We start from the raw sequence: 134,966 nt of genomic DNA on the forward strand, positions 1-134,966 counted from the left end.
CTTTTGTATGTCTGTCTGGGGTTGAGTCTTCCTGCAACATTGGCTTAAAAAAAATCTCAGGCCTTGGTTGGCCAGCACTATGTATTGTTTTTTCCTGGTGCAACAACTCCTAAAAAACCTGGTAGCTTGAGCATTTCATTTTGGGGGAGTCACTGCTAAAAAACTCAACCCAGTAAGCTTGTCTTCTTTGAGAATTTCCAGGCCTGGTAAGGATTCAGAGCAAGGCTTGCTTAGGGGGGTTTCCTTCCTTCCTTCTATCCTTCCTTCCTTCCTTGAGCAAGGCTTGCTTAGGGCGGTTTCCTTTCCTTCCTTCCTTCCTTCCTTCCTTCCTTCCTTCCTTCCTTCCTTCCTTCCTTCCTTCCTTCCTTCCTTCCTTCCTTCCTTCCTTCCTCCCTCCCTCCCTCCCTCCCTCCCTCCCTCCCTTCCTATGGGGTTTTGCCATGTTGGTCTTGAACTCCTGGCCTCAAGCGATCCATGGGCCTTGGCCTCCCAAGGTGCCAGATTACAGGTGTTTGCCACTGCGCCTGGCCCAGGGGGGTCCTTTCGTCCATTCCAATTCCTCTCCAGTTAAGGGCCTTAGCCCCATGGTATGGATGGTGAATAATGGGGTTGGAGGTGTCTCATGGGAGCCTTTCTCCCCGATCCACTTTTTTGTTTGTTTATTTTGAGATGGGAGTGTCTCACTCTGTCACCCAGGCTGGAGTGCAGTGACTCAATCCTGACTCACTGCAACCTCTGCCTCCTGGGTTCAAGTGATGCCCTTGCCTCAGCCTCCCGAGTAGCTGGGATCACAGGTGTGCACCATAATGCCTGGCTGATTTTAATATTTTTAGTAGAGACGGGGTTTCACTATGTTGGATAGGCTGGTCTCGAACTCCTCACCTCAAGTGATCCGCCCGCCTGGGCTTCCCAAAGTACCGCAACCGGCCTCTAATCCATTTTGGAAGATTAGCGTTACATGATTGTTGCATTCCACAACTATCGGTAGATTATCTTTAGAGGGGGAAGCAATTTCACATTTGTCCAGCAGAGGGAGCTCAGTGGGAGATACTTTGGAGAGCCCTGAGGTTTGGGTTTTTCTTTTCTTTTTTGTTTTTTGAGATGGAGTTTTGCTCTTGTTGCCCAGGCTGGAGGGCAGTGGGGCAACCTTGACTCACCGCAACCTCTGCCTCCCGGGTTCAAGCGATTCTCCTGCCTCAGCCTCTGGAGTAACTGGGATTACAGGCATGCGCCACCACACCCAGCTAATTTTGTATTTTTAGTTGAGATGGGGTTTCTCCATGTTGGTCAGGCTGGTCTCGAACTCCCAACCTCAGGTGATCCACCTGCCCCGGCCTCCCAAAGTGCTGGGATTACAGGCGTGAGCCACCGTGCCCGGCACCTAGTTTCTTTCATGTCTTGCTCAAATCTTGCCTTTTCAGTGAGACCTGCCTGACCTCCCTATTTAAGATTGCAATTGCCTCTTCCCTAGTCTCCACGAACTTCTTACCCTGCTCCATTATTTCCTCCAGAGTACTTAGCATTTCCTAACATACTATTCTATTGCAATGGTAACCAACGAATATCATTATTTGATATGTTTACTATTATATTTTTCATCTTTATTCTTTCTATAATTTAAGCTCCTTTAGGGCAGGGGTCTTTGCCTGTTTTGTTCACTGTGCTTAGGATAGTACCTGGCATGGAGTAGGTGCTCGATTAGTAAATTATTCAATTAATGAATCAATACTCTTATTCCAACAGCTAAGATCTGGCCAGATGCGGTAGTTCACGCCTGTAATCCCACCACTTTGGTAGGCCAAAGCGTGAGGATCACTTGATCTCAGGATTTTGAGACCATACTGGGCAACATAGCAAGACGTCATCTCTACTTAAAAAAAAAAAAAAATAGCCAGGCCTCAGGAGGCTGAGATGGGAGGATCGCTTGAGCCCAGGAGATCAAGGCTGCAATGAGCTATTATCATGCCACTGCACTCCAGCCTGGGCAGCTGAGTGAGACTCTGTCTGAAAACAAAGAAAATATCTTACAGTTTTCTTTTTTTTTTTTTTTTAAGACAGTCTCACTGTCACCCAGGCTGGAATGCAGTGGCACGATCTCAGCTCACTGCAACCACCGCCTCCCTGATGCAAGTGATTCTTCTGTCTCAGCCTCCCGAGTAGCTGGGATTGCAGGCACTCACCACCATGCCCAGCTAATTTTTGTATTTTTAGTAGAGTTAGGGTTTCACCATGTTGGCCAGGCTGGTCTTGAACTTCTGACCTCAAGTGATCCACCCTCCTCGGCCTCCCAAAATGCTGGGATTACAGGGGTGAGCCACCGCGCCTGGTCAAGAGTTACTTCTTTACTTCCCCCAGGAGTGTGGCTTGCCAGAGCACCTCTGTTAGTTTGATTGCCTTACCAAGAACCATGTTTTCTTCTTACTTCTTAATCACTCACCAGTTTGAGCCTGGTGTTCCTCTTCTGCGATGTTCTGTGTGTCGGCAGCTCACACAGAGGCAGAGCCTGAAGCGAGAGCTGGCCATTCCATTTCCTTGCTATTGACTGGTTTAGTAAGGGTCATGTATCTTAGTTTGGGTTCACTAGAGCACAGCCTGAGACAGGGATGCTTGTGCAAGTGATTGATGGACAGACTGTTCTCCGGAGCAGGACATAAGGGAAGCGGGGAAAAGGGAAGCAAGGATCTGCTCTCATTTGGAGATCAGATGCAGCCTGAGCCCATGGGGAGCTCCAGAGCATGAAATACTCCCCTCATGGAGCAAGGGGACAAGCTTTTGCCCTCTTGGAGGAAGATAGTGCCAATTCTGATACGTTTAGTTTCTTCTTTTTTAAAATTTATTTATTTATTTTTTATTTTTTAGAGTTGGGGTCTTGCTCTATTGCCCAGGCTAGAGTGTAGTGGTGCAATCATAGCTCATGGCAGCCTGGAACTCCTGGCCTCAAGCGATCCTCCCACTTTGGCCTCCTAAAGTGTTGGGACTACAGGTATAAACCACCGCTCCTGGTGCATTTTGCACTCCCACCAGCCAACTATGAGCATGTTTATTTCCCACACAGCCTCTGCCACAGGGTGTATGGTCGAGCCTTTGAATTTCTGCCAATGTGATTAATGAGAAATAGTCTCATAGTGCAGTTTTAATTTGCATTTCTCTTCTAAGTGAAGTTGAGCATATTTTCACATATGTAAAGGCCATTTGTAGCCCTTTTTTGTGTGAGTAAACCATCAGCTAATGCCTTTTGCCCACTTTTCTAATAGGAAAGGATTATTTTAAAAAAACATGCTGCATTAATTAAAGGTACATGGTAATCTGCTATAACAAAGAGGCGCCAGAATCCAGTGGCTTAGGTAAGACAGATCCGAAAAAAGATCATTTATTTTTCATGTAGCAGTAAGAGGTGAGCAGCCCGGGGTTTTCAGAGTGACTCTGCCATCCTCAACATGTGGCTTCCATCTCTGTGGCTAAGGTGGCTACGCCAGGTGTTACCACTTCTCAATCAGCAGGAAGGAGAAAAGTGAAGAGCAAGCAACTTTATTCCTTCTAAGCATGGGATCTAGAAGTTGCACAACTCCCTACTGCTCACCTCTCATTGGCCAGAACTTAGTTTCATGGCCACAACTAGCTGCAAGGAGGGCTATTAAGTCCAGTCTCTGGCTGGGCCACCATGTATCCTACAAAAGCTTAAGGATGGGCTTTCCATTACTTTTTTTTTTTTGAAATGGAGTCTCACACTGTCACCCAGGCTGGAGTGCAATGGCGCAATCTCTGGTTACTGCAACCTCCGCCTCCTGGGTTCAAGTGATTCTCCCACCTCAGCCTCCCGAGTAGCTGGGATTACAGGCATGTGCCACCACACTTGGCTAATTTTTGTATTTTTAGTAGAGATGGGGGTTTCACCATGTTGGCCAGACTGGTCTCGAACTCCTGACCTCAGGTGATCCGCCTGCCTTGGCCTCCCAAAGAGCTTGGATTACAGGCATGAGCCACCATACCCAGCCTTTTTTTTTTTTTTTCAAAGACAAGGTCTCTCTCTGTTGCCCAGGCTGGAGTGTAATGGCATAATCATAGTTTACTGCAGCCTCAAACTCCTGACCTCAAGTGATCCTCCTGCCTTGGCCTCCCAAAGTGCTGGGATTACAGGCGTGAGCCACCTCACCAGCCAGTGCATCATTAAGTGACTTTCTCAAAGTCTCACAGCCAGTTGATGGTGAAGACAGGATTCCTGCTCAGGAAGGAAACTCATAAATGAAGCAGGAGTTGTTAGGGAGGTAGGAGAGCCAGAGGTATTCTGGAAGCTCTCCTGGCTCCTTTCAGCATGCTGTGCTCCCTTGTCTCACCCCTGCTCCCACCTGAAAGTTCCCCACCCACCCTGGCCTCATCAACTCAGCACTAATGTCTTCAGCTGAGACCATGTGAGAGGCAGGTGCTGTGTCTCAGTGTCTGTGGTCCTGGTCCTCGATATGCCTGATTCTCCCTCCACGGAGATTCTGAATGGCTGGGTCAGGTCTCCCTCTGTTTGGCACAGAGTTCTGGCCAGAGCATCACATTCTGTTTTGTTTGGTTTGGTGTTCTTTTTTTTTTTTTTTTTTTTTTTTTTTGAGATGGAGTCTCGCTCTGTCGCCCAGGCTGGAGTGCAGTGGCCGGATCTCAGCTCACTGCAAGCTCCGCCTCCCGGGTTCACGCCATTCTCCTGCCTCAGCCTCCCAAGTAGCTGGGACTACAGGCGCCCGCCACCTCGCCCGGCTAGTTTTTTGTATTTTTTAGTAGAGATGGGGTTTCACTGTGTTAGCCAGGATGGTCTCGATCTCCTGATCTCGTGATCCACCCGTCTCGGCCTCCCAAAGTGCTGGGATTACAGGCTTGAGCCACCGCGCCCGGCCTGGTTTGGTGTTCTTGAGGAGTTTATTTGGGCAGACCCAGGGTGAGAGGGCCCTGCACCTGTAAGATGTCGGGCCTCTTGGTGGTGACACGTGGCTTGTTGCTGGCCATAGAGGACCCAGTGGGGCAGCAGGACTCAACCTTGGAGTCATGGAGCTGCGTGACTGCTGGCCGGTTGCGCTTGCTGGCTCTGGTCTCCTCCACCTTCATGATCTGGATCAAGTGGGCCCAGATGTGATGCTGGGTGCCCACGTCTTGGTCTGCAGAAAACAGGAGAGGGCAGGGTGACTGTAATCACTGGGATCTGGGCATTTGGCAAACCTCCTGTCAAGTACCTGGCACATTCTGTCAGGCACATCAATTGCCTGGGAGCCCCCACTTGGGATTAACTGGGGGACTGGGTGACCACGAGTGGTGTATAACCTCCAAAGTCACTTTGAGGGGCACAACCACAGCCCCTCAAAGGTGACAAGATCTTCCTGTTTGTTCCTCTGTTTAAACCACTGCTGCAAGAAAAAGAGTGTTGAGTTTAAGTGTGACATGTCCTACTTTTGTTTTTTGTTTGTTTTATATATTTTATTTTTTGATTTTGATTTTTTATTTTTTAAGACAGAGTCTCACTCTGTCGCCCAGGCTGGAGTGCAATGGCATACGATCTCGGCTCACTGCAACCTCCACCTCCCAGGTTCAAGCGATTCTCCTGCCTCAGCATCCTGAGTAGCTGGTATTACAGGTGCCCACCACCACACCTGGCTATTTTTTTAAATTTTTATTAGAAATGGGGTTTTGTCTTGTTGGCCAGGCTGGTCTCAAACTCCTGATCTCAGGTGATCCGCCCACCTCAGCCTCCCAAAGTGCTGGCATAAGCCACTGCACCCAGCTTTGTTTAATTTTTGAGATGGGTCTCTCTCTCTCTCACCCAGGCTGGAGTGCAGTGGTGCAGTCATGGCTCACTGCAGCCTTGACATCCTGGGTTCAGGTGGTCTTCACACCTCAGCCTCCCAAGTAGCTGGGACTACAGGCTCATGCCACCATGCCCTGCTGCTAATGTTTGTTTGTTTGTTTTTTGGTAAAGATGCAGTCTCTATGTTACCCAGGCTGGTCTTGAATTCCTGGCCTCAAGTCATCCTCCTGCCTTGGCCGCCTAAAGTGCTGGGATTACAGGCATGAGCCATTGGGCATGGCCTGTTTTCTGTTTTCTTTTTAAGAGACAGAGTCTCACTATGTTGCCCAGGTTGGAGAGCAATGGCTATTCACAGGTGTGATCACAGCTCACTGCAGTCTCAAACTCCTGGGCTCAAGCGGTCCTTCCATCTCAGCCTCCCGAGTAGCTGGGACTACAGGCGATCACCACCACACCTGGCTCACTTCCTGTTTTTTGAGTGGGAGTTTCACTATCTGGCCCCACCTGCCTCTCTAGCTGGGTCTTGACTGTTCAGTGCTATGCATGCTCCAGCTTTGCCACACCTCTCACTGGCCCTCAACAAACCTGCATTTCTACACTGCCATTCCTTCTCCCCCGAATGCCTTTCCTCCCCAGCACTGTATGGCAAACTCCTACACATCCTTCAAGGCCCATCTTGAATGCCACCTTCCCTGTGATGACTTCCCCTATTGCCCCAGACTTATTTCCTTGTCTTCAGTGCTCCCATAGAACTTGGTGCACATCTACTCCAGTAGTCATTGCACAGAACAGTAATCATTTGTTATACATGGTGACCTCCTGGAGAATGGGGATGTGTGCTGTTTCTCTTTGTATTTGTCTTTTGTTCCCAGAACAGGTAAGTACGTGGTGCCGGTTATAGGTAGGTACTCGCTCAATAAGTGTGAATGAGTGAAGGAGGGGTGGGGTTGATCTGAGCCTGGAAGAGGGAGCGCCCTAGCTGCACTTTCCTGGAGCAATCTCTAGAGGGCAGTCTCACACCATGCTTGTCTTCTCTAGCCTTTTCCCGAGTTGCTTTTTTTCTACCATAGGCAGCTCAGATATATATGGGTGGGTGGATGGATGGATGGACAGATGGACGAACGAACGGATGGATGGATGGGTGGATGAATAGATAGATAGGGTGGGCATGATTCACATGGGCTCTGGAGTTGACAAGCTCTGGGACCAGGGAATCTAACCAAGTCAACCTAGGCACTGGAGGCACTGCTGGCCCATCCCTTAGACACAGTGGCTTAGGGGCTAGGCTTATTATTGAAACCTGGAAAAAAGTTATTGTTTTCCAAAAAAAAAAAAGTTGCAAAATGGCATTGGGTAAATATTGAAATAAATGGCTACAAAACAAAATCTCAACCAATTGCAACTCAACTCAGTTTGCATATATAGTTTATGTATAAACTACATTTCAGGCGCGGCGTGGTGGCTCACGCCTGTAATCCCAGCACTTTGGGAGGCTGAGGCAGGCAGATCACCAGAGGTCAGGAGTTCGAGACCAGACTGACCAACATGGAGAAACCCCATCTCTTTTTTTTTTTTTTTTTTTTTTGAGACGGAGTCTCGCTCTGTCGCCCAGGCTGGAGTGCAGTGGCCGGATCTCAGCTCACTGCAAGCTCCGCCTCCCGGGTTCACGCCATTCTCCTGCCTCAGCCTCCCAAGTAGCTGGGACTACAGGCGCCTGCCACCGCGCCCGGCTAGTTTTTTGTATTTTTTAGTAGAGACGGGGTTTCACCGTGTTAGCCAGGATGGTCTCGATCTCCTGACCTCATGATCCGCCCGTCTCGGCCTCCCAAAGTGCTGGAATTACAGGCTTGAGCCACCGCGCCCGGCCGAGAAACCCCATCTCTAATAAAAATACAAAAATTAGCCAGGTGTGGTGGTGCATGCCTATAATCCCAGCTACTCGGAAGGCTGAGGCAGGAGAATCGCTTGAACCCGGGAGGCAGAGGTGAGCTGAGATTGCACCACTGCACTCCAGCCTGGGTGACAAGAGAGAAACTCCATCTCAAAACAAAAACAAAAACAAAAACAAAAAAACCCTTCTGTGGGATGTGAATGCATTTTAATATTTTTGACATGATGTGGGCACTCCTAAGTGTCAAGGGCCCTTGACTTATTGAAAAGACCCTGCAAGGACCAAGCGGAATGGAACCCAAGACTCCCCACCAGGGGGCTCAGGACTCTGCTCATTATAAGTCCCTGCTCTGAGTCGGAGACTGCAGGTCCAGTCCCTCTTCCTACTGAGGGCTCTGGAGCCAAACCCGCGAAGATAACATTCAGTAACACAGGCTGCCCTCAACCATAGTCTTTCCTAATCTCAAGGTAAGATGGGAGAGGGTGGTGGTATTTCGTTTACTTAAGCTCCTACATGGGGGAGATACTGAATAGGAAGAGGCTGTGTCTCCTGGGACTGCTGGCTCGGGAGTGGAATAGACAAGAGACAAGAACAGAACCAAGTGTCGTGTACGCATGCCTGTAGTCCCGGCTACTCAGGAGACTGAGGTGGGAGGATCACTTAAGCCCGGGAGATTGAGGCTGCAGTGAGCCGAGATTGTACCACTGTACTCCAGCCTAGGTGACAGAATGAGACCCTGTCTCCAGAAAAAAAAAAAAAGTCAAGATTCAAGGACATCTGATGTTTAACCTAGTGCTCTTAATCACTACATCATAATCATACCCTCTTTCAGAGTGACCTGCCCAATTTCACAAAGCTGTTAATCAGGTGGCAGGGCAGAACACTTATTGAGTGCTTACAATCAGCATGTGTCAGGCGCTGTTCTAAATGCTCTACCCATTTTAACTCATCTAGCTGAAGCAGGGACTATAATTGTCAATGCCATTTTACACATGGGGAAACCAAAGCCAAGAGCGGTTGAGTGATTTGTCTAAAGTTGCCACCAGACAGTCTAGTTCCAGAGTCTGGGCTCTTCACCATGATGACCTACTAGCCTGTCTACTTTATGGAGGGACAAGGTTTAGGGCTGTCAAAACTCAGGGTCAAAAATGACAGGACAAATAGAATAGAGGATGGGCAGGAGGGATGCAGGGGTGTGTGAGGTATGTGAAAGAGGTGGAACATGAAGGAGAACCCAGCCACAGAGGTTCACAGATATTCTCTGCTGTTTCCTCAGTAGGAACTCAATGCTGAGTTCCTATCAAAACTACTGACAGCATATCTCCCCAAATATCATTTCCTTAAAAGGCATTTTGTCAGTGTCTTTTTTTTAAGAAATGGGGTCTCACTCTGTTGCCCGGGCTGGAATGCAGTGGTGTGATCTCGGCTCACTGCAACCTCAGCCTCCCAGGTTCAAGCGATTCTCCTGCCTCAGATTCCTGAGTAGCTGAGATTACAAGCACCTGCCACCATGTCCAGATAATTATTTTATTTTATTTTATTTTTGAGATGGAGTCTTGCTCTGTCACCCAGGCTGGAGCACAGTGGCGCCATCTCGGCTCACTGCAAGCTCTGCCTCCCGGGTTCACACCATTCTCCTGCCTCAGCCTCCCGAGTAGCTGGGACTACAGGCGCCCACCACAACGCCCGGCTAATTTTTTGTATTTTTAGTAGAGATGGGGTTTCACCGTGTTAGCCAGGATGGTCTCCCATCTCCTGACCTCGTGATCCACCCTCCTCGGTCTCCCAAAGTGTTGGGATTACAGACGTGAGCCACTGCGCCCCGCCTAATTATTGTATTTTTAATAGAGCTGGGATTTCACCATGTTGGCCAGGCTGGCCTCGAACTCCTGACCTCAAGAGATCTGCCCACCTTGGCCTCCCAAAGTGCTGGGATTACAGGCCGTGCTCAGGCTGTCAAAGTGTCTTACTTAGCAAATACAGCTGCTTTGCAAACGGGTTCTTTTTTCCCTTGTGACTAGGGCCACTGTTCTGCCAGAATGGCTAGCCAGTCCTCCAGATAGGGTTAGGAGCCACTTTGTTGAGAAGGATATGAGCAAGATGGCTGTGCAGGGGGAATGACTGGTGTGGACTTCATCAGAGATTGAATTAAGTGGTGGAAAGGGAATGTTCCATGGCTTTGGTCCCTAATATAAATCTATTCAGGGTCGTGGCATTGGCCCTAGGTTTCCTGACTCAACTGGAAATCATAAGGACAGGTTTACGGAGGTAGAATGATTCCATTTGGAGAAAGGAAAACTAGAAAGAGACACAGAGCATCTGTAATTAAGTGCAAGAGCTCTGAAGTTGTTCTGCCTGAATTCAAATCCCAACTCCGTAGGCAGGGCATGGTGGCTCACACCTGTAATCCCAGCACTTTGGGAGGCTGAGGCTGGCAGATCGCTTGAGCCGAGAAGTTCGAGACCAGCCTGGACAACATGGTGAAACCCTGTCTCTACAAAAAATACAAAAATTCTGGTGGAGCGTGGTGGCTCACGTCTGTAATCCCAGCACTTTGCGAGGCCAAAGTGGGTGAGACCAGCCTGGCCAACATGGTGAAACCCCGACTCTGTCTCAAAAAAAAAAAAACAAAACCAAAAAACACAAAAATTTGCTGGCCATGGTGGTGCACACCTGTAGTCTCAGCTACTCAGGAGGTTGAGGTGGGAAGATTGCTTTAGCCCAGAAAGTAGAGGCTACAGTGAGTTGACATCATGCCACTGCACTCCAGCCTGGGCAACAAAGCAGGACTGTCTCAAAAAAAAAAAAAAAAAAGTCCCAACTCTGTAACTGTATGACCGTGAGTGATTTACTCAACCTCTCTCCGTGGCCCATCTGCGAAATGGGTTTATTAATACCTTGTTAATTATCACATATTAATGATTAATGTTTTGTTGTGGGGGTTAAAATGATCAAATACGAAGTGCTTAACACAGTGCTTACCATATAAGCACTCAATGCCTACTATTTTTTTTTTTTTTTTTTGAGACGGAGTCTGGCTTTGTCACCCAGGCTGGAGTGCAGTGGTGCGATCTCGGCTCACTGCAACCTCCGCCTCCCAGGTTCACACCATTCTCCTGCCTCAGCCTCCTGAGTAGCTGGGACTACAGGTGCCTGCCATCATGCCCGGCTAATTTTTATATTTTTAGTAGAGACGGGGTTTCACCGTGTTAGCCAGGATGGTCTCGATCTCCTGACTCCCAAAGTGCTGGGATTACAGGCGTGAGCCACCGCACCTGGCCTATGTTTTTTTTTTTTTTTTTTGAGATGGAGTTTTGCTCTTGTCACCCAGGCTGTAGTGCAGTGAGTGGTGCGATCTTGGCTCACTGCAACCTCCGCCTCCAGGGCTCAAGCGATTCTCCTGCCTCAGCCTCCTGAGTAGCTGGGATTACAGGGGCGTGCCACCATGCCCGGCTAATTTGTTTTTTTTTTTTTTTTTTTTTTTTTTTTTTGAGACGGAGTCTTGCTCTGTCGCCCAGGCTGGAGTGCAGTGGCCGGATCTCAGCTCACTGCAAGCTCCGCCTCCGGGGTTTACGCCATTCTCCTGCCTCAGCCTCCTGAGTAGCTGGGACTACAGGCGCCCGCCACCTCGCCCGGCTAGTTTTTTGTATTTTTTAGTAGAGACGGGGTTTCACCGTGTTAGCCAGGATGGTCTCGATCTCCTGACCTAGTGATCCACCCGTCTCGGCCTCCCAAAGTGCTGGGATTACAGGCTTGAGCCACCGCGCCCAGCCTAATTTTGTATTTTTAGTAGAGACAGGGTTTTACCAGGTTGGCCAGGCTGGTCTCAAACTCTTGACCTCAGGTGATCCACCCGTGTTGGCCTCCCAAAGTGCTGGGATTACAGGCTTGAGCCACCGCGCCCAGCCTAATTTTGTATTTTTAGTAGAGACAGGGTTTTACCAGGTTGGCCAGGCTGGTCTCAAACTCTTGACCTCAGGTGATCCGCCCGTGTCGGCCTCCCAAAGTGCTGGGATTACAGGCATAAGCCACTGCGCCTGGCCCAATGCCTACTATTTTATCCAAATTAAAAGGAGATGTTACACTTAAAATTTTGTTAAGAAGGTAGATCTCATATTGTGTTCTTACCACAATGAAAACAAAGTTATGACAGAAAAGTAGGTAGTCAGCAGAAAAAAAAAAAAAAAACAAAGTTAACTCAGAAAAAAATAAAAGATTATATATGGCAGATGCAGAACACAACAAAAATAATCCTGTTGTTCAGTATGTGTTAACAGGGACTGAAGCTGGCTACAGGAAGAATTTCCCAGCAACAAAGAATGGGAAGCCCTGAGCAAACTGTAAAAGCTCCTCCTCAGTTTCTTCCCAAGAGAAGTTTTCATCTCAGGGGTGGTCATTTCTGGAGACAGGGGCCTGCAGGAGACGCCCTGGTAACAGGCAGGTCTGTTTGGCTTCCTGAATCCATGACAGTTGATAAACAAGGCCCCTTCAGATGCTCTGTTGGGTATTGCCTGGGGTGTGTAACCAGGAGATGGAGTGCCTGCATTTCCAAGATCATTTATAGCTGTTTCCTGTACCCGAGTAAAATTTTCATTTTAAAGATGCCTCCTGGCCTGACCCAAATTTCGGCTTAACATTAGCAGTTGCTTCTCTTTGGCTGAGCAGATGTACGGCAAAAACTCTCAGAGTGAAAGAGGGAAGGAGGGTGGGGCTGGGTGAGGCGGCAGGGATGGGTTCCAGGAAATGGGAGGTGGGACTGGTTCATCACCAGGGCCTCTCTGGTAAACTGGAAGGCCGGGCTGGCTACTGGCAAAGAAAGAGTTACTGAGCATCAGCTGAAGGGATGGCAAGCAGTGAGGGAGGCTCTGGCCCAGCAATTCTTATCTTCAGGAAAGTTTAAGAGTCATTGTCACTTGCAGGGAATTTCCTGGACTATGAACTTTATTGCGGAGAGGACAGAATGGCTGGGTGGGAGGAAGTTAGCCTCAGGTTCCACACCCACCGCTCCCATTCCCCCACAGCTGGGTTTGCTGTTTCTCCAAACAGTTTAGTGTTAACAACATAAACCCTGGTCCAGCCTGGCCTCCTGCAGCTGTGTGGCCTTCAAGTCTTTATCCTTGCTAAGCCTTGGCTCCCTCATCTACAAATGGGTTTAATAACAGCACTTGCTTATAGTAAATGCCCAATATATGTTGGGTTTGAATAATGAGGAGGAAGCTGGGGCCAGAGATTTGCACTGAGGAGAATGAACAGAAATCTGTCCCTATTCTTCTTCTTCTATTATTTATTTATTTTTTTAGACGAGCCTTGCTCTGTAGCCCAGGCTGGAGTGCAGTGGTGCAATCTCAGTTCACTGTAACCTCCACTTCCCAGGTTCAAGTGATTCTTGTGCCCCAGCCTCCCAAGTAGCTGGGATTACAGGCACCCACGACCACGCCCAGCTAATTTTTGTATTTTTAGTAGAAATGGGATTTCACCGTGTTGGTCAGGCTGGTCTCAAACCCTTGACCTCAGGTGATCTGCCCACCTCGGCCTCCCAAAGTGCTGAGATTACAGGCATGAGCCACCGCGCCCGGTCTGTCCCTGTTCTTGGATGCTGATTAGAGGAACAAGACAGGCATGCATCAAAATAAATGCACTTGGTTGCCTCATCTAACCAACGGTGCAAAAGCACCAATCTTGAAAACAATTTCTAATTACACCTTGTAGTATATTTTGGGTTCTTGTTTATTTGTTTGTTTTGGAGATGCAGTCTTGCTCTGTCACCCAGGCTGGAGTGTACTGGCGTGATCTCGGCTCACTGCAAACTCCGCCTCCTGGTTCAAGCAATTCTCCTGCCTCAGCCTCCTGAGTAGCTGGGATTACAGGCGCACACCACCACGCCCGGCTAATTTTTTGTATTTTAGTACAGATGGGGTTTCACCCTGTTGCCCAGGCTGGTCTCGAACTTCTGAGCTCAGGCAATCCGCCTGCCTTAGCCTCCCAAAGTGCTAGGATTACAGGCATGAGCCACTGCGCCTGGCCCCTTGTAGTACATTTTGTCTTCCTAGTCTATTTTGAGATGTTGTTCAAGTAAATGTGTGTCCCCAGGGCTCCAGCAGGCTCACAGCAGGAAGCAGCAGTCAGGAAGTGCAAGGTGGCAAGCAGGACACCGGGTCGGAACGTGTTCTGGACCCACTGGCAGGTGAGGTTTGCTGAGTTCCACACAACAGCAGCTACCACATCCTTCTGTGTTCTGGAGCTGGGGAAGCTTCCAGACAGAGGGGGCTTCTCCCTGTAATTTGAGGGAGATTATTGGCTCAGGCAAAGGTGAGAGGGTTTAAAGAGGAGAAAAAGAGAAGCACCGAGCAGCCTCAAGCTGGAGAAAGCCCTGGGGACCTTGTAGAGCTCCTCTTCTGGGGACAAAGACCATGAGGGGTCATAGGTGGCAGAGCAGAGCACAACATCCCAGGGAACAGATGTTGAAGATGGATTAGACCCTGACAACGGATGTGAAATATTGACCCAGCAAAAAGTGCCTGGTGTTTGCACAGAGGCCAAATCGGTGCAGCAGCTTCCATGGGAGGAGGGGCCGGAAAGTGCCCAGGTCCGGAGGTCACTCTCCACACTCCCACACACTCTCCCAGGGGCCACAAGTCAGTCTCCAGCTCAGGGAGGATTTAAAGGAGGATGCCTGTGTTGGAAATCAAGGCAGGCATTCACGGGCATGCACCTACACATGCACACATAGTCTTTTTTCTTTACTTGAAGGCTCACCTAGTTCTGTTTGTGTTTAAAAAAAAAAAAGAAAAAAGAAAAAGAACGCTCACCTAGGCCAGGCATGGTGGCTCACACCTGTAATTCCAGCACCATGGGAAACTGAGGCAGGAGGATCACTTGAGGCCAGTTCAAGCCCAGCTTGGGCCACATAGCAAGACCCTGTCTCTACAAAATTAAAAAAAAAAAGTTAGCCAGGTATCGTGGCATGTGCCTGCAGTCCCAGCTACTCAGGAGGCTGACGGAGGAGGACTGCTTGAGCCCAGGAGGTTAAGGCTGCAGTGAGCCCTGATCATACCACTCCTGCCTGGGTGAGACAGAGTGAGATGTCTCAAAACCCGCCCCCCAAAAAATCACAAGCTCACCTATACATAGAAACAACTAGATGTACTGGGTCATGGTGGTATACGCCTACAGTCCCAGCTACTCTGAGGCTGAGGTGGGAGGATCACTTGAGCCCAGGAGGTGAGGCTTGCAGTGAAGTATCGTGTCACTGCACTCTAGCCTGGATGACAGAGCATAGACCTGACTCAAAACGATGTTTTTAAAAATGGATGGGAATGCTAATAATTGTGTTTGGTTGATGTAACTATACTTAAGTTTTGTACTTTATGCATTTTAAATGTTCTCTAATGAGAATACATTTTTTTAAAGAGAGAAAAAAGGTTATCTGCCTGTCAACGTTAAGTTCCTAAAATGAAAGGTTTCTTTCCAGTCCTACCCTACTAGTATTTGACACTATTGAACCCATTTTTTGAAACTATTTTCTTGCTTGGCTTTTAGGCTGCCCATTTTCTCCTGGTTTTTCTTCCCTTCATGGATGGCTTCTGGTACCCTGCCTGACTCGTAAAGTTAGCATTATTCAGGCTCTGTCCTCAGCCTGCCCTATCTTTTCTCTCCAGATTAGCTCGTCCACTCCCTTGGTTTCAGCTATGCCACTCATGTCAGGAATAACCTGCAGCTCCAACCCAGTTCTTTGCTGAAACATTTATCCCATTGCCTACTGAGTATCCCCACAAGACCCTCAAATTCAGTGAAAACTTGAATGTCCCTCCCTGAAGGCTGCTGTTCCTTCTGTGTGTTCTACCTTGACTGGCTGGGTCAGAATCCTAGTAATCATTTATCTGCGCCTACCTTTCTGTAGTGGGTTGAATGGTGCCCTCCCACCCAAAAAGAGATGTCCACACATGCCACCAAGCCTGGCTTTTTCTTTTTTTGTAGATAGGGGTCTTGCCATGTTGCACAGACTTATCATACCCTTTATATAGTGAACAAGTATTGCCTTATATGACAAAAGGTAATTAAGTTAAGGATCTTGAAAAGACTTATCCTGGATTAGCCAACTGGGCCCTAAATCCAATGACATATGTCCTTATAAAAGGGCACACAGAGCGCACACACTGAGGAGAGGCGGTGGCACAGGGAGGAGGCACTGTGGCCATGGAAGCAGGTTTTGGAGTGATGCCACAAGTCAAGGGACACCAACAACCACTGAAATAATGGACTGTCCCCTACAGCTTCGCGATGGAGCCTTGTCTCTCACTATGCCCCACTAGAACACATACCCTCACCTCACACATGGTTGCAATTCCCTCATTTCAACATGCTCTTTGAAGCTCTTCCTTAAAAAAAAAAAAATTCAGCTTTTGAGATAATTATAGATTCACATGCGGTTTAAGGCTGGGTGCAGTGCTGGGAGGCTTGCAACCTGGGATTCTGAGCCACTCCTACATCCTCGTAACACAATCCTTCCCCACCTTCACCCTACCCCTTGTTAGCACAAATAAGCTTGTTGATGTAGCTCAACTAGGTTGTGTTTTCTTTCAGGACAGAAACTAGTTTCTTTTCATGTTCTAGTATTTTTGCTTAAAAGTCCTTTGCATTCTGGTACTGCTTCTCCTTCTGTCTTTGCAGAGAACCTCAGAATACATTCCGCGTGTCTGTCTGCCATCTCTGTCCCTCTGCCTCTTCCAAAGCACACTTCTTGAACATCCTTGAGCTTTCAAAACACCTTTAATTAACACTGAGGTCCCACAGCTGCCAAATCCTTAATTTGCAGGATGACTTCCCTTATCTTTTAAGTATCCTGAGGGCTGCCAGTTAGCTCAGCTGATCAGAGTGTAGTGCTGGAAGTATCTTTACACTGCCTTTCTGGGTGGTTTTCTCCTTTCCCCATCTGACTGGGAGAGCCCTGAAACCGAAGACTTTCTCCCCCAGCAGTTTCCGAGCTCCCAGGGGCAGAGACTTGGTTAATCTTGTAGATCCCTCAGGGGAAGAACTTTTTACTTTATAAATCCTGGTCTGATACTAGCTCTGCACACTGTGGGTGCTCAATAAATGTTGATTGACTGAGTAAACAATGAACGTAGTCCCCTGGAGTGTCATATTCCTCCTTTCCACAGGGAGAAAGTAATAACATTAGGCAGAGCAGGCTGGATCTCTTAATGTGATTACCTGGGATTTGTGGGCCAGTGACTCTGTCCCCCAACTTTATTGGGTACATCCATCTCGACAGAATAGATATTACCAAACAGAGACCACTAATGCTGTTGGCCAAATGATGGGCTATCACTAATTCCCTTGACCCTATTAATCTTGATTCTATCGCACTGAAGCTGCTGCGTCCAGTCCATGATAGGGGGAGAACACAGCACAGCTGTGGTAGTGATTGTACTGACATCAGCGTAATCTATCCAAGTTCAACAGTGTTTAACTTGTTCTGGGTTTGTATTTGAGACATCCTTCATGTCTCAAATGATAATTTGAGATCTAATTCACAATGCATAAAATGCATCCATTTAGAGTATGTAACTCGGCTGGGTGCGGTGGCTCATGACTGTAATCCCAGCACTTTGGGAGGCTGAGGCAGGGGGATCACTTGAGGTCAGGAGCTCGAGACCAGCCTGGCCAACATGGTGAAACCCGTCTCTACTATAATACAAAAACTAGCTGGGTGTGGTGGCACACACCTGTAACCCCAGCTACTCAGGAGGCTGAGGCAGAAGAATCACTTGAACCCGGGAGGTGGAGGTTGCAGTGAGCCCAGATCATGCCACAGCACTCCAGTCTGGGTAACAGAGTGAGACTTCATTTAAAAAAAAAAAAAGGTATGTAACTTGATGGTTTTTAGTATATTTGGTGGTGTAACCATCTCCACAATCAAGTTTAGAACGTTTTCTTTACCCTCCCAAAAGAAACTCCATACCTATTAGCAGTCAGTCTCCATTTCCCCCAACCCCCAGCCCTAGGAAACCAACCTATTTTGTTACTACAAATTTGCCTATTCTGGACATTTCAAATAAATGGAATCATACAATAATGTGGTCTTTTGTGACTGGCTTTTTTCACTTGGTATAGTTTCAAGGCTCATCCATATTGCAACATATAGGACTACTTCCTGTTTATTGACAAATAATATCCCGTTGTATGGATATACCATATTTTATTTATCCATTCATCAGCTGATAGACATTTGGGTTATTTCTACTTTTAGCAAGTTATTTCTGCATGTTTCAGCTTATTCATCCATAAAAATGACTTAACAGCTGCCTTGTCTTGGAGGATTATGAGAGGCACACAGGGAATATGTGAAATACATTCTAAACTATAAAGTGGTACAAGAATGTAAAGATACTTTATTACTTTAATTTTTTCAGAGATAGGGTATCAACTCTGTGGTCCAAGCTGGAGTGCAATGGTGCAATCATGGCTCACTGCAGCCTCAACCTCCTGTGCTCAAGGGATCCTCTTGCCTCAGCCTCCCCTGTAGCTGAGGCTACAGGTACATGCCACCATACCTGGCTTTTTTTTTTTTTTTGGAGAGACGAGGTCTTGCTATGTTGACCAGGTTGGTCTCCAACTGCTGGCCTCAAACAATACCAGCATAGGGTATTATAGGTGTGAGCCATCACACTGGCCTAGACTTTTTTTTTTGAGATGGAGTCTCACTTTATCATCCAGACTGGAGTACTGTGGCGGGATCTCAGCTCACTGCAACCTCAGCCTCCCAAGTAGCTGGGATTACAGGCAGGCATGCCCACCACACCCAGCTTCTTTTTTTTTTTTCTTGAGACAGTCTTGCTCTGTCGCCCAGGCTGGATTGCAGTGGCACGATCTCGGCTCAATGCAACCTCTGCCTCCTGGGTTCAAGTGCTTCTCCTGCCTCAGCCTCCTGAGTAACTCAGACTACAGGCACCCACCACCACGCCCGGCTAATTTTTGTATTTTTTTTTTTTTCAGTGGAGACGGGGTTTCACCATATTGGCTAGGCTGGTCTCAAACTCCTGACCTTGTGACCTGCCCGCCTCGGCCTCCCAAAGTGTTGGGATTACAGACGTGAGCCACCACACCTGGCTAATTTTTTGTATTTTTGGTAGAGATGGGGTTTCACCATGTTGGCCAGGTTGGTCTTGAACTCCTGAGTTCAGCTGATCTGCCCACCTCGGCCTCCCAAAGTGATGGGACTACAGATGTGAGCCACCACGCCTGGCCCTAAAGACTTTCTTTCTTTTTAAGGTGAAGTCCTGCTCTGTCACCCAGGCTGGAGTGCAGTGGTGTGATCTTGGCTCACTGTAACCTCCACCACCCGGGTTCAAGTGATTCTCCTGCCTCAGTCTCCCGAGTAGCTGGGATTACAGGAGCCCGCCACCACACCCAGCTAATTTTTGAATTTTTAGTAAAGATGGGGTTTCACCAGGTTGGCCAGGCTGGTCTTGAACTCCTGATCTCGTGATACGCCTGCCTTAGGCTCCCAAAGTGCTGGGATTACAGGCATGAGCCACCGCAACCGGCCAAGACTTTTTTTTTTTTTTTTTTGAGATGGAGTCTCACTGTGTCTCCCAGGCTGGAGTGCAGTGGTATAATCTTGGCTCACTGCAAGCTCCGCCTCCCGGGTTCATGCCATTCTCCTGCCTCAGCCTCCTGAGTAGCTGGGAATACAGGCACCTGCCACCAAGCCCCACTAATTTTTTGTATTTTTAGTAGAGACAGGGTTTCACTATGTTAGCCAGGATGGTCTCAATCTCCTGACCTCGTGATCCGCCCGCCTGGGCCTCCCAAAGTGCTGGGATTACAGGTGTGAGCAACTGTGCCCGGCTAAGACTTTTTAATATTTATATGAGAGCAGCTAAGGAGAGCACTGGGGCCAGTGTAACTTCACTGAGCTTATGCCCTATTGTTGGTTAACTCAGGGCAATCAGTTGAATATCTCTTTGGGTCTTGTCTCTATGTGGAGTCCATTTTGCTTTTTTCCTAGGTAATGGACTGCATCCACATTTTATCCACATTTGTTCGTAGGAGACCAGGTTAGAGTATGCTTACTTCAGTGTAAGCTACTGCCACCGTAGAAAATCAAATCACAGGAGAATGATATTTGAACATCAAGGCAGTCATATTTCATCCAAATTTTTAGCAAGACCAGGGAAAAGGGCTGAAGCTATAGGTGTTAAGGCCTAGGTTTCCCAAATATCTTGCCAACTCTCCTTTTCTCGATTTTTTTTTTTTGTTTTGAGACAGAGTCTTGCTCTATTGCTCAGGCTGGAGTGCAGTGGTGCGATCTTAGCTCACTGCAACCTCTGCCTCCCGGATTCAAGCAATTCTCTGCCTCAGCCTCCCAAGTAGCTGGGATTACAGGTGCCCGCCACCACACCTGGCTAGTTTTTTGTATTTTTAGTAGAGACAGGGTTTCACTATCTTGGCCAGGCTGGTCTTGAACTCCTGACCTTGTGATCCACCTGCTTCGGCCTCACAGAGTGCTGGGATTACAGATGTGAGCCACCATGCCCAGCCTCCTTTTTTAATTTTAAGTTAGCTTTCTTTCACACTCACGTGTGCCAGGGTGACTTTCTTCGCCCTTCACTGCCCATCCAGTAAGCATGCTAAGGTAATGCAAAAACATTTTAATATTAGACCAAGAAAAAAGAAATTAGGAAGGAAAACCTGTTGCCATAACAAGTACAAAGATTCAAAAATTCAACTCAGATATATACCATTTGCTCCCATAACTTCCTATTTTTTGCAGGTATATAGCTGTAAGCTATATAATGTGTGGGTGAGAGAGGGATGGAGGAAGGCCAGGGTGGGCAGTGGGTTATATAAGAACTACTGTTGGCTGGGTGCAGTAGCTCACACCTGTAATCCCAGCACTTTGGGAGGCCGAGGCGGGTATATCACGAGGTCAGCAGATCGAGACCATCCTGGCTAACGCGGTAAAACCCCATCTCTACTAAAAATACAAAAAATTAGCCGGGCGCGGTGGCAGGCGCCTGTAGTCCCAGCTATTCAGGAGGCTGAGGCAGGAGGATGCCGTGAACCCGGGAGGTGCAGCTTGCAGTGAGCAGAGATTGAGCCACTGCACTCTAGCCTGGGAAACGGAGGGAAACTCTGTCTCAAAAAAAAAAAATTAAAAAAAAAGAACTATCGTTTACTACTAGTGGCTGCCTAGAGCATAATTTCCCCGTTCAAAGCCTTGGTAAGAGCAGCTGGGGAACAGTGGTTAAAAATGCTTTGTTTTACACCCAGCAAAAAGGGTCATTAACACCTCAACTGTTTTTGTTTTGTTTTGTTTTTGTTTTTTTTTGTTTTTACCAAGCCCTGTGGAAGGGCTCCTGCTGCTGTTGACAATCATGGTAACCCTCGGGGTAGCAGGGGCAAAGGGGTGGATAATTCACCACAAAATGGTATTCACTGATTTGGATTATGTGCACCACTGTTCCTCTCCATTCATGTGCTTAATTAAGAGCTGACTAGTACAAAATAAATGAAACTGCAATTCTTCACTAGAACTATCTGGGGAGCAACAGAAATTCTGCAGGGAGGGTATGTGCCAGAAAAACTCCTTTATTACCATCTCCCTATTATATATTTCTATTCTAGGGTTAGTGTTAATGTCAGGTCTCATTCTTAAGGCAGCAAAAGGCCTGGAGAAGTAGTATAAGTTTCATCTTCATTTTATCAAGGATGAAATCAAAGCAAGGAGCTGTGACTAGGACAATACAGTTAGTCTAGGGCGTAACTCCCAACCATGTTGGGGAAAGCCCAGTAGGAACACAGGGCTATAGTTGGCTCAACCCTTATTCATGACAACGTGTTTCACATCATTCAAAAGTTTTTGTACAAGTCTCTGTAGTGACCAGCTGATACTTCCTGGGAGTTATTTCCATTTGTTCAGTCCTTGAGGGGACAGAAAATGGAATTATTGCTTTCTTATAGTTCAATTAGGCAAATGTGGATAGAGGGTATTGAACTTAGTTCACAAAGGGTGCCAAAATCCACACTGCTCCTTTAAAAAAAAAATGCATGAAAAGTTACAGCAAGAAGTCAGGGCCTCAGGCTGGGCATGTGGCTCACGCTTATAATCCCAGCATTTTGAAGGGCTGAAGTGGACGGACCACATGAGGCCAGGAGTTTGAGACCAGCCTGGCCAACATAGTGAAACCCTGTCTCCACTAAAAATACAAAAATTAGCTGGGCATGGTGGCACACACCTGTAATCCCAGTTACTTGGGAAGCTAAGGCATGAGAATCGCTTGAACCTGGGAGGTGGAGGCTGTAGTGAGCTAACCGCGCCACTGCACTCCAGCCTGGGTAACAGAGCGAGACTCTGTTTCAAAAAAAAAAAAGAAGCCAGGGCCTTGGATTTCACAAATTAATGTTTCATCACCTCCTTCCCCACCTCAAGATAACTGCCAGGACACTAGGACACTCTTTTTTGTTTAATACTTAAGAAAGGTGAAGAGAAATCATTTGTGGGGTCTGTCCTTCCCATAGTCCTTTTGATCACAGTTTTCCCATGAGCTTCAAAATAAAAGACTATAAACTGAAGGTTTACTTTAAATTACCTAAGTCCCTGAAATAGAAGAGTAATTTATTTTTAGTATTAAAGAGATTAACAAGTTGTCTCATTATTCTGACTTATCCATATTCAAAACTCACCTATTCAGAAAACTGCAAATCCAGAGTTGCTAACAATCCGTATTTAACCATTAAGAAAGGATTTACAACAATACAAGCTATGTACATAGGAAATCTCAGAGAGTAGAAAGTGCTAACCAGAGGTACCCAGAAAAGCTTTCTGTGACTGAAATAATACTTCCTGTCTAAGGTTCAGGAGTAAGATGCTTCTTTGGGGGCTGAGAAATTAACATGAGAAACCTTTGGTATCCAAACTGGACTTCTGAGCTCTTTGCCATGGCATTTTTGGCTAGTCTAACGCAATCATTTGGAGAAAGCAACACCGAGGATGAGGTGGAAGAATTCTCAACCTCGGACCAATCTCTGGCCCCAGGGTTAGGACTGAGAACAAATACACTCAAGGGCTGACTTTGAATGGCAGTGGGACAACTAGGAAAACCAATCACTTAGTATCAAGTCAGGCCTGTTGTGAATACCCAGGTTGGCTCCATCCCAGGGCCCTTGTACTGAGACCCTCGGAAGAATGATAGGTGAGAGGATGATACAGCTAGAGTTATGTGACTTAAAGGTAGCAACCCACAAGGATGGCAGCAGAAGTCCTTAACAGTGACCTTCAGATCAGTGACACAACTCCGCTGTTAGTGGCAGCAGGGCTGAGTAAATCCCTAATAATTTCGGGTTAGGCAGGATCTAGACTCATATAACTCATGGCAGAAGCTACAGGTTCTACTCTATAAAATCTCTGTATACATCCAGGAGGTTGGGACACTCAGAGAGAGTGGCAGAACACATGGTCTTCAAAGATCTGCTTCTCTGTAGCTGGGAAGATCTTGTCACAAATTGGACAATTCAAACAAAGGGCCTGCATCTGCTGTTGCTCCAAGGTGTGATCACAAATATCATCTGCTTTGCAGATAGGGCATTTCTTGATGGAGAGCTGGGAGGAAGAGTAAAGAGGTCAGTACAAATGTAAGCTATATGTGGCACAGATGTGGCCATCCTGTCTTCCACTATATCCTCAGTGCCTAGCATAATGACTGGCACATGGTTAGGCGCTCAAGAAATAGTGAATGAATGAAGAGAATGCACATTTGGAGATACTTACCAGGCTTCATCTAACCCCAGAATTGAAAGGGCCTAATATTGCTGAGTAGCCAAAGCAGCTTCTAGCCTAGAAGCGGCACTGGACAGAACTTGTTTGGCTAGCTGCCTGGTTCAGATCTCCTCCCTACTTATGCTACCAAACAGCTTAAAGGTATAGATCCTAAGCAAAATGCTGATGGATGAACTGTGCTTTCTTCTCCCTTCCACAACAGGCTGGCTCAGCCTTGGGCCCAGAACAAACGGATCCAGCTGACTTCCGGAGTTATCAAAATGAACCTGTCTCCCTATGGTTCTCCCATGAACTGGAAAAGGAAGGGAAATTTTCAGGGGCTTTGTGGGAATATTCTCATGAATCAAATACTTACCTGGCTGGGGGAAGAACTTTCTTGGATACCTGAGAAGAATCAAAAAGATCTCATTCAATGAGAAAACACCACCCTAGCTTCTTCTCATATGTACTGCTGATAGAGGGGATCTAGGTCAATGATAAGGTGAAAAGAAAACATAAATAATGAAATCTTTTTTTTTTTTTTTTGAGACAGAGTCTCGCTCTGTCCCCCAGGCTGGAGTGCAGTGGCGTGATTTCGGCTCACTGCAGCCTCTGCCTCCTGGGTTCAAGCAATTCTCCTGCCTCAACCTCCTGAGTAGCTGGGATTACAGGTGCCCACCACCATGCCTGGCTAATTTTTGGTAGTTTTAGTAGAGACAAGGTTTCTCCATGTTGGTCAGGCTGGTCTCCAACTCCTGATCTCAAGTGATCCGCCTGCCTCGGCCTCCCAAAGTGCTGGGATTACAGGAGTGAGTCACCACGCCCAGCCTGAATTTGTATTTTTTTCTTTTTTTTTTTTGAGACGGAATTTTGCTCTGTCATCCAGGCTGGAGTGCAGTGGCGCGATCTCAGCTCACTGCAAGCTTCGTCTCCTGAGTTCACACCATTCTCCTGTCTCAGCTTCCCAAGTAGCTGGGACTACAGGCGCCTGCCACCACGCCTGGCTAATTTTTTGTTTATCTATTTTTAGTAGAGATGGGGTTTCACAATGTTAGCCAGGATGGTCTCGATCTCCTGACCTCGTGATCTGCCTGTCTTGGCCTCCCAAAGTGCTGGGATTACAGGCGTGAACCACTGTGCCCGGCTGAAATTGTATTTTCATTAGCTGTGCGTGTGTATATTATATATATATACACACACACACACACATACACACAGGCTTTATATATATATATGTGTATATATATGTTATACAGTCAGAAAAACAATAAAGCTATTTTCAGAGTAGGGAAAATGAGATTTTAATAAAAATAGTAACAATTTAAGGACAATCTGAGAATAGATTTTAAGACTGTATCCACAGACAGGTACAATGGCTCACACTTAAAATCCCAGCACTTTGGGAGGCTGAGGTGGGTGGATTGCTTGAGCTCAGGAGTTCGAAATCGGCCTGGGCAACATGGCAAAACCCCAACTCTACACAAAATACAAAAATTAGCTGGGTGTGGTGGCTGGCGCCTGTAGTCTCTGCTACTTGGTAGGCTGAGGTGAGAGGATCGGTTGAGCCCGGGAGGTGGAGGTTGCAGTGAGCTGAGAGGATCTGTTGAGCCCAGGAGGCGGAGGTTGCAGTGAGCCAAGTCCACTACTACGCCCAGCTAATTTTTGTATTTTTAGTACAGACAGGGTTTCACTACGGTAGCCATGCTTGTCTTGAACTCCTGACCTCAGGTGATCTGCCCGCCTTGGCCTCCCACAGTGCTGGGATTACAGGCATGAGCCACTGCGCATGGCTACAAACTTAATTTTAAAGAAAAAATAAATTTGTTACCTGTTATAAACATCTGGTTGTAACTCTAAAGATAATGCTGCTGCTTTAAAATGCCACAAAAAGCAAATGAGATCTCATATTGCTTTTGGAGACAAATGAGAAAAGCTCCCTGTTTGGCAAGGACATGTTACCCTAAGTCCTTTTCACCCCCATTTCCTGTCCTACCACCGAGGAATCTCTGCGGAGCATGTTTCTGCTGTCCTTGGTCAGCCATCAGGGTGGCTGCTGTATCCACTAGTTCCTGGGCGGCATAACTTGCCTCTCTTGCTACCATTTCAAAACCTTAATTAGCTTCCTCAGCTTTGTATGTGTATATCTTCTACATAAAGACATTTCTCTGATTTACACATTTGGAATATAGCCACGGGACTCAATTTGTGTCTGCTGCCTCTAGGCGAATGATCTGATTTGTGTCTTCTGGATTCAGATTTATTTCTCAATTAACACTTCTCGCCTGGCAATCTTTCCATTGGGTCCTCAGCTTCTGCCCAGCAAGTCTTAACAATGAGACTGGTCTTAATGAGCACCTCAGAAACAAAAATTTAGTAGGGGAAAGGGATGCAGGCAGGGTCCTTCCAGTTGGAATGGGAAAGTTGTCTTACCAGAATACGGGTTTCCATAGACAAGTCCTGGATTTTGTCCTGCGCCTCCTTCATCTGAAGTAGGTACTTGATACGGCAAAGAATTAAAATCCAGACCCATGTAACTGAGCAATCTGCTGTTCTCCCTCTTCAAAAGCTAAGGATAGAGGATGTATAGACATGTTGAAAGACAATACCAAGAATGGCTACCAGGAACTGGCTAGATGTCCCTCCCAGGTAGTTCTCAATTAGCAATGTGGCACTGGAGAAACTCAATAATCGATAATCCATAATTCTTCAGAAGGGAAGGCAGCAGTTTCAATATTCCAAAGATCTAAGTTCTTTATACCTGAATTTATTTATTTATTTTGAGTCAGAGTCTTGCTCTGTCTCCTAGGCCAGAGTGCAGTGGCACCATCTTGGCTCACTGCAACCTCTGTCTCCCAGGTTCAAGTTATTCTTATGCCTCCGCCTCCCAAGTAGGTGGGATTACAGGCACCCACCACCACGCCTAGCTAATTTCTGTATTTTTAGTAGAGATGGGGGTTTCACCATGTTCTCCAGGCTGGTCTCGAACTCCTGACCTCAAGTGATCCGCCTGCCTTGGCCTCCCAAAGTATCAGGATTACAGGTGTGAGCCACTGTGCCCAGCCTATACCTGAATTTAAATATATTTACTACATTTTGTTTATATTAATACAAAAAAGAATTTTAAATCTCTAAATACATGCCAACTAAAGGGAGGAACAAATGTGTGAATATATGAAAGTGGCAGGAGCTATATTAATACTGCAACTATTCTGATAGATATATCAACATTGAAACTATTGTGTATTATTATTATTGTTGTTAAATTTGTTTTTTTTAGAGACAGGGTCTTGCGCTGTCACCCAGGCTGGAGTGCAGGGTGCGATCATAGCTCACTGCAGCCTTGAACTCATAGGCTCAAGCAACCCTCGCACCTCAGCCTCCTTAGTAGCTGGGACTACAGGTGCATGACACCATGCCCGGCTGACTTTTTAACTTTTTGTAGAGATTATAGACTCTTGCTTTGTTGCCCAAGCCGGTTTCAAACTCCTGGCTTCAAGTGATCGTCCTGCCTTGGCCTCCCAGTGTTGTGTATTATTGAGAGCAGCATATTTTTTCAATTTCCTTCCTAGAATAATTTCTTACATAATGTAAATATTCACGTGAAATAATTTTTCCTTCTTCATGTCTTATCCCATTCAAATGGATATACCAACACAGAGAATGAGTAAGAAGGCAGGGTGGGAGGGAGGTAAGGAAAAAGAAGAAAATTACTAAAAGTGGCACAGACAGCATTTAAAATTCTTAGGAAAAGGGAAATAAGCAAATTTCCCTTATCGTCTTAAGAGGGTTTTACTATGGTTCTTAACAAAGCTTCCAAATACCAAATCTTTCCCTTCGTTTTGCAAACTGTGTGTGCACCTGCCCCCAACAATCAATCAACTAACCTAGAAAAAAGGGATTTCAAACTCAAGGTATATATTAAGAGAATAGGAATAGGCCAAACACAGTGGCTTATGCCTGCAATCCCATCACTTTGGGAGGCTAAGGCAGGCGGATCGCTTGAGCCCAGGAGTTCGAGACTAGCCTGGGCAACATGGTGAAACCCCCTCTCTACTAAAAACACAAAAATTAGCTGGGCATGGTAGTGCGCACCTGCAATCCTAGCTACTTGGGAGGCTGAAGCACAAGAATCGCTTGAATCTGGGAGGCGGAGGTTGCAGTGAGCCAAGATGGCACCACTGCACTCCAGCCTGGATGACAGAGCGAGACTCTGTCTAAAAAACAGACAGACAAACAAACAAAAAAACCAAAACAAAACAAATAAATAGAGAATGGGAATAACAAGACTAGAAAGAGAACCCAAAAAGCCTTCTGCAATTATGAAACACATTGGCATAAATGATATAATCAAAAGTAGAAATTGAGGAAGAATTATTGTTTAGTAGGTATGAAGTTTCAATGTTGCAAGATGGAAAAGTTCTGGGGATCTGTTGCATAGCACTGTGATGCACTTAACTCTACTGAACTGTACACTTTTACATTATTAAGACGGTAAATTCTATGCTTTTTTTTTTTTTTTTTGAGACGGAGTCTCGCTCTGTCACCCAGGCTGGAGTGCAGTGGCACGATCTCAGCTCACTGCAAGCTCCGCCTCCCAGGTTCATGCCTTTCTCCTGCCTCAGCCTCCTGAGTAGCTGGGACTACAAGCGCCCGCCACCACACCTGCTAATTTTTTTTTTTTTGTATTTTTAGTAGAGATGGGGTTTCACCGTATTAGCCATGATGGTCTCAATCTCCTGACCTCGTCATCTGCCCGCCTCAGCCTCCCAAAGTGCTGGGACTACAGGCGTGAGCCACCGCGCCCGGCCACATTGTGTGTTTTAACCACAATTTTAAAAAGAAAAAAATAGTAAAAATGATCACTAGGAGGCATAGGCCAGAAGAATTATAGAGGGTAAAGATCAGGAGGCAGAGGTTGTAGTAAGTCATGATTACGCCACTGCACTCCAGCCTGGGCAAAAGAGTGAGACTCTGTCTCAGAAAAAAAGATAAGTCTGGGTGCCATGGCTCATACCTGTAATCCCAGCACTCTAGGAGGCCAAGGTGGGCAGATCACCTGAGGTCGGGAGTTCGAGACCAGCCTGACCAAAATGGAGAAACCCTATCTCTACAAAAATACAAAACTAGCCAGGCGTGGTGGCACTTGCCTGTAATCCCAGCTACTCAGGAGGCTGAGGCAGGAGAATTGCTTGAACCTGGGAGGGGGAGGTTGCAGTGAGCCAAGATTGTGTCATTGCACTCCAGTCTAGGCGTGGTGACAGGCACCTGTAGTCCCAGCTACTCAGGAGGCTGAGGCAGGAGAATCGCTTGAACCCGGGAGGCGGAGCTTGCAGTGAGCCGAGATCGCACCACTGCACTCCAGCCTGGGCGACAGAGTGAGACTCCATCTCAAAAAAAAAAAAAAAAGAGGGTAAAGATGAAGAACTGATGAACTGATGGAAGTACAGATACAGGAGTAGCAGCCAGAATGCACGGACACCTATTCTTTGATGCTGAGCAAGAAAATGAGAATGGGCCGGGCATGGTGGCTCATGTCTGTAATCCCAGCACTTTGGGAGGCTAAAGCAGGACAACTGCTTGAGCTCAGGAGTTTAAGACCAGCTTCCCTTTCCGCCATCTTTCCGCGCCGCCACAATGGTGCGCATGAATGTCCTGGCTGATGCTCTCAAGAGCATCAACAATGCCGAAAAGAGAGGCAAACGCCAGGTGCTTATTAGGCTGTGCTCCAAAGTCATCGTCCGGTTTCTCACTGTGATGATGAAGCATGGTTACATTGGCGAATTTGAAATCATTGATGATCACAGAGCTGGGAAAATTGTTGTGAACCTTACAGGCAGGCTAAACAAGTGTGGAGTGATCAGCCCCAGATTTGATGTGCAACTCAAAGATCTAGAAAAATGGCAGAATAACCTGCTTCCATCCTGCCAGTTTGGTTTCATTGTACTGACAACCTCAGCTGGCATCATGGACCATGAAGAAGCAAGACGAAAACACACAGGAGGGAAAATCCTGGGATTCTTTTTCTAGGGATGTAATACATACATTTACAAATAAAATGCCTCATGGAAAAAAAAAAAAAAAAAAAAAAGACCAGCTTGGGCAACATAGCAAGACCTTGTCTGTACTAAAAGTAAAAAAAAAAAGGCTGGGCATGGTGGCATATGCCTATAGTAGCAGCTACTTGGGAGGCTGTGGCAGGAGGATCACTTGAGCCCAGGAGATCAAGGCTGCAGTGAGCCAAGCTTGTGCCACTGCACCCCAAGCCTGGGTGACAGAGTGAGACCTTGTCTCAAAAACAACAACAACAACAAAAACAACAAAAAAAAGAACATGAGAATGACTTTGACTTCAAATACAACCACTTTATTTTCTGCCATATCATCTTCAGTCAATCAATAATAAATGTTGGTTGGATGAATGAATGAACCAATGAATCAATGAATCAATGAATGCACAGCATTTATTAGGGGCCTACCATGGGTCCAGCACTGGTACAGACCACCACTTCTGCTCCTGGTTTGGCAGCAGAGAAAAAGGAAAAAGTTGTGCTGAAGGAAAGGAGTTCCCTGCTAGCATAAAGTTATGTAGGACGTTATTCCCATATCCCCCAAGGCAACACATATTAGCTGTAAAGTTAAAAGCAAAAATAAGTTAGCTCTTCATCAGTGTGGCTTCTTTCAAGGTGACTATTGCCATGCCAAACAAGTTTCAGTTGTAGAATAAAGACAGGGTTTTGTGGTAGATTAGGAAATTAGATTAAATTTACTCTTTGTTTAGGAACAACTGTTTCACCCACTGTCCCAGAAATGGCCCTTAATTTCTTATTTTTATCACTGCATCTCTGGGCCACCCTGCTCCTTCCCCTTAAAACCTTGGGGTTTTCTACCCTCTTTCACACACTTACATCATTTTCTCCTTCCAATCTCTCTTTCTCTCTCTGCAGAGCATTATATATCATTTTCTTCTCACTCAGTCTTCTTGACAGGTCAAAGTTTTCATCCTGTCAACAATAAAAAAAATTAGGACTAGGATCACATATTGCAGTCTGGGTACAAGGTGGGAAATTGTAGAGGATCTGGCATTGCAAAGAGGGGAGACTGAGATGGAGGAGAAGGCAAATGGGAGGAAGCAATGGTACTATGGGCAGGGTGCTAAATTAAAGTGACTTGAAAAAAACACTTGAAGGCCTGAGCTGGCATCAAGATGCCAGTTGTTTTTTTTTTTTTTTTAAACTGAGGGTATAAGTGACCAAGGAGGGAAAAAGCAACCTTGGGGAAAATCTCAAGACTGATTTATCAGAATTAGGGATAAATGAAACCTTGTTTAATCCCACCCAACCATGAAAACTATCTTTGTTTTGAATAAACATCTCACTCAGTGAGGCCTGAAGCACTTAGGTTTGGGTTGATGTGATTCCTTCCTACAGTGTGAGGATAGGTATCTGAGCTCAAGTTACATGAAGGAAGAGGGAACACAGGAGGGCATTTGTTCAAGGATACAAGGAGCTCAGACTGCGGTCTTGAGCATCCCAGTGTGATAGGTTGACCTAACTGGTTTCATGCTTCAGAGTTTCCCATCTTCTACCTGCATACATACACATGCGCATACCTCACAAACACACTTAAGCTAAGCCTACTAGTTGTGGTTTTTGATCCAAGATTTTTTTATTTGAATGCTGGTGCCCAAACTGCTGTGCGTGTCTAGCCGACCCTGAGGTAGTAATGCGAGAGGGGGCTACCCGGTGACAGTGCTGACTGCAGGCTCCTTGCTTCCCATCCCCATTGGCTCCTGCTGGCTCTTCTGGTCCTGCTTCACTTCCTCAAAAGGCAGAAATAAGAAAGGGCTCTCTGAGTCTGCACAGAAACCTGCTTGATAGTTACAAAAACCTTCCCTTAGACCTGTGGCTAAGTTGGGGCCTATATTTTCAGGGACCCCCACGCTAGTTTCTGGCCGTACACTACATCCCTCTTTTTAGTGGAAAGATAGCTTTCTCACCTGAACAAGGGTGTACAACCTTCTGGGCTTGGTCTAACAACCACTAACCTTCGCACCCCTTGCTTTCCTGGGCCCCCTTATCTCTGTCACCTACCAGTGCAGCCGCCCTGAGTTGCCTGATCTGTTTGTGAAGTCGTTGACACTCTTTGTACTTCTCTAAGAAACAGGCTTTCCCGGCCTCTACCTTTGCCTTAAGGCGTTCCACCTCTCGTGCTAACTGCTCCTCCACAGTTAGTGCCGCTTTCTTGTTCCTAGGCTCCTGAAGCATAAGATACACAGTCCTCATATTTAGCGGCCTTTTAGGATGTATGAGGAATTAGGATTGCTATCAGCCAGGTGGGGAGCCCCTAGGTATTGAAAAATATCCCATGAAAACTAAGAAAACTGGCCGGGTGCAGTGGCTCACACCTGTAATCCCAGCACTGTGGGAGGCCAAGGTGGGTGGATTACCAGAGGTCAGGAGTTTGAGACCAGCCTGGCCAACATGGTGAAACCCCATCTCTACTAAAAATACAAAAATTAGCTGGGCATGGTGACAGCCACCTGTAATCCCAGCTAATCCCTCAGGAGGCTGAGGCAGGAGAATAGCTTGAAACCGGGAGGCAGAAGTTGCAGTGAGCTGAGATCAGGTCAGTGTATTCCAACCTGGGCGACAAAGCAAGACTGTCTCAAAAAAAAAAAAAAAAAAGAAAAAAAAAATATATATGTGTGTGTGTGTATATGTGTGTGTGTATATATATATATAAATGTATATATGTATATAAAAGAAAACCAAGGAAATCCATACCCATCACAAGGTGGCTCAAATCTTTGAATGACTATAGTTTTTTTTTTTTCTTGAGACAGAGTCTCACTCTGAGTAGTTGGGATTACAGACACCCATCACCATGCCTAGCTAATTTTTGTATTTTTAGTAGAGATGGGGTTTTGCCATGTTGGTCAGGCTGGTCTCGAACTCCTGACCTCATGATCCGCCTGCCTCAGCCTCCCAAAGTGCTGGCATTACAGGCGTGAGCCACTGCACCCGGCCGGTACTATAGATTATTTAAAACAGTAATTTCTTTGCTACATCAGAGGTCACAAACTGGAATGTGCCTATAGAGAGCAGGCAAGAAATGTAATCGAATGAAGGAGTTGAATGCAACAAAACAGTGCAGACTGCAGCTAGATGGAGAGCTCATGACCCACCTACAGGGGACAGCAGTTACTTAGCTCTAGCTATTGCTGCTGCACAGGAATGTGGGCTCAGCATTGCTAGGTCCTCTCATTTCTCAAAGGAAGCTGGAAATACAAATTTTTATGGGAAATATTCCTATTTTTAAATGTTGATAACTACTTTATAAAACATATCTGTGTCTGACCTTGACCTATGATCTGCTGATTTGCAAACTTTGTTCTAGTCGTTCCTATATCATGCTAAAGCATACAGTATCTTAGATATAGTAGGTACTCAGTGATTGACTGGATGGTGCATATATGATGTGAATTACAATTCCAATGACTGGATATCCCTCGGACATCAGGATTTCTCATGTCCTTGGATCAACTAAGTAAATGGGGCTTCCAGGCACCTGTCAACACCAGGGGGCCTCTTCTTCAACCATATATTACAGGAAATTATTAGTCAATTAGGCTTTCATTCCTACGTAATTGATAATGATGATAATGCTAATATATTAATTATAACAAGATTTGCTTTGGGTGGTATATTTTCCTGTTATAGAGCCCTTTATAACCATTCATTTGTCTGCCCCCATTGTAACTCTATAAGAAGAGGGTAGGGGTTATTCTGTGTGAGCCCTAGTCCAAGGATCTAGTTAACTACATCTTGTCATGAAGTTTAACTTGCAGTATTCCTTTATCACTTATTACACATTAGAAATGCCCACTTCTAAACATTTTGTAAATCTCTGTCCTTTTGGCTAGAAAGCAAAACATCTAGAGGTGAACACTTTCTTACTTATCCTGTCCATCACCTGAAAATAGGCCCATATCCCTTTCTTCTATATCCCTATAGGCTCCCTCCCACATAACCATCCAAAGACAGACGTGCCATTAATTCCTGTTGTTTCTTCATTGCCGTAGTTTCATTCTGCTTCATTTCCTCCACTGTCTGCTCGAGCTTCTTCTGGTCCTTCCTCTGCACAAAAACAGATTTCAGTACCATTGCTGGGAAAACACACACATGCACACATACACCATGGAAGGGCCTGCTAAGCTAATGAGCAAGCAGGATGCAGAGGGAGAGGCAAGTCTTCTCTTGTCAGTTTCTAAAGAAAGCCATGAGCTATCTCATTTCAGACTGTTTCCTCTGAGCCCTTTCCTAGAGCCAGTGATATCCAGGCATATTAAAGAACATTAAAATGTTCTTTATACAAAGAACAATGTATATTTTCTTGCAAACGCCTAAAAGTATTGTTTTCTCCCATGACTCTACCTGTTCAGTTAAACTGAGAAAGAGGTGGCCATTTTCCTTTTTCAGGTGCTCTAACTGCTCTGTCTTATCTTGATCTCCCTGAACAAGCTTCTCCATTTCTTTCTCTTGAGTTGACAACTGGGCCTAAAATAAAAATAGTGAACATAACCAAGATACAAAAGAAGGAAAACAAAACGGGAACAATGCTTTTTAATGTACAATAACAAAGAGATGTGTTTCCCTAGCAACTCCCAACTGCCAAATATCCTGTAGAACTCCTTTACTTTTCAGGTCAACCTTATAGCCTAAGAATCTAAGGCTCAACTGAGTACAATTAGACAAACCACTCTTTAAAGCACCTCTTTAAGGCATAGCTTCCTAAAAATGAGAGCAGTTCTGCTATCTGCTCTATATTCCGGACTTTCGAGTACGATTTTGCTTGAAAAGATTAAAGTTTGATTATTGATATAGATGATTGTCATCTATATTAAGAGCTCATGGTAAATTAACTTAGTAATACATGAACAAATCACTAAGTTCCTTGTGAATTACGATTTTTTTTTTTTTTTTTGAGACAGAGTCTTGCTCTGTCGCCCAGGCTGGAGTGCAGTGGTGCGACCTCTGTTCACTTCAACCTCTGCCTCCGGGGTTCAAGTGATTCTTCTGCCTCAGCCTCCTGAGTAGCTGGGATTACAGGTGCACCTGTAAATTAGCACGCTTAGCTAATTTTTTATTTTTAGTAGAGACGGGGTTTTGCCATATTGGCCAGGCTGATCTCAAACTCCTGACCTCAGGTGATCCACCTGCCTCGGCCTCCCAAAGTGCTGGGATTACAGATGTGAGCCACTGCACCTGGCTGTGAATCATGATTTTTTTTTTTAAAGTGGGGGGGGCATGAGTAGGGTGGAGGCTTACCTGGTTCAAGAATGGAAAATACATAACCTGAAACTTTAGTGTGATACTTTGAAAAGTATGCCATTAGGCACTCACTGCAATGAAATACATCTTTCTAGGCCACCAAATTGGAGCCATGGTAAGGCTAAGAAAATATCCTTTGACAAAGGTATGGCATTACCTACCTGAAGCTGATCCACTCTGATTCCCATCTTCTCATTTTCTGAGGACATCTTCTGGTTTTGTTCTTTCAGTCTGTGGAGGTGGAGATAACTATGTGAAAAATTCACTCACTGCAGGTCAGCTACCCCTGGCCTTAAATGATTTAAGGCTGGCTTGGCCCTAAGCCTGCAGAGTTATTTAAAAATCTACTAGTCTCCACTGCAGTCCTGTTTTGGCTTCCTGACTCCAAAAAACTGCAAGTATTCAATCCTTAAAGTTAATATTTGAAATCAGATCATTTTTCCTGACTATTCTGATACCAATTTTCTAATTCATGATTCAAAGGGCAGAGAGTCACACCTTCAATGTCATAACAGTGTTTTCTCGCAAATTCCAGAAATCTAATCTGACTATATTTAAGGGTATCGATGGTACAGCAACTCTTCCCCTCCCAGAATTATGGGACACACTCACTGAAGCAACTCTGTCTCCCAATAGTCCTTCTGTTCTTTCACTTTCAGTTCCAACTTCTTATTGATGCTCTGTAGGGTTTCTAGCTCCTCCTATAGATTGAAACACCATCAGAGGGACAGACTATTTCTATGACTTTTGAATGAGTATCTTAGGCAGGCAACAAATATTTATTGAGCACTTACTATATGTCAGGCATAGCATGACACAGCAGTAAATGAAATACTCAAATAAAAGGAAGATGTTCTTTTTTTTTTTTTTTAATACAGCGTCTCACTCTATCACCCAGGCTGGAGTGCAGTGGCGTGATCTTGGCTCACTGCAACCTCTGTCGCCTGGGTTCAAGCGATTCTCCTGCCTCAGCCTCCCAAAGTGCTGGGATTTCAGACATGAGCTACTGTACCCGGCCACAAAATGCTCTTTCTATATTAAAAATGCATCACCTTAATTTCTCATTCCATTGGAGCTTATAATTTGTTCATTAAATAAATATTTACTCAGAGCCTATTCCATACTAGACACTGTTCTTGCACTGCAGACACAACAGTGGACAAAATAGACAAAACTGCCCTTTTCCTAGAACAGTGCTGTTCAATAAGTGAGAGCCACATATAATTTTAAAATCTTAGTAGGCACATTTTTAAAAAGGTAAAAAGAAACAGATTAATTTTAATAATAGTGTGTGTATATATATATATTTATTTAAAATTTTATTTTATCTTACTTTATTTTATTTTATTTATTTTATTGTTTTGAGATAAAGTCTTGCTCTGTTGCCCAGGCTGGAGTGCAGTGGTGTGATCTTGGCTCACTGCAACCTCTGCCTCCCAGGTTCAAGCAATTATCTTGCCTCAGCCTCCTGAGTAGCTGGGATTACAGGCGCATGACACCATGCCTGGCTAATCTTTTCTTTTTTTTTTTTTTTTGTTAAGACAGAGTCTTGCTTTGTCGCCCAGCCTGGAGTGCAGTGGCCGGATCTCAGCTCACTGCAAGCTCCGCCTCCCGGGTTCACGCCATTCTCCTGCCTCAGCCTCCTGAGTAGCTGGGACTACAGGCGCCCGCCACCTCGCCCGGCTAGGTTTTTGTATTTTTTTTTAGTAGAGACGGGGTTTCACCGTGCCAGGATGGTCTCGATCTCCTGACCTTGTGATCCGCCCGTCTCGGCCTCCCAAAGTGCTGGGATTACAGGCTTGAGCCACCGCGCCCGGCCTAATCTTTTCTTGAGACGGAGTCTTGCTCTGTCACCCAGGCCAGAGTGCAGGGGTGTGATCTTGGCTCACTGCAACTTCCGCCTCCCAGGTTTGAGCAGTTCTCCTGCCTCAGCCTCCTGAGTAGCTTGGATTACAGGCACCTACCAGCATGCTTGGCTAATTTTTGTATTTTTAGTAGAGACAGGGTTTCACCATCTTGGCCAGGCTGGTCTCAAACTCCTTACCTTGTGATCCACCTGACTCAGCCTCCCAAAGTGCTGGAATTACAGGTGTGAGTCACTGCACCTAGCCAAATGATAGTATATTTAACCCAATGTAGCTAAAATACCATTTCAACATATAAACAATTAAAAGGAGATATTCAGCTGGGGAAGGTGGCTCATGCCTATAATCCCAGCACTTTGGGAAACCGAGGCGGGTGGATCACCTGAGGCCAGGAGTTTGAGACCAGCCTGGCCAACATGGTAAAACTCTGTCTCTACAAAAATATAAAAATTGGCTGGGTGTGGTGGCGATTACCTGTAATCCCAGCTACTCGGGAGGCTGAGGCAGGAGAATCTCTTGAACCTGGGAGGCGGGCGTTGCAGTGAGCCAAGATCGCACCCTTGCACTCCAGCTTGGGTGACAGAGTGAGACTCCATTTCAGACAAACAAACAAAACTAATGCCCGTTCAAAGATACTGGTATAAGAGGGTGAGATCACAGGCAAAACAGAATATGGTGCTGGATATGAGGCACCATCCAATTCTGATCTCCATGGTCCAAGGTCACCTATAACCAGCAGCCATACCTGCTTCTTTTGGAGCTCAGCCTGCATGTCTGAGTTCTGCTTCTGGAGGCTGACACAGCTATCCTTCAGCTCCTGGTTTTCTTTGCAAAGCTCCTTGTTGTGCTGCTCAATCTCTTCTACCTCTCCCTACAAAAGAACATTCCATAAACTATATTCCAAGTCCCTCTAGCAGAAAATTCCCATAGGTTAGGATGGTGAGGGACTGGCTGATTGCCATTCACTGCAGTGACATCTACGTACCCCAAATGGGGGCTGCTCCTTAATACCTAGGTAAGGGTATAACAGAGGTATGTCTTTATAACTGCAGCAATACCAAAAAAAAGCCATTAAAAGTTAAAAGGAAAATTGACACAAGAATGTAGCTTCTTCTTGCAGACCATATTGCTTGTCTCTCCCAATGGACTTAGCTCCTTGAGGCCAAGGACAGTGTTTCAACTGATTCTTCATTGTGTTCCCAGTGCCTACCGTAGTGCTGGATGAAGAGTAGGTGTCCTGTTAAATGATGAAGTAAGAAAATGAATCTAATACTCATGTATGACAGACAGGCTGTAGGCCAGAACTGAAAGAGATAAAAATATTTGGTGCTTCTCTCCTCAAAGGAGCTTTTACATTTACCATGGTGATAAGATGTGTAGATGACAAAAATTAAACAACTGGAAAAGTTAAAAGAATAACTGAATGCCAGCTGAGTTAAAGAAGTTTTAGAAAAGGAAGAAATCACCTATTGTTATGATTCTTGTTAACATTCCTAAGTCATTCCTTAGTGAGTCCGCATGAGTACTATATGCATTTTTTCCAACGATACCGTTAGATATTCAATAAAGCCTTATTAACTCAAATTCCACCCTATCCTACATTGCTACTCATAACAGCAGTAAGGGATTGAGGTGAGAAGTTTTATAAACCTGAGTGGTAACAACCAGGATGTCTTCCTCATTTTCTGGACGGAACTGGAAAGGAATACTTGCTCCCCGGACCACGCCATCCTGATCCACATAGCAGAACTGGTAATACTCATCATCCTTGGGCAGGTAGTAAGCTGAAAACACAACATAAGTTTTAATCCAAAATAAGATCTATTCAGAAAAGTAAAATTCTGGAAGTCTTTTCATCTGCCCCAGAAAGCTCAAGCTGAAGGGAATTAATTAGTCTTGGCTACTGTCTTCAACACCTTTGATCCAGTATTTTTCTCACCTTTGAATTGGACTTCCTGCTGTTTAGCTGATTTGTTGTTTAGGTCACTGGGCAAAGTAACCCACATGAAGGTGTAATACTCACGGACTGTCTTCCATCCCACCTGCAATGACAAGAAGTTCTTATTTAGTACCTGAAAGGGGTGTGGGGAAAATCCTAATTGGGCTACATCTTCTTAAAATCACTTTTTATTTGTATATATTGAAAATATAGGCCGGGTGTGGCAGCACTTTGGGAGGCCAAGGCGGGTGGATTGCCTGAGCTCAATAGTTCAAGACTAGCCTGGGCAACATGGTGAAACCCCGTCTCCACTAAAATACAAAAAATAAGGCAGGCGTGGTGATGTGCGCCTGTAATCCCAGCTACTCAGGAGGTTGAGGCAGGAGAATTGCTTGAACCCAGGAGGTGGAGGTTGCAGTGAGCCGAGATTGCACCATTGCACTCCAGCCCGGGTGACAGAGTGAGACTCCGTTTCCAAAAAAAGAAAAAATAAAATATAATAGAATGAGTTCATTATGACAAGATTCTCACACCAGGGCTCAAATCTTTTTTAATTTTTTATTTTATTTTTCACTTATGATAACTACATATGGGAAAACGTCTGATATAACCAAAAATTGGGGTGCACATACACAGCTCAAAATACAAGTCTTGGAAAGATTTGAAAACTAGCTCCTCACCACCCAGGAGAAAAGCTCCAAAAATTCTATCTACAAGTCAGAGATAGAGCTGAGACTGATTTAAGGGGAAAGTTCTGGGAATAGGAACCCTGATCCTCTTACAATGGTGTTCTTTGGGCTTCTAAATCAGAAATCACTTCTGACCTGCCCTCTCTATTGGTGTGACCTCTATTATGTCCAATTAAGCCCTGTCATATATCAACCTACTGCATTAAAAAAAAAACTCCATTCTTCTTTATAATGTCTGTTTTGGGGGCAGAGGGAGAACAGGGTTCTTAGATTATGAGGCACCAGATAAGAGATTCCAGGTCTATACAATTTTTTTTCTTTACTGTTTTTCTTCATGCATGCTTAATGATGGCTTTTTGGCAATAAAGATATTAACAACAATCTGGTAGTCATAAAGGCCTCTTCTAGGTATTGAATACAATAAATCATAAGACATAAAGATGCAGCAAAACATGCCTCAGAGCAGAAAGCTGGCTAAGTGGAAAATATTCTCACAAATGTGAAGGGGGTAAAAGATTGCTCAAATCTTATCTAGAAAATAAAAGCACACCAGAGAATAGAAAGCCAGCTATTGTGTCTTCAAGGGGACAACACTCAGCAAATGAGAAGCAAAATTACATTTATTGCCATATTTTGACCCTGCCTGAGCTCAGTAAGAAGAGAACTAAAAATAAATCCCATTTTTATATATTAAGGAATCAAAGCAGGGTGGAAAAGGCTATACCAAAAACTCATCAGAACATCCTAGGGCATGTTTTAGAGTCTCATTAATACACACCCCACTGCTGTAAGCATCTCAGAGCCACTGCAGCCTGTGGTGGTACAGGAAGCAGGAATTTTATGGAGTCCTCATTCACATCCTGGAGCTTCTTAATGCACTGTGACCGAAATATCATTGGGAAGACCTAAGAATTATTGCTGCCTTGGAACAGGGAAACAACTTCTAGCCACCTGCAATGTCTGTCCCTGGCTCCTCCATTTGAGTAGTCCTTGTTCCAGTTTGTCTTGGAAACATTTAAATGCCCAAGTCAAGGAGAGTATGAAACATAGGATTATACACTGAGGGAAGGAAAGCAGACTACTTCCTGCTTTAGGCTCCATCATTGGTGGTGACTTTCACTATAGAGAAGATGTAATGTATTTGTACGTATTAAAAACATTTACTGGCGGGGCACAGTGGTGCATGCCTGTAATCCCAGCTACTCAGTGGCTGAGGCATGAGAATCACTGGAACCCAGGAGGTAGAGGCTGCAGTGAGCCCAGATTGCACCTCTGCACTCCAGCCTGGGTGAAGAGAACGAGACTGTCTTAAAATAAATTTTTAAAAATACATAAAAAATAAAAAGATTTACTGAGTACCTACCTGGTGCCAGATACTACCAGTGTCTGGGGGTGATGAGGAGTTGAATAGTCCAATTAAGACTACACTGAAAGAACACTGGGGAGAGCGTTTGAGGTGAGATGTGAAGGACGAAACTTTACAGTCAACTCTTCGTTCTCTAATTTACTATCTGTTACTCAAAGGAATTCAGCAGAGTAGAGGAGAAAAAGCAGAGGTTTGGGAGCCAAACCTGCTTCACGGCTTATTCACTGTGAGGCCTTGGGAAAGTCACCATCTCTCAAAGATATTCATTTTACTTACGTACGCCCAAGAGATACTACTACCCACCTCAGGGGGCTACTGCACTGTGAGAATTTTTCTTTTTTTATATTTTAGACGGAGTCTTGCTGTGTTGCCCAGGCTGGAGTGCAATTGCATGACCTTGGCTCACAACCTCCACCTCCCGGGTTCAAGTGATTCTCCTGCCTCAGCCTCCCAAGTAGCTGGGATTACAGGTATGTGCCACCATGCCTGGCTAATTTTGTATTTTTAGTAGAGACAGGGTTTCTCCATGTTGGTCTGGTTGGTCTTGAACTCCCTAGCTCAGGTGATCCACCTGCCTCGGCTTCCTAAAGTGCTGGGATTACAGGAATGAGTCACTGCACCCGGCCCACTGTGAGGATTTAATTAGGCAATACACACACACACACACACATACACATCCTCAACAAAGGCCTAGCAAAGCATGTCCTCAGGGTAGGCATTCAAGTCAATACCTTTATGGACAATGGACATTAGAAGCCCTTCTTTAGCTTAACAATTATTTATTTATTGGGATATGGTAATACCTCTGAAATGTATGAAGTATTCCAAATATAGACACATTAAAAAAAATTTTTTTTTGAGATGGAGTCTCACTCTATTGCCCAGGCTGGAGTGCAGTGGCACAATCTTGGTTCACTGCAACCTCTGCCTCTTGGGTTCAAGCAATTCTCCTGCCTCAGCCTCCTGAGTAGCTGGGACTACAGGTGGGTGCCACCACACCTGACTCATTTTTGTATTTTTAGTAGAGATGGGGTTTTACCATGTTGGCCAGGCTGGTCTTGAACTCCTGACCTCAAGTGATCCGTCTGCCTTGGCCTCCCTCCTGGGACTACAGGAGTGAGCCACCACACCTGGTCAAAATATTTTTAAACATTTGTTTTTAAAAAGCCCAAGATTGGCCAGGCGCGGTAGCTCACGCCTGTAATCCCAGCACTTTGGGAGGCTGAGGTAGGTGGATCACATGAGGTCAGGAGTTCGAGACCAGCCTGGCCAACGTGGTGAAACCCCATCTCTACTAAAAATACAAAAATTAGCCGGGCATGGTGGTGGGGCCCTGTAATCCCAGCTACCCAGGAGGCTGAGGCAGCAGAATTGCTTGAACCGGGGAGGCGGGGTGCCTGTAATCTCAGCTACTTGGGAGGCTGAGGCAGGAGAATTGCTTGAACCAGGGAGGTGGAGGTTGTAGTGAGCCAAGATCGTGTCATTGCACTCCAGCCTGGGTGACAAGAGCAAAACTCCATCTTAAAAAAAAAAAAAAAACCCCAAGATTTTCATATGGTATATGGTGAAGTCTTTACTGGTGGTTGCTAAGTCTAAGCAAAACAGAAATATAACGATGTTCCAAAAACAAAAACAAAAAAGACGTTATAAACGACATTTTAAAGTCTGGTAAGTAATTTCTGAATCATTCTCTTTTTCATGATCTGTACCTGCATTAACCAATGATAGCCACTAGCCACATGAAGCTATTTAAACTTTAATTAACATTAAGTAAAATTTAAAATCCAGTTACTTGGGCCTGGTGCGGTGGCTCACACCTGTAATCCCAGCACTTTAGGAGGCCGAGGCAGGTGGATCACCTGAGGTTGGGAGTTCAAGACCAGCCTGACCAACATGGAGAAACCCTGTCTCTACTAAAAATACAAAATTAGCCAGGCATGGTGGCACATGCCTGTAATCCCAGCTACTCAGGAGGCTGAGGCAGGAGAATCGCTTGAACCTGAGAGGCGGAGGTTGCGGTAAGCCGTGATCACGCCATTGCACTCCAGCCTGGGCAACAGAACGAAACTCTGTCTCTAAATAAATAAATAAATAAATAAAATAAAATAAAATCCAGTTACTTAGTCACACTAACCACATTTCAAGTGCTTAACAGCCACACATGGCTAGTAGCCGCAGTACTAGACAGTGAAGCTATAGCTCCATTGTGGAAAACTCTTACCAGGCAATGTGACCTATATGCTTTGCTACATATGAGGAAGAAGAAAAGCAACTACCATCTTCTTTCTAAGACAGAAAACACTCTGGTGTGTTGGCACACCTTTTAGTCTGATGACTCAATACTCTGCAGTCTCAAGAGCTGTCACGACACTTGCCAGCGTCCTGCTGTTGGCCACTATCCCTATCTCCAAACACCAGTCTTGCTACCTCCAGCTTAAATTGCTCATCAATAAGTTTGATGTTCCAAACAATAAAGGCAAAGGAATTCAATGAAGGATATAAATAAGCAACAGCTCCTTCTGAGTGCAGTTGAGAACGGTGTCTGATTTCAGGATGAACAGCACTGGCAAATAGGCACATGACATACTGAGGTGTCAAACCAAAGGTCACTGACATTGGGAGTTGGCAGTATACATTACTTAAAATTTGACCTTTATTTCCTGTCTCTGGAAATAGGAAGATTTGTCATTATGGTGTATGTGAGATGTATGAGAGAGAAAGACACGGATGGGAGAGCGAAGGGGACATAGAGAGTAAGCTAATTAAAACTTAAAAATACCATTCTGTACTTGAACTGATGGGGTGATCAGACACTGGAAGAGGTCACTAAGGGAGCTCATAACCTTGGAAATCATCATAAAGTAGTCAGACGCACTTATTCAGGAATAAACTTTTTGAACACAGAATGCCAATATCCTCAATATCCTTTCCAGATTTATGGTATTTGTATCAAAACAAACTAAACACCATACCAAGTAAGGAAGTAATGTTTACTCTCAGAAGTGACATATGAGGTCAACCATCTCAGTCAAGTCATACATAAATATTTCAAAATAGGATCATTTAAAAAGCATTTAATTTGGGAGGCTGAGGCGGGCAGATCACAAGGTCAGGAGTTCGAGACCAGCCTGGCCAACATGGTGAAACCTGGTCTCTACTAAAAATACAAAAATTAGCAGGGTGTGGTGGCATTCGCCTATAATCCCAGCTACTCTGGAGGCTGAGGCAGGAGAATAGCTTGAACCCGGGAGGTTGGGTTGCAGTGAGCCGAGACTGCGCCACTGTACTTCAGCCGGGCAATAAGTGAGACTCCGTCTCAAAAAAAAAAAAAAAAAAAAGAAAGAAATCAGTTAGGCATTGTTCTGCACACCTGCAGTCCCAGCTACTGAGAAGGCTGAGGTGGGAGGATCACTGAGCCTGGGAGGTTGGGGCTGCAGTGAACTACACTCCAGCCTGAGAGACAGAGCAAGACCCTATCTCAACAACAACAAGAAAGCATTTACATTTGGTGTTTGACAGCATAATAAGGATAGGCATGGTGGCTCACACCTGTAATCCCAGAGCTTTGGGAGGCTGAGGCAGGCAGATCACCTGAGGTCAGGAGTTTGAGACCAGCCTGGCTAACATGCTGAAACTCCATCTCCACTAAAAATACAAAAATTAACCAGATGTGGTGGCAGGTGCCTGTAATCTCAGCTACTCGGGATGCTGAGGCAGGAGAACTGCTTCAACCCGGGAGGTGGAGGTTGCAGTGAGCTGAGATCATGCCATTGCACTCCAGCCTAAGTGACAGAGCAAGACTCTATTTCAAAAAAAAAAACCCAGAAAACAAAATTTGAGGATTACATGATTTGCCATCTTATTTTAGCTTGACACTGAAATGAAAACTTGAGTCCCACAGCACACGAGTGTGTGAAGAGAGAAGTGCTGTGGAGCTTGACTAGAATTTAAAAATTGCCCACACATATTATACAAAATGCTTATAATACAAAGAGAGTCACACAGTCAGGTAACTAAGAATCACCTCTAGTTTCTGATCACTTGGTACTAAATTAATCACTTACTCTAAAGATGCCAATCCAATCCTTTTGACGAGGGATGAAATTCTGGGTGAAGGTATAACGACATGTGACGTCCCCTCCAGGGATGTAGAACTTCTCCACACTGTTAAAGATGACCTGAGAGAAATGACAGTGATCCAGCAAGACAGCTGATGTGGGGGGATCTTCGATGGTCTTCTCCATGGTAGGGATCCTGTTATGAAATGTGGAATAGAGTAAGGCTCAGAAAGCATTGTCTGAAATGTTGGCGATTTCTGGGCTTTCATCCAGAGAACATTCTGTGCAAAGCAAGCCAGGAAAAGCAAAATCCTGACAAATACTGAGATTACACAACTTGCTTTCTGTTTCACTTTGAGCCATCTCAGTCACAACTTCCTATGCTACGAGAATTTTCTGACAATATCTTTAACTTCTTCACCACAGGCACCACAACTCTCACATGAACAGAGGCTTATAGCTGCTTTGGTTCCCCTTTCTCTAACTGACTTAAATAAACAAGGCAGCATAGATAAAATAGCCTGAGCTGGGAACTGTGAATCTTAAATTCTAGATTTTTCATCCCAACAAGCCCTATGACTTTAGGAAAGTCCATCTCTCTGGATTTCATCTTCTATATTCAATCCCATTTATCCTATAATTATCAGGACCTTCCATATGTAAGATCCTCTGCTAGGACCTGGGGATGGGAATGAGAAGAAAGGAATGAGAGAAAATTATCTGACATGCAGTAGTGACAAGCACGGGTTCTAAATTAGAATGCTGGCGTTCAAATTCCAGTTTCACCACCTATTAAATTTGTGGCATTGGGCAATTTATTTAATCTGCTGGGCTCTGTGCTTGTTTCCTCATCTGTAAAATGGGGCTAAAAATAACATCTATCCCATTTAGTTTTTTGTGAGGCATAAGTGAAATAATGTAAAATGTCCAGCCCTTAAATCAGTGTCTGCCATTGTAGGCACTTCCCACCAAGTATATGCATGTTGAATGACAAAGTACTTAGCACAGAGTCTGCATAAAGGGTTTAAGAGACGTCAGTTATAGTTAGTTATATAGTTATTACTGTTGTAGTTGTGGGTTTTTTTTCCTGGTACAACCTTAAAAGGGGTCTCAATCCAATTGAGAGAATAGATGAGTATAAAAATGACTGCCAAATGAATCGAATAAGAAGTGCAAAATGCTCTGGGGTTCAAAAGAGGGAGAGATGCAACTGCTTAGGAAAATAAAGAAAACTTCAGGGAATGAGAAGAATCTTAGATTAGCCCTCCAAGAGGATTAGGATTTTGACAACTGGGTTTTTGAGTGAGGGCATTCTAGGTGAAGGAAACAGCATGAGTAACAACAAAGAAACAGAAAAATACAACCCACATTTGGAAGACAGCAAACAAATTTGGATCCCTAGCTATACATGGGGATAATACCCTGTGTTTCACCTTTCTAGGTTACAGTACCCATAAAATGTGATCAAGAATAGGAAAGTTGTGGCTGGGCGCAGTGGCTCACACCTGTAATCCCAGCACTTGGGGAGGCAGAGGCAGGTGGATCTTTTGAGTCCAGGAGTTCATGACCACGCTGGGCAACACGGCAAAACCCCATCTCTACAAAAAACTACAAAAATTAACTGGGCGTGGTGGTGCACACCTGTAGTCCCAGTTACTTGGGAGGCTGAAATGGGAGAATTGTTTGAGCCTGGGAGGACAAGGCTGCAGCGAGCCAAGATTGTGCCACTGCATTCCAGCCTGGGCAAGGGAGCAAGCCCCTGCCTCAAAACAATAACAACAACAACAACAAAATAGGAAATTAGGGTGGTGCATGCCTGTAATCCTAGCTGTTCAGGAGGCTGAGGTGAGAGGACTGCTTGAGCCCAGGAGTTAAGGTCCAGCCTGGACAATATAGTGGGACTGTATTAAAAAAAAAAAAAAAAAAAAAAGGCCACGCGTGGTGGCTCACACCTGTCCCAGCACTGTGGGAGGCCGAGGCAGGTGGATCACTTGAGGTTAAGAGTTCGAGACCAGCTTGACCAAGACGGAGAAACCCCGTCTCTACTAAAAATACAAAATTAGCCAGGCATGGTCGCACATGCCTGCAATCCCAGCTACCTGGGAGGCTGAGGCAGGAGAATTGCTTGAACCTGGGAGCGGAGGTTTCGGTGAGCCAAAATCGTGTCACTGCACTCCAGCCTGGGCAAGAAGAGTGAAACTCTGTCTCACACACACACGAAAAAAAAAAAAAAAAAAAAAAGAAAGAAAAAAGAAGAAAAAAAAAAGGCCAGGCACGGTGGCTCACACCTGTAATCTCAACACTTTGGGAGGCTGAGGTGGGTGGATCACCTGAGGTCAGGAGTTTGAGACCAATCTGGCCAACATGGTGAAACCCCGTCTCTACTAAAAATACGAAAATTACTCCGGCGTGATGGCAGGCGCCTGTAATCCCAGTTACTTGGGAGGCTGAGGCAGGAGAATCGCTTGAACCCAGGAGGCAGAGGGTGCAGTGGGCCAAATAATGCCACTGCCCTCCAGCCTGGGGGACAAAGTGAGACTCTGCCAACAACAACAACAACAAACAAAAGAAAAAAAAGAGAAACCATTTTAGAGGCAAAAAGAGTACATAAAATAAAGTGGGCCAGGCGCGGTGGCTTACGCCTATAATCCAAGCACTTTGGGAGGCCCAGGCGGGTGAATCATGAGGTCAGGAGATTGAGACCATCCTGGCTAATACGGTGAAACCCCATCTCTGCTAAAAACACAAAATATTAGCTGGGTGTGATTGCGGGTGCCTGTAGTCCCAGCTACTCAGGAGGCTGAGGCAGGAGAATGGCATGAACCCCGGAGGCAGAGCTTGCAGTGAGCCGAGATTGTGCCACTGCGCTCCAGCCTGGGCCACAGAGCGAGACTCCATCTCAAAAAAAAAGAAAAGAAACAAAGTGTTTTTAATTGTTGACACCTAATACTTCCTGCCCCTTAAACAAATCACATGCACTGTTTTCTAAATGACTAGCTGGTCTAACATTTAATGAGTCCATAATTCTCAATTTAGGGTTTTACTAGGACATGAAAAAAATATTTCAGCTGTACACAGAAGATGAAGAAAGGGCTATACACATGCAAATACTATATAATATCTTATAAATTCAGCTATCGGTATAAGCTGGAAGATTTTGTACACATACAGGCACACATGTAATTTTTTTTTCTTTTTTTTTTTTTTTTTTTTTTTGAGACGGAGTCTCTCTCTGTCCCCCAGGCTGGAGTACAGCGGTGCGATCTCGGCTCACTGCAGCCTCCACCTCCCGGATTCACGCCATTCTGCCTCAGACTCCCGAGTAGCTGGGACTACAGGCGCCCGCCACCACGCCCGGCTAATTTTTTTAATTTTTTAGTAGAGACGGGGTTTCATTGTGTTAGCCAGGATGGTCTCGATCTCCTGACCTCGTGATCCGCCGGCCTCGGCCTCCCAAAGTGCTGGGATTACAGGCGTGAGCCACCACACCCGGCTGGCACATATATAATTTTTTTTTTTTTTTTTTTTTTTTTTTTTGAGACGGAGTGTCGCTCTGCCGCCCAGGCTGGAGTGCAGTGGCCGGATCTCAGCTCACTGCAAGCTCCGCCTCCCGGGTTCACGCCATTCTCCTGCCTCAGCCTCCCGAGTAGTTGGGACTACAGGCGCCCGCCACCTCGCCCGGCTAGTTTTTTGTATTTTTTAGTAGAGACGGGGTTTCACCGTGTTAGCCAGGATGGTCTCGATCTCCTGACCTCGTGATCCGCCCGTCTCGGCCTCCCAAAGTGCTGGGATTACAGGCTTGAGCCACCGCGCCCGGCCCACATATATAATTTTTAAAAATAAGTAAGTACAGGCCGGGCGCGGTAGCTCACGCCTGTAATCCCAGCACTTTGGGAGGCCGAGGCGGGCGGATCACGAGGTCAGCAGATCGAGACCATCCTGGCTAACACGGTGAAACCCTGTCTCTACTAAAAATACAAAAAATTAGCCGGGCGTGGTGGCGGGCGCCTGTAGTCCCAGCTACTCAAGAGGCTGAGGCAGGAGAATGGCGTGAATCCGGGAGGCAGAGCTTGCAGTGAGCCTAGCCGAGATGGCGCCACTGCACTCCAGTATGGGAGATACAGCAGACTGTCTCAAAAAAAATAAAAATAGAAATAAAAAAATAAATAAATAAATAAGTATGATAACCAAAAAACAAGACCTCCCCAAACAACCATAATACTTCTTCTAGCCCCATCCTATCTATTTACTGGTTTTACTTTGAAGTCTAAGCAACCAGGCCTGCTCTTTCAACTCCCCAGTAGTCAGTTTTTTCATAAAGAAGGCAATGGGACTTTGGAGGACTAAACTGTCTGTTCTTGAAATTGAGTTAAGGAACTAAAAAAATGCATTGACTTTCTGGTTTGTGACACAGTTTAGCCACATCCTCAACCTCAAACCTCAAAAGAGTTTTTCTTTCCATTTTTTTTTTTTTTTTTTTTTTAGATGGAGTTTCGCTCTGTTGCCCAGGCTGGGGTGCAGTGGCGCTATCTCAGCTCACTGCAACCTCCGCCTCCGGGGTTCAAGCAATTCTCCTGCTTCAGCCTCCGGAGTAGGTGGGACTATAGGTGCAAGCCACCATGCCCGGCTAATTTTTTGTATTTTTAGTACAGAGGGGGTTTCACCATGTTGGCCAGGCTGGTCTTGAACTCTTGACCTCAGGTGATCCACCCACTTCAGCCTCCCAAAGTGCTGGGGTTACAGGTGTGAGCCACCACGCCTGGCTCAAAAGAGTTTTTCAAAGATGGGGGAGAGGTCACATTCCAATCTAGGTCAAGACTTTTCCCTATAATAAACTGTTACCTGTGTACAATGAGGGTTTCTCTTGGATGCTATGGGAGAGTGGGCAGGGAGGTTTCTCAGCTTGCAGATCCTTTATTTCCAAGTGATCTACTGTCATATGGAGGCCAGCATATCCCCTCTGTCCTAAGCCTGGAGAACCAGTTTATCTGTGCATGTAAAATTACTTAACCTGTCCTTTGCGGATCATGAAGAACACTCAGATAAGAGTGCTAGGTGCAGTAGCTCATGCCTGTAATCCCAGCACTTTGAGAGGCCAAGGCAGGTAGATCACCTGAGGTCAGGAGTTCAAGACCTGGCTGGCTAACATGGTGAAACCCCGTTTCTACTAAAAATACAAAAAATTAGCTGGGAGTGGTGGCACACATCTGTAATCCCAGCTACTTGGAAGGCTGAGGAGAATAGCTTGAACCTGGGAGGCGGAGGTTGCAGTGAGCTGAGATCTCACCATTGCACTCCAGCTTGGGCAACAAGAGCAAAACTCTGTCTCAAAAAAAAAAAAAAAAGAAAAAAAGAAAAAGAGTGACTTCAGGACCTGCCCCTCAATGAACCCAAGTACCTTACTCCCATTTCTTTTCCTTCACAACACTATCACCATTGTATACATAACACAATGCCTAAGGTGTAGTAACCACTGATTAAGTATTTGTTGGATAAATGAACTAACAAGATATGCACATCATTCATCAAAAAGTAAAAAAGGAACGGCTTTGTAGGTAAACAATGGTAAGGGTGACTCTGGGGCTAAGAGTGTGTGTGTTTTATTTTTTTAAGCCCTCTTAATTTGTTGGTTACCTTGGAAAAACTGCTGTTTCTCAGTTTTCTCTTTTCTAAAATAGGGTGAGGAGATGATAATCTTCAAGTGCTAAATCACTTCTTGGTATGGCTGGTTCAGCTGGCATGGTTGGTTCAAGTGGCATGGTGCCAAAAAAAAAACCCAAAAGGCATAGATTTGATTTCCTTAAGAACCCATCAAATTCACACTCCATTACCTACCTTACACACACTCAAACTGGCAAGCTGTTGTGAAAATAGATGCTACTCTGAAAGGCAAGACGAGCTAAGGGCATGGGGTGGCTTGGTACTCTTTCTTACTAGAAAAACAACCAATCCAGCCATGTGCGGTGGTTCACACCTGTAACCCCAGGACTTTGGGAGGCCGAGGCGGCTGGATTACTTGAGGTAAGGAGTTTGAGGCCAGTCTGGCCAACGTGGTGAAACCCTGTCTCTACTAAAAACACAAAAAAACTAGCCGGATGTGGTGGTAGGCGCCTGTAATCCAAGCTACTCAGGAGGCTGAGGCAAGAGAATCACTTGAACCCAGGAGGCGGAGGTTGCAGTGGGCCGAGATTACGCCATTGCACTCCAGCCTGGGCGACAAGAGCAAAAAAGTTCATCTCAAAAAAAAAAAAAAAGAAAAGAAAAACAACCAATCTAAGTTAGCTCATAAGCAGAACGCTTAAGAAAGGACAGCACATATATAGACAACACGAAAGAGCTCACGTTCTGAGGCTTGAGTATATAGTCAAAGGAAATTCTAGCTCTTTTCATTCACCTGAAAACCTAATAATGTGTCTGGAAAAGTCAACAGCTTTGGTTCCTTGCTTATTAAAAATGCAAAAGACCCCACAGAGTTTCCCATTTCAGAAATCTCATCACCTTCCCAGAAGGGATTCAGAGGGCATCCAATGGCACTTGGGGTATTGAGAACTCAATCATTCTTGAAATAAGGTTAAAATTCTCCTCTGCCAAGACTGGGGAAGGGTTTGAGGAGGCAAGTAGATGAAAACAGCAGTGGCTTCTCTTTTCTCCTTTTTACCAAGCTGTGGACACAAAGGGCCATGAGTAAACTAGAACATAACCATGCCAACCCGAACTGGGTCAGTGAGGAAGCACTCCAGTTTTTCCTGGAGGGAGGGCATCTACTGAGTTTTAAGGTCAGTAATCTTTAGTCTTCCCTTCCTCCCAGTGATGAAATTCCTGGGAGAAATGGGTTCCAACAATTTCTTGGGAAATTACCTTTCTGACAGAGTAGTCTAGAAATGAGTATTTGGGGAAAGGGGAGGGAAGATATGTAAAAAGAATTATTATTTTTTTTGGTGGGGGGGGCAGGGTCTCACTCTGTCACCCAGGCTGGAGTACAGTGGCACAGCCATGGCTCACTGCAGCCTCAGCCTCCCAGGCTCAAGTGATCCTCCACCTCAGCCTCCCAGGTAGCTGGAACTATAGGTATGTGCCACCATGCCCAGCTAATTTTTGTATTTTTGTAGAGATGGGGTCTCCCTATGTGCCCAGGCTGGTCTTGAATTCCTGGACTCAAGCAATCCTCCCGCACTGGCCTCCCAAAGTGCTGTGATTACAGGCGTGAGTCACTACACCTGGCCATGAAAATTAAAATGACTTAAGCATCAACTTCCCCTCCTTTAACCACCTTTCCCACTATAGAACCTGTCTACCATTTATTTCTAATTTGGCAGCAATTCATAGAGTTAAAGAAAAGAGAAGAAATATAAGAGCAAAAGTTAAATTTAGAAGCCCAGAGAACTACTGAGTTATGAAAAATTAGTGGGATGAACTAGGTCCTCTAGAAATTATAAAGTGGTATTCTACCTAATTCCTTACTCCTACCCTCAAATCAAAGGAGTAGTTCACATAAGGAGTGAACAGAGAAAACAAATAGGGATTTTCAAAAACAAAACTATCAAGCATGGGGAAAATAATGCACAGATTCCACAAAGTGTCAGAGGCAACTTTATTTGGCCTCTGACATAGTCTTTACCTTTTTTCAGCTCAGTTTCCAAAAGGATTAGGGCCCCCAGAGGAGCAGGCAATAATGGGAAAGTATTTTTAAATGAGTCCCCTGAACTGTCTCCTAGCTTCCAAGAAAACCTGACACATTTTCATCTAATGAGCTTTTCAGGCCTAATATACTACTCCCAGGGCTGTTCCATGAGGACATAGATCCTCTTATGTCTTCCTGAAGAAAAGGAACAGCAGCCTGTTCTACTTCTGCTCTTGCTGTTTTTTTTTTTTTTTTTTTTTTTGACACAGGGTCTTGCTTTGTCATCCAGGCTGGAGTACAATGGCATGAATGCGGCTCACTGCAGACTTGACATCCCTGGCTCAAGCGATCCTCTCACCTCAGTTGGAGTAGCTGGGACCCTAGGCACATGCCTGGCTAATTTTTGTATTTTTGTAGAGACAGGGTTTCACCATGTTGCCCAGGCTGGTCTTGAACTCCTGGACTCAGGCGATCCATCCGCCTCGGCCTCCCAAAGTGCTGGGATTATAGGCGTAAGCCACCATGCCCAGCCTACTTCTGCTCTTTCTAACTGCATCTGCAAACTACACTGATAGGCTTTGTAGCAGAAAATTTTTTAAATGGCCAACATTTTTACATTAGCCTTTTATACCAGTGGGCGTATGTTTCAAGAGAAATGAAGACTACAGATTACTTCACAGAAGGAAATCAAATGCTTCTACAACCAAGAAAGAAATGCAAATCAATTCTTCATTTGAGAACAGTAAAAATGAAGATAAAAGTCAAACCCAATTTAATTGGATTCCTTTATCTTTCTGCTTACTTTTTTTTTTTTTTTTTTTTTTTTGACACAGAGTCTCTCTCTGTTGCCCAGGCTGGAGTGCAGTAGTGTGATCTCGGCTAACCATAACCTCTGCCTCTCGGGTTCAAGTGATTCTCCTGCCTCAGCCTCCCAGGACTACAAGCATGTGCCACCATGTCTGACTAATTTTTGTATTTTTAGTAGAGACTGGGTTTCACTATGTTGGCCAGGTTGGTCTCGAACTCCTGACCTCATGATCTGCCCACGTTGGCCTCCCAAAGTGCTGGGATTACAGGTGTGAGCCAGTGAGCCTGGCCTTCTGATTACTTTTCTTTCTAAACAATTAGCAATTAGCAAAAATGGATGAATTGATTTGAATCCCATTTCTCCCGGGCCCTGGCAGAGATGCTTACACATAACCAGCCTTAAAGAATACCGGCAGTGGATACTATGGGTATGTGTAGATGGCCCTGAAACAGGTAGCAAAAGCAAAGACACAATCACTGGTCTTCAAATTATCGAGCCATTTGCTCCAGCCCAAAATTTCCAAGTTAATTCTAGACCCTTACCTAAAATATGAACATGTTTCAGAGTGTCTTATAAAAATTTTACACCCTAGGAGGCCTTTTATTACTACTCATTAGCAATTGTTTGAATTTGGTGTACAGCTTGTTCTAAACAGGCCCTCATCTCACATCCATACCACCATAGTGCCGGCACCAGTTCTAGGGGAAGATGGAAAAAATAGTTCTGGGACATCAGGTGTGGGCAACTAACTGGAAACTCTGAAAGGCTCAAAGCTGTGTACTAATCTCCATTTTACTGAGACCATCCACTTTTCCCTTGACAGGGGTGATTCTGACATGCCATGTCCCTGTGACATGGGCAGTGACAGTGTTTGAAGTGTGGTGGAAAGGGGACTAGGCTAACAGCCAAGAAAGCTGGGTTCCTATCTTAGTTCTGCCACTCTGAGAGCTTGGCCAAGTCACACTATCCTTTTCTGGCCTGTTTCCTCATCAGTAAAATGCATGGCTCAGGCTAGAAAATCTTCAAGGACCTTGCCTAATATAATGATGATCCTAAATGAAGGAAAAAAGAAGTGAAAGAGTTCATTTAACTCCCTTTGCATCTAAAAAAAATTAAGGCTACATGACATTCTATCATTACATACTGCCAAATTAAATTTTTGTTTGTTTTTTGTTTTTTGAGACAGAGTCTCACTTTGTTGCCCAGGCTGGAGTGCAGTGGCACATCTCAGCTCACTGCACCCTCCACCGTCTGGGTCCAAGCAATTCTCCTGCCTCGGCCTCTCAAGTAGCTAGGATTACAGGCGCCCGCCACCACGCCCCACGAATTTTTGTATTTTTAGTAAAGACAGGGTTTTGCTATGTTTGCCAAGCTGGTCTTGAACTCCTGACCTCAGGTGATTCGCCAGCCTGGGCCTCCCAAAGTGCTGAGATTACAGGCGTGAGCCACCACACCTAGTCAGCCAAATTAAAGTTTTTTTTTTTTAAATTTATTTATTATTATTATACTTTAAGTTGTAGGGTACATGTGCATAACGTGCAGGTTTGTTACATATGTATACTTGTGCCATGTTGCTGTGCTGCACCCATCAACTCGTCATTTACATCAGGTATAACTCCCAATGCAATCCCTCCCCAAATTAAAGTTTTAAAGAGCCACAGATGCACTATCTGACTCGAAAGACAATATGACCTGTTAGTGCCAGGTAACTCAGGATTATTGACTACCTTTTTCAAGGCCCTTTCCATTCCACAGCTGTCATGTCTGCCAAAGGATAGAGTTTCCAGGTCCCTTGAAAATACCTGGGAAACTGAGCCATCTGGATATTCCTTAATCATGTATTCTCCACAAGCTACAAAGACCTACCACATAAAGTCCTTTACTTGCAATGGAGGTTTCCAATAATAGAATAAGTTATATTATCCATATTTTACTCAGCTCATGGCCACTTGTTGGCTTGCATCTGAAGCAAGAATCCAAGTGATAGAAAAGAGTTAACACGTCCAGTGGGGTTGAAATAATATACAAGTGGGAACATTAGCTCCCAAACTAAGCTGGGTCAGTGGTGGTGGGGCAATGGATTAACAGTAAAGAGACAGGTCACGACAACTTCTCTCCTCCTGCCTAGAACGCCTTCTCCGACAGTTGCAGCATGCAAAAGGCAAGGCGCTTCAGGGATCAAACCTACTCGTAAAGGGGGACACTGAGGCCCAAAGAGAAAGTAACCTGCTCAGGGTGACGCAGCAAGGCCCCACCTCCGCCTCGATGCCAACGGCGATGACATCCAGGCGAGGGATTACGGAACCACCACAGCTTGGGCCCGCGGGAGGGGACGGGACGCCACGACCCGTGGGGCGGCAGCCGCCGCCAGGGGTGTCTCTTCTGCCCGAGGAGCCTCCCACCCAGCCACACAGCACTGCAGCGCTGCCCTCCGCACGACAAAACTGCCCCGCAACCCTCCCGGACCGAGGGAGGGGCTCCAGGGCCTTCAGGACACCACTCCCACTATCAACCCAGAGGGTGAACTGCGGTGAGAACCGAAACCGGCCACATATCTACCCTCCGTGGCCCCTTCTCAGGACTGCAGGTCTGAATGTGGGCACCCCGAGGGCCTAACTGCCCCTTTCCACTTGAGGCACTCACCAGGGACAGCAGCCAGCGGCGGCGCGACAGCAACAGGGCAGAGTGGGACGGGGGCGGGGCTAAGCACCCGAGGGAGAGCCCGTCCTGCCTGGCCCCGCCCACACGTCACAACGGTCAGCAAGCCCCGCCCCCGCGCGGCGCTTGCTGGGACTTGTAGTGCTCAGGCGACCGGGCCCCAGGAGTGGAACTCTGCCCTTGATAGCTCTTCTAAGTCCTGAGCAGTGATCTCACCCAAAGAAACCTACTTCATCCCCTGGAAGAAGCTGTTTACTTTTTTTTTTCTTTTATACCTTTATTTCTTTTTTCTTTTTTTTTTGAGACGGAGTCCCGCTGTGTCGCCCAGGGTGGAGTGCAGTGGCCGGATCTCAGCTCACTGCAAGCTCCGCCTCCCGGGTTTTTACGCCATTCTCCTGCCTCAGCCTCCCGAGTAGCCGGGACTACAGGCGCCCGCCACCTCGCCCGGCTAGTTTTTTGTATTTTTTAGTAGAGACAGGGTTTCACCGTGTTAGCCAGGATGGTCTCGAACTCCTGACCTCGTGATCCGCCCGTCTCGGCCTCCCAAAGTGCTGGGATTACAGGCTTGAGCCACCGCGCCCGGCCTATGTCTTTTTTCTTTTTCTGTCGTCCAGGCTGGAGTGCAGTGGTGCGAACACTGCTCACTGTAGCCCCGACCTCCCAGGCTCAGGTGATCCTCCCACTTCAGCCTCCTGAGTAGCTGGGACAACCATGGTACCCGTAGAGCTCCGCCAGCACGCCAGGCTAATTTTTGTATTTTTAGTAGAGATTGGGTTTTGCCATGTTGCCTAGGCTGGTCTTGAACTCCTGGGCTCAAGAGATCCAACCGCCTCGGCCTCCCAAAGTGTTGGGATTACAGACCTGAGTCATCGCGCCCAGGCTACACCTTTATGTCTTTCATCCCTGAACGAGAAAGCTTTATACATTTGAAGGGCCATTAAGAGGTCATCTTCATTTTTCTCCTGGCTCCACTTAACACTACTTCACTAAGAGTCTTTATTTTTTTTTTGCTTTATTTTTTTTTGAGACAGGGTCTCACTCTGTCGCCCAGGCTGGAGTGCAGCGGGGCGATCTCGGCTGAGTGCAACCTCTGCCTCCCCTGAGTTCAAGCTATTTTCGTGCCTCAGCGTCCCCTGTAGCTGGGATTACAGGCGCCCGCCACCATGCCCGGCTCATTTTTTTGTATTTTTAGTAGAGAAGGGGTTTCACCATGTTGGCCAGGCTGACCTTGAACTCCGTCTCAAAAAAAAAAAAAAAAAGAAAAGAAAAAAAGAGAATAAACTCATGGCCAGGCAAAGTAGCTCACGCCTGTAATCCCAACACTTTGGGTGGCCGAGGTGGGAGATCTCTTGAGCCCAGAAGTTTCAGATCAGCCTGGACAAGATGGGGAGACCCTATCTCTACAAAAAATCAAAAAATTAGCCGGGCGTGGCCGTGCTCCCCTGTAGTCCCAGCTACTCAGGAGGCTGAGGTGGTAGGATCGCTTGAGCCCAGGAGGTGGAGGCTGCAGTAAGCAGTGATCACACCACTGCACTCCAGTCTGGGAGACAGAGCGAGACCCTCCCCGCCCCCCAAATAAAGAATAAACTCAGTAAGAAAAGAATTCTGCTAAGTCAATTTAAAGAGAATCCCCCATCCTTAATATCTAATCACCCTGACATGCCTTCGACAAGAGTCCTGTTAAGTCGGTTTAACAAGAATCTCCTTTAGTAATTTTCCATGCAGTGACCCCTCACTCTGCTAGTTGGCTATAATCCCACTTGTCTTTATTGTATTCAGAGTACAGCATAATCTCCCCGTTGGTACTGAATAAATTCTTCCTTGCCATTTTAACAAGTGTCAGAATATTTTTTTCTTTAACATCCAGAAGATGTTAAACACTGTATATGCTGTCTATGAAAGATTAAATTCGAAAGTGCCCCTTCTTCCACTGTTTAAATGTGGAAAGAAATTTTTCTGTGCCATCTGACCAGAAAATTTATGCCTCTGTGAAGCAGTTTTAGATTTCAGGCAGGGGGAAATGAGCATTCCTTCCTTTTTTTTTTTTTTTTTTCCTGCACAGAGTCTCGCCCTATTGCCCAGGCTGGAGTGCAGTGGCATGATCTGGGCTCACTGCAACCTCCACCTACTGGGTTCAAACGATTCTCCTGCCTCAGTCTCCTGAGTAGCTGGGACTACAGGTGCCCGCCACCATGGCTAATTTTTGCATTTTTAGTAGAGACGGGGTTTCACCATGTTGGCCAGGCTGAGGCTGGTCTTGAACTCCTGACCTCAGGTGATCTGCCCGCCTTGGCATCCCAAAGTGCTGGTATTACAGGTATGAGCCACCGCACCTGGTCTTTTTTTTTTTTTAAGTAGAGATGGGGTCTCACTGTGTTGCCCAGGGTGGTCTCGAACTCTTGGGCTCAAGTGATCCTCCTGCCTCAGCTTCCCAAAGTGCTGGGACTATAGGCATAAACCACCATGCCCAGGCTAGTCTGATTTATGTATTTACGTAGTTATTTATTTATTGAGATAGAATCTTGCTCTGTCACCCAGGCTGGAGTGCAGTGGTATGATCTCAGCTCACTGCAAACTCCACCTCCTGGGCTCAAGTGATTCTCCTGTCTCAGCCTCCCCAGTAGCTGGGATTACAGGTGTGTGCCACCATGCCCAGATAATTTTTGTATTTTTAGTAGAGACGGGGTTTCACCATGTTGGCCAGGCTGGTCTCAAACTCCTGACCTAAGTAATCTGCCCATCTCGGCCTCCCAAAGTGCTGGGATTATAGGCGTGAACAACTGAGCCAGGTCTTAATCTGATTTATTTCTAATAGAAATGTCAAGGGAGGGCTGCAGCTGCACCCCTTTATAGCTGGATATTGAAGGAATAGGAATTTATATTCAGACCTACAGAGAAAATCTTTCACTTCTATCTTCAACTGCTAAATCTCAGGGCAAAAGAAAAAGATTGAGGGGGTATGTGGTTACTCTGTGCATGACACAGTAGATTACCTCATTTCATTCTTCTAAGGGAAGTATTTTTATTATTCTCATTTTATAGATGAGAAAAGTGAGGCTTAGAGACATAACATTATTTTCCCACACTCACATAGCTAATAAGTGCCATCAGAAGAATTTGAGCAAAGCATTCTGACTCCAGTACTGTACTCTTCACTTTTTTTTTTTTTTTTTTTTTTTAAAGAGACAGTGTCAGAGGTGTTTGAACCAGAGTGACTCCATCTTGAATAGGAGCTGGCTAAAATAAAGCTGAGACCTACTGGGCTGCATTCCCAGGAGGTTAGGTATTCTTAGTCGCAGGATGAGATAGAAGGTTGGAACAAGATACAGGTCATAAAGACCTTGCTGATGAAACAGGTTGCAGTAAAGAAGCCAGCCAAAACCTACCAAAATCAAGATGGTGATGAAAGTGACCTCTGGTCATCCTCACAGATCATTATACTCTAATTATAATTAATTAGCATGCTAAAAGACATTCCTACCAGCGCTATGACAGTTTACAAATGCCATGGCAATGTCAGGATGTTACCCTATATGGTCTATAAAGGTGAAGAACTCTCAGTTCCAGGAATTTCCCACCCCTTTCCCAGAAAACTCATGAATTATCCACCTCTTGTTTAGCATATAATCAAGAAACAACTGGCTGGCTGTGGTGGCTCACGCCTGTTATCCCAGCACTTTTGGAGGCCAAGGTGGGAGGATCACAAGGTCAGGAGATCGAGACCATCCTGGCTAACATGGTGAAACCCTGTCTTTACTAAAAATACAAAAAATTAGCTGAGCGTTGGTGGCACACGCCTGTAGTCGCAGTTACTCGGGAGGCTGAGGCACAAGAATCACTTGAACCTGGGAGGCGGAGGTTGCAGTGAGCTGAGATCGTGCCACTGCACTCTAGCCTGGGTGACAGAGTGAGAATCCATCTCAAAAAAAAAAAAAAAAAAAAAAAGAGGCTGGGCTCAGTGGCTCACACCTGTAATCCCAGCACTTTGGGAGGCCGTGGTAGGGGGATCACCTGAGGTCAGGAGTTCGAGACCAGCCTGGCCAACATGGTGAAACCCTGTCTCCACTAAAAATACAAAAATGAGCTGGGTGTGGTGGCAGGCGCCTGTAATCCCAGCTACTTGAGAGGCTGAGGCAGGAGAATCACTTGAACCCGGCGGGTGGAGGTTGCGGTGAGACGAGCTTGTTCCACTTCACTCCAGCCTAGGCAAAAGAGTGAAACTCCATCTCAAAAAAAAAAAAAAAAAGAAAGAAAGAAAGAACCATAAAAATATCTCACCAGGCCGGGCGCGGTGGCTCAAGCCTGTAATCCCAGCACTTTGGGAGGCTGAGACGGGCGGATCATTGAGGTCAGGAGATCGAGACCATCCTGGCTAACACGGTGAAACCCCGTCTCTACTAAAAAAAAAAAAAAAAAAAAAAACTAGCCGGGCGAGGTGGCGGGCGCCTATAGTCCCAGCTACTCGGGAGGCTGAGGCAGGAGAATGGCGTAAACCCAGGAGGTGGAGCTCGCAGTGAGCTGAGATCTGGCCACTGCACTCCAGCCTGGGCGACAGAGCGACACTCCGTCTCAAAAAAAAGAAAAAAAAAAAAAAATCTAACCAGCAGCCCACCGAGCTGCTCTGCCTATGGAATAGCCATTCTTTTATTCCTTTACTTCCCTTATAAACTTGTTCTCACTCTATGGATTCACCTTGAATTCTTTCTTGCTGGATATCTAAGAACCCTCCATTGGGGTCTGGATCAGGACTCCTTTCCAGTAACAACAGGATGTCACTCTGTCACCAGGCTGGAGTTCAGTGTCATGGTCACTGCTCACTGAGCTTCAACCTCTGGGGCTCAGGCAATCCTCCTACCTCAGCCTCCTGAGTAGCTGGGACTATAGGCATGCACCATTGTAGCTGGCTAATTTTTTTTTTTTTTTTGGTTTTGAGACAGAGTCTCACTCTGTTGCCCAGGCTGGAGTGCAATGGCGCGATCTCGGCTCCTGCAACCTCTGCCTCCCAGGTTCAAGCGATTCTCCTGTCTTAGCCTCCCGAGTGGCTGGGATTACAGGTGCGCACCACTAGGCCCAGCTAATTTTTGTATTTTTAGTAGAGACGGGGTTTCACCATGTTGGTCAGGCTGGTCTCGAACTCTTGACCTTGTGATCCATCCACCTCAGCCTCCCAAAGTGCTGGGATTACAGGCGTGAGCCACCATGCCCGGTGAAGCTGGCTAATTTTTTATTTTTTCTAGAGATGGGGTCTCACATTATGTTGGCCAGGCTGGTCTCGAACTCCTGGCCTCAGGTGATCCTTTTGCCTCAGCCTCCCAAAGTGCTAGGTTACAGGTGTGAGCCACCTTGCCTGACCCCATTCTTAACCACTATCTTTATTATGTTTTTAATGAAGAGTTCAGCAAGCCATAAGGGAAGACAAACACATAAATGACTGTAATACCACAAGATATTGGCTTTACTTATTTATTTTTTTGAGATGTAGTCTCACTCTGTTGCCCAGGCTGGAGTCCAGCGGTGTGATCTCGGCTCACTCACTGCAATCTCTGCCTCCCAGGTTCAAGCAACTCTCCCTGCCTCAGCCTCCTGAGTAGCTGGGATTACAGGTATGCGTCATCATGCCCGGCTGATTTTTATATTTTTTAGTAGAGATGGGGTTTCGCCATGCTAGCTAGGTGGGTCTCAAACTCCTGGCCTCAGGTGATCTGCCTGCCTTGGCCTCCCAAAGTGCTGGGATTACAGGCCTGAGCCACTGCGCCCGGCCAAGATACTGGCTTTAGAAAAGGAAGTTTCACACAGTGATAAGTGAGCACAGAATCAATTTTTTCTAGGGGCAAGAAGGAAGGCTTCATGGGAGAGATGTTAAAGAAAAAATCATTCTGAAGCCTGTTAAAATAGTAAGGAGGACTTCATTCAGGACTGTTGCATTAGGGACATTACAATAGGCGAAAGGCAGTGTGCTCAATTCCAAATTCAATAAGGACAAATGGGATGTACAGCCAAGGAGCAGAGTGAGGAAAATCCATGGATGGAAAATTATTAAGAGGAGACATCAAGAGTAGGGGGCAGGATTCTTGCTAAACCAACTTAACAGGATTCTTGCCAAAGGAAGGCTAGGGATTGATCACATATCAAGAGTGGGGGTGGCTGGGCGCCGTGGCTCACACCTGTAACCCCAGCACTTTGGGAGACGGAGGTGGGAGGATCACAAGGTCAGGAGTGTGAGACCAGCCTGGCCAATATAGTGAAACCCGGTCTCTACTAAAAATGCAAAAAATTAGCTGGACTTGGTGGTGGGCGCCTGTAATCCCAGCCACTTGGGAGGCTGAGGTAGGAGAATCACTTGAACCCAGGAGGTGGAGGTTGCAGTGAGCCAAGATCACACCACTGCACCCCAGCCCCGGCGACAGTGAGAGACTCTATCTCAAAAAAAAGAGTGGGGGATGAGGAATTTGATCAGTTTTTGAGGGTGATCAGTTATCAAGGGTGGAGGGTTCTCTTTAAACTACCTTAAGAATGTTGCCAAAACTGCTGGGTGCAGTGGCTCATGTCTATAATCCCACCTCTTAGGGAGGCAGAGGCGGAAGGATAGCTTGAGCTCAGGAGTTTGAGACTTGCCTGGGCAATATAGCCACACTCGGTTCTCCACAAAAAGGAAAAAAAGAAAGCCAAAAAACAAAAAAAATTCTTGCTAAAATCAGACTCAGCAGCGACAGACATGGAAGCCCAAGGTCAAAGAGGGCTCAGAGGAGGCTAACTAAAGTTTGGTCAAAGAGAATCTGTGCCTGGGCATGGTGGCTCACGCCTGTAATCCCAGCACTTTGGGAGGCTGGGGTGGGCAGATCACCTGAGGTTGGGAGTTCAAGACCAGCCTGACCAACATGGAGAAACCCCATCTCTACTAAAAATTCAAAATTAGCTGGGCAGGGTGGTGCATGCCTGTAATCCCAGCTACTCTGGAGGCTGAGGCAGGAGAATGGTTTGAACCTGGGGAGTGGAGGTTGTAGTGAGCTGAGATCACAACACTGCACTCCAACCTGGGCGACAGAGTGAGGCTCCATCTCAAAAAATAAAAACAAAAAACTAAACAAACAAAAGTAGTACTGGGAGAGCTGGGTGCTGTGGTGCACACTTTTAATCCCAGCTACTTGGGAGGCTGAGGTGGGAGGATCACTTAAACCCATGAGTTAGAGACTACCCTGGGCATCATAGTAAGACCTCATCTCAAAAACAAAAATAAAAAGCAAAACAAAAAACAAAACAAACACACAAACAAAAAACCAACCCAAAACTTCTGGTTCACCAGGTCTGCCAAAAAAAGAAAAAAGTTATCTGCAGATTTTCAACTGCATAGGGGGTTGATGCTCCTAACCCCTGCATGGTTCAAGGGTCAACTGTAAAATCCTTAACATGTGTTCATTTTTATATCTACATGAGAGTTTGGTTTTATCTTTATTAAGAAAATTCTCATTTTTTTTCAGTTTTTTTAACATGTAGATACATGTTTGACATAGTCATAGCCTTTGTATTTTTTAACACATATGAAGTTTCATTGCACCGAGAAAGTAAAAAACTTCGTATGTGTTAGTTTCTTTTTTGCTATAATAAGTGATTCTGCCGTAATTTACTTCACCATTTTCTAACAATTGAATATTTAAGCTGTTTATTAAAAAAAAATTTTTTTTTTTGAGACGGAGTTTTGTTCTTTTTGCCCACACTGGAGTGCAATGGCACCGTCTTGGCTCATTGCAACCTCTATCTCCTGGGTTCAGGTAATTCTCTTGCCTTAGCCTCTCGAGTAGCTAGGATTACAGGTGCCCGACATCACACCCAGCTAATTTTTGTATATTTAGTAGAGATGGGTTTCAACATGTTGGCCAGGTTGGTCTTAAACTCCTGACCTCAAGTGATCCGCCTGCCTTGGCTTCCCAAAGTGCTGGGATTATAGGTGTGAGTCACCGCACCGGGCCTAATTTTATTTTTTTGATCTGGGGTCTCACTCTGTCACCCAAGCTGGAGTGCAGTGGCGTGATCTCGGCTCACTGCAGCCTCTACCTCCCAGACTCAAGCGATCCTCCTCCCTCAGCCTCCAAGTAGCTGGGGCTCCAGGTGTGCACCACCATACCCAGCTGATTTTTGTATTTTTACAAAAATCAGATGGGGTTTCTCCATATTGTCCAGGCTGGTCTTGAACTCCTGGACACAAGCACTCTGCTCGCCTTGACCTCCCAAAGTGCTGGGATTACAGGCATGAGCCACAGTGCCCAAACAATTTTTTTTTTTTTTTTTTGAGACGGAGTCTCGCTCTGTTGTTCAGCTTGGAGTGCAGTGGCAAGATCTCGGCTGACTGCCAACCTGTGCCTCCCAGGTTCAAGCGATTCTCCTGCCTCAGCCTCCTGAGTACCTGGGATTAACAAGCGCCTGCCACCATGCCAGGCTAAATTTTGTATTTTTAGTAGAGATGAGGTTTCACCATGTTGGCCAAGCTGGTCTCAAACTCCTGACCTCAAGTAATCCGCCCCCCTTGGCCTCCCAAAGTGCTGGGATTACAGGCATAGCCACTGCGCCCAGCTAATCAGGGCACTTTCTATGGAACTTGTCTGAAGGCCATCTATACTAAGACAAGGATGCTTTAAACACAGCCATGTTGTTTCCTTACAGGGCAAAAAGAAAAACAACAACAAAAAAATCTATGAACAGGGAAGTTTGTTTTCCCAGAAGGTGGAGGAGGATGAAGAAGAAAGGCAAAATAAAAACAGAAACCTGCCTGTAATCCCAGCACTTTGGCAGGCTGAGGTGGGCAGATCACCTGAGGTCAGGAGTTAGAGACCAGCCTGGCCTACATGGCGAAACCACCATCTCTACTAAAAATACAAAAAAATTAGCTGGGTGCGGTGGCTCACGCCTATAACTCTAGCATTTGGGAGGCTGAGGCACCTACATGGCGAAACCCCATCTCTACCAAAAATACAAAAATTAGCCAGGCGTGATGGCAGGTGCCTGTAGTCCCAGCTACTTGGGAGGCTCAGGAGGCTGAGGTAGGAGAATCGTTTGAACCCGGGAGGTGGAGGTTGCAGAGAGCCGAGATTGTGCCACTGCACTCCAGCCTGGGTGACAGGGCAAGACTCCATCTCAAAAAAACAAAAGCAAAAACAAAAAAACCCCGGAAACCTGGAAGCTCCATTGCTCATGGATGGGCAGTCCCCTGTCCAGGGGCTCTTTCAGCCCCATCAGATACAGTTACAAATCAAAATGGAGAGGATTCAGAAGAGGTGCTTGGCAGCAGTTTCTATTGCTATTTCTATTTCACTAATAATGGAGTGTATGGAGGATGGGGTAGTGGACTCTATGACCCTACTGCAAGCCTTAAGCAAGCCATCTCACTTTCCTGGGCCTCAGCTTCCTCATCTGAAAACAGGACAAATGCCATGGAGGTCTCCAATAACTCTTCTGATTTAAAAGAAGCCCGATTCTGTGATTATACACACTTCTACGACATTCTCTCATGCACTGCAGACTTAAAGCAAAACAAATCTGGGGTATGCAAAATTTTACCTAAGCATCCTTGCCTCATTCCCACTCCTTATCTCATTCCTGGTACATATATCAAGACTTTATTTTGGCTGGGCACGGTGGCTCACACCTGTGATCCCAACCTTTTGAGAGGCAACAAAAGAAGATCCTGTCTCTGCAAAATTGTTTTTTAAAAAATTAGCCAGGCATGGTGGTAATCCTAGCCTGTAATCCTAGCTACTCAGGAGGATTGCTTGAGCCCAGGAGTTTGAGGCTTCAATGAGTCATGACCATGCCACTGTACTCTAGCCTGGGCGACAGAGCAAGTTTTTTTCCATCTCAAAAAAAACCAAAATAAAATTATTTTGGCCGGGCGCAGTGGCTCACGCCTGTAATCCCACCACTTTGGGAGACTGAGGAGGGCAGATCACAAGGTCAGGAGTTTGAGACCAGCCTGGCCAACATGGTGAAACCCCGTCTCTACTAAAAATACAATAATTAGCCGGGCATGGTGGCAGGTGTCTAATTCCAGCTACTCGGGAGGCTGAGGCAGGAGAGTTGCTTGAACCCAGGATGCAGAGGTTGCAGTGAGCTGAGATCGCACCACTGAACTCCAGCCTGGACAACGGAGGAAGACTCCATCTCAAAAAAAAAAAAAATAATAATTTTGACTGGCATAGGAAGAAAGGGCTTCTAGGAGGGACCTTGGTTCAGTGAGCAGAAGCAGGATCTGTCTTTGTTTCATTAACTACTTGAAGGAAGAACCCCAAACTGAGAAAAGGTTAGCCGGGCGCGGTGGCTCAAGCCTGTAATCCCAGCACTTTGGGAGGCCGAGACGGGCGGATCACGAGGTCAGGAGATCGAGACCATCCTGGCTAACACGGTGAAACCCCGTCTCTACTAAAAAAAAATACAAAAAACTAGCCAGGCGAGGTGGCGGGCGCCTGTAGTCCCAGCTACTCGGGAGGCTGAGGCAGGAGAATGGTGTGAACCCAGGAGGCGGAGCTTGCAGTGAGCTGAGATCCGGCCACTGCACTCCAGCCTGGGCGACAGAGTGAGACTCCGTCTCAAAAAAAAAAAAAAAAAAAAAAAAAAGAAAAGAAAAGGCTGTGTGTGAAGTGCAGATCAAACAACCTTACGGAGGTTTTACTGTTGTTTTACTATTTATTTAGTCAGGTGGGTGCCTTAGGAACAAAACAACAGTGAAAACAACAGGGTTGCACCTGGATTTTTCCACACACTCTTGCCTGTGAGAGCTCCTAGGACATGGTCCAAATTTTTTGACAATTAGGAGCCTCCATCATTCTGGTTCAGTTTTTCATGCCCAGTAAGTCCCTCAGTATTTACCCTGTGGATTTGTCTGTTTAGGGTTTGCCAGGCACAAATCACTGATATTCTCTGCTTTCCTGGCTGTCACTGGGTTGAAGCTTTCTTTGCTGTACGGTGAGGGCAGCTCCACTGTTCACCCTGTGTTTGCTCCTGTCATCAGCCACGAAAGGACAGTAGTGCCAGGCTCTGACCTATGAGCTCCCGTTGCATCCTCTCATAAATAACTGGTTGTCAGGGATTTTAATGGAAACCCTCTGAAAGCCGTAAATCTTTGCTGCTCTCTCCTGCATCCTCTCCCTCATTTCCATCACAGTATCACTCCTGAGGGACCGGAGACCAAACAGGAGCTAGGCAGAACAGATTGGTAGGACGCTGGGGAAAGAAAACAGTGGGATGGGGGAGGGGAACAGGGCTGGGACAGTTGGTCTTAGGGAAGCATCTGCTGGGTGACCAGTTGATGATGGTCACCTGGCCCCTTAGGGCCCGGGGGGAGGGGCACCACAGCACGGGGCCCACCTGCGGAGGGAAAAGAGAAGAGGGCTGACTGAATGGCAGAGGGGTTTCTGAAAGAGCGGCAGATGGGCCACTGGTTCCACCTTGGGCCCTCTCTTCACTCCGGGGTAACTGTAAGCACCACGTAGTAGGCTTCCAGGGTCGGCTTGGGGCTGAGCTACACCCTTGCCTCTGGTGTTCTGCCTGTGCACATCAGCAGATGAAGGGGATCTGTGTTGGGAGGAATTTAGGTTACCACCCCAGGCCCAAATGAACAATGGTTACTTATTTATTTGAGACAGAGTTTCCCTCTGTTGCCCAGGCTGGAGTGCAGTGGCACGATCTCAGCTTAATGCAACCTCTGCCTCCCGTGTTCAAACTATTCTCCCGCCTCAGCCTCCAGATAGCTGGGACCACAGGCGCGCGCACCGCGCCCGGTTAATTTTTGTATTTTTAGTAGAGAGGGGGTTTCGCCATGTCGCCTAGCTGGTCTTGAACTCCTGAGCTCAAGCGATCCACCAGTAGGCCTCCCAAAGTGCTGGGATTACAGGCGTGAGCCACCGCGCCCGGCCGTCTACAATGATTTGAATCCAGTCACTACTACAGATTCTCCACCTGAGGACCAAATGGTTGCTCTGAGAAGCCCAGACCCCTGACTCCTTAAGTCTCACTGACTCTTCAGTCGGTCTAGGCGGCCCTTTCTTACTGATCAGTTCACTGGAGGCCATGACCCCCCACCCTCTGGAGGTGAGGTCAGGATTCAATACACCTGAGCGGTCATGACAGGTTTGCAATGCGCATTTTCCTGTTGAAGAAGCTAAGTCTCACAGAGGTAATGTGGCCTGGCCAAGGTCACACTGGCACTAATTTGTCTGAGATGCTGATTTAAGTCTCCAACCAAAGTTTTCCCACATGGCCTCCTGCTTCAGGTTTGCCCTCTCCTGAAGGCCTAAATTCAAGGTGCCCCCCTCCCTCACCGCAGCCCAGCGCAGCAGGACCTCTGGAGCCAGACGTTCCGGCCGCGCCCGCGCAAGACGCCCGACGGCACTGGCGCGGGTGGGCTGGGGCTGCGGCTCCGCTAGCTGGGCACAGGTAGGACGGCGGGGGCGACCGGCGGTCCAGCCCCTGGCGCCCGCGTGCGCTGTGCGCGCGTCCTGCGCGTCTCCCGGGACAACCGTCGGTGCGCCCCTCCCCTACCGCCTGGGCGGTTGATTGGATTCGGGAGGGAGGGGGCATGGCAGCTACTGCAGGGGCCAATCGAAGGCCTAGAAGGCCCCGTATGCAAATATGAGGGCCGGGTAGACCCAAAGTTAGGGCGAGCGCGGGTTGGGGTTGGGGCTGTCGGGCAGCCAATGGGAGCGTTACTCCTTCATCCTTCGAGGAGGGGGCCGGCAGGTGTGGTTGCAAGCTGGACTAGCAGCCCAGCGGGGCGAGACGGGAGAGTAGGAATCGCTGGTAAGAGAGCCCCAAAGCCCGGTGCTGGCTCCAGACCGCAGCCTCCTGGTGCCTGTCCCCTGAAAACCTCTCTAGACATGTCTCCTTAAACCTACATGGGACCCAGGTCCCCAGGGTAACCCGCTGCCCTTCCTAGTGGCGTTCCACGGCGCCAGGCACTCACCCTCACGGTTCCTCGGCTCCGGGGCTCCCCCCTTTTCAGTCCCTCTTACTAACGTTCATTTCCTGCCCTCCCCCAATTTCCTAAGCCACAGTCCACCAAGGAGCTGTCCCTTAGACACCAGCGATCTCTGGGACTCACACAACTCTCTTCACCCCCTTCATCCCCATCATTGGGTCATTTTCTTCACTGTTCTTCCTTTGTCTGGAGAAACCATCCAGAAATACTCTTTCCATTTTTCATGGCTGGCATAGTCCTCTGCTGATGCCCCTACCCCCTTCCGGCGTGGTGTTCTTTCATTTCCAGTTGTTATTTCTCACCCCTCCTGAAAGAGTACTCTTCTGGTTTTGCAGAAGGTTCTCCTTTATGATTTGAACTCTAGGAAAAATATCACATGGGGGATGAAGTGGGAAGGGAGCTAATGTTTTTAAAAGCACCAGTATGTGTGAGGCACTTCAAAAAATATTTAATATTTATGCCAATCTTATTACTGTATTTTCTTTTTTGTTTATTTGTTTTAAGAGATTGGGGGGGAGAGTCTCACTTTATTGCCCAGCCTGGTCTCGAACTCCTGAGCTCAAGTGATCCTCCCACTTTGGCTTCCCAAAGTGCTGGAATTACAGGCATGAGCCACCACGCCTGGCTTATATTTTCATTTTACAATATAGCCTTTATTTTGAACCAAGCACTGCTTTAAGGATATTAGAAATATTAACTCATTTAATCTTTAAAACGACTCCATAAAATGAATTTTTTTTTTTTTTTTTTTTTTTGAGACGCAGTCTCGCTCTGTCGCCCGGGCTGGAGTGCAGTGGCCAGATCTCAGCTCACTGCAAGCTCCGCCTCCTGGGTTTACGCCATTCTCCTGCCTCAGCCTTTCCAGTAGCTGGGACTACAGACGCCCGCCACCTCGCCTGGCTAGTTTTTTGTATTTTTTTTTTAGTAGAGATGGGGTTTCACCGTGTTAGCCAGGATGGTCTCGATCTCCTGACCTCATGATCCGCCCGTCTCAGCCTCCCAAAGTGCTGGGATTACAGGCTTGAGCCACCGCGCCCGGCCTAAAATAAATATTATTATCGCTATTTTACTTACACAGAAGCTGAGGTACAGAGAGGCTAAGTTACTCACCCATGGTCACGCGTTCTAGAAACTAGTAGAGCTGGGATTTGGATCCAGATCCATCTGTCTTTGCTAGCAATGCCCTGAATATTGTGGAGAAAATTACTGGGCATGAGCCTGATCTGAATATTGCATCTTCCAATCTTGCAGAATTTCTCAGTTTCTAGCAGAATAAAAGATAGCATATAAGTCAGCAAGATTCTTATTGTTCCCACTACATGTGACCTGTCATTCTCAACTCTTCTTATTGGCAAAGCCCTTGAGCAACTGGGTGCCCCATCCCTCCCTTGTTAGTCCGTATTTTGCTTAGGACCCTTTCAGGCCCTGGGCTGAAATTCAAAGGGTGACTAAAATGAAAAGTCAAAAGACCACAAAAAACATCTTATTTTATCCTGTCTGAATCAAAGCCCAAAGCACTTTTCTAGATGTGAAGCTTTTATCCTCCTAGTGGTCCTGTAATTATAGAGAAGATAGGGAATGGGAGAGGAAATAATTGCTCGGATTTTTATGACATACTGAATTGGAGGGGCAAAGCTGAAAGCAAGATCCAGAGGTCTTACCTCCACGTCTTTTCTTCCCCCATCCACTTTGACATTTTCCAAGAGCTAGCCACTGGAGGCCTTCAGAGGGATGCTTCCAGTAGGGAAATGAGGACCAAAAGATGAAAAGGAGGTATGTGAAGGAAAACCTATTATCTGGGGAAAGAGAGGGACTTCACAGACAGACACAATAGGCGAACCCTTCAGCGCTCTGTATATTCCTATAGACTAGAAAAAAAGTCCAGGTGGTGAAGGTCAGAGATGAAAAAACTTGGCTACAACTTGAAATATGTTCTCCAATGGTTCTCTTAATCAACCACCAAATTATTGTTTTGTATCATTTATAGGATACCCGTGTTCATTCAGTTTTGCAAAAGAAAGCACTAAACCGCGGGGTGCGGTGGCTCAGGCTTGTAATCCTAGCACTTTGGGAGGCCGAGGTGGGCCGATCACCTGAGGTCAGGAGTTTGAGACCAGCCTGACCAACATGGTGAAACCCTGTCTCTACTAAAAACACAAAAATTAGCTGGACATGGCGGCGCATGCCTGTAGTCCCAGCTACTTGGGAGGCTGAGGCAGGAGAATCACTTGAATCCGGGAGGCAGAAGTTGCGGTGAGCCGAGATCGCACCATTGCACTCCAGCCTGAGCAATAGGCTGGAGTTTTTTTGAAACTCTGTCTCAAAAAAAAAAAAAAAAAAAAAAAAAAAAGAAAGAAAGAAAGAAAAAAGAAAGCACTAAACATTTTCCACCCTCTGCAACACCTCCAGGGGAAAGGAGAGTAGTCAACAAGTGTAGTCCTTCAGAAGTGGAAATGAGACACGGACCCTCCTCTGAGTTTTTTCCAAATAACCATGAATGGACCCGTCCCAGTGAACCCTTCCCACTGCTTATTCCCTCCCCCTGGTGGCCAATGTAGGACATTTTCATGCTGTCTAACCAGGATCTGGTTGTCAGCCTCTGGTTTGGAAGATCTCAAGATCAAACTCTGTACTAAAATGGAAGGAAACATGAGAATTTTTTCAGTGTCTTAACTATCCTACTTGGAAAGGTGAACTGATACCCTTCCTTAATGACACAATGCCCTTTCTTGTGTCATTAAGAAAAACTGAAGATGGGCCGAGCACGGTGGCTCACGCTTGTAATCCAAGCACCTTGGGAGGCCGAGGCAGGCGAATCACGAGGTCAGGAGATCGAGACCATCCTGGCTAACACAGTGAAACCCCGTCTCTACTAAAAATACAAAAAGAAATTAGCCGGGCGCGGTGGCAGGCGCCTGTAGTCCCAGCTACTCAGGAGGCTGAGGCAGGAGAATGGCGAGAACCCGGGAGGTGGAGCTTGCAGTGAGCAGAGATGGCGCGACAGCACTCCAGCCTGGGTGACAGAGTGAGACTCCCGTCGCAAAAAAAAAGAAAAAGAAAGAAAAACTGAAGATGCTATTTTGCTATTTACTGTGTTTGTTACATTGGTAGTACAGCTCTTAGTCTTCTTTTTTTTTTTTTCTTTTTTTCTCTTTTTTTTTTTTTTTGAGACAGTGTCTCCCTCTGTCGCCCAGGCTGGAGTGCAGTGATGCGAAATCGGCTCACTGCAACGTCCGCCTCCCAGGTTCAAGTAATTCTCCTGCCTCAGCCTACCGAATAGCTGGGATTACAGGCGCCTGCCACCATGCCCAGCTAATTTTTGTATTGTTAGTAGAGACGGGATTTCACGGTGTTTGCCAGCTTGGTCTCCAACTCCTGACCTCAAGGGACCTCAGCCTCCCAAAGTGCTGGAATTACAGGTGTGAGCCACCGCACCCGGCCTTAGTCTTTATTAAACTCTCTAAGGCACTTAGTCCGCTTTGCATGTCCACTAACCCGGCATAATGGGAAGGTGACTTTGGGACCAGGAAGCTGGGGTTTTGATGGTGCTTCTGATTACTTGCTCTCTGGCTATGTACAAGTCCCCTCCCCTAGCACAGACTGGTAGAGGGCAGGGAGTTCAAAACCTCTTCTAAAAAGATTCCTTTCAGCTCTAACATTCAGGAATTCCATAGAAGTTTAGAAAATATTCTAATTACACCCTTAATAAGAGTCCTGGTACAATGTGGACATTGGTGAAAAGAAGGGAAAGAGAGTGAAAATAAATACAAGTAGAAACAATACAGCTGTTACCAGGTTATGGCAAATCTGGAGAGATCCAAGCCCTTGTTGGAGATGGGAATTTAGAAGCAGTTGGCTTTAAGGAAAATGATATGGAACCAACTGATTTTTTTTTCTTTTTTTTTTTTTTGAGACAAGGTCTAGTTCTGTCTTCCAGGCTAGAGTGCAGTGGTGTGATCTGTACTCGCTGCAACCTCAGCCTCCTGGGCTGAAGTGATCCTCCCACCTCAGCCTCCTAAGTAGCTGGGACTACAGGCACACACCACCACACCTGGCTTATTTATTGATTGATTAATTGGTAGAGATTGGGTTTCACCCTGTTGTCCAGGCTGGTGTCAAACCCCTGGGCTCAAGTGCTCTGCCAACCTTGGCCTCCCAAAGTGCTGAGATTACAGGCATGGGCCACCGTGCCTGTCCCTAACTAATTCTTAAGGGACTAAACTAAGATTGCTTTTGGGAGTTAAAAGATCAGTTACTTTACTTTGTGGTCACACCGTTTATGGATGGCCAGCAGAGAGGAAAAGGCAGTGAGGGGAGCATGGAGAGACAGGCTGTGGGGTCAGATGGACATGTCTCCCAACCCCAGCTGTGCCTCTTACCTTAACCTCTCTGTGTCAGTCTTCTCACCTGTAATAGAGGAAAGAGTATCTATGATAGGATATTATGAGGATGAGACATTATGTGTATAAATGCTTTAGTGTAATGCCTGCTACTTGGTAAGTGGGTTGTCAGTAGTCTATTGCAAGTGAATGAAACAAGCATTTTAAGTGCCAGCTATATGAGAAGGACCCAAGGTTGATGCTTTAACAATGTAAATAACAAATGTTATTTACCTAATGCTCACAACGACACTTCTATTATATAGCTAAGGAAAATGAACCTTGGAGAAGCTTAATCAGTTCATGCACTTATTCATTCTTCCAGCCCATTAATTCAAGGAACATATGGACATCTCATTTTCAGTATCTTTTCTAGACACTGCTAGGAGCTGAGAATGCAGAGACACAGCCTCTTCCACCAGGAAGTTCACAGTCCAGGGTTACATAGCTGATAGTGGTAGAGAGCACTTTGTGAGTACCTACTATGTGCCAGGCACTGTTCTAAGAACTTTGTGTTGCATTAAGTCAAATGAGTAAACTCATTTAATCTCTATAACTGGGAGAAGCCACTTTACAGACGAGGAAACTAAGGCAGGAGATTAAATAAGCTGCCTGAGGTCAGACAACTAGGACGTGGCAGAGCTGGGATTTAAGTCCAGACGGACAGACTTTGAAATCTGAGTTCTTAGCCACTACACTGCAGCTGCCTCTTAATAAGTGACTTAGTCACCTATAGCTGACAGCAGAGGCCCTTACACCATGATGTATGTATATTTCAGGATGCCACCAGCAGCTCCTCTCACTCCTTTGTATTCTCCTTAGGCCATGTCTTTTGCCTTTCCTCCTTTTATTCCTCAAGGCTGTAAGGCTGCTTTTGGTGTTGGCACCAACAAAATTGGTAAGCAGGGCAGTAGGTGAGCAGGGAATGGTTGCTAAGACTGGTAAGATAAGTCCTGTAGAACCAAATAAAGTCCACATCTGAAAAGTCTGAGAGGGGTCCCAGTTTCACCTGGGTCAGATTTAATTCTTGTTCTGAAAACCAGGGAATTAAAATGCTTTCTGGCTGGGCGTGGTGGCTCATGCCGCAAAACCCCATCTCTACTAAAAATGCAAAAATAATTAGGCCGGCACGGTGACAGGTGCCTGTAATCCCAGCTATTTGGGAGGCTGAGGCAGGAGAATAACTGGAACCCGAGAGGTGGAGGTTGCAGTGAGCCGGGATCGCGCCACTGCACTCCAGCCTGGGTGACAGAGCGAGACTCTCCTGTGTAAAAAAAAAAAAAAAAAAAAAAAAGCTTTCTGCTCGGCCCTGGTGGAAGTAGCTTTTGTTTTCACTGGAAACTACTTGGAGGCCAGAGATACTAGAGCAGAACTGGTATAAATTCAGGTGTCTATAGGGTTAGGCCTGTAGCTTAAATGAAAGAAGTGGGCTGGGTTTAAGAAAATGTCACCTCTCTTGAGCTGGGTACAGTGGCTCATGGCTGTAATCCCAGCTACTTCCAAGGCTGAGGCAGGAGGATCTCTTGAGCACAGGCGTTTGAGACCAGCCTGGGCAACATCGCAAGACCATGTCTCTAAAAAAGAGATGTCTCAATGCTGCTATAAGAAAAATAGGCTGGGCGCAGTGGCTCACACCTGTAATCCCAGCACTTCAGGTGGCCAAGGTGGGTGGATCACCTGAGGTCAAGAGTTCTAGACTAGCCTGACCAGTATGATAAAACTCCGTTCTCTACTAAAAATACAGAAATTAGCCAGGCAAGCCGGGCGAGGTGGCGGGCGCCTGTAGTCCCAGCTAGTTGGGAGGCTGAGGCAGGAGAATGGCATAAACCTGGGAGGCGGAGCTTGCAGTGAGCTGAGATCCGGCCACTGCACTCCAGCCTGGGCGACAGAGCGAGACTCTGTCTCAAAAAAAAAAAAAAAAAAAAATTAGCCAGGCATGGTGGCAGGCACTTGTAATCCCAGCTACTCAGGAGGCTGAGGCAAGAGAATCACTTGAACCCAGGAGGCAGTGGTTGCAGTGAGCCAAGATCACGCCACTGCACTCCAGCCTGGGTGATGGAGTGAGACTCTGTCTCAAAAAAAAAAAAAAAAAAAGGAAAAATAATAGCACAAGGATAACTGTTAGTTGGCTCCTGTGTCAGGGAGACAAAAAGGAGTGTTGGACATTGGGGCAGACTGGAAAGTGTCTACAGGAGGCATTACTGAGCTCTGGTTGATTGCTGACGTGAAGGAATAGAGACTCACTTCTCCAAAAGAAACGGAAATCTGCATTTTCTAGTAGTTGGCAACTATATATATACACACACACATATACACACACTATATATATATACTTACTATATATGTGTATATATGTACTCTCTCTCTCTCTATATATATACACACATATACTATATATACACATAGGTTTTTTTGTTTGATTGTTTTTTGAGACAGGGTCTCGCCATCACCCAGCTGGAGTTACAGTGGCATGATCACAGCTCACTGCAGCCTCAATCTCCTGGGCTCAGGTGATTCCCTTATCTCGGCCTTCTGAAGTGTTAGGATTATAGGCATGAGCTACTGTGCCCCAGAAGTAGACATTTCTGCAAGCTAGATTCAGCGTGCATGTCCCCAGTAGGCAAACTTTGAAGGAGATACTCTCTTTCAGGATCTTCGGAGAGACAGGATTCAGCCTTGGAGATTAAACAGGGAGAGAAGCTTGGGGGAAATGAAAGCAAGGAGGCCAAAGACAAAGCAAAAATGGTCACATGGCAAGTACTGTTTGCCATCTTGCACCTGTCTCGGGTACCATCCAAGATGGCTCTTATGTCATAGGCAGCCTAGAATACAAGGGAATGCAGGCAATAATTCCATGGTGACCCAGTTCATCTAAAAGTGCATGGGCTCAGTTTTTTACTCTACATGGTTGAGGCCCTCTCATGCAAGAGCAAATATAATTTGACCTTTTTTTATTTTCTTTTCCTTTTTCATTTTGAGACAGAGTTTTGCTCTTGTTGTCCAGGCTGGAGTACAATGGCACGATCTCAGCTCACCACAACCTCTGCCTCCCAGGTTCAAGCAATTCTCCTGCCTCAGCCTCCTGAGGAGCTGGGATTACAGGCCTGCACCACCATGCCTGGTTAATTTTCTGTATTTTTAGTAGAGACGGGGTTTCTCCATGTTGGTCAGGTGGGTCTTGAACTCCCAACCTCAGTTGATCCAACCGCCTCGTCCTCCCAAAGTGTTGGGATTGCAGGCGTGAGCCGCCGCGTCCGGCCTTTCTTTTCTTTTTTTGAGACAAGGTCTCTGTCATCCAGGCTGGAGTGCAGTGGTACAACTGTGGCTCACTGCTGCCTTAAACTCCTAGGCTCAAGCAATCCTCCCACCTCAGCCTCCTGAGTAGCTGGGACTACAGGCATGTGGCACTGTACCCAGCTAATGTTGTTTTTTTTTTTTAATAGAGATGGGTTCTCACTTTGTTGCCCAGGCTGGTTTTGAACTCCTGGGCTCAAGCAATCCTCTCACCTTGGCCTCCCAAAATGTTGGGATTACAGGCATGAGCCACTGCACCTGGCCTACTCTTTGAGACAGACACATAAAAGGAGCCACGACTTGTTCTTATCACTCAGGCAAGGACTCAAAAATGGGCAAAGAGAATTCGCACTTCCAGAGGTCAAATTCAGGGTCAGTTTTCTCTCCCCAAGTTAACATTAACCTTTAGGTAAACAGAGCCACTCCTCCTTGAGGGCTTGGTACATAGGAGCCGTTGTGGAGGGCTAGGGGAGTGGAGCTGGCCGTTTACCTGCAAGGAAGGGAGCAGCCCAAGGTCAAGATTTCATATACCTTAGTTCCCCTGAACTTTGCCAAGAATGTGCCTGTTCACTGGAAACATTTGACTCACAAGACCCAGGGCTTATCTGTCCTGAGCACATCTCTTCTTCCTCCTGCTCTGGTGTCACCACAAAGGGTCTTGCCTATAAGTGGCAGCCCTCTTCAGAAAGAGAAAGAAACAAGTGGCAATCCTTGGCTGACTTAACAATTCTGCCCTCCCTCTCATTGTAAGCATTCAATGGAAGCATGTATATGAAACTTCTTTGAAAAGCCCAGAGAACTATCCCCACATAAAAGCTTATTATTATATTATTTATAGGTAACTTCCATAGTTAAAGGGCTCCACACCACCAAATTTGGTTTTAGAAAGGAATAGAGGCCGGGTGCGGTGGCTCAAGCCTGTAATCCCAGCACTTTGGGAGGCCGAGACGGGTGGATCACTAGGTCAGGAGATCGAGACCATCTTGGCTAACACGGTGAAACCCCGTCTCTACTAAAAAAAAAAAAATACAAAAAACTAGCCAGGCGAGGTGGCGGGCGCCTGTAGTCTCAGCTACTCGGGAGGCTGAGGCAGGAGAATGGCGTAAACCCGGGAGGCGGAGCTTGCAGTGAGCTGAGATCCGGCCACTGCACTCCAGCCTGGGCAATAAAGCCAGACTGCATCTCAAAAAAAAAAAAAAGAAAGGAATAGAGAGAGGTGGAAGGGTGCAGTGATATTAAAGACATTGGCCATAGGGTATAAAAGTTGTCTAGAATTAACAAGTTTGGGGCCGGGCGCGGTGGCTCAAGCCTGTTATCCCAGCACTTTGGGAGGCTGAGACGGGCGGATCACGAGGTCAGGAGATCAAGACCAACCTGGCTAACATGGTGAAACCCTGTCTCTACTAAAAAATACAAAAAATTAGCCGGGCGTGGTGGCGGGCGCCTGTAGTCCTAGTCACTTAGGAGGCTGAGGCAGGAGAATGGCGTAAACCCGGGAGGCAGAGGTTGCAGTGAGCTGAGATCCGGCCATTGCACTCCAGCCCGGGCGACAGAGCAAGACTCCGTCTCAAAAAAAAAAAAAAAAAAAAAAGAATTAACAAGTTTGGGCCAGGTGCGGTGGCTCACGCCTGTAATCCCAGCACTTTGGGAGGCTGAGGCGGGCAGATCATTTGAGGTCAAGAGTTTGAGACCAGGCTGGCCAATATGGTGAAACCCTGTCTGTACTAAAAATACAAAAAAATTAGCCTGACATGGTAGCGGATGCCTGTAATCCCAGCTACTCAGGAGGCTGAGGCAGGAGAATCACTTGAACCCGGGAGACGGAGGTTGCAGTGAGCTGAGGTTGCACCACTGTGCTCCAGCCTGGGTGACAGAACAAGACACCATCTCAAAACAAAACAAAGCCAAAAAAACCAAAACAGAAATAGCAAATTTGTATATAGAGGGGAGGTGATTCCCAAGACATTGTGGGGCTCTGGTGAGCCTACTCTTGTTGCATATTGCTGGTACTAGTCCAAATTATTGCAATCCCTCTGGGAAGCAACATGATATTTTATATATATACATATGAGAAGTGATGTAATTTGCATATTCATTAACCCTGTAATATCAAGATATTAAGAAAATAACCCTAAGTAAGTAAAAGGCCTTCTGCACATGCAAGAGTGCATTTTAGAGCTATTTATATAATATCAAAATTGGCAGCGACTTACATTTCCAACAATAGGACAATGATTGGTTACATTCAGGTGCATTCTTTCAATGGAATACATACAGCCATTAAAAACTAGAAATGGTCAGGCGTGGTGGCTCATGCTTGTAATCCCAACACTGTGAGAGGCAGAGGCAGGCAGATTGCTTGAGGTCAGGAGTTCAAGACCAGCTTGGCTAACTTGGTGCAACCCTGTCTCTACTAAAAATATAAAAGTTAGCTGGGTGTGGTGGTGCATGCCTGTAATCCCAGCTTTTTGGGGGACTGAAGTACAAGAATTGCTTGAACCCAGGAGGCAGAGGTTGCAGGGAGCCGAGATTGTACCCACTATAGCCTGGGAAACAAAGCAAGACTCTGTCTCAAAACAAACAAACAAACAAACAAACCAAAAAACCCAGAAACATGTAAACTCTGTTACAATGAAAAGGCTGTTTATGATCTACTAAGTGGGCAAAAAGCAAATACAAAATTGATTACAATTATATTAGAATAAGTATGCTTAGAAATTATTATTTTGGCAGGGTGAGGTGGCTCACACCTGTAATCCCAGCACTTTGGGAGGCCGAGGCAGGCGGATCACCTGAGGTTGGGAGTTTGAGACCAGCCTGACCAACATGGAGAAACCCCCATCTCTACTAAAAGTACAAAATTAGCCAGGCATGGTGGTGCATGCCTGTAATCCCAGCTACTCAGGAGGCTGAGGCAGGAGAATCATTTGAACCTGGGAGGCAGAGGTTGTAGTGAGCTAAGATCGCACCATTGCACTCCGGCCTGGACAACAAGAGTGAAACTCCCTCTCAAAAAACAAAAAACTACAACAAAAGAGAAATTATTATTATTATTTTTAAAATTAATTAATTAATTAATTTTTTTTTTGAGACGGAGTCAAAAAAAATCGTGCAGTGGCATGATCTTGGCTCACTGCAACCTCCGCCTTCCAGTTCAAGCGATTTTCCTGCCTCAGTCTCCTGAGTAACTGGGATTACAGGTACTCGCCACCACGTATAGCTAATTTATTTTTCGTTTTTTTTTTTTTTTTGAGACGGAGTTTCTCTCTTGTTGCCCAGGCTGGAGTGCAACGATCTTGGCTCACAACATCCTCCGCCTCCCAGGTTCAAGCGATTCTCCTGCCTCATCCTCCTGAGTAGCTGGGATTACAGGCATGCACCACCATGCCCGGCTAATTTTTGTATTTTTAGTAGAGACGGGGTTTCTCTATGTGGGTAAGGCTGGTCTCAATCTCCCGACCTCAGGTGATCCGCCTGCCTTGGCCTCCCAAAGTGCTGGGATTACAGGCGTGAGCCACTGCGCCTGGCCTTTTTTTTTTTTTTTTTTTTTTTTGTATTTTTAATAGAGACCGGGTTTCACCATGTTGGCCAGCCTGGTCTCAAACTCCTGACCTCAAATGATCTGCCTGCCTCGGCCTCCCAGAGTGTTGGGATTACAGGCGTGAGCCACTGTGCCCAGCAATATTTGCCATTTTGAGCAAACATGAAAGAAATCTCATGGGGCCAGGGAGGATGAGATCTTTGCTGGACTTCCTTATATGTATTTTATAATTTGATCTTGTTTTTATTTTGGAATGGACGGTGGGGGAGACATAGTCTTCTCTGTGGTTGGTGTCTCTGAAGGTCTGCATCTGGCCCTGGGCTTGAATCTTACTGTTCAGTCAGTTATACATTAGTCCTGTACTCCACGAGCGGCAGTTGCATTCATTTTCAGGCCAGCATATTGTTGTGGGGGAGGTTCACTGCAGTGCTGAAACAGTTAACAGACCTCCTCAAAGCACCTCTACCTGCACCCTCTGGGACTAACTCTGTCAGCTAGGAAGGCTTGGGGCTTCACTGTCTTCAGACACTCACTCACTTTAATATTGTTTACCAGGTGGTGCCATGCATAGCATCTCTGGCTTCTCCTGAAAATCCCAGGAGGGAAAAACCAAGGCTAGGGTTGGCTGAGTGAGTCTCCAAGGTCACAGCCAATGGCAAAAGGTGGAATCAGCTCCCTCCCAGAGTTTGCATCAAACCACGGAGGCCGGGTGGCATTGTATAAACTGCAACCTGTTGCCTTGAATTAGAACCCTGGGTCACCACCCACATGAGCGAGGGAGGGGGTCCCCCTGCAGGTGGATTCCTGTAACTGCGGCTCCCTCTGCCCTCTCTCTAGGGGCCTGGTATTTCCCCAGAGCCTCCTCTCAGGCCAGGGAGATGCCACGGTGCCGGACTTTGGAAAGCCAGGAAGGGGCAAACTCCGAAGAGAAGGGGGACAGTTCCATAGAAGATCCAAAAGAAACCATCGCGCTGGCTTTTGTGAGAGTGAACCCAGGGGCACAAAACAGACTTCAGAATGCCCAGCAGCAAGGCAAGAAGAAGAGGAAGAAAAAGAGGTTAGGATTGAAAGCTGGGGAATGGGGAGCCATGTTGGTAAGAACAGGAAGGACCTGGAGGGAAGGGGGTCTTGGCTGATGATGAGAAGGTCAAGGAGAAGCTGTGTGCCGAGACTGTCAATATCTCACCACTTTTGGTTCATATAAAAAGAATCTACTTTTGATGATCTGTTTTATAGAATCAAATGATCGTGTGTGTAATCTAAAAAACCACACCTTGTCCTAATTTTCATTCTATTTGTGTTTAGGATGCCTTTAAAAAAATAGCAGGAAGAGAAGATTTCCTTGTTTTAAGAAGGCGCTTATTTGTCCTGGAAATTTAGTGCACCTTCAATATGATAGCACCATACTGACTTATCAGGATCCAACTGCAGCTTGTGCATTCCGGTTCTTGTTTAATATTTCACCATGCCTTGCTCCATTCAGACTGATTGATGAATGGAAAAGCTTGTCCACTTTCTTATTCATAGCTTCCCTTAATGGGGGGAAGAGGAAAGAGACAAGTATTTTGGCCAAAAAGGTGTTCAATTCCTGTCCCTGATGAGCCAGTGGAGTAAAAGGCTTGAGGCAATATGTTAGTGAGAAGCTGCAAGCGAGATTAGCTGTAATGGCAACACAGAATTTCTACCTTCCGGGTAGAGTAATAGTACCCTGATGCCATGTTTTCCACCATGCTGTACCCCTTTGGACTCGTGTCTTCAGCAACAGGGGTGGTCAAACCAGGCTTAGCATGGCAGGCTAGATTTCAGAGAGCTCCACCTGGGACAGGATGTTTCTGGGCACAGTCACTTGTTCCGGAAAATGTGTTTCTGTCTTGCTGCTTTCCTTTTTCTCTTTTCCAGATGATTGGTGATCAATCTATCCAGCTGCCGGTATGAGAGTGGTGAGCATCTACATTCAGGGGATCTATAATGGGGACCCATCGGATTCTCCCAAAGCGTTGGGAAGAGTCACTTTTGTGTATTTGTGAGGATGGAAGTGTGTGTCTCCAAATCCTGTCCTTCAGTTCTCCTAGCTCAATGAACTACTTAATTAAGGAAGTTGGGAATCTTATTCCAAGAGTCATGGGTTTTCACCAGAATGGTGTGTACTTCAACTATCTGTAATTCTTATATATAGTGATTTGGGGATCTAATTGTAAGAGACAGCTGTTGCTGCAGCCAGTGGCTCTGTTTTAGAGCACAAGTTACAAACTTGCAGTTCGTGAACTGAACCTGATCTACAGACCTATTTTGTACTTCAGAGCACAGTGTTGCTGTTGCTGTTGCTTTTTTTTTTTTCTTTTTTTGAGACGGCGTCTTGCTCTGGAGCGCAGTGGCGTGATCTCAGCTCATTGCAACCTCCACCTCCCAGGTTCAGGTGATTCTCCTGCCTCAGCCTCCCAAGTAGCTGGGATTACAGGTGCACACCACCATGCCCAGATAATTTTTGTCTTTTTATTAGAGACAAGGTTTTGCCATGTTGACCAGACTGGTCTCGAACTCCTGACCTCAGGTGGTCTGCCCGCCTTGGCGTCCCAAAGTGCTGGGATTACAGGCATGAGCCACTGTGCCCAGACTGTTGCTGTATTTTAAATTCAAATGTGAATGCTTTAGGGTAGTCTTGTACTGTCCCGGTTACTGCAGGCACTTCTCCCATTCTAGGCCCTTGAAGGCATTTGAGTTTGTGTTGGAGTCAGCTCCTACTTATTAATCCTAACAGGGACAGAAAGGATATGACATCACAGATATAGTTTTGAAATCCAGTGTGTACTTTAAAAAAAAGTATGCTTAATATACCATATACTAATTAAGCTTGGCTCTGACTAATGTTAAGGATTAGTTTATATTCCCTGAACATTCAGAGCTTGGTGTTTGGAGGAAAGCCAGAAGCTTGCTTTCTGGCAAAGGGAAGCCAGAACAGGCAAATCATTCACCCCAGATAACCTTCTATGGGGATCATTGAGTACAGGCTGGATTTTTCAGTAGTTTTCAACTCTGTGTTCCTTTATTTATTCTCTTTCTCTCTCTTTCTTTCTTTTCTTTTCTTTCTTTCTTTCTTTCTTTCTTTCTTTCTTTCTTTCTTTCTTTCTTTCCTTTTTTTCTTTCTTTTCTCTTTTTCTTTCTCTCTCTCTCTCTCTTTCTTTCTTTTCCTTCCTTCTTTTCTTTCTCTCACAGGGTCTCCTGTTGCTCAGGCTGAAGTGCCATGAGCACTTCATGTGACATGAAACCTTCACTGGTGCAGTGGCATGATCACGGCTCACTGCAGCCTCGATTTACAGGGCTCAGGTTATTCTCTCCCTCAGCCTCCTGAGTCGCTGGGATTACAGGCATGCCCCACCACACCCAGCTAATTTTTTGTATTTTTAGTAGAGACGGGGTTTTGCCATGTTGGCCAGGCTGGTCTTGAACTCCTGGGCTCAAGTGATGCAGTGGCAGTGTTTGACTCTCCATTCTTGCATTAATGGAGACAGGGCAAGATGGCTTCCAGTCTCAAGGAGCTGAGTTCTCTCGCTTCAGTACTTGGTCTGGGAGCACCTAGTAATGGAACCTCCCCACCCCATGCTCCTCCCCCACTTCCCGGGCTAATAGGCCTTTCTTTCTTCAACAGTGCGCAGGGCCGCCCAACAGTACGGCCTTAGAGAGGGAGGGGAAAACGATGACTGGACTCTCTATTGGACAGATTACTCAGTATCACTGGAGCGGGTGATGGAAATGAAAAGTTACCAGGTATTTGGGCTAGTGATGGTCCTTGGTTTAAGTGCAGCATCTTACCCGGTGGGGCCCCATTTTTACACCTGTGTCCCAAGGAGATTTTGTGGTACTCCCATGTCCCTCGATTGCTCATGAATTCCGCTTCCCTTGCAGAAGATCAATCACTTTCCCGGGATGAGTGAAATCTGCCGGAAGGACTTGCTGGCCAGGAATATGAGCCGCATGTTAAAGATGTTCCCTAAAGATTTCCACTTTTTCCCTAGGACCTGGTGTCTTCCTGCTGAGTGAGTGCCCCCTGCCCTGTGCTTCCTTCTCCAGTCCTCTCCCCATTTATGTTTCCTCTTGCCCCTGATTCCCTGGTTGCCACTTTCCCTGCCCATATGATCTCCCATCTCTCTGGCTCCTGTTCAGGAAGAGAAGGGATAAAGGGTGTGTCCAAGGTTGAGAAAACACAAGGCTCTGCCTGTAAAATTAGATGACATTTAGGGGCTGGGTGCCCTGGAACCTGTACCTGCAGTTAGGGTTAGAGTTTGTTCTGACGCTGAAAGCTGTTGATTTTGAACTCATTCCAACCACGTAACTGTGCAGTTTCTGAATCTTTAAGGACCATGAGCACCTCTGGAGAGAGTGTGGTAGTGGTTAGCACCCAGGTTAGGAGCAGGGAGGGATGCCTGACCTCTGTCCCATGCAATGCTATGGATAGCAGTCAGCACTTCCCCTTCTCTGCTCTCTTTATATCCATTTCAAAACGACATCAGTTCCTGGTATGTAAAATGCTCTGGACCACACCACCGAGGAACAGGAGAAATGTGAGATGACATACATGACCTGGGGTGCAATCTGGTGGCTGAGACAGGGCTGAGACAGTGAACAGTGCCACTATCAGATTATACTCACATGGCAGGGGCATCAGAGGAATTCCATCCTCCCCTCTCCACCCAGTGCTTTCCAAAACCAAGAGCTCCAGGGTTCTCAGACTTTCCTTCGCTTGTCTGGAACAAGTTTCAGGGCTTAGCAGCAAATTAGAAGGAAATGTATTTGCCATCAGGTTAACAGGAGCTCCAGATTTCATGGTTACTGAGGAACATTGCAGTTAGGTGATTTTTCCAATGGTTACAAGGTTCCTTTGAGTTAAAACACAGAAGTATAGCGAGACTGAGAGACAGAATCCACTCATTTAGTTTCTTTCTTTCTTCTGAATATACTTTCCACAAAATATGTTCAAATATATGATTTGCTCTCTCATACTCTGACTAAAATGGAGGCGTCACAGATGAGACACTGAAGCCCAGCGCGGGGTGAGAGACTGATGGATCCAAAGTCACATCACTTGTCAGGGCTTGAGCCAGGTCCAGAACTCCAAAGCTCCTACATGCAAGCCCAGAAGACCAAACTACCCGTGCCATGGTCACCTTGATGGGGCATGCAGCACTGTGCCCGCATTATGTCATGCAGCTAAGCACCACAGCAGATGGGTGTCGTTATTATCTTTACTGTACAGATGATGAAGTTGAGGTTTAGAGAGGTCAAGTCCTTGCAAAGGGTTGCACCGCTGGTAAGTGGTGTTGCTTGGGCTTCAACCCAGGCCTGAATTCCCTCTGAAGCCCACACTCCCTGCTGTGTGTGCTCTACTGCCTCCCATTGCTGGACCTCTGGGCATCTGTCAATGCCAGGGCTTTGTCACATTAGATAGCTTTTCTTTCTTTTCTTCATAAAGAGTTAGCCTTCCTTTTCATTGTTCCCCAGCTAAAGATGTATCTTGTTCCCTCCCTGCTCTGGTAGCTGGGGAGATTTGCAGACCTACAGCAGGTCAAGAAAAAATAAGACATACATTTGTAAGCCGGATTCGGGCTGCCAAGGGAAAGGTATATTCATCACCCGGACAGTGAAAGAAATCAAACCAGGGGAGGATATGATCTGTCAGCTCTATATTTCAAAGGTACTTCCTCATTGTGATTATTTATTTATCACCCACAGCAACCGCGGGCTTCAGCTCTACTGGACAGAATGCGAAATGAGGGAATGGAGGGTGAAGACGGAGGTGGAGCTGACCTGGCTTCTGCCTTGCACTTTGTCAGACCAAACGTTCTGACCAGGGGTGCTGGCACGTGCCTGGGCCAGAGTGTCTCTTATCCTTTTACCCTTGTCAATTGGTCTGGCCCTACCAGGCTGGCCCTTTTCCTCTAACACATTAGGGCTAGGGGAGCACCTTTGGTTTGGGACAGCCCTCATGTGGGAAAAGGGCATGGTACTAGAGAGCAATCAGCTTTTCTCTTTGACTGGAGGTCGTCGGTCACAGCCCACTGTGGGGAGGGAGCCCTCTAGGAGCGTGGACAGAGTGGGACACACTGATCTCTCTGGGAAGAAATGGCCAGGAGATGACATTGCAGGGAGGACTCTTGTAGAACTGCCACTGTGTGTTGGCTGCGCAAAGTGGCTCAAGCCTGTAATCCCAGCATTTTGGGATGCCAAGGTAGGTGGATTGCTTTGAGCTTAGGAGTTTCAGACCAGCCTGAGAAACATGACGAAACCCTTTCTCAACAAAAATTAGCCAGGTGTGGTGGCACATGCCTGTAGTTCCAGCTACTCCAGAGGCTAAGGCTGGAGAATCGCTTGAGCCCAGGAAGCAGAGGTTGCAGTGAGCCAAGATTGTGCCACTGCACTCCAGCCTGGGCAACAGGGTGAGATGCTGGAGACCCTGTCTCAAAAAACAAAACAAAACAAAACAAAAAAACAGAAAAGAAAAGAAAAAGAACTGCAACAATATGTAGCCCTGAATGGTGACAATATGTCCATGCATCAAAAGACTATATTTTATTTTTATTTCTTTAGAGATAGGGTATTGCTCTGTCACTCTGACTGGAGTGCAGTGGCACAATCATAGCTCATTGTAACCTCAAACTCCTGAGTTCATGCAATCCTCCCACCTCAGCCTCCCCAGTAGAGCTAGGATTACAGGCACACGCCACCACATCTGGTTAATTTGTAATTGTTATTTTTTTGAGACAGAGCCTCACTCCGCTGCTAGGCTGGAGTGCAGTGGTGCAGTCTCGGCTCATTGCAATCTCTGCCTCTCAGGTTCAAGTGATTCTCCTGCCTTAGCCTCCCAAGTAGCTGACACCCACCAGCACAGCCAGCTAATTTTTGTATTTTTAGTTGAGACGGGGTTTCACCATGTTGACCAAGCTGGTCTCAAACTCCTGACCTCAAGTGATCTGCCTGACTTGGCCTCCCAAAGTGCTGGGATTACAGGTGTGAACCACTGTGCCCAGACTAATTTTTTATTAAAAAAAATTTTATTTGTAGAGATAGGGTCTCTATGTTGCTGAGGCTGGTCTTAAACTCCTAGGCTCAAGAGATCCTCCTGCCTCGGCCTCACAAAGTGCTGGGATTCCCAGTGTGAGCCACCGTGCCTGGCTTATCAAAGAATTTTTATTTATTTATTTATTTATTTATTTATTTTGAGACAGGGTCTCACTCTGTCACCCAGGCTAGAGTGCAGTAGTGTGATCAGGGCTCACTGCAGCCTCGACCTCCTAGGCTGGAGCAATCCTTCCACCTCAGCCTTCTGAGTAGCTAAGACTACAGGCTTGCACCACCACACTTGGCTAATTTTTTTTGAATTTTAGTAGAGTCAAGGTCTCACTTTGTTGCCCAGCCTGTTCTTGAACTCCTGAGCTCAAGCAATCCTCCCTCCTCAGCCTCCCAAAGTGTTGGGATTATAGACATAAACCACTGCACCTGGCCCATCAGAGGACTTTTTTTTTTTTTTTGAGATGGAGTTTCGCTCTTTCGCCCAGGCTGGAGTGAAGTGGCGTGATCTTGGTTCGCTGCAATCTCTGACCCCTGGGGTTCAAGCGATTCTCCTGCCTCAGCCTCCTGAGTAGCTGGGATTATAGGTGCCCATCAACACGCCTGGTGAATTTTTGTATTCTTAGTAGAGATGGGGTTTCACCATGTTGGCCAGGCTGGTCTCGAACTCCTCAGATGATCCATCTGCCTCAGCCTCCCAAAGTGCTAGGATTATAGCCCGGCCTCAGAGGACTGTTTAATGTTTCTCTGTTTAATTGCCAAGATACCTCTTAGAGGTGGTTACTTGTGTCACTTGACAGATCAGGAAACCAAGGCACAGTGTGGTTTAGTGACCTCCACAGGGTCACATGTTGGGACCCAGAGCCCAAGTCTCCTTGTTCTTCTCTCTGACCCTGGACAAGCCTTCCCTCCACAACACTAGGCAATGTTGGAGCCAACTCCATGGAAACAAGGCAGGAGCTAGTGATTTTCAAGTGTAAATTTCTCCCCTAATGCATGTCTGACTTCTGTTCTCTCCTTCCAGCCCTTTATCATTGATGGGTTTAAGTTTGACCTACGGATTTATGTACTGGTGACATCCTGTGACCCTCTCAGGATTTTTGTGTACAATGAAGGACTGGCCCGCTTTGCGACGACCTCTTACTCCCGCCCTTGCACAGACAACCTGGTGAGCTAAGGGGACACACTACCTCACCCTATCCCCATAGCATGATTTAAAAAAAAAATCCTAGTTAAATCCACGTTCTCAAGACATTGTGAGGGTCATTTGTTGAGCGCTTGCTATGTGCCGGGTTTCATTTAGCCCTCCCAGGAACCCTCAGAGAGAGGGATGATTATCCCCATTTTACGAATGACGAGATTAAAACTCAGAGCATAAGGGACTTGTCCAAGGTCACATAGATAGGAAGAGGTGAGTCTGGGGCTTGTGGCCAGGTCTGCCTGACTCCAAAGCCAGAACCACAGTTCGGGGGTACTCAAGGAGAAAAGGCCATGGGTGAGCAACCCTGCCATCCCCGCCTTTCCTGGACCCCCAGGACTCCTGAAGTTTTTCTCAGGCTGGGCACAACCCAATCTCATAAAGAATTGGAGTTTTTTTTTTTTTTTTTTTTTTTTTTGAGATGGAGTTTCATTCTGTCGCCTAGGTTAGAGTGCAGTGGCGCAATCTCAGCTCACTGCAAGCTCTGCCTCCCGGGTTCACGCCATTCTCCTGCCTCAGCCTCCTAAGTAGCTGGGATTACAGGTGCGCACCACCAGGGCCAGCTAATTATTGTATTTTTAGTAGAGATGGGGTTTCACTGTGTTAATCAGGCTGGTCTTGAACTCCTGACCTCGTGATCTGCCCACCTCAGTCTCCCAAAGTGCTGGGATTACAAGCATGAGCCACCACACCCAGCAGAATTGGAGTTTCTTAGGCTTGAGGCTGCAGGACACCCCTTCTTACTTCCTCTATTTTGCCACACTAAATAAGCCCTAAAACTTCCTTTTCTTTCCATCCCTTCAAGCTCCAGGGGCCATGGGAGGGCACAGAGAGGAAGCAGGGGGCCTGCCCTTCTGAGCTGACCCCACAGATGTGTGTCTCTTTCCCCAGGATGATATCTGCATGCACCTGACTAATTATTCCATTAATAAGCACAGTTCAAATTTCAGTCGAGATGCTCACTCTGGCAGTAAGAGGTAAGGAAGAGGCTTCATTTTTCTTTCCTTTCCCTACCAACCTCAGAACTGCTTTCTGGGATTCTACCCAAACCCTGTCAGTCCCCATCAGTGTTTCCATCTTGGGTCACACGGTCTGAGAAAGTACTTCTTTGCTTCGCAACCCAGAACAAATTCCTTCGTCTCTGCCCTCTTGGCTGTTAATCATTAAAAGAAGGCCCCATCGTAAACCCTGGGAGGCTGGGAGGAGGAGAGATAAACATGAGCTGTTTCCCCAGCAGAATATATACACACACCAAAACATACCCTTATTACAGTTGGCCCTTCTGATATTTCCAAAGCAACAGATATTTACTGATCTGCCACGTGAGAAGGACTTGCCAAGCAGTCATTGCTTGGCCCGTGTTCCCCTGGGTGTTGCTCCATTAGAGATTCCCAAATGATGTGTCACAGTACCCTGACATGTGGCTAGCTGGCTTGAAGATTCCTCAGAAGGGGGGAAATTGAGAGCGGTTCACGACAGTATCTTCATGACAGGCTTTTCCATTCCTGTTATTGTCTAATCAGGTCTCATTTGAGTTTTAAGAAAATGGGAGACTGAAGAATGTGAACTTGACCAGGTGAAGGGGGAAAGGGAAAAGGAGCAAGTATTTCTGAGGCTTCATATGTGTTGGGGTCTGTGTTTGGTGCTTTCTGTGCATTTTTTATTGCTGAATTTTTCTTTTCTTTTTTTTTAGACGGAGTCTCGGTCTGTCACCCAGGCTGGAATGCAGTGGCGTGATCTTGGCTCACTGCAACCTCCACCTCCCGGGTTCAAGCGATTCTCCTGCCTCAGCCTCCCAAGTAGCTGAGACTATAGGCATGCGCCACCACACCCAGCTAAGTTTTGTATTTTTAGTAGAGACGGGGTTTCAACATGTTGGCCAGGATTGTCTTGAGCTCTTGACCTCGTGATCTGCCCGCCTCAGCCTCCCAAAGTGCTGGGATTACAGGCGTGAGCCACCACGCCTGGCCTGTTTTTGAATTTTTCACAGCAACACTATGGCAAAGGCATTGCTATCTGCTCTCTGTAGGTGGAGAACTGTGAGTTAGGTGCCATCTCCATCTTATAGATGAGGAAACTGAGTCTCAGAGGTTGCGTGAGTTACCCCAGGTCCCACAGCTGTGACTGCTAGATTGGGTGGAGAAGCGAGGTCTGTAAGACCCCAGAGCTCATTCTCTTTTCTAACGCACCAAGCTTCAAAGGACCACTGAACAGGCTATCAGTTTGGCTTCAGACCATCAGAGAGGCATGTGACATTTCATGACCCCCCCAGTGGCAGCATTCCAAAAAGCACACGGAAAATCACTAAGTTAAGGCTGCTTAAAGGGGATGTGGAAGACTGGTGGGACGCAGTCTCCCCATTTTCAAGAGATGTCAGCCACCTGTGCTGCCTGAAGCTCTGCCACTTCCTCCTCTCCTCCCCACCTGGGCTATGGGCACCAGCTGGGCCTGTTGCATTGCTGCGTTCTGAGTGTTGGCACTCTGGGAGGTCTAGCTTGTAGTCCCGGCTCTGACACTTGCCAACTAAGCTTGGACGAGTTACTTCATCTCTCTGAGCCTGCACTTCTTGGTCTGGAGGATGAATGTGATGAGACTCCCTGCCATGCCCTGACACCTCACAGGGTCTCTGTGAGGTTCAAATGACTTGTGATGGCAACACAGACAGTGTGCGTGGTTACTGTCATTTTTCATTAGCCTAAGGGCACAGAATGGAAAGGTTCTCATTTCCCTCCTCCAATGAGAACTGGCACCCCAACAGCAGGCTCTGGGCCCTCGGCTGTGATGGAGGAGTGTCTTGGGGTAGCAGAACTAAGGTGAGGTTGCAAAGGCTTCAAGTGTTGTTCTGCCTCTTCCATTTCCTTCTTCCTCTGTTCATCTCCCTCTCACCCCACGGTGCTTCTCCATCCTCTCTCCTGGAGCAGCTGCCTGCCCCCGTGGCCTCCGCCTGCCCTTGCTGGGCTCAGCCTGTCTCCCTTGGGCTCCAGGTCCATCTCTCCTCATTTCCACCTGGACGTCTTCAACTCAGCATTTCCCAGTGTGGGTGTGTTCTCTCTCCTTGCCTCCACCCCAGCACTCCAAATTGGTCTCCCTGCCCAACTTCCTCATCTCTACCTTCTCATCTCCAGGGCTGGAGAGCTTGGACATTTCTTTTCCTAGTGATAATTTACATACTTGAAACCACTTAATCCTCCTCAAAACAACACTATGAAGTCGGCATTATTATCGTCCCTATTCTGCATATTAGGAAACTGAGGTGTGAAAAAGTTAAGTAACTTACCCTGGGTGGCACAGCTAGGAAGCTGGGATTGAAACCAGGGCTGTCTAACCCCCGAGCTGGTGCCCTTACCCACTAAGCCATGCTGCCCGTGCCATCCACTCCATGGGCAGGACACTGTCGTTTTTTTTTTTTTCTTGAGACGGAGTCTTGCTCTTGTCACCCAGACTGGAGTGCAGTGGTGCGATCCCGGCTCACTGCAACCTTTGACTCCTAGATTCAAGCGATTCTCTTGCCTCAGCCTCCCGAGTAGCTGGGATTACAGGCTCCTGCCACCACGCCTGGCTATTTTTTTGTATTTTTACAACCCTCACGGTCAATATCAGCCATTGCCCATAGCTGTTCTTTACCAGGGCACATTTGTCTTTTGTCCCTAGTTGTACTTTGCTCCTTGAGGGTTACAATGGTGCCCTGGCCTTTGGGGTTCTTCCTATAGTGCTGGGCAGAGTTCTTATCTCCTCCTTTCCCTCCCGTTTTGTTTCTCCTTTCCTCTTCCTCCTCTCCATCTTTTGAGACAATCTGCTTCTCATACTGACTGTCTCATCTGTCCCAAAGTTGGCAGTTGAGGTCAACTGCTGTCCCTGTCAATACCCCACTGGGGCACAAACTCAGGAGTAGTGCTGCAGTCACAGTGAAGGAGAAGACAGGAAACCTGAAAACCTGGCAGGATTCTCTGGCAGACACCAAGCCATCTTCATCTTTCAGTGTGCTCAGCACATGGCTGGTATTAAATTGAATTGACTCGCCACTGGGCATTATGAAATTATACAATAAAGTATATTCATTGTGATGAGTCCTGAGTCATCAAGAAAAGGTTATGTTATATGTTGTAGGGGAATTATATAATCTATTTCAGGAAAATTTATTTCCCAATTAGGCAAATTAAATACATTTTTTTCCGCTTGAAAAAAATTGGCTTAAAGCGATCTGGAAAATCCATTTATGTGCAATACTGTTTTCTGACAATGGCAGGTGGAGGAGGTGGCCTGTATATTGAGTAGCCTTGGCTTATCTGTCTTTATATAAATGCATCCTTGGTTGTTTCACATGTGTGTTGACTCCCTGAATGGTCCTGAGGCTTCCCATGACAGAGGTGACAGTTTCTAGTGTCCCCTCCTTGCATGAGGCTTTGCATGCACCAAAGGCCCTTATCAAATGCACATTGTCTGGCCGACCCTGCTTCCTCCTCCTTGACCCCTTGGGTTGGGGTCTAGTGAGCTTTTGAAACGGCCTGGATGAGCCGTGTCTCTTGTCTTTTTCATTATTTCTGCTGTTCACTCCCCTGCACCTCCTCCTTCCACATTGCCACTTCCACTTTGGCTCTCTGTGCACATGTATGTACATGTGAGGGGGCAAATGTCTGTCCCCACCACTGCCTCTTGGATTTGTGAGATCCGTCCTCTCTCGGTAATGCCCAGCTCAGAGCTGGCTGAGCACCCACTCAGGTATTTCTTCATGAACTGTTCCACATGAGGTAGACATCTCTGAGTTCCTCTGTGATCAGGCGACCCCCAGCTGTCTCTGTTTGCCCATGACTGAGGGGTTTCCTAGAATTCAGGACTTGCAGTTCTAAAACTGGGACAGTCCGGTTTGCCTGGCACAGTTGGTAACCTTATCTGTGGACATGCCCTGGGGTGCCTTTTCCTTGTGGGCAGCCCTAAAACAAGACTTCTGTGTCATTAATATCCCCAGAATCCCCTCAGATGGCTGAGGTGGGACCCAGGCATCAGCGTTCTTAAAAGGCTGCCCACATGCTTCTAATAAACCCCAGAGGCTGAGGAATCATTGCTGCCAAAGTAAAACCATGGTGTCGGGGGGTTTTCTTGACTCATCCCTTCCCCTGCGGATAGATGTTTTGTGGGTCACAGTGAGAGTGTCCCGACCATGTCTTATGTGACTGCATCCGCACCCACCCCAGGGCTCTGGAGACTTGGAGGGGGTAGTCCTGGGATTCCTGGGACCTCCTCTGGCTCTAACACAGCCCAGGTGTCACCCTGGCTCCTGGGTGTTCGTCCCTGCTGGCTCTGGAGCCTTGTCTCCACCAGGAGTTTCTGGTTTCCGGCATGCCATGGCCTCGGGTGACCAGAGGTCAGCTACACTGCCTCCTGGCCTGTGGTTCCCTTCCAGGAAACTCTCCACCTTCAATGCATACATGGAGGACCACAGCTACAATGTGGAGCAGATATGGAGGGATATTGAGGACGTCATCATCAAGACCCTCATCTCGGCGCACCCCATCGTCAGGCATAACTACCACACCTGCTTCCCCAGCCACACACTCAGCAGCGCCTGCTTTGAGGTCCTGGGCTTCGACATTTTGTTGGACCGCAGACTCAAACCCTGGCTGCTGGAGGTAGGGAAGTTTGGGCGAGGGGCGAAAACGGACTCTTGTTATTGGGGCCAGCTCGCTTCAAGGATTCCGTCCTGTCCTCCTGGCTTACCTGAATTGTTTCAACTTCCCAGGCCACTTCCTCCTATGGTGCCTGCTGCATGGGGCTTCTCTCTTAGCTGAGAAGTGGCCACCAGAGGGGGGTAGACAGCTGGGAATTAGATAATTCCTTTGCCTTCTTGAGGTCCTCTCAGACAAGGAAGTGCTGATCTCAGGCACAGAGTGATTCTAAAGACAGCTCGACCTTTTGTAACAGAGTTGTCTCCCAGAAAGGGGCGTTCTTCGTCAAAGCTGGGTTGGCAACGTTCAGTATCAGACAGGAGCGACTGTGCCCCACTCTTAGGGGCCTGGACTACTCAGTTCACACACACCAGCAGAGAGTGTCCTGGGGCTTACTGCCACTGAAATGGGTAGGGGGCCATGCAGTGAGTTTCCTGCCTCCCTGAGACCCATGGGTGGTGAGAGGAGGAGGAGAAGCTTTCCTGGCAGCTGCCTCTCTTCCTGAAAGAATTGTCCCCAGGAGCCCTCTCACATGGCCCTTCAGGGAGCGTCGTGAGGAGCAAAGGGTGCTAGTGCCAGGTTCAGTGACACAGGTCAGACTTTGGGGTGGAGAACCCAGGACTACAGGTCAGATTCCTGCAGCTTTGCCCTGCTTTCATTCCCAGTCCTTGTTTCCAGGTATGGCGGGAGGAAGAGGGATGTGCCTGTTTGCAGCCCTTACCCAAAGAGCAGAATGAGCCACCAGGAGCAAGCCCTTCAGAAACTTCTAGAAATCTGCAAATGTCACATGGTGCCTCCAAACAATACAGACTTTTCAGTGTGCAGGAATAAGTCCTTCCCTCCTCCCACTGTCTCCCCTCCACCCTGGCCAGGCTCCTGAATGCCACTCCTCTCTACCTCCTGTGTCCGAGCCTGTCCCTTTGGGCAGTACCCCTTCCATTCTGCTCTCTGGATGCCCAGTGCACATGAGGGAACACATGCACCCCAGATGGAGTGGAACACACACACCAAAGAGAGGGTAGCCCTGATGCTCCCAAAGAAGAAAGGCCTGAGATAAAAGCTGGTTTAACTACAGGGAGTTATGCTTCCTCCTTTTTTCACCACGGCTCCAGTCCAGATGCTCTCCCCTCCCTTCCTCTCATCTTGGTAGTCAGGCCCTGAGGTGGGCTGTGGTAGCACCCTGGAGGTGGCATCTCGGCCTCACTCTCTGCTTTCGCTTTGGATGGCTTTGTCACCAGTTGCCCATCTTGCCCTCACAGGTCAACCACTCTCCAAGCTTCTCCACCGACTCTCGGTTGGATAAAGAGGTGAAAGATGGTCTGCTGTATGACACTTTGGTCCTGATCAACCTGGAAAGCTGTGACAAGAAGAAAGTCTTGGAGGAGGAGAGACAACGGGGGCAGTTCCTGCAGCAGTGTTGTTCTCGGGAGATGAGGTACAGTAGCACTCCCCAGCCTTGGGGGTCTCTCTCTCTCTCTGACTCCCCTGCTCCCAGTAAGAATGGTCTGTCCCGGGCCGGGTGCAGTGGTTCACGCCTGTAATCCCAGCACTTTGGGAGGCTGAGGCGGGAGGATCACCTGAGGTCAGGAGTTCAAGACCAGCCTGGCCTGGTGAAACTCCGTCTCTACTAAAAATACAAAAAAATTAGCTGGCCGTGGTGGCACACGCCTGTAATCCCAGCTACTCAGGAGGCTGAGGCAGGAGAATTGCTTGAACCTGGGAGACGGAGGTTGCAGTGAGCCGAGATCACACCACTGCACTCCAGCCTGGGTGACAGAGTGAAACTCCGTCTCAAGTAAATAAATAAATACATAAATAAATAAAATAACGGTCTGTCTTGGTCCAAATTATGACTCGACAGCCTACTAGTTATGTGGCCTTTCTGTCACTTCTCTGAGCCTCAGTGATCTTTCTATGAAATGGAGCTATGATACAAAAGGTTGTTGGGTGAATGAAATGAGATAATGCATATAAAAGGCTTAGCAAAGCACTTGGCACTATAATACATATCGAAGGCTATTATAATCTTGCCTGGAGTTGGAGGGGGTCATTTTAACAAATGATAATCCCATTTGGAAAATGAGCTTATACTGGCAGAATGTAGCAGTTTGAATAGTTTTACTTGGAATATTCCTTTGTTCCTAGAAATAGGAGATTAAGTTACAGATATATAGCTATATATAATGGATAGAAATTAATTAATATTATGTGAAGCTTTAGGAATTACCAGCATAAAAATAAGACCATTCCTTTATTTTTACTATAAAGAAAGATGTGTCTGTCCTTCTCCATGTTCCCATGTTGCCAGGAGCTAACGTCCCCTGCTTCCTGCTGGGCAGCACTTGCCTTGTAACTGGGGCTTCCATTCTGTAGAGAGATTGTAGTGTCCGGAGACTCTGAGCCTAGTCAAGGGGATTCTTTGTTGCTTTTCAGACCCCACTACAGCCCCCTGCACTCCTCATGGGCAGAGCCAGTCTAATCTTTTGGGGTTGAGTTTCTGGAACTGATGCCATAAATAGCATTTATGTTTGGAAAGCACCATGTTTCTCAGGCACTTGCACTGTCTTCCCTGTAAGGAGTGGGCAGCTAGGTAGGGTGGAGTGCCATGTGGCCTTGTTCTGGAAGCCAAGGAAACCAAGACGCCAGAAAGGGAACTGACTTGTACAAGGTCACCCTGCTGGTAAATGACAGCTCTGGACCCAATGCCCAGTGGGTCTGCTGCCTGGGATTCCAGGATGCCTTTCGCCATGTCCTGCCATCTCTATACTCCCCGAGAAGGAGGCAGTGTCCTGTTGAGGAGCAGCTGTCAGGTTAAGGGCCTTCTCTGAATCAGTCTCCTCATTATTTTTCCTTGGATATTTCTGTGGCTCTGGGTTTCCCTGCTGTAAAAGGGGGCTTATCATTTCTCCCTACCTGACCCCCACTTCCCCAGGGGGCTGTGAGGAAGAATGAGATCATTGCAGCTCATAAACGGTCATCAAGGTCATCCAGGAAGCCCTCAAATTCAGCAAAAGTACAGCGGCTATTCTGTAGAGAAGGGTAATCAGGACTGTGAATGGGAAGGTGGTGACAGTCTGCCTAGTCAGAACTAAGCCGAGTGGAAAATGGGTTTTACTTGGAACAGGACAGAATTTGGTGAGTTGTCAAAAAGACTGTGCTAACCAGCTCTTAGTGCATATGACGTTGGCTGTCCCAGGAGGGCTAGAATCTCCTTTCAGGGAAACAGTCATGCATTTATTCAGCAAACCCTGATTGACCACCATTATGTGCAAGGCCTCCATCGGGCCCTAGACGACCTCCAGCTTGGACATGTCCCTTCCAGGCTTTGTCCCAAGAAAACCTGACAGCAGCCCCACGTTCTGCTTCCCAACAGGATTGAGGAAGTCAAGGGTTTCCGGGCCATGCAGTTAAAGAAAACTGAAACATATGAGAAGGAAAACTGTGGAGGGTTCCGACTGATTTATCCCAGTCTGAATTCGGAGAAGTATGAGAAGTTTTTCCAGGACAACAACTCCCTCTTCCAAAATACTGTTGCTTCCAGGGCTCGGGAGGAGTATGCCCGGTAGGAAGGCATCCGGGATGAGGTTGGTGGGGGGTTCTGGGGATTGTTTGTGATCTATTGGCTGACTGGCCTGGAGTGGCAGGGAGAGTCCCCAACCATGGAAGTTGCCAGAGCAGCCAGGCACCGTGGCTCATGCCTGTAGTCCTAGCACTTTAGGAGGCCAAAGCAGGTGGATGGCATGAACCCAGGAGTTCAAGACCAGCCTGGACAACATGGCGAAACCCCATCTCTGCAAAAAAACAAAAAGGAAAATTAGCGAGGCATGGTTGCCTGTGCCTATACTCCCAGCTACTCAGGAGGCTGAGGTAGGAGAATCACCTGAGCTCAGGGCAGAGGGGTGGAGGCTGCAGTGAGTTGTGACTGCACCCCTGCACTCCAGCCTGGGTGTCAGAGTCAGACCTTGTCTCAAAGAAAAGCAAAAACAGAAAGTTGCCAGATGAACATCTGGCCTGGTCTCACAAGGACAAGGAATTGGAAGATTCCGTGTGTGAAGTGGAGAGAGGTAACTCTTTCTAGAAACTGACTCCCGAGGATAGCCACCCCCTCAAAGCTGCCTCATGGATTCACACAGGCGTAAACTCCAGGAGCTGGAGGGAGTCATCCACTGAGTGCAGTCCTCTCCTACCAGCTCATTTTATGGAAAGAGAGGGCAGAGCAGAGGAGTGATCACATATAAAGATGATGACGGAAGAGGGACCAGAACTCCCCTGTGTCCTGACTCATGAGACTGAGTTATTTCTGCTATATTATGTCACCTTTTGTCCACTCTCAGCATCCATTGGCTACAGAGGCCCAGCACATGAAATGGCCCAATATGAGAGCCTTTGGCTTTAGCCTCCTACCCAGACCCTCTTCCTGGCACCTGCCATGGATGGGAACTGGCCTGCTGGGAAGTGGGGAACAGATAGGGGTGTGGTGGACTAGGGAATAGCCCCCTTACTGCACATCTCTCCTTGGATGCTGTTCCCACACGGGGGATGGTATGCTTGGCAGAATGATGCTTTCCTCCACACCCTGCTCCTTAACCTTCAATCACTTGTGCAGACTGGATATGTTGGAGGAGGGAATGTGGAACTTGCTACCTCTTCGCCCAGTCATGTCCATCCCTCAAGGAGAATGCTTGCCTGCGCAGCGCATCCCTAACCCCCATGACATTCACTTGTTCTTCATGGGCAGGCAGCTGATCCAGGAGCTGAGACTAAAACGGGAAAAAAAGCCCTTCCAAATGAAGAAGAAGGTAGAGATGCAGGGGGAATCGGCAGGCGAGCAAGTGAGAAAGAAGGGCGTGAGGGGCTGGCAACAGAAACAGCAGCAGAAAGACAAGGCTGCCACCCAAGCCTCCAAACAGGTAAACCCGGATCATGGGGAACACACGTAGCCAGCACCTTTCCCCACCTGGGCCTGATCTGTGGAGGGTGCTGAGGAGACCACTGCTCAGAGCCCAGACACACTGAAGGGCTGCACAGAGGGCTTGGCAATGATGGGGTGGTGCGGGGAGCCCTGAAGGCACACAAGAGCTGGCATCTTTTAGAGAATCCCTCCATCCAGGCAACAGAAGACTCTCACCGGTCTGTCCTGCTTGCCTCCTCCAGTAGGAGTAAGAGCAGCCAGGCCATGCTGGGAGGCTGAGCACGAACCTTATTTAGGGAACCTTATTCAGGGCTTCAGGAGTGCATATACTCCTGGTCCTCAACTGCAGCTTGGGTTGGAATGCTCCCCTCTAGTAGGCCAGGGCACAGTGGAGAGAGCAGGCTATGGGGAAGAGCTTCTGGGAGCAGGACTCTCAGAACATTACATGGGATGCTGATCATGGCTGGGTCTATCCTCTATGCAAAGCGTGGACCAGTCTTGGCTGTGGGTCAGCTGTCCAGTTGGCCTGTGGTCTGTCTTCGCCTTCTCTGCTTAGCACTCTCTTCTAGCTCAGTGGGAAGATTCAGCTGAGTTTTCAATCCATCTCCTTTGTCTCAAAGACTCACCTGGATTAGAGTAGAGATTTTTGTTTCATATTATTTAACTTTGTTAGGGTCACAGACCCTTTAAGAATTTGATAAAAGCTATGGAATCTCTTGCCAGAAAGTACAAAATGCACAGTTTTTAAACTGCAATTTCAAGTGGAAAAAATTTGCACTTTTTAAAAGTGCAATTTCAGACCCTGTGAAGCTATCCACGAGTCCTGTAAGAGTCCCAGAATTCCAGGTTGAGAGCCCCATGTTAGAGAAATTTTGCTATCCACTGCTTTCCTTCTCCTCATTTCCTTTGCACCTACCCCTGGGTGCAGATGAATCTGGAAGTGGATAGAGCTGGGTTCCCATGGGCTGTGTGTTGTGGTTTCCTCCTCCCCAGTACATCCAGCCATTGACATTAGTGTCCTACGCACCTGACTTGCTCTCGAGTGTCAGAGATGAAAGGAAAAATGAAACAGACAGCAGCTTCAATGAGAAAGCCCCCATGAAGGAGGCCGGCCCTGTTTCCGCCAAGCCGACGTCTGCGAGGCCCTCCAGTTCTGTACCAGACCTGAGGAATATCAGTCTCAGCAGCTCCGAGTTGGAGCCCAGTAAACCCAACTTCAGCGTAAAGGAGGCCAAGTCTACCTCTGCAGTGAACGTTTTCGCTGGCACTGTGGTAAGTAGTGAGCCGAGCTCTGGGAGGGAGTGGTGGGAGTCTCGCTTACTGGTCCTTTTTCTACCCCCAACTTGCTGTGACCCTTTGAGTAGGCCACTGAGCCTCTCTGGGCCTTGGTGTCTCCCCTTGAGAAGCCCACACTGTGGAATGGCATAGCTGCTGGGAGGACGGGCATTTAGGAAGGCGCTTTTGTGAGTCCCCTCTTGGGAAGCAGGTTATCCTCTGGAGTGGTTCCTAGAGCTGCTGTGGCAAATTGCCTCCAACTTGGTGGAGGCAACACCGTTTATTCTCTCACAGTTCTTGAGGCTGGAAGTCTGAAACCAAGGTGTTGGCAGGACCATGCTCCATCTCAGGGCTCTAGGGGGAAGATCCTTCCTTGCTTCTTGCTGGATTCTGTCTGGTGGATGCTGAGTGCTTGGCAGTCCTTGGTTTGTGGCAGCATAACTCCAATCTCTACCTCTGGTGTCACGTGACTTTCTTCTCTGTGCTTCTCCTCTGTGTATCTTTTCTTTTTTTTTTCTTTCTTTCTTTCTTTTTTTTTTTTTTTGAGACAAGGTCTGGCTCTGTTACCCAGGCTGGAGTGCAGTGGTGTAATCTCTGTTCACTGCAACCTCTGCCTCCCACGCTCAAGCCATCCTCCCACCTCAGCCTCCCAAGTAGCTGGGACTACAGGCACACACCACCACGCCCGGCTAATTTTTGTATTTTTTGTCGAGAAGATTTCACCATGTTGCCCATGCTGGTCTTGAACTCATGAGCTCAAGCCTCCCAAAGTGTTGAGATTACAGACGTGAGCCACCACGCCTGGCCTTCCTCTGTGTATCTTTACATGGTCTTCTTATAAGGACACCAGTCATTGGATTTAGGGCCTACCCTAATCCAGTGTGATCTCATCTTAACTTGACTAATCATACCTGTGAAGACCCTGTCTCCAAATAAGGTTTTGGTAGTACACCTTTGAACTCAGCACAGCCTTAACAGTATTTCTCAAACTCTGTTGATATACAGACACCTTGTTTTGAAGGAAAGAAAACTCTCTCAGACCCCCATGGTAGACTTAAATTATTTTTATGAATATATACAAGCATAAAACCAGATATAAAATATTTATACTTAGAGCACTTAGGCAACCATAGAACCAAACCAAAACAAATAGCACCAATGAAATTCAAATAAAAGCTGGGCGCAGTGGCTCATGCCTGTTATCCCAGCACTTTGGGAGGCCGAAGCAGGTGGATCACTGGAGGTCAGGAGTTTGAGACCAGCTTGGCCAACATGGTGAAACCCCGTCTCTACTAAAATACAAAAATTAGCTAGGTGTGGTGGTGCATGCCTGTCATTTCAGCTACTTGGGAGGCTGAGACAAGAGAATTGCTTGCCCGGGAGGCGGAGGTTGCAGTGAGCCCAGATCATGCCACTGCACTCCAGCCCGGGCAACAGAGTGAGACTCTATCTCAAAAAAAAAAAAAAAAGATCAAATAAAAAATATTCACTTAAGGTGACAGCTGACTTTCTATTTTTGCAGAAACAAAGTTGCCACATGAATATGGTACTAAGTGCCCTAGCACAGATCTCTTTGTGTTCCTCCCGCTGAAGCCCACCAAGGGCTGACTCTGCTGTAATTACTGGAAAATCTTCAGCATTGTTGGGCCTTCATTTGGACCAAGTGCAGTAGAGAGTAGGGCAATGTTTTTCAAAATTTTAGCCATAGCCCACAGTAAGAAATCCACTTTATTTCACAATCCATCACCCTGCCCCACCTCCCATGCACACACCTGGAAAAAAGTTTCTAAAACAGTGCTTAGGCATACTACATGTGATACCTCAATTAACATTTTATATACCGTGCTATTCTGTCTGTTCTATTCTTTGAAAAAGTACCAGTTAAGGCTGGGCACAGTGACTCACTCCTGCAATCTCAGCACTTTAGGAGGCCAAGGTGGGTGGATCACCTGAGGTCAGGAGTTCAAGACCAGCTTTGGCAACATGGTGAAACCCCGTCTCTACAAAAATACAAAAATTAGCCGGGCATGACGGCGGGTGCCTACAATCCCATCTACTTGGGAGGCTGAGGTGGAAGAATCACTTGAACCCGGGAGGCGGAGGTTGCGGTGAACCAAGATCATGCCATTGCACTCCAGCCTGGGCAACAGAGTGAGACTCTTTCTCAAAAAAACAAAACAAAACAGAACAAAAACAAAAACAAACAAACATATCAGTTACAACCTACCAGATTAATTCATGATTTCATAGGTTTACAACCCCGTGGTTTGAAAAGCACCTTTAAGAGAGTAAGCTTCTCAACTTCATAATTTCTTGGGCATATGACACCAAAAGCACAGTGAACAGAAGCAAAAATAGGCAAATGGGACCATGTCAAACTGAAAACTTTTGCACAGTAAAGGCAACAACCAACAGAGTGAAAAGGCAACTTGGGTAATGGGAGAAAATATTTGCAAACCGGGGCCAGGTGCAGTGACTCATGCCTGTAATCCCAGCACTTTGGGAGGCCGAGGCAGGAGGATCACCTGAGGTCAGGAGTTCAAGACCAGCCTGGTCAACATGGTGAAACCCCATTTCTATAAAAATACAAAACCTAGCCAGCCATGGTGGTGCGTGCCTGTAATCCTAGCTACTCGGGGGGCTAAGGCAGGAGAATTGCTTGAACCTGGGAGGCAGAGGTTGCAGTGAGCCGAGATCGAGCCTGGGTGATAGAGTGAGACTTTGTCTCAAAAACAAACAAACAAACAAAACAAACAAAAAAGAAAGAAAGAAAGAAAAAAAGTATATATATTTACAAACCATGTGTCTGATAAGGGATTTGCCTTAGTCTGTTCAGGCTACTATAACAAAATGCCTTAGACTGGGTAACTTATAAACAATAGAAATTTATTTCTTACAGTTCCAGAGGCTGGGAAGTCCAAGATCAAGGCGCTGGCAAGTTTGATGTCTGGTGAGGGCCTATCCCTCATAGATGGCAGCTTCTTGCTGTGTCCTCACATGGTGGAAGGAGCTAGCTAACTCTCTGAGGCCTGTTTTATAAGGGTACCAAATCCATTCATGAGGGTTCTGCCCTTATCACCTAGTCATCTCCCAAAGGCCCCACCTCTTACTATCATCCCCTTGGGGGTTAGGACTTCAACATGAATTTTGGGGGAATATCAACATTCACACCATAGCAGGCTTAATATCCAGCATATATGAAGAATTCCTACATCTCAACAGCAACAAAAATACAATTTAAAAATAGACAAAGGACTTGAACGAACATTTTTCTAAAGAAGATAAACAAATGGCCAATAGCATGAAAAGATGCTCAACATCACTAGTCATCGGGGAAATGCACATCAAAACCATGAAATATCACCTCATAGCTGTTAGGATAGTCATTACTTTAAAAAAAATGAAAAACAGAGGGGCCGGGCGCAGTGCCTCACGCCTGTAATCCCAGCACTTTGGAGGCTGAGATGGGTGAATCACGAGGTCAGGAGATCGAGACCACCCTGGCGAACACGGTGAAACCCTATCTCTACTAAAAATACAAAAAATTAGCTGGGCATGGTGGCAGGCGCCTGTAGTCCCACCTACTTGGGAGGCTAAGGCAGGAGAATGGCGTGAACCCAGGAGGTGGAGCTTACAGTGAGCCAAGATCGCACCACTGCATTCCAGCCTGGGCAACAGAACGAGACTGTGCCTCAAAAACAACAACAACAACAACAAACCAGAAAATAAGCCTTGGTGAGGATGTGGAGAAATTGGAATCTTTTTTTTTTTTTTTTTTTTTTTTTTGAGACGGAGTCTCGCTCTGTCCCCCTGGCTGGAGTGCAGTGGTGCGATCTCGGCTCACTGCAAGCTCCGCCTCCCGGGTTCCTGCCATTCTCCTGCCTCAGTCTCCCAAGTAGCTGGGACTACAGGCGCCCGCCACCGCGCCCGGCTAATTTTTTGTATTTTTAGTAGATACGGGGTTTCACCGTGTTAGCCAGGATGGTCTCAATCTCCTGACCTTGTGATCCGCCCGCCTCGGCCTCCCAAAGTGCTGGGATTACAGGCGTGAGCCACCGTGCCCGGCCTAGAAATTGGAATCTTTCTGCACTCTTGATGGGAGTGTAAAGTGCTGCAGCCTCTAAGAAAACAATGCAGAGCTTCCTCAAAAAATTAAAAATAGGGCCAGGTGCGGTGGCTCATGCCTGTAATCCCAGCACTTTGGGAGGCTGAGGCAGGCAGATCACTTAAGGCCAAGAGTTGAAGACCAGCCTAGCCAACATCGTGAAACCCCATCTCTACTAAAAATACAAAAATTAGCCAGGTGTGGTGGCACACACATGTAATGCCAGCTCCTCAGGAGGCTGAGGCAGGAGAATTGCTTCAACCCGGGAGGCGGGTTTACAGTGAGCCAAGATCACGCCACTGCACTCCAGCCTGGGCAATATAGTGAGACTCTTGTCTAAAAAAAAAAAAAAAAAATTAAAAATAGAATTACCATCCCACTCCTGTGTATATATCCAAAATAATTGAAAACAGGATCTCAAAAAGATATTTGCACACCCATGTTCATTGCAGCATTTTTCATAATAGCCAAGAGGTAGAAGCAACCTAAAATGTCCATCAACCGCAGATAAATGAATAAAGAAAATGTGGTATATACATATAATGAAATATTATTCAGCCTTAAAAAAGAGAGTAATCCTGTCAAATGCTGCAATGGGACTTAACCTTGAGGATGTTTATGCTAAGTGAAAGAAGCTAGTCACAGAAAGATAAATACTGTTATGATTCCACTTCTGTGAAGTATCTAGAGTAGCCACTCTTACAAAGTGGAATCATGGTTGCCAGGAACTGGGCGGAGGGAGAGAAAGGGGAATTGTCTAATAAATACAGAAGTTAAGTTTCACAAGGTGCAGAAGTTCTAGAGATCTCTTGCACAACAAATGTGCATATAGTTAACACTACTACATATAGAACACTTTAAAATGACTAAGATGGTAGATTTTATGTTATTTATTTATTTATTTATTTATTTATTTATTTTAACCACAATTTGAAATAGAGTTTATGCTTTGGAGATCTGGCTGCCTTCGATTGGATCCTGGAGTCTCCTTTTAGTAGATACGGAACTTCCTTTTAGTCACTTTAAATTCTCTAAGCCTCGGTTTTCCCATTTAAAGAATGGATTTTTAAAAATAGAGTCTGGGCGCAGTGGCTCACATCTGTAATGCCAGCATTTTGGGAGGCTGAGGTGGGCAGATCATTTGAGGTCAGGAGTTCGCTGAGGCAGGAGAATCGCTTGGACCCGGAGGGAGAGATTGCAGTGAGCTGAGATTGCGCCATTGCACGCCAGCCTGGGCGACAAGAACCAAACTCCATCTCAAAATAAATAAACAAAATGTATTTAAATATAATTTGATTATACATCTCATTCTATGTCCTCTTTTTTTTTTTTTTTTTTTTTCTGAGCCCTGTTTTTTTCCTAAGATTACATTTACTCAAATCTTTTTTTTTTTTTTTTGAGATGGAGTCTCGCTCTGTCGCCCAGGCTGGAGTGCAGTGGCCGGATCTCAGCTCACTACAAGCTCCGCCTCCCGGGTTCACGCCATTCTCCTGCCTCAGCCTCCCGAGTAGCTGGGACTACAGGCGCCCGCCACCTCGCCCGGCTAGTTTTTTTGTATTTTTTAGTAGAGACGGGGTTTCACCGTGTTAGCCAGGATGGTCTCGATCTCCTGACCTCGTGATCCACCCGTCTCGGCCTCCCAAAGTGCTGGGATTACAGGCTTGAGCCACCGCGCCCGGCCCTCAAATCTTAACTGTACAATTTCGGCAAATAAATATACCCTATAACCTACAGGCTATAATGATATATCATGATACAGAACATTTTGATATCTCCAGAAAGTTTCCTCCTGTTTCTTCCCAAGCAATTTCCCTCCCCTCATCCCTCCTCAAGGCATCTGCTACCCTAACTCTGACTTCTTTGACTTTTTCACCTTAGTTTTGCCTGTTCTAGAATTTTACGTACATGGAATAATATAGTATATATTCTTTTGTGTATGGCTTCTTTGGCTCAGTACCATATCCCTGAGATAAATCCATGTTGTTGAGCTAATCAGTAGTTTGCTAAATTGTATTTCACTGTACAGACATACTACAGTTTGTTTATCCATTCACCTATTGACAGACTTTTGGGTTGTTCCCAGTTTTTTGTTTGGTTGTTCATTTTATGGTCATTAAAGCTCCTGTGAACATTTTTGTAAACAGCTTTTTGTGGACAAATGTTTTCATTTCCTTGTATAACTACCTAGGAGAAAGATCATTGGATCAAAAGGTAAATCTATATGTAACTTTACAAGAAACTCCAAAGTGACTGTATTATTGTACATTTTAACTAGCAATTTATGAGAGTTCCAGTTGCTCCATAGCTCCATATCTTTGTTAACGTTTTGGTGTTATCTGTCTTTTTTTTTTTGAGATAGAGTCTCGCTCTGTTGCCCAGGCTAGAGTGCAGTGGCACAGTCTTGGCTCACTGCAACCTCAGCCTCCAGGGTTCAAGCAATTCTCATGCCTCAGCTTTTAAATTTGAACCACTCTAATGGCTATGTTTTGATATCTCATTGTAGTTTTACTTTGTATTTCCGATGTTTACTGGTTATTTATCTTTCTTTGTCAAGTATGTTCAAGTTTTCATCCCCTCTCTTTTTTCCCCAGCCTCTGAGACAGAACCTCACTCTGTCACCCAGGTTGGAATGCAGTGGCACCATCATAGCTCACTGCAACCTCAAATTCCTGAGCTCAAGGGATCTTCCCTTTCACCTCAGCCTCCTGAGTAGCTGAGACTACAGGCCCTCACCACTGTTCCTGGCTAATCTTTTTGTTGTTGTTGTTGTTGAGATGGAGTCTCACTCTGTTACCCAGGCTGGAGTGCAATGGTGTGGTCTCAGCTCACTGCAACCTCCAACTCCCGGGTTCAAGAGATTCTCCTGCCTCAGCCTCCTGAGTAGCCAGGATTACAGATGAGCACCACCACCCCCAGCTAATTTTTGTATTTTTAGTAGAGACGGGGTTTCACTATGTTGGTCAGGCTGGTCTCAAACTCCTGGCTTTGTGATCAGCCCGCCTCAGCCTCCCAAAGTGCTGGGATTATAGGTGTGAGCCACTACGTCTGGCAATTTTTTTTTTTTTTTTTTTTTTAAGAGACTGAGTCTTGCTTTGTTGCCCAGGCAGGTTTCAAATTCCTGGGCTCAAGCAATCCTCCCACCTCAGCCTCCCAATGTGCTGGGATTACAGGCACAAGCCACTGTGCCTGATCCCCTTTTTGGGTAGGATTGTTTGTCTTTTGATATTCCATTATGGGAATTACTTAATTTATATATTCTGGAAATTTGCCTGTTTTTTTCCTAATAGTGTTTTTTGATTAGTGAAAAATTTTAATTTTGATAAAGTTTATCAATTTTTCTTGTATATGTCTTCCTTCCTTCCTTCCTTCCTTCCTCCCTCCCTCTTTCTTTATTTCTTTCTTGTCTTTTTTTTTTTTTTTTTTTTTTTGAGATGGAGTCTCGCTCTGTAGCCCAGACTGGAGCGCAGTGGCATGATCTTGGCTCACTGCAACCTCTGCCTCCCGGGTTCAAGTGATTTTCCTGCCTCAGCCTCCTGAGCAGCTGGGACTACAGGTACACACCACCACACCTGGCTACTTTTTGTATTTTTAGTAGAGACGTAGTTTCGTCATGTTGATCAGGCTGGTCTTGAACCCCTGATCTCAAGTGACCTGTCCGCCTGGGCCTCCCAAAGTGTTGGGATTAAAGGCGTGAGCCACCGTGCCCAGCATGACTGTTGCTTTCTATATCCTATCTAAGAGATTTTTATGTACCTCAGGTCACAAATATATTCTCCTATGTTTTTTCTTTTTTGAGACAGTCTCACTCTGTTCCCAGGCTGGTGTGTGGTGGCACAGTCACGGCTCACTGCAACCTCTGCCTCCCAGGTTCAAGCAATTCTCCTGTCTCAGCCTCCTGAGTAGCAGGGACTACAGGCACCCACCACCATTCCTGGTTAATTTTTGTATTTTTAGTAGAGATGAGGTTTCACCATATTGGTCAGGCTGGTCTCGAACTCCTGACCTCAGGTGATCCTCCCACCTCAGCCTCCCAAAGTGCTGGGATTACAGGCCTGAACCACTGCACCCAGCCACTCCTATGTTTTTTCTAGAAGTTTTATAACTTTAGCTTTGTGTTTCAGGTTCATGATTCACATCAAATTAATTTTTAAGTATGTTAGATGACGAGATCCAAGGTTTGTTTTTGCCATATATATGTTCAGTAGTACCAAAACTATTTATTGTAAAGACTTTCCTTTATCATTGAATTGCTTTGGTAACTTGACTGAAAAGTGATTGACTATGTAAATGTAGATCTATTTTTGTACTCTAATCTGTTCCTTTGATTTTTTAGGGGTGTGTGTGTGTGTGTGTGTGTGTGTGTGTGTGTGTGTGTCTATCCTTATGCCAATACCACATTGTCTTGATTACTGAACCCTATATAGAAAATCTTGGAATCAGATAATATAAGTCCTCCACTTTTGCTGTTCTTTTTCAAGACTGTTTTGGGTCTTCTAGGTCCTTTGCATTTCCACTTAAATTATCAATTTTTGCAAAGAAGCACGCTGGGATTCTGATTGGCATTGTGCTGAATCTGCAGAAAATTTTGAGGAGAAACAATTTCTTTAACAATAGTGAATCTTTGGTATTATGCAGCAAGAAATCAAAATAAAACAAAACAAAATAGTGAATCTTCCAATCTTCCAACATGATTTATCTTTCCATTTATTTAGATATTCTCTCATTTCCTCAACAAAGTTTTATAGTTTTTAATGTAGACATTCTGCACATCTTTTGTTAAATTTATTCCTATTTGTTTTTTGACAATATTGTAAATGGAATGATTTATTTAGATTTAAATTTCCAGTTGTTTGTTCTTAGCATATAGAAATAATGATTAATGTATACTATCCTGAATTTTGAGACTTAAATTTCTTATGAATTCTAGTTAGTTTTTTTGTTGATTCTTTAGGATTTTCATCATATGTCATTTTCAAATAAAAACAGTTTTACTTCTTTCCAATCATTAGGCTCTTTATTTTTCTTGCTTTATTGCACTGGCTAGGACTTCTGGTACAATGTTGAATAGCGGTGGAGACAGCAAACATCTTTGTCTTGTTTCCAATGTTAGTGGGGAAACATTCCATCTTTTACTATTAAGTATGATGTTCGTTGTCAGGTGTTTGTAGATGCCCTTTATCAGATTGAAAAAGGTCACTTCTGTTCCTAGTTTGCTGAGAGTTTTTAAAAATAATGGATGGATGAGGCTGGGTGCAGTGTCTCATGCCTGTAATCCCAACACGTTGGGAGGCCGAGGCGGGCAGATCACCTGAGGTGGGGAGGTTGAGACTAGCCTGACCAACATGGAGAAACCCCGTCTCTACTAAAAATACAAAATTAACTGGATGTGGTGGCGCATGCCTGTAATCTTTAGAACTCCTGACCTCAAGCAATCCACCCGCCTTGGCTTCCCAAAGTGCTGGGATTATAGGTGTGAGCCACTGCAGCCAGCTGGTCTTAGAGTAGACTACTTTTTTCTCTTGAATGTGGATTATATTTTTCCGTTTTTTTTTTTTTTCATATCTAGTGGGGGTTTTTGTTTTGTTTTGTTTTCAGATAGAATCTTGCTTTGTTACCCGGGCTGCTGGAGTGCACCACAACCTCTGCCACCCGAGTTCAAGTGATTCTTCTGCCTCAGCCTCCCGAGTAGGTGGAATTGCAAGTGCCTATCACCATGCCCGGCTAATTTTTGTATTTCTGGTAGAGACGGGGTTTCACCATGTTGGCTAGGCTGGTCTCAAACACCTGACCTCAAGTGATCCTCCTGCCTTGTCCTCCCAGAGTTCTGGGATTACAGGTGTGAGCCACCGCACCTGGCTATATCTAGTGGTTTTAAGTTTGGATGCTGGACATCACGAATTATGCATGATGCAGTGATTCATTGTAGAATCTCTGGATTCTGTTTGTTCTAAAGAGCATTATCTATCTATCTATCTATCTATCTATCTATCTATCTATCTATTTATCTATCTATCTATCTAGATAAATATATATATTTTAGTCAAGGTCATCTTGCTCTGTCACCCAAGCTGGAGTGAAGTGGTGTGATCATAGCTCACTATGACCTCAAACTCTCAGGCTCAAGGGATCCTCCTGCCTCAGCCTCCCGAGTATCTAGGACTACAGGAGTGCACCACCATGCCTGGCTAATTTTTAAACAATTATTTTAGAGATGAGGATCTTGCTGTGTTGCTCAGGCTGGTCTCAAACTCTTGGCCTCAAGTGATCCTTCCACCTCTGCCTCCCGAATACTTGGGATTACAGGCATGAACCACCTTGCCCAGCCTAAAGAGTGATTTTTATATGAACAATCCATTAACTTCACATTCTAAATCTACTGTGGTCAGCAGCAATCGAAATCTTATTAGTTATTTCAGCCTCTAGTGCTTTTTTTTTATTGGGTCCCCTGAGATCCTTTCCTCCCCATTCCACACCCCCCAGCATGTGTAGTTTATCAGTCATGCCAAACTGCACATAAAAGGATTTCACACTTTCACAATTTACACTCTGCATCTCTGGCTTCTCTGACTGTCTCAAACTTTACCTCTAGCCAGTAAGCCTGTGGCTTTCTGCTGCCCACGCCATGTGGATTGTGGGTGTCCTTGGACAAAAAGCTGCAAAGCCGCAGATCTCATCAAGTGCAGTTTCTTTTGTTCCCCAACACTAGCTTTTGTTTGTTTGTTTGTTTGGTTGGTTTTTTTGTTTGTTTTTGAGACAGAGTTTTACCTTTGTCACTCAGGCTGGAGTGCAATGGTGTGATCTCAGCTCACTGCAACCTCCACCTCCCAAGTTCAAGTGATTTTCCTGCCTCAGCCTCCTGAGTAGCTGGCATTACAGGCATCTGCCAGCACACCTGGCTAATTTTTGTATTTTTAGTAGAGATGGGGTTTCACCATGTTGGCCAGGCTGGTCTCGAATTCCTGATCTCAGCTGATCCACCCACCTCAGCCTCCCAAAGTGCTGAGATTACAGGCGTGAGCCACCTTGCCTGGCCTTAAGACTAGGTTTCAACTGCCCGTTTCACCCTATCAGTTCTCCAAGGTAGGGACATACAGGTTGCCTTTGCTTCTCCCTCACTATAAATAATGCTGCAGTGAACATCCATCTATATGTTTTTTTATTATGATAAAATATATATCACATAAAACTTACCATTTTAATTATTTTTAAGTGTATAATTCAGTGTCATTAAGGACAGACACACATTTGTGCAGTGATCATCGCTATCTACTTCCAGAATTTTTCCATCACCCTAAACAGAAAATCTGTACCCATTAAACATGACTCTTCATTCTCCCCTCCCCTCAGCCACTGGAAACCCCTGTTCTCCTTTCTGTCTCTAGGAATTTGACTACTCTAGGGACCTCATATAAGTGGAACATATAGTATTTGTGCTTTTGCGTCTGGCTTATTTCACTTAGCATAAGGTTTTCAAGGTTCAGTCATGTTACAGCATGTGTCAGAATTTCCTTCCTTTTGAAGACCGAATAATATTCCATTATATATATTTAGGGTTTATACCATTTTGTTTATCCCTTCATCTGTTGTGAACATTTGAGTTTTCTACTTTTTAGCTATTGTGAATAATGCTGCTGTAAACACTGGTGTATGTTTTTTTCTTTTTTCTTTTTTTTTTTCCTGAGATGAAATCTTGCTCTTTTCCCCCAGGCTGGAGTGCAGTGGCACGATCTTGGCTCACTGCAACCTCTGCCTCCCAGGTTCAAGTGATTCTCCTGCCTCAGCCTCCCGAGTACCTGGGATTACGGGCTCCCGCCACCACGCCTGGCTAGTTTTTGTATTTTTAGTAGAGATGGGGTTTCACCATGTTGGCCAGGCTGGTCTCGAACTCCTGAGGTGATCCGCCCACCTCAGCCTCCCAAAGTGCTGGGATTACAGGGATGAGCCACGGCACCCAGTCTGTTTTTTTCTTTTTTGAGACAGAGTCTCACTCTGTCATTCAGGTTGCAGTACAGTGGCACCATCTTGGTTCACTGTAATCTCCATCTCCCAGGCTCAAGCAGTTCTCTCACCTCAGCCTCCCAAGTAGCTGGGACCACAGGTGCACACCACCATGCCCAGCTAATTTTTGGTAGAGACAGGATTTTGCCATGTCTGCCAGGCTGGTCTCAAACTCCTATACTCAAGCAATCTGCCTGCTTCAGCCTCCCAAAGTGCTGGGATTACAGATGTGAGCCACCATGACCGGCCACAGTGTATGTATTTTTCAAGAGTGGTCTAATAACTTATTAACTATATATACCTAGCAGAAGATTTGCTAGGTCACAGAATATTTGTAATTTTACTTTGCCAAATATTTCTAGGTGGTTCAGAATGCCTATAGCAGCCTAAATTCTCAGCAGCAGGAGGTTCCTCTTCCTCTGCACAACACTGGCATTACCTAACTTTCTATTTTTTGCCAGTTTGATGGCTGTAAAATAATACCTAGGCCAGGAGTGGTTTGTTTGATTTTTTTTTGTTTGGTTTTGAGACAGAGTTTCACTCTTGTCACCCAGGCTGGAGTGCAATGGTGCGATCTTGGCTCACTGCAACCTCCACTTCCCAAGTTCAAGTGATTCTACTGCCTCCAGGAGGCAGGAGATTACAGGTTCATGCCTGTAATCCCAGCACTTTGGGAGGCTGAGGTGGGCTGATCACTTGAACCCAGGAGTTTGAGACCAGCCTGAGCAACATGGCAAAACCCCATCTCTACAAAAAATACAAAAGCTGGACGTGACGGTGCATGCCTGTGGTCCCAACTACTTGGGAGACAGAGGTGGGAGGATTGCTTGAGCCCAGGAGGTGGAGGTTAGAGTGAGCCAAGATTGCACCACTGTGCTCCAGCCAGGGTGACAGGGCGAGACCCTGTCTCAAATAATAACAATAACAATAACAATAATAATACCTATTGTTCTGATGGCCAATCTTTGTTGTTTATAATCTGTCTCATGTTTAGAGACTTTTAGAGGAGGCTGTAGAGTCTTCTACCATCTTCTGCCCTACTGTTTAACCAATTCATGGTGAGGAGACTATTCTAACCTAATCTTTCTTGCTGCTAATGAATCAGCTCTTAATCTGTTTATTTTAATCAAGAATAGCATGGGAGCTGGGCATGGTGGCACTCACATGTAGTCCCGGCTACTTGGGAGGCTGAGGCGGGAGGATCACTTGAGCCCAATTCGAGACCAGCCTGGGCAGCATAGCAAGACCTTGTCTCAAAAAATAAAAATAAAAAAAGAATAGCATAGGAAGGAACCCTTAGCTTTCCGCAGTCTCATTTTGAACTGTCTTTTCTTCCAGCACTTAACCTCAGTAGAAACCGCCCCAGAATCCACCATCCAAGTCTCAATCTCCCCAAAGTCTCCACCAACCCTGGCCGTGACCACCAGCTCTGAGTACAGTGGCCCAGAGATGGATAAGGTGGTATCCTTTAAATGCAAGAAGCAGCAGACCCCTCCACAGTTAATCCAGAAGGAAATGTTAAAACCTCTTCTGCCCACAAAACCCAAGAGCTTCTGGGGGAGTCCAAACACAAACTGGAGTTTGCTGAAGAGTGACATGAAGAAGCCACAATTGCTATCCGAGCTACTGACCAAGCTTCAACTGAGGGGAAAGCTCTCCTTCTTCCCAGCTCACTACAACCCCAAGCTGGGAATGAATAGCCTGTCACGTGAGTGCCAGTGTGTTCAGGGATGTGCCAGGAGCTTAAAGGGAAGACAGACCGATAGAACCAGTCCTAATCTGTGGGGAGCTCCCAGTCTTTGGAGGGGGGACAGCCCTTGTCCTCAGGGAAACCCCAGTCTGATGGTGGAGACACAGTTGGTACCATTAGGAGGCCTCTAGTCTGATTGGGAAGACAAAGAAGATAAAAACAGAATGCTGTCCAAGTCCCTTCTTCAACATTTCCTAGTTCTCATTCACATGAGGCTCATTCAGCTGAGGCTGCACCAGTTATTGATGTTAAGTATGAAAAAATGGGGAAGGAAAACTATTTGGAGCAAAGGAGCAATGGCTGATTCTGGCTCAAAGAGCTTCAGCCAGTTATAGGCCATGGAACCCTACTGGGAGGTGGTCTTCGCCAGGAATTTGTGCTGAATCCAGCAGCACAAATCACTGATGCTTATGACTTTGCCTTTCCAGAAAACGCCTCCCTGCCTGGGGAGTGCCACTCCTGCAGTGACAGCTCTGGCGAGAAGAGGCAGCTGGATATGCCCTCCCTCCTCTTGCAGGGTCCTCAGAGCTATAATGTCACTCTGAGGGACCTGCTGGTGATTACTACTCCAGCCCGACTGGATCCAAGGCCTTGCAGAAGCCACACAAATGCTATGAGGGACCCGTGTATGCAGGATCAAGAAGCATACAGCCATTGCCTGATCTCTGGCCAAAAAGGATGTTAGAGGAGCTAGGTAGGCCCACACATATTCCCTTAATGCATTTGGTGCGTTGGCAGATGCTCTGTGTTTTTCTGGAATGTTGGATAGGTAGGAGGATGGATGGATTGATAAAGACATACAGGTAAGTAGACAATGAAGACTTAGTCAAAATGTGACCCTGGCTGACCGCAATGGCTCATGCCTATAATCCCAGTACTTTGGGAGGCCAAGGCAGGAGGATCCCTTGAGCCAATGAGTTTGAGACCAGCCTGGGCAACATAAGAGAGACCGAATCTCTACAAAAAATTTAAAAATTAGCTGGGTGTGGTGGCACATGCCTGTGGTCCCAGCTACTTGAGAGGCTGAGGCGAGAAGACCCCTTGATGCAAGGGGTTCAAGACCAGCCTGGGCAACATAGCAAGATCCTGTCTCTACAAAAAATTTAAAAATTAGGCTGGGTGTGGTGGCTTACGCCTGTAATCCCAGACTTTGGGAGGCGGAGGTGGGCGGATCATGCGGTCAGGAAATTGAGACCATTCTGGCTAACACAGTGGAACCCTGTCTCTACAAAAATACAAAAAATTAGCTGGGCGTGGTATCACACGCCTGTAGTCCCAGCCACTCAGGAGGTTGAGGCTTGCCTCCTGAGGGAGGGAGAGGGAGGGAAGGGTTAGGAGGGAGAGGTTGCAGTGAGCTGAGATCGCGCCACTGCACTCCAGCCTGGGTGACAGAGTGACTCCGTCTCAAATAATAGTAATAATAATAATTTAAAAATTAGCTGGGTGTGGTGGAGCATGCCTGTGGTCCCAGCTGCTTGGGAAGCCAAGGTAGAAGGATTCATTGAACACAGAGCTCAAGGTTGCAGTGAGCAGGGATTGCACCACTGCACTCCAGCCTGGGTGACAGAGCAATGCTCTGTCTCCAAAAAAAAAAAAAAAAAAAAAAAAAAGTGACCCCCTTGCTATGTATTAATATATTTCTGATAGAACTGATCTGCCCCTACTAGGCATTTTGCCTTGTCTTCCACTTATGGCTAAAATTGAGATAGTCATATATGGAGATCCCAGAAGTAGAAGCATGTCAACCATGATGGGTTGATTTTCACACCCTTCAAGCTATGCTGCCTGGTCTAGGCCTAGATCACTTGCCCCAAAGGCTGGCCCTGTAATGGAGTGTGCTGAGGGCACAGAGCAACAGGGCAGCAGAGACTGAGATGTGGAACCAAAGGCCTTTGAGAAGCTTTGGTTCCACCGTGCAAAAGGCCCCAGGAGATGGTAGGATGCCCTCCATCTGAACTTCAGTGCTTCTGAGGGAAAGTTATATGTAAGAACTTGGGAGAACCATACAACATAGAGCTGTGGAATTAAGGGATCTGTGCTGCTTGACTGTCTAAAGAAGGAGGCTAGAGATTTGAATCATCTCCCTCCACCCTGCCACCCAAAGCTTTACTGTGAGCAGACACTCTGACCTGGCCCCTTGTGACCAGTAGCTCACACTGCAGGAGGGCCTGCAAGGAAACATCCAACCCATACAGATCACCTTTGGTGCCTGTAAAAATGCATATTCCAGGGCCTCCTCCCAGAAATTCTGATTTAGTAGCTCCTGGGGGGAGAGCCCAGGAATCTGCGTTTTATGAAGCTCCTCTGGGTGATTCTGATAGTCCTGTCACCATGCTCAGAGAAGAGCTGGGCCTGATGTTTCCCCATTTCCCTGATGATAGGAATCATATGAGGGCCCTTGTTTAAGCCTATAGTTTCTCAGGGCAAACCCCCTGGGAATTCTGGCATAAGAGGGCTGGGAAGGGGCCCTGGGAATTTGTCTTTTGAACAAGTCTTTTAAATATGGGTAATAGGTCAGGCGCGGTGGCTCGTGCCTGTAATCCCAGCACTTTGGGAGGCCCAGGCGGGCACATCACTAGGTCAGGAGTTCGAGACCAGCCTAGCCAATATGGTGAAACCCCATCTCTACTAAAAATACAAAAAGTAAGCTGGGTGTGGTGGCTCACGCCTGTAATCCCAGCACTTTGGGAGGCCGAGGCGGGTGGGTCACAAGGTCAGGAGTTCAAGACCAGCCTGGCCAAGATGGTGAAATCCCGCCTCTACTAAAAATACAAAAATTAGCCGGGCATGGTAGCGGGTGCCTGTAGTCCCAGCTATTTGGGAGGTTGAGGCAGGAGAATGGCATGAACCCAGGAGGCGGAGCTTGCAGTGAAACAAGATCGCGCCACTGCACTCCAGCCTGGGTGACAGAGTGAGACTCCATCTCAAAAAGACAAAAACAAAAACAAAAAAACCCCAAAAAGTAGCCGGGCATGATGGCACATGCCTGTAGTCCCAGCTACAGTTGCAGTGAGCTGAGACTGCGCCACTGTGCTCCAACCTGGGCGACACAGCGAGACTCCATCTCCAAAAAACAAAACAAAACAACAACAACAACAACAAAAACATATGGGTAATAAGTACTTGTCTTACATGTGGACCCAGGCCTAGGCAGAGGAGCCTGTTACAGCCAGCCCTGACCTGTGGGCCTGTTATTGGAGCAAAACTCTCTGATCCTTGAGGAGCTCCAACCCACGACCACTATCTTCAATTCTTGTGCCTCAGCCTCTTGAGTAGCTGGGGCTACAGGCATGTGCCTCCATGCCCAGCCAATTTCTGTATTTCTAGTAGATATGGGGTTTTGCCATGTTGGACAGGTTGGTCTCAAACTCCTGGCCTCAAGCGATTCACCCGCCTCGGCCTCCCAAAGTGCTGGGATTACAGATACGAGCCACCGCACCCACCCTGTTTCTACTATTTAAAAAAGAGAGGGGCCGGGCGCGGTGGCTCAAGCCTGTAATCCCAGTATTTTGGGAGGCCAAGACGGGCGGATCACGAGGTCAGGAGATCGAGACCGTCCTGGCTAACACGGTGAAACCCCGTCTCTACTAAAAAATACAAAAAAAAACTAGCCGGGCGAGGTGGCTGGCGCCTGTAGTCCCAGCTACTCGGGAGGCTGAGGCAGGAGAATGGCGTAAACCTGGGAGGCGGAGCTTGCAGTGAGCTGAGATCGGGCCACTGCACTTCAGCCTGGGCGACAGAGCGAGACTCCATCTCAAAAATAAATAAATAAATAAATAAATAAATAAATAAATAAAAAATAGAAAAGAGAGGATGATGTACAGATTACCATGAGAACTTGTATTCAATAGGACTGTTAAATGAAATAATAATGATCAGAAGCCACACAAAGAAAGGGAAGAGATCATTATATGAAGAGGATGTGATAAGGTGCTTCCTGCATTGACCGTTGAATTTGGCTCTGAACCTCTTAGCAGAAAAGGCTAGACATAGCATCCTGTTTTGGTCCTTTTTGTCTGTCCAATCATACTAGAGAGTCCCTAGCGGCATGGACTATGTCTCTGCCATCAGATGGGGGTCTCCCTGAGGACAGGAACTTTATTCCTCCCCCTCAAGATTGGGGGCTCCTCAAAGATTGGGACTGGTTCTGTTGGTTTCTCTCCCCACGCGCAAGCTCCAGGTACATCCCTGTGTACACTGGCCCTCACCTACTTGGAGTTGTAGTGAGCTGAGAAACAGCGAACCTTGGTGAATGCCTCTGATAGCAGATGCTGATTCTTCATGTCACTTTTTAGCAATGTGAGCTGAGATTCCCTAAGGAGCTCTGGTATTTTGTAGGCAGAGATGGTTTCAATATTTTCTCGTAGGTGAGTAAAAATAAGTTGAGTAGTTCTTTAGGGAAGACTTCTTTCCCTGAAACAGCATTTTATCATGTGGAGTCTCATAGGTCTTTACTGCCATAATAAACAATGGCTGAGGGCACTGTCATGTGTTAGTATGAGTCATGGTGCTGGGCATGGTGGCAAGTGCCTGTGGTCCCAGCTACTTGGGAGGCTGAGGCAGAAGGATTGCTTGAGTCCAGGAGTTCCAGGCTGTAATGCGCTATCCTGATTGGGTATCCACACTAAGTTTGGCATCAGTATGATGACCTCCCAGGAGCTGGGGACCACCAGGTTGCCTAAGGAAGGGTAAACCAAGACGGAAATGGAGCAGGTCAAAACTTCCATGCTCATCAGTAGTGGGATCACGCTGCTGAATATCCATTGCACTCCGGCCTAGGCAACATAGTGAGACCCCGTCTCTAAAAAAAGAAAAAATCAGCTGGGCACGGTGGCTCAAGCCTGTAATCCCAGCACTTTGGGAGGCTGAGATGGGCGGATCACAAGGTCAGGAGATCGAGACCATCCTGGCTAACACGGTGAAACCCCGTCTCTACTAAAAAATACAAAAAACTAGCCAGGCGAGGTGGCGGGCGCCTGTGGTCCCAGCTACTCCGGAGGCTGAGGCAGGAGAATGGCGTAAACCCGGGAGGCGGAGCTTGCAGTGAGCTGAGATCCGGCCACTGCACTCCAGCCTGGGCGACAGAGCCAGACTCAGTCTCAAAAAAAAAAAAAAAAAAAAAAAAAAAAAAAAAAAAGAAAAAATCAGGGTGATAGATGGTGATAGTTGCCCTTTTTTGCTAGCTGACTATAAAAGCGCCAGCACTCTTCTAGATAAATATTTTATCCAATTGAATTTCAATCACAATTGCACACTTTATTTTTATTTTCTTTGGAGACAGTCTTGTTCTGTTGTGCAGGCTGGAGTGCAGTGATAGGATCATGGATCACCATAATCTCAAACTCCAGGGCTCAAGCCATCCTCCTGCCTCAGCCTCCCATGTAGCTAGGACTACTGGTGCACATCGTGATATCCAGCTAATTTAAAAATTATTTGTGTAGCACAGGGTCTCCCATGTTGCCTAGACTGGTCTTGAACTCCTGGCCTCAAACAATCCTCTTGCTTCGGCTTCCCAAAACTCTGGGATTACAGGTGTGAGCCATTGCACTTAGCCGTGAACTTTAGAAAGGAAAAAAAAAACAAAAAAAAAAAAAACAAAAACAAAATCAAAAAACAACTGATACTCAAAGAGCATAAGGCTTAACATTCAGCAGATCTCCCCGTTTTTAATTGGCACAGCAAGGATTTAAGTCAGATGCTTTTGATTCTCAAGTCCCAGGCTCTTGAAGCCATATTATCTGTCTGTTAAATTATACTTTTCATATTAAGTCTTTAGTTAGAGCTGACGTGACAATAAGTAGCTCTTCAGTGGAGGCATTTCTGCAGGTAGCAGATATGACAAAGACCAAGCAGAGCCTCCTAGAATAACATATGGGGTCACCAGATCTCAGAGCTGGCCCCCTGCTTTTAGGCCAAATAATGGCTTCTAAAACCTCTCTCCAAACTAATCAGACCATAAAGGACTTACACATAAAAAAGCAAACTCACAAAAGACTAATTATATATAGCAGTATGTCCATTGGAGTGCATGATATTAATGCATTGATTTACAGATGGAGCAGAATGTGGTGTGAAAAGGTCTTCTGCACAAGAAATAATGGTTGAAGGAAAGAAGGAAGAGCAAGCAGAGGCCCCAGTTGAGGATCAGGGGTTTCTTTGGAAAGCGTAATAGTAATAACACCTTCCACACATCAGGTTTACAGACCATATCTCATGGAATCCTCACATTGACAACGTGAGGTTGGCAAGGCAGACGTTATTACCTTATGCCCAGTTTGCAAGTGAAGAAACTCAAGGTTGAGGATGTTAAATGACTTGCTCAACCTCACACAAGTGATGGACTGGACAAACAGCTCTATATTTCTTCCTCTATACCACCTGGTCACGAACTTGGCACCCATCCTGACCCATGTGAGGAATGGAGCCCTGACAAACTCCTCCATTTTTCTGCTTTAGTGGCTAGAATCTCATTCTTCTTCCTCTGGATCCACTTTCACAGGGGGTTGGTCACTGAGTCCAGGGTGCAGATCTGTATAACAGTTGAATTCTAGGGGATAAACAACCTATTTGGTAGGATTTTCTTTCTTTCTTTCTTTTTTTTTTTTTTTGAGACAGGGTCTTACTGTGTCATCCAGGCTGGAGTGCAGTGGCACTATCACGGCTCACTTCAGCCTCGACTTCCCAGGCTCAGCTGATTCTCCCACTTCTGCCTCCCGAGTAGCTGGGGTGACAGGTGCTTGTCACCATGCTTGGCTAACTTTTTCTTTTCTTTCTTTTTTTTTTTTGAGATGGAGTCTCCCTCTGTTGCCCAGGCTGGAGTTCAGTGGTGCGATCTCGATCTCAGCTTACTGCAACCTCTGCTTCCCAGGTTCAAGTGATTCTCCTGCTTCCGCTGGCTAACTTTTTCTTTCTGTTGTTGTTGTTGTTGCTGCTGCTGTTGTTTGTTTTTTGTGTGTTTGTTTGTTTTTTGAGACAGAGTCTTGCTCTGTCACTCAGGCTGGAATACAGTGGTGTGATCTTGGCTCACTGCAACTTTCACCTCCCAGGTTCAAGTGATTTTCCTGCCTCAGCCGCCTGAGTAGCTGAGACTGCAGGTGTGCCACCATTCCTGGCTAATTTTTGGATGTAGCTTTAGTAGAGATGGAGTTTCTCCATGTTGGCCAGGCTGGTCTCAAATTCTTGACCTCAAGTGATCCATCTGCCTCAGCTTCCCAAAGAACTGGGATTACAGGCATGAACCACTGTGCCTGGCCTCATTTTGTAAGATTTTAAGAGTGACTCATGGCTTGGTAAAGTGGGATGCCTGGCATCTTACTGAATCAATGGTACCTGCAGTGATGGTGATGCTATTGCTGATGAGGATGATATTGTGCTGATGGTGATGAGCCCAGCATGAACTGGCCCAAGACACACTTCCCATTGGTGTACTAAAAGCTTTTCATATATTGTCTCGGTCCTCAAGGCATTGTTGTTGTCTTTTTCCAAATGGGGAAACCAAGGCTGAGAGGGGTTAAGTAACTTGTCCAAGGGCATACAGCTTCTTAACCACTATAACATTCTCTCCAGCCAGCCATCTTGGCTGCTCTTAAATGATCCATATCCAATGTTTCAGGCAAGAAGGCTGCAGGAAGATGAATGTTGTGTAGGTAGAATGAGTTTCTGGTGATTACGGATATGAGTCACCTAAGCATCTTTTGATCCACTAGATATGAATGGTGATGATGAATTAATTGACTTTAATATTCTGGAGGCAATTTTAAAGGAAAATCTAAAAAAATATATATATGTATTTTTTTCCAGAATCAGACTGGATCTCTGCCACTTTTCTCTTCCTACCTCTCAACTTGCAGGAAACGGTTTGTCTCTTCCGACAGTGTCTCCAGTGTTCACAGAATCAACTGAAGTTTTGTTTCCTCATCTAGATATCCTTGTCTTCCATTAGCTCCTATTAGCAGCACTGGGGCCAACAGCCCTGCCTTTGTGCCCTCCCAGTTAGCTTACAGTGCTACAGGACCATGATTTCTTGGATTGGTGCTGCCCCAGGACACACCCCAGTTGCCCTACCAGTGGCACTTCTCTGGGTTCCTCACATGGCACCATCATCCAGAATATTCCCCCCAGATAAAGCAACTTGGGGTGTAGTGTTTCAGAGAAGGACTCATGATTTCCAGGAGTCAAAAGCCCTCAGTCCACCAACAGAACTATGCCAGTTGGTCTTCATCTCCAGGAAAAAAGATGAGGTCAGGGATGGGCATAGTGCATAACTCTGAGCCCTGAGTGAGAGAACTGAGGCAGCTGCAACTTCACAAGGTCAAGGCCCGACCTCCGCCCATCCCCTCCAGCCCAAAGACTTGCCACCTCAGTGCCTGAGCATCTTCTGGCGACCTCCCTCAGCAGCCCAACTTAATCTCACCAGTGAAAACAGAGGTGAGGCGAGAGTACCCAGCCTGAAGATGCTTCTTCTATCAACCTGCAGAAATGTTACACTTTCCCTTCAGGCATCCATTAATAAAAGAAATTGCCACGCTTACTGCCAGGAGGAGGAGCCTGATCTGGAGGGAGAATGGGAAGGGAAGGTTGTGGGGAGACAGTTATCCTGAGTACCCCTCACTAAGAAAGCTCCAGGCCAGGCACGGTGGCTCATGCCTGTAATCCCAGCACTTTGGGAGGTTGAGGCAGGCAGATCACCTGAGGTGAGGAGTTCAAGACCAGCTTGGCAAACATGGCGAAACCCCATCTCTACTAAAAATATAAAAATTAGCCAGGTGTGGTGGCAAGCACCTGTAGTCCTAGCTACTCAGGAAGCTGAGGCAGGAGAATTGCTTGAACCCAGAAGGCAGAGGTTGCAGTGAGCCGAGATTGCGCCACTGCACTCCAGCCTGGGCGACAGAGCGAGACTCCGTTTAAAAAAAAAAAGCTCCGAATACATTGAAAATATGTCAGGAACCTTTGAAGACTTTCTTGGGACAAGTGGTCTACAGTAAGCCCTGCCCTCTTTACTAGGAGCCCAGGGCCTGCTGTTGCCCTCTCTGGGGCACTCTGACTCCTCCAACTGTGCCCAACAGGGCCTGGCCAGACCCCAGGCATAACATCTTTCCTTATCTGCCAGCTCACTCTCTGCCCTTTCCAGGAATGTGATCCATTTTGCTTCATTCGCTCTTCCTGAGTCCGTTCCCTGGTGAGACCTTTGGGGTGTGTGGGGCAGAGGTGGAAGAAGTAACTTCTGAAGACAAGCACTTGCTTCACAGTGTTGACCCGGCTTTGCCTTAAGGATTTCCAATAGAATGAATTTCTGGCCTCAAGAATGTCAGGGAAACCTGGGATGCTTGAAACCCACAGTACCCTTCAGGCAAATGACCTTAATTATCCAAGATATTGAATGGAGACGTTAGACTCAAGTCATTTGTGTCCAGCTCTGAAACACACATGTGTACACGTCATCCCCATGTGGGCCTAGTTTTCAAGGATTCCGGGATAGTGTTCTTTTTAGTAAGTAGTCAAGGCCCACCAGGATGGCAAAAGAAGCCAAGGCCTGGTTATCCCAGCAGACAAGTAAAAACTTAATTGCCATCCCAGCCTCCACAAGCCCATTCCTGACGCCATTCAGAAGGCTCAAAACAGACTGATGTGAGGCCACTTTTCCCATTGTTCTCATCAGGTTGTCAGAGATCATAGCCTGGCCCAAGCAAAAGATGTAAGACTTGCTGAAAAGGGGCTTCCTGGAATCTCTACATCTCTCCCCTTTTCTCCCTGGTCACCAGTTCCAGCCAGTCAAGGTTCCTGAGCTGATAAAAAGGGATTCTCTTAATAAGATGATGCCAGAATTATTTGGCTTTCTATGGGACACTGTGGTGCCAGCACCTTTGCTCCTAGAGACAGGGCATGCAATCTGTGCAGTCGCACAGGGTCCTGCACTTAGAAAAGCCCTGTGTTTGGCTTAAGGCCTTATTGCCACCATCTTGAAATTCTGAATCATTTTTGAACACGGAACTCTGCGTTTTCATTTTGCAGTAGGCCTGCCAAATTGTGTAGCACATCTTGTCTAGAGGCTTTAACAGCTCAGGTTATCCAATGAGAAGGCGCAATGTCAGGCTGCCTTCCCAGCCCCATCCACTTCCTGCCTGTTCACTCATAGGGCTGTGCAGAGCAACTGTCTACTGAGTGCTTCTGCCAGACAGAAAAATGCTGTGGCAGTTCCTGCTCCCGAAGAGTGTGCAGTGGAGGAAGGTGGGTGCGCAGATAACTAGCCTGAGTTAAGTGCCACTAAAAAAGAGTGTCAGTAGATGAGAAGGAAACACCCTCACACCTAGTTGGGAGGACTAAGTCCACTTCATTGGAGGAGGCGATATTTGAGGTGGCAGAAAAAGATAAAGATGACTTTATTTTATTTTTTGAGATGGAGTCTCACTCTGTCGCCAGGCTGGAGTGCCGTGGTGTGATTTCAGCTCATTGCAGCCTCCCCCTCCCGGGTTCAAGTTATTCTCCTGCCTCAGCCTCCCGAGTAACTGGGATTACAGGCGTGCACCACCACATCCGGCTAATTTTTGTGTTTTTAGTAGAGACGGGGTTTCACCATGTTGGCCAGGATGGTCTTGATTTCTTGACCTCGTGATCCGCCTGCCTCAACCTCCCAAAGTGCTGGGATTACAGGCGTGAGCCACCGTACCTGGCTGATAAATAGAATTTTAAAAGGTGGAAGTAAGATATGGACTGAGGTATAGAGGCCTGGAAGAAACTAAAAACCTTGCACATGATCAAGAGGTAACGTCTAGGCTGGGCATGGTGGCTCACGCTTGTAATCCCAGCACTTTGGGAGGCCGAGGAGTGTGAATCACCTGAGGTCAGGAGTTTGAGACCAGCTTGGCCAACATGGCAAAACCTTGTCTCTACTAAAAATACAAAAATTAGCCAAGTGTGGTGGCGGGTGCCTGTAATCCCAGTTACTTGGGAGGCTGAGGCAGGAGAATTGCTTGAACCCAAGAAATGGAGGTTGCAGTGATCTGAGATCACGCCACTGCACTCTAGCCAGGGCAACAAGAGCAAAACTCCATCTCAAAACAAACAAAAAAACAAAACAAACAAAAAAGTAAGGTCTAGTCCATTTTGGCTGAATCAGAAAGGAAACTGTGAGATGAAGGTGGAAAGATAGATTAAGAGACCATATTGGAAACCCAGGGACCCTTTGTTTGTATTACCATTATTGCACTCCTCATGATAATGAATTTGTGCAACTGTCTGTCCACTGGAATGTACCATGTCTCTACATCTTTATATTCTCTACTTTTAGTTTAGTACCTAGGACATAATAGGAATTCAGTAAATATTTGCTGAATGAATAAATATTGCAGAGGATCTAAACTGTTATCCTGGGTAGTGTTTACCTTATTCAGCAGGCAGTGAGAAACTGCTGAAGGTTTTTGAGTGGGAGATTTTATTTAGCGTTAGGAAGATGAATCTGGTAGTAAATGGTAGAATGGCTTGGCAAGGGGAGGGACCCAAAGGTGGGAGAGGGCTTGGGAGTCTCATACAGTGGTCCAGGATTCAAGCCCTTGCAGCCTCTATCAGGATGGCTGGCTGGGGGAAAGAAAAGGAGGCAGATATACCTCGATAAGCTGGAAGAAAAAAAAAGAGGTAAGTGAGAAAAATATCATAGAGCTGGGACTTAGCAGCTGACTGTGTGGCAGAGGATAAAGTAAAAATAAAGACGGTTTCAGAGAAACTGAGTCCCCTGAAAGAAATTGGGAACATTAGGAGAAGGAGCTTTGGGAGGATAGAGATCAAGGAATCTGCTCATAAAGCAGTTGGATGAACTCCTGTCCCCAGACAGATTTACGAAAGCAACACTGAAGGAAAAGTTTCCAAGTGCAAAAGTTACGTTCCTGAAGACCAAGTTGTTAAAAATAGCCATCTTGGATGGGGCAAGTTTTCTCATCTCCAGGCTCAGAGATATCTGGGCAGTTGTAAGGACCTGTGGTTCTCCCTAGACTTTATTAGTCACTTCGGAGCAAGGGTGAGGTCAACTTGGATTTAAAAAACTCTGCCTGGCTGAGCGCGGTGGCTCACACCTATAATCCCAGCACTTTGGGAGGTCGAGGCAGGCAGATCACCTGAGGTCGGGAGTTTGAGACCAGCCTGACCAACATGGAGAAACCCCGTCTCTACTAAAAATACAAAATTAGCCGGGCGTGGTGGCAGGCACCTGTAATCCCAGCTATTCAGGAGGCTGATGCAGGAGAATCACTTGAATCTGGGAGGCGGAGGTTGTGGTGAGCCAAGATCATGCCATTGTGCTCTAGCCTGGGCAAGAGCGAAACTCTGTCTCTAAATAAATAAATTAAATAAATAAAATTTAAAAAAATGAAAAGGTCTGCCAGGGAGTTCTGATGCTTAGCCAGGTTTGGGAACCACTTGTCTGGCTTACCCCACACTGGATTAGGCTACCTTAGACAGCATGGGTAACTCTTACTAACCATAAAGGGTGCCTTCAGGCTGGGTGTGTGGCTCACACCTGTAATTCCAGCACTTTGGGAGGCTGAGGTGGGAGGATCACTTGAGCCTAGGAGTCTGAGACCAGCTTAGGCAACATAGCAACCTCGTCTCTACTAAACAACAACAGCAGCAACAAAATTTGCCAGGCATGGTGAGGCACACCTGTAGTCCCAGCTACTCGGGAGACTGAGGTGGGAGGATTGCTTGAGCTCATGAGGTCGAGGCTACAGTGAGCTATGATCGTGCCACTATACTCCAGCCTGGGTGACAGAGGGCGACCCTGTTTAAAAAAAAGTGATTTTAGATTCCAGCTTTCCTTCCATCCTGGCAGAGAGTGTAAGCAAGGCAGACTGGCAGCTGTTGCAGGCTCCCTCCCCGCACTCATCCTGGATGATTACATGAACTGAATGAATCATTCACAACCCTTGCCTTTACAGCTGGCATGTCACTTAGCTTAATTACAGCATGCAGTGGTATTTCAATTCGAGGAATCTAAAAAAGCAATAAAAAGAGTTTTGCAAATTGTTAGGAAGGCAATGAAGACCTTGAAACTGCAATTTACTAAGCATTGCTTTCAATTATTTTGCATTCTCCAGCCATGACTAAGTTATTCACTAGCAGCCTAGAGCCAAGCAGGTAGTGTGTCATATGGAGGGTATTTCATGTCTCCTGAATGCCCACTGTGTGCTGGGGAGGTGGCTGGAGGCTCTGGGAGTTGCCTTGGGTATGGGAGAGGACGTGATTATTCTGAACACATGCTCTTCCCATCAGGTACATGATAATCATGCTTCCTCCAAGACTCTCCAAACGTGGGCTCTGGCTGGTCTGGGGTGACCTTCAGCAAGGGGCTCCCTTCTCCTTTACTCCCCACTATCTACTATTGTCCCCAGAAAGCAAGAGGAAAGAAGTGTGGAAACCAAAGCAAGTGCTTTAAAGATCTAGGGTTTGTGCCTGTTTTTTTTTTTTTTTTTTTCTGGCTGGCTGTCTCATTTCTTTTCCTGGCATACTTCCTGATTCATCTTAGTCCTTGAGTATGTACTTCTTGGGGAGCCATTTGAAAGGGAAAGTCTGTGGCCTCTTTTCACCACCCTGCTTTCTCAAGCATAGGAGTCTTGTGACAATCATAACAAAATAGGACCCCATCCGTCTGAGAAAGGGGAAACAGCAGCAGCAGGAAGTCTCAGCCAGCATGATAAGTAGTAGCAGAATGCCAGCTGCCTTAGCAGCCATGCCAGGCGGGAGAGCAAACACCTAAATCCTGTTGGCAAAGTCAGCAAGACACCATCACACTGCAGCCAAAGCAAACAGGAGCTGAGACAGGCCCACTGTAATGGATTCTCACTTCCCCCTGGATCTGGCAGAGGGTGAGACTAAGCCGCTGAGCCCACGTGACAGGGCATCAAGTAGCCATGGGGATGTTCACACCCATCCCTGAGCTGGGGCCCAAGCTGGACCCTTGCCTTCTTTGCCATGGACTCTTTCTTTTCTTTTTTTTCTCTTTTCCTTCCGTCCTTTCTTCCTCATTCTCTTTCTCTCTTTCCTTTCTTTCTTTTTTTTTTTTTTTTTTTTTTCAGTGTCTTGCTTTGTCACCCAGGCTGGAGAGCAGTGTCTAGATCATGGTTCACTGCAGCATTGACCTCCTGGGCTCAGTGATCCTCCCAACTCTCCCCGCTGAGGAGCTGGGACTGCAGGCATGCACCACCATGCCTGGCTATTTATTTATTTATTAAGATATAGAGTCTCACTATGTTGCTGAGGCTGGTCTCAAACTCCTGGGCTCAAGGGATATTCCTGCCTCGGCCTCCTAAAGCACTAGGATTACAGGCTTGATCCAAGCCACCTCGCCTGGCCCACAGTCTCCTTTCAGTTTGATCCAGGCCAAGGAAAGGCTGATAATGAAAAAGTATTGTCACATATATTATGTTGTTGATTCTTCACAGCAGTTCTGTGAGATCAATATTATCCTTATCTTATAGATGTGAACATTGAGGCTTGGGGATATCAAGGACACAGAGCCAGGCCTTAGTCTCAGGCCTCTGACTCAGTGTCTGCTGCGCATCTCATTTCCTCCACCCTTCCACCTCTCCACCCCAAACTCTCCATGTCAATTCCCACAGTCCCTTCATGGGCCGAGCTCCCACAGTCTAAATGGGACTTGAGTTCTTTTTTTCCATTTCGTAGTTGAGAAGCAGACTCCAGAGTGGAGGTGGGGCTGGGGGTATTTTTTTGTTTCTAAACCAGGAAACAGCTTGTTGACTTACTTGATTCTGTCTACCACACCCACCAACATGAATGGAGGTCCAGTGAGAAGTATATGTTTACAAATATTTTCAATCATTTTGCTTTATCAGTAGCATCCCCCTCCCTTATTAAAACATGAAAGATCTGAATCAAGACCTCTTGTTTCTGATGCCATAATTTGGTTGTCCTTGGACATAGTCTGAATAGACCCCCTTATGACCTGAAGCTCCTTGGTGTCTCTAGGGCCCAATGTACCTATGAAAATTCATATCCCGGCCGGGCGCGGTGGCTCAAGCCTGTAATCCCAGCACTTTGGGAGGCCGAGACGGGCGGATCACGAGGTCAGGAGATCGAGACCATCCTGGCTAACACGGTGAAACCCTGTCTCTACTAAAAATACAAAAAATTAGCCGGGCGAGGTGGCGGGCGCCTGGCTCGGGAGGCTGAGCAGGAGAATGGCGTGAACCCGGGAGGCGGAGCTTGCAGTGAGCTGAGATCCGGCCATTGCACTCCAGCCTGGGCGGCAGAGCGAGACTCCGTCTCAAAAAAAAAAAAAAAAAAAAAAAATTCATATCCCTCACCACCTAGTTGAGAAACTTATATTTATTAATGGAGAAATGCACAGTAGCTATATTCATATCTAAAGGAAAGACTGGGCTTCTATTGAGAGAAGAAAAGCCAACTGTTGGATAGCACATTCCCTTCTGGTTCTCCATTTCCCAGCAGATTTGCTGATCATTGAAACGTTTCTCAATCGCTCTGTTGAAAGGGAAAGGACCGGAGAAGGAAAGAGGAATCGTTTATTGGACTCAGAGCCAACTCACCGGTTCTTTTTTTTTTTTTTCTTAGCCTTTTCTTTTGTTCTGCTTCTAGGGGCCCTAAAGGAAAATACCATTCAACAGAAGGGGCCGTGGAAACTGTAGGTGGAGGGCATGATTGGAAATCTCCTCCATTCCCCCATACCTGAAGTGGGTAGTTATAGGGCAGGTGGGGATTCCGCAGGAGCGAGCGAGGAATGCGTGCGTGAGGCTGGCTTGGAGGTCCTGTTGGAGAAGGCGCGGTCGGGAAGGTTCTTCTTAGCGAATTTGCCTGGAATTGGAGTAGGACGCACAGAGAGGAAAATCCTTGCGCCCCACAGCCCAGTCCGGAGTCCTTGAGCCCCGCTCTCCTTGGCGGAAAAAGATCCTGGGTCGACGAGAAAAGTGCTCCCAGCCGCTGAGTCTCGCAGGCGGGGCCCAGGCACCCAGGCTCCAGCCCAGAGCCCGAACCCGCACCGCGGCCACGTGCAACGCAGGGCCAAAGGGCCTTCGCCCCAGCTGGGGCAGAGAGAAATCCACCGGAGGCTGGAAGAAGCAGGACCGGGGTCTCAGCAGAAATGCTCAGGGCAGGGCGAGACCAGCCCGTTCCTTCTCGCCCTTCTGCTCGCTTCGCCCAAGCGGCTCCAGCTCTGAAGCCCCAAAGCCTCAGAGGTGAATTCGGTTCCAGAATGAGCGTGGAATCGGATTCCTCCGGTTCCTGCGTGTACACGACATTGTTAATGTAGCGCGTGTGATGTGCCAAGCACTGGGGCAAAGCGCTTTTACAAGCTTTATTATCCCCAAAACCACTTCCTGAGGGGGATACCAGCCCCATTTACAGATAAGGAAACTGAACCCGAGAGATAGTGTAAACCCAGTATGTGTCCCGAGCAAGACTGGATGAGGCCGGTGGCTCCACGGCCACGCGGGACCTCTGTAGCCCTTCCCCGACCACAGTAGTTTGAACTTGAACTGCAGAAACGAAATTCTAGTGTGGAGATCAGTGTGAAGCCACGGAGGGGAACAGCGCTTCGGGTTCCAGCGTGGTCACCTTCATTCCGTCACTGTTCCCATTAGGACTCCAGAGGAAGACTGGCAGGGAATAGTGGTTACTCCAATTTTACAGTGTAGGAAACGGGTTTACTATGTCCAGGTCATAGCTACTCCAGAGACAAGATCCCATCCCGGGAAGGTCTTCTGATGTCCCAAACCCAGGAAGAGCTTCAGCCAGGGCATTCATCCTGAATTTTTCATGTGCCACCTAAGTGGGGTGCTGAAACAGGCCCTGAGGAGTGTTGCTGCCACCGCGCCTGGCCCTCCTCAGAGCCCTTAGGTCTCCTGGTGTGGAGGACCACCAGGTGAACCACGAAAGGGAACTGAGCTCTCCCTTCTTCCCTTCCTCCCTTCCTTCTTTCCTTCCTTCCTTCTGCTCACCTGCTGTGGAGAAGAGTGGGCTTAGGTTTGATTCAATTCCCAGTCATCCTGGTCACTGGGCTGAGACGGGCAGAGGTCAAGTGTCCGAAGGTTTTTCTCTGGGACACGCACTGTTTGGCCTTGGCAAAAATCCTAGAGGAAGATGAGGCAGGCAGGACATTATTTTGGTCACTAAGCACGGGGCTCTGCAGCGCTGGGCTCGCCACTGCATTGATTTAATTCCAGCATCAACTCTGCAGTTATTTTACCTATAAGGAGACTGTGCTCTGGGAGATGAAGACCGTTCCTCCGGCCTGAAGCTGCTGGGGAATAGGACTGGGGTCTAAGCTGGGTCTATGTAACCTCATAGCTTTGCCCTGTCCTGCTGTGCCTTGCCAGTGGCCCAAGAATGGAAATAGGAGTCAAAACAACCTCCCTCCACACCATCAACATTAAAAATGACAGCCATGAGATTCTTTCTTCTCTTCTTTTTGACGAGAGTCTCGCTGTATTGCCTAGGCTAGAACTCCTGGCCTCAATCGATGCTCCCACTTCCATCTACCAAAACGTCAGGATTACAGGCATAAGTAACCAAGCTCAGCCCTGTAACCATTTTCTTAAAGTTCAGTGACAAAGTCCCTCTCCAAGGAGTATGATTTCCACTCTTGTGCTAGGGAAAGTTGACAGTATGTGCCCGTAACCCTTCACAGATGCCCGCTCTCCCTTCAGAGACACAACCTTCAGGTGATTCTTAACAAACGGGATTCTGGAAGCTGTGCCCTCCAGCTTCCCCCGCCACCCAGCCCTTCCAGCTTCGTCGTCATTTCCATAGTCGCATTCCCCAGGCCCGCGTGAGCCGTTCTTTAGCCTGAGAGAAACCACGCCCCATGTGACTGATGCTCCTGCTTTGGTCTCAAGCAGGCAGCCTAGCTGCCGGATCGGAAGGCCGCCCTGGTTTTCTGGCAGGAGAGAGGATTTCAGAACGTCTCCTCCGCTCAGAATCCCTCCCTTCTCCGTCCGTCTCCCTGCCGCCCCCTCCCTCTCCCTGCCGCCCCCTCCCTCTCCCTGCCGCCCCCTCCCTCTCCCTGCCGCCCCCTGTTTTCTAGTCCCACCAGTTTCCAAAGCGCAGAGGATGTTTACCCTGCGGAGCGAGGCCTGGACGGCCTGAGGTCACAAGCCTGATTCACCGCAGGGAGGCCCCCGAGCCTGCCCCCACCCGGTGTCCCCGGCTCTGCCAGGGCGAGGAGATCACGCTTGGAAACCCCACCCTGCCGGGCCAAGAAACGCCCCCGCCACTCCCCAGCCTCCCAGGCATCCCTACTGCGCCCAGGCCCTTCCTCCCAAAGGCGCTCGCCAGGCCCAGATGCGCGAAACCGTGGGAGAACCCGGAGGGAGCCCTGGGCGCTCTTCCACCCCGCCCCATAACTGCCCCTCGCTGCCAAAGATTGAGGGTCGGGGCGGAAGAGAGGGTAATGCGCTCCATTTCACCTCCGAGTCATTTTAAGACTCTCGTGAACCAGGCTGGGGCATTCCCTGACGAATGACTAGAGGTTTCCGGTTTATCCCCAAACCGGACTGAGAGACTCTCCTTCAGGCTTGGAGACGGGTGCTGGAGGCAGAGACAACTTGCTCTGTTTCACCAGCCAGTAGATAGGAGTTCAGGGGATTTCCAAGGGAATCTCAGGATGAAGGGACGTTTGTCTTCTCACTGTGTCCTCTAAGGATGTTCCCCTTCCCTTCAGAACCCTGAGGGGGTTAATGTTTCACCAGTCACTCCCTTCCTCCCTTTCCTCTCACCTGGGGGCTCCAAGATGCACCCCAGTCCCTAATCCAGCCACTACCTTGTCCCAGGTTGGGTCAGTGGAGCGGGCTGTCCCCCAAGCAGTCCCTCTTCATCCGCACCGTCCCAGCCCCCGCTGGCGACTGCCTGAGCTTGTCGCCTCGGCCCCCACCTGACCCCGACGCACTGATAAGACCTCAGACAGCCAAACATCGTTAACTTCTTTGCCTTTCTAGACTTCTCAGCCTGTCCTTTTCCCGACCCCAGGCTGCGGGGTCGCCTGGAGGTGCGTCTGTGCTTTCCTAGGCAGTGGACTCCACCACACCACCGTTGTCTTTCACCATACACTCCTCCACCCCAGCCCCCATCCCTCCTTTAAGCTTCTTGACTGCAGCAAACTTTCTGTGACACCCAGGTGGTCTAACTGTGTCCTCTCACCCTCTACTGCTCCACACCCAGGTGGTCTAACAGTGACCTCTCACCCTCTACTCCAACACGACTTGCTTGCCTGCCTAGACAGTGACTGCCTCAGAAGAGTTCCAGGAAACAGTAAAACTAAAGAGAAAGAAAGGGGAAAGTGATGTCAGGTGCAGTGGCACCCACCAGGGAGGGTAGAAGGTCAACATGATTTCAGAAATTGAAGCTTAAAATCCTTCCCCCCTCTCCCCTGAATATGAGGGGAAGAGGGAAGAATTGAGTTGTCCACTCAGACTGTTAATATTAAAACATATTCTCATCTTCTTATTTCCCTTTGCTTTTAAAGATCTTGCCCACAAATGGGATCAGACTGATAGGAGACAGCATCTTCAGTGAAACAACCAGTTGATGTGAAGCATCAGGATGATTTTGGCTTCCCCCTGGTATCACGGAGTGTAGACAAAGCCTGTGTGAGTTAAGGCTCCAGGTTCGCAGACTATCTGTCCAGGGTGGAGGGAGCTGCCATTATAAATCCGGTCTTTCTTGCTGCAGCTGCTTGCTTCGGGCACCCCCACTGCCACCACCGTGCAACACTAACTCCACCCTTAGATTCTTCCCCAGCTCTTTCCCCGACACTCTGGAAGACAAGCTGTGGACAGAGAGGCAGAGTGGAAGCATGGGGAATGGCATCCATGCACATCTGAGGGCACTGGCACCTGCAAGGGAGGGCAGAAATGTGTGTGTTGTAGGGATGGGAGCTTTTCTTTCCTGGAAGGACCACCTCCCTTTCTAGACAGGAGCAGACATCTTAAGCACAAGTGTTCAGTTTACACTAACTCGCGCAATTGTTTGGACAAACCTTTTTTTCACCTGAAATAACCTGATAATGGGACCAAAAAGTTAAATGTTGTTTGGTCAGAAATCAGATAAGAAAGCCCTTCGGGCCACACCTGGCAGAGGACTTTTGGCAAAATAATTATAATAATTCATTATCTGAATAAATCATTATCTGAATAATTGTTTGTTTGTTTGTTTGTTTGTTTGTTTTTGAGACAGTCTCCCCATGTCATATAGCCTGGAGTGCAGTGGCTATTCACAAATGTGATCATAGCTCTCTGCAGCCTCCACCTCCTGGGCTTAAGCAATCCTCCCACCTCAGCCTCCCAAGTAGCTGGGACTACAGGCAAGTGCCACCACCCCAGCTAATAATTTTTGCTTTGTTGGCCAGGCTTGTCTCTAACTCCTGGCTTCAAGTGATCCTTCAGCCTCAGCCTCCCAAAGTGCTAGGATTACAGGCGTGAACCACCGCACCAGGCCAAAAATGATTTTTAAATAAAAACTTAAAAATTTAATTTACCAAATCCTGTACTCCGCGTCCAATAATTCTGAGGGGGTAAAACTTATTAACAAACCCTTGGGGGAAAGTCTATCTCTATTTCAAACTTTAAACGCTGCGGTGAGGCGTTTGAGGCTGACTGAAGCCCCTTCCACCTTGGAATCTGCTGGCAAGTTCCTAACACACAGAGCATGATCAGGAAATGGGAGTGATTTCCTCTCCTGGATTAGGTAGACCAGGCTCGGGGCCATGGGACTCTGTAAGGCCGACTTCTCTCTGCCTTTCCTCTAAAAATCTGCCTTCATTTTTTGTCCGTTTCTTGTCTGTGCTCCAGGTAGGATACACGGGCACAAACCATTCTGTCTTCCAAATAATTCATGAAAGTGACTGGAATGCGGGGTTGAGGCATAAACCCCGGCAAAATGCTGGCGATGGCGGCTTTTCACACCAGGGGAAATTCGGTGGGGTTGAAAGGGCTGCTTTTGCGACCAAGACTGGGAATGCCGAGCCCCCGCCTGGAGACTTTGGGGCGATTGGCTGAGCGCGGGGGTCCGGAGAAAGATGCAGTGCCTCTTGAAAGAGCCAGAGT

General features: G+C 46.7%; 3 protein-coding genes, 4 long non-coding RNA genes, 1 other non-coding gene and 1 pseudogene across 18 annotated transcripts; 5 read left to right on the top strand and 4 right to left on the bottom strand.

Annotated features, from left to right (window-relative positions):
- Positions 1 to 4,565: 4,565 nt before the first annotated feature.
- Positions 4,566 to 20,437, bottom strand: LOC144335608 (large ribosomal subunit protein eL20-like). Its single transcript, XM_077971284.1, has 3 exons — positions 20,253 to 20,437; positions 13,778 to 13,944; positions 4,566 to 5,135 (listed from the first exon to the last, which is right to left on the bottom strand). The coding sequence occupies exons 1-3, from the start codon at positions 20,288 to 20,290 to the stop codon at positions 4,900 to 4,902; spliced, it is 441 nt and encodes a 146-aa protein (XP_077827410.1). The 5' UTR covers positions 20,291 to 20,437; the 3' UTR covers positions 4,566 to 4,899.
- Positions 5,288 to 5,415, bottom strand: LOC114673293 (small nucleolar RNA SNORA68). The gene has a single exon (XR_003724013.1). It is a non-coding gene; the product is annotated as a small nucleolar RNA SNORA68 (small nucleolar RNA).
- LOC144335616 (uncharacterized) lies at positions 13,628 to 21,847 on the top strand. The gene is made up of 3 exons (XR_013406566.1): positions 13,628 to 14,865; positions 15,604 to 17,273; positions 20,946 to 21,847. It is a non-coding gene; the product is annotated as an uncharacterized LOC144335616 (long non-coding RNA).
- A 402-nt stretch (positions 21,848 to 22,249) lies between these two features.
- On the bottom strand, positions 22,250 to 55,797 carry CALCOCO2 (calcium binding and coiled-coil domain 2). 6 transcript variants are annotated; one of them, XM_015119349.3, is made up of 13 exons: positions 55,749 to 55,797; positions 44,683 to 44,872; positions 38,564 to 38,666; positions 38,275 to 38,408; positions 37,370 to 37,495; positions 35,372 to 35,460; positions 34,921 to 34,990; positions 33,863 to 33,985; positions 33,479 to 33,565; positions 30,335 to 30,430; positions 25,861 to 25,996; positions 23,807 to 23,835; positions 22,250 to 23,274 (listed from the first exon to the last, which is right to left on the bottom strand). In XM_015119349.3, exons 2-13 carry the CDS (start codon positions 44,860 to 44,862, stop codon positions 23,107 to 23,109), a joined length of 1,341 nt encoding a protein of 446 aa, XP_014974835.3. In that variant the 5' UTR covers positions 44,863 to 44,872; positions 55,749 to 55,797; the 3' UTR covers positions 22,250 to 23,106. The 6 variants fall into 6 exon arrangements, with proteins under 6 accessions (XP_014974835.3, XP_077827379.1, XP_077827382.1 ...); XM_077971253.1 differs by lacking the exons at positions 44,683 to 44,872; positions 55,749 to 55,797 and adding exons at positions 40,616 to 40,701; positions 43,119 to 43,279; XM_077971256.1 differs by lacking the exon at positions 37,370 to 37,495.
- On the top strand, positions 29,035 to 29,486 carry LOC106992303 (small ribosomal subunit protein uS8 pseudogene; annotated as a pseudogene). Its single transcript, XR_001440392.3, has one exon. The product of XR_001440392.3 is annotated as a small ribosomal subunit protein uS8 pseudogene (transcript).
- On the top strand, positions 36,274 to 44,873 carry LOC144335614 (uncharacterized). Its single transcript, XR_013406564.1, has 4 exons — positions 36,274 to 36,623; positions 37,208 to 38,942; positions 44,018 to 44,200; positions 44,336 to 44,873. It is a non-coding gene; the product is annotated as an uncharacterized LOC144335614 (long non-coding RNA).
- On the top strand, positions 53,096 to 55,774 carry LOC144335618 (uncharacterized). The gene is made up of 2 exons (XR_013406568.1): positions 53,096 to 53,373; positions 54,544 to 55,774. It is a non-coding gene; the product is annotated as an uncharacterized LOC144335618 (long non-coding RNA).
- Positions 55,798 to 68,391: 12,594 nt separating the features above from the next.
- TTLL6 (tubulin tyrosine ligase like 6) lies at positions 68,392 to 122,443 on the top strand. Of its 4 annotated transcripts, XM_077971287.1 has the most exons (17): positions 68,392 to 68,549; positions 80,779 to 80,997; positions 81,843 to 81,881; positions 83,588 to 83,706; positions 83,845 to 83,975; positions 85,474 to 85,630; positions 88,028 to 88,171; positions 89,093 to 89,178; positions 93,603 to 93,828; positions 95,124 to 95,299; positions 97,238 to 97,426; positions 98,603 to 98,774; positions 99,770 to 100,048; positions 109,752 to 109,841; positions 113,493 to 113,862; positions 114,333 to 114,598; positions 121,705 to 122,443. In XM_077971287.1, the coding sequence occupies exons 1-16, from the start codon at positions 68,447 to 68,449 to the stop codon at positions 114,587 to 114,589; spliced, it is 2,757 nt and encodes a 918-aa protein (XP_077827413.1). In that variant the 5' UTR covers positions 68,392 to 68,446; the 3' UTR covers positions 114,590 to 114,598; positions 121,705 to 122,443. The 4 variants fall into 4 exon arrangements, with proteins under 4 accessions (XP_077827413.1, XP_077827414.1, XP_077827415.1 ...); XM_077971289.1 differs by lacking the exon at positions 68,392 to 68,549 and having other exon boundaries at positions 80,861 to 80,998; positions 81,841 to 81,881; XM_077971288.1 differs by lacking the exons at positions 68,392 to 68,549; positions 81,843 to 81,881 and having other exon boundaries at positions 80,820 to 80,998.
- Positions 122,444 to 128,908: 6,465 nt separating this feature from the next.
- Positions 128,909 to 132,107, bottom strand: LOC144335620 (uncharacterized). 2 transcript variants are annotated; one of them, XR_013406571.1, is made up of 3 exons: positions 131,985 to 132,107; positions 130,866 to 130,997; positions 128,909 to 129,977 (listed from the first exon to the last, which is right to left on the bottom strand). It is a non-coding gene; the product is annotated as an uncharacterized LOC144335620 (long non-coding RNA). The 2 variants fall into 2 exon arrangements; XR_013406570.1 differs by having other exon boundaries at positions 128,909 to 130,523.
- Positions 132,108 to 134,966: the final 2,859 nt, after the last annotated feature.

The sequence above is a fragment of the Macaca mulatta genome, chromosome 16 (genome assembly GCF_049350105.2).
Source record: "Macaca mulatta isolate MMU2019108-1 chromosome 16, T2T-MMU8v2.0, whole genome shotgun sequence".
NCBI classification, from domain to species: Eukaryota; Metazoa; Chordata; class Mammalia; order Primates; family Cercopithecidae; genus Macaca; species Macaca mulatta.

What these genes read in the sequence shown, in the direction of transcription:
- LOC144335608 (XM_077971284.1), bottom strand. Translation starts at nt 20,290, where the DNA reads ATGGGCAGTGAAGGGCGAAGAAAGTCACCCTGGCACAC. An exon ending in AGAAAGTCACCCTGGCACAC is followed by an intron (nt 13,945 to 20,252) that starts GTGAGTGTGAAA and finishes CTCAAATTACAG; the next exon opens with GGAGAAGCCCCCTCTGTCTG. An exon ending in CCTGACTGCTGCTTCCTGCT is followed by an intron (nt 5,136 to 13,777) that starts GTGAGCCTGCTG and finishes TGTTTTCTGCAG; the next exon opens with ACCAAGACGTGGGCACCCAG.
- CALCOCO2 (XM_015119349.3), bottom strand. Translation starts at nt 44,862, where the DNA reads ATGGAGAAGACCATCGAAGATCCCCCCACATCAGCTGTCTTGCTGGAT. An exon ending in TCCTGGTTGTTACCACTCAG is followed by an intron (nt 37,496 to 38,274) that starts GTTTATAAAACT and finishes GTTCTTTTGTAG; the next exon opens with GGAGAGGTAGAAGAGATTGA. An exon ending in CTGAGCTCCAAAAGAAGCAG is followed by an intron (nt 35,461 to 37,369) that starts GTATGGCTGCTG and finishes TTCAATCTATAG; the next exon opens with GAGGAGCTAGAAACCCTACA.
- TTLL6 (XM_077971287.1), top strand. Translation starts at nt 68,447, where the DNA reads ATGGGAGCGTTACTCCTTCATCCTTCGAGGAGGGGGCCGGCAGGTGTG. An exon ending in TCAAACCCTGGCTGCTGGAG is followed by an intron (nt 93,829 to 95,123) that starts GTAGGGAAGTTT and finishes TTGCCCTCACAG; the next exon opens with GTCAACCACTCTCCAAGCTT. An exon ending in ACGTTTTCGCTGGCACTGTG is followed by an intron (nt 100,049 to 109,751) that starts GTAAGTAGTGAG and finishes TTTTGTTTTCAG; the next exon opens with ATAGAATCTTGCTTTGTTAC.